Here is a 143735-nt window from a genome sequence, read left to right on the forward strand (position 1 = left end):
TGAATTACTCTGAAACGACATTGTCGTCTGTCTCGGCATCGTCATAGTTTGCACTCCACCATAAGTACACTTTACTCAAATTGCTGCTTTCATTCACCATGAGAACGAAGAGCCACGAATGTGGAAACATTAGCTACGAATTTATCAGCTGGGTTGCACCTTTCCTTTTCCTACTGTCTCAGTCTTTTTATTCTTTACCCTTCTCTGCTATTGTTGCAGGTTAGATCAGCCATCGCCGTTCAAGGAAGCCTGAGAAGTCTATCGGGGACAACACAGAGAGACAAGAGACAGAGACAGGGAGAGAAAGAGAGATGCAGGCAAAGAAAATAAAGAGTATAAATGTCAAGTTTTGCAAACTACCAGAATTTAAGTTACAGATTGGGAGAGATTCCTTCTCGGGTCTTGAAATCTTGCAAGAGAAGATCTGACACTAATTAAAAGCACCCGCCACGCTGGAGAATCTCTCATTCTTGGAGGGAGATAAATGCGGACAATTAACTCCAATTAATCTATTTCAGCACTGAAGTGATCTTTAAACAGGAGCTCTGCGAGCAGAATTCAAACCTGGGCAGGAAATCCTCAATTGAATTTTGAGTCCAACGCTTTAAACACTCGGCCACCGCAGCTGTAAACGGCATGTTCGTTCAGATCGGATTCCAAATGGACACATGCTGCTGTTACAAACGCGCGCATTGATGGTGCTTGGGGTCGAATTCTTACTTGTTACGCTGGAGACCTTGGTTCGATTCCCAATCAATGCAGGATCATTCTGTAACAATGAGGAGCTGAAGAGCAAAAGTATACTATTTCGCCCCTCGAGCCTTATGCGCAATTCAGTGAGATCCTGGTTGATATGTAACCTAACTGCATATTATCGCCTTAGCCCCATGTCCCTTAATGCCTTTGGTTAACAAAAATCTATCAATTTCAGTTTTAAAATGAACAATTGAGCTCGCATCAACTGCCGTTTGCGGAAGAGAATTCCAAACTTCTACCTCCCTTTGCTTGCAGAGGTGTTTCCCAACTTCACGCCTGAAAGTCCTGACCCTAATATTTAGGCTGCGTCCCCGAGTCCGAGACACGCTAACGGGCGGAAATCTTTTTTTTCTATTTACCCCATCAGTTCCCCTTAATATTTTGAAATGTTCGATCAAATCAGCACTTAATCTACTGAATTCGAGGAAAACCCGAGATTATGTAATCTCTCCGCGTAATTTAAACTGTGGAGTCCAGGTAACATTCTAATAAATCGACGCTGCACTCCCTTCAGAGCCAATATATCCTTCCAAAGGTGCGTTGCCCAGAACTGAAGGCAATACTGCAGGTGTGGTCTAACCAGAGCTTTGTATAACTGTATCATAATGCCTATCCCCTTGAATCTAATCCTCTGGATATAAAGACCAACATTCCATTAACCTTTTTGATTATTTTTTGTACCTGTTCATGACATTTTAATAATGTATGTTCATGGACTCCTAAGTCTTTTTGGACCTCCACTGTTTCGAGCTTTTCACCATTTGGAAAGTACTCTGATTTATCCTTTTAGTTCCAAAGTGGATGACCTCACACTTGACGAAATTCATATCGATTTGCCACAATTTTGCACATTCATTTATTATATTAATGCCTCTCTGTAATTTTATGCTTTCATCAGCACTGCTTACAATGCTGCCCATCTTGGTGTCATCGGCAAACTTGGATATGTGGCTTTCTATCCCGTCATCTAATGTCCGCCTGAATTGGGAAAAATCCAAATTCAGTTTCAATCTCCTCATCTTCTGGAGACATTTTATTTGCTTCATGTGTATTGCATCGACGAAACTTCGGCATTCAGTCCACTGGAGCTCAAACATCCTCTGGATACAATTCAGTTCCACCAACAGCAAAACTGAAAAGATGTGAGAAGACAATTGGTGACTTTTCACTAAAAGGAGAAACACATGAGGGTTCGTCCGGGATTTGACCCCGGGACCTCTCGCAGATGACTCAAAAAAACTCCCTAAGCGAGAATCATACCCCTAGACCAACGATCCGCTGTTACTTTAGTTGTGCAGCCAGTGTAAAAGTTGGTTGCGTCTCACAGCCGATCGACCATCCTTTCAGACCACTTCGATCCATTCAATCTCGTTTTCTATTCGGGTGCACAGCAATATCAAGTTGTGCACCAACTATTTCCATTCACCAATATTAGTCTCCCTTTACCAAATTGCTTTCGAGTGTACGACTTGAGTTATCAAGTAAGACGTTTCAGAATTAGTTGCTCTTAAAATACATTGCTTGTGAGGATGCTCAGAGTCGTATCGATTGATGGCACGCTCTGTTCCCTTTGCATTGCAACCAACACATAGAATTGAATCATAGAAAGCTGACAGCACGGAAAGAGGCCATTCGCGCCATCGAGTCCGTGCGAGATCTCTGCAAGAGCAATCCAGCGAGAACCACTCCCCCGCCTTTCCCCGAAGCCCTGCATTTTTTTTCCCTTTCAAGTACCAATCCAGCTCCCCTTTGAAGGCCATGATTGAATCTGCCTCCATCACACCCTCGGGCAGTGCATTCGAGATCCGAACCTCTCGCTGTGTAAAAAAGTTTTTCCTCATGTCACCTTTGGTTATTTTGCCAATCACTTTGAATCTATGTCCTCTGGTTCTTGACCCTTCCGCCAATGGGAACAGTTTCTCTCCATCTTCCATGCCGAGATCCTTCATGATATTGAATACCTCTATCAAATCTCTACAAAACCGTCTCTGTTCCAAGGAGAACAACCTCAGATTCTCCGGTCTATCCAGGTAAGTAAAGTCCCTTATCCCTGGAATTATGACAGTATTTTTTTCTGCACCCCCTCGAAGGCCTTCACATCTTTCCTGAAGTGCGGTGTCCCGAACCCCACACAAAATTTCAGTTGTGTTCGAACCAGTGTGTTATAAAGTTTCATCCTGACTTCTATACTTTTGTACTTTTGTACTCTATACATCTATTTCTAAAGCCCAGGATCCCGTATGCTTTTTAACCGCTTTCTCAACCTGCCCTGCCACATTCAACGATTTGTACACATAAACTCCTCTTTGTTCCTCTACCGCTTTTACATTTGTGCCCTGGAGTTTATTTTGCCTCTCCTCGTTTTTCCGACCGAAATGTATCACTTCGCATTTTTTTTGCGTTAAATTTCATCTGCCCCGTCTCCGCCCATGCCACCAGCCTTTCTATATCATTTGAAGTCTATTACTATCCGTATCACTGTTTACTACCCTTCCAAGTTTTGTTTCATCTGCAAATTTTGAAATTGTGCTCTGTGCACTCAAGTCCAAGTCATTAATATATATCAAGAAAAGCACTGGTCCCAGCACTGATCCCTGGGGAACGCCACTGTACACCTCTCGCCTGTTCGAAAAACAACAGTTCACCAGTAATCTGATTCCTGCTGTTCGTCAATTCTGCATTTATGTTGTTTCTGCCCCGTTTATTCCATGGGCCGCAATCTTGATGAGAAGCCCACCATGTGGCACTTTAGCAAACACCTTTTGAAAGTCCTTATACACCACATCAACTAAATTGCACTCATCTATCCTCTCTGTTACCTCATCAAAAAACTCTAACAGGTCAGTTAAACACGATTTGCCTTTAACAAATCCGTGCTGCCTTTCCCTAATAAATCCACCCTCGCCCAAGTGGCTGTTAATTCTGTCCCGGGTTATGGTTTCTGAACGTTTCCCCACCACTGAGGTTAAACTGACTGGCCTATAATTGCTGGGTTTAGCCGTACACCCTTTTTTGGACAAGGGTGTAACCTTTGCAATTTTCCAGTCCGCTAGCACCACACACATGTTGATCGATAATGGCCAGTACCTCCGCAATTTCCACCCTTACTTCCCTCAACAACCTAGCATGCATCCCATCCGGACGTGGTGGCTTATCTACTTTAAGTACAGCCAGCCGTTCAAGTGCCTCTTCTTTATCAATTTTTAGACCATCCAGTATCTCAACGATAACTTCCTTTGCTGAGACTCTGTCTTCTTGGTAAAGATAGATGCAAAATACTCATTTGTTACCTCGGCCATCCCCTCTGCCTCCATGAGTAGATCTCCTTTATCGTGCCTAATCGGCCTCACCCCTCCCCTTACTACCCGTTTACTGTTTACATGCCTGTCGAAGTCTTTTGGGTTCCCTTTTATGTTGGCCGTCAGTCCATAGTCATATTTCTCTTTGCCTCTCATTTCCTTTTTCACTTCCCCTCTGAACGCCCTAAATTCGGCCTGGTGAATTAACGCATTAAAAATTTAGCATTTCTTTCAGCCGGAAACAGAAAGTTACTGGTTGATCAATGGCGATTTGAACAAGTATTCGTCTTTTTTACAGAGTTGAATGAGTTTTGCGAAATTAATACAGTGAACTAATATAGTAAAGTTGAATTCCTGATCGGGAACCGCCTCAGACAGCGCATTACTGCCCATCCCTGGGAAACAAGATACGATCGAAACTTTGACAACACATCGCAGGTCCCGCTGCAAAGACACAGCTTGCCAGCTGTTCCGAAATTTGGAGCCTGGACAGGGAGTTAAACGCTGGACCTTCAGCTCACTGCCCACTTTGAAAGTCTGATACTCTACCGACTGAGCTACTCAGGCTCGATACTACATAAGCTCCCATCGTACATATTCATGGGAGGCCTCTGAATCATCCCTGCAGCCGGCGAGCAAGGGTGAGGTCCGTTTGATAAAATTCTCAGCAACGTGTTGAGGAGAATCCTTGTTCCTGTTGAACATGATGTAAGAAACATGGACAGTGAACTCGTGAGTTTACAATTCTTCTTGTATGTGCCAAATGTCTTGTCATTCGTTTGCACCTATTAAAATAACACTTTACCCAGCGGCTCAAATGCTGAACTTGTCCCACACGGGAGTTGGAAAAGGCCTCTCGACCTTTCAGCCGATTAACATCTGGAAGCTGAATAATTTCTTCCGTTACACAGTGACACCAGGCAGAATATTTCCCTTCCAAATTTTGCCAACACGAAACTTCCAACCGATGAATATCGGCTTAACGAAAAGAAGAATTGTTTGTTTGGTTCTTTAGATTTAAAGATCTCGTACCGGCCCCTTTGCCATATGAGCTGCCGCTAAAAGCCCCCTCTCCCCCTATGAACAAGTAAACTGGCACCTGCTATTGCAAGACGGCAGGCCGGAGGAACCCAAGAGCTCCCATGGGAACACTAAGAAGTAGATGCGTTATTGAACATACCAGTTGTACATTGAACTCCAGTCAAAATGTTCGGAGTAAAAGGTTTGATTGTTTTAGAAGACGCTCGAACTCACACCCTGGTCATTTCTGGAGTCCATACTGCTATAAATAAGTAACGCACGCTCAATAATTGTGCAACACGAGAGCAGCGAACAACCGACAGCATCAGCGCTCCTGCCAAACAGCTTCATTTTCGGTCTCTCAATTAACACTTCGAGATCTTTCTCTAACAGAAGCCTCCAATCAAGATGCGCTTCATGAAATAACAATTCTTAAATCAAGAGAGTTTTCATCGATCATGACTAAAGCATGTACAATTTCATCACTTGTTCCTTTCAATCCCCTGGGATGGTAAACATCAGGTCGTGGAGATTTGTCTATCTTTAGCCTAATTATTTTCTCCATTGCCATTATTTTACTAAAACGAAACCCCTTGATTTATTAACAGTTTTCCTCGTGTCTCTGGTATGTTAGCCTCATCCATTTCTGTGACGACCGATGCAAAGTAAAAATTTAGCAACTCTGCCATTTCCTGATTTTCAATTACAATATCACCTCCATCTGTCTTCAAGCGGCCCACATTACTCCAAGCCTCCCTTCGTTCTCTTAATATATTTGGAAAAACCTTGTGAGTTGTCCTCATTTTCCCTCACAAGTTTTTCTCCTTTTTCCTTTTTGCTCCTCTGACGCTTTTTTTTAGTTTCAGCACGACAATAAAGAACACTTCGCTGGAAGGTTCGGCTCAATAGTTCTCCAATGTCAGAGCGAGAATTGTCTGATCCCCGAATTTATTTAATGTAACAAATACAATCACACACAATCATCCGTGTATCAACGCACTGATGGATACACAAAGATAAACACAGCGAGAAATCCAGTCAGTGTCGGAATGCACAGGTGAACGGACAAGCGAAACAGACAAAGAGAAAACGGCCTGAACCCCCAACAATGAAGTGTCGCTGATAGATATTAATGAGAGGAGGTGGAGATAAAGTGTCATCAATTGGCGCTGTGGCTTAGTTGGTTAAAGCGTCTGTTTAGTAAACAGACGATTCTGGGTTCAACTCCCAGCAGTGCCTTGTGCAGCTCGTTATTTTACCTAATTTGTGGAATTGAGCGACAAAACAACACTGTGGTGTTTGTTCAGGAGAAAACGGATAACCGAATGACTGTTCAAAAACGCCCTTTCATTGCACAGACAGACCTCTCATGGAATGTGTCTGTAACACGTTAATTTAAAGACACGTTCTTGTTTCTGGGCTCGTTGGGGTTGGGGTATATTTCGCGATTTGAGTTTCAAACACGGAAGTAGTCCTAATTTGGATCAAGACTTGTGATCTTGACCTGCGGTGCAAACGTTTGCAAAGAGGGAAAGGAAGTCCCCAAATCACTCCACCTGAATCGCCAGGCCCGGATGAAATACATCCCAAGCTGTTAACAGAAGCAAGGAAGGAAATAGCGGAGGCTCTGACCATCATTTTCCAATCCTCCCTTGTTACAGGTGTGTTGCCGGAGGATTGGAGGACTGCTGAAGTTGTACCGTTGTTTAAAAAGGGAGAAAGGAAGAGATCGAATTATTGTAGGCCAGTCAGCCTAACCTCGGTATTGAGCACAATTCTGGGGGAAAGTATTAATCTTCATTTAGAAAGGGACGGATTAATGAAGGGCAGTCAGCATGGATTTGTTAAGGGAAGGTCGTTTGAATTGAATTTTTTTGGAGGTATCAAGGAAGGTGGATGAGTGTAGTGCGTTTTTTGTAGTCTACATAGATTTTCGCGAGGCTTTTGACAAAGTCCTACATGGCAGATTGGTCAAAAGTGTAAAAGCCCATTGGATCCAAGGGAAATTGGCAAGTTGATCCAAAATTGACTGAGTGGCAGGAAGCAATGGTCGACGGGTGTTTTTGTGACTGCAAGGCTGTCTCGAGTGGGGTTCCGCAGGGATCCGTACGAGGTCGCTGCTTTTCGTAGCACAGATCATTGATTTGGATTTAAATGTACGGGGTATTATTAACAATTTTGCAGAAGATGCAAAAATTGGTCGTGTGGTTGATGGTGAGGAGGGAAGCTGTGGACTGCAGGAAGATATCAGTGGAATGGACAGGTGGATAGAATAGTGGCAAATGCAATTCAATCTGGAGAATGAGGTAATGCATTTAGGGAGGGCAAACAAGGCAAGGGAATACACAATAAATATTGAAACTAATTTGCCATTTACACGCCCATTTTGCAAGTTTACTGACGTCTTCCTGTATTTTTCGCTTTGCATTAACGACAGCTCCCAATTATGTGCTGTCTGTCAATTTTGAAATTGTATTTCCGATTCCTATGACTAAATCATTAATGTAAATTGTGAACAACAGTGGTCCCATCACCGATAAATTGTGAACAACAGTTGTCCCAACACCGATAAATTGTGAACAACAGTGGCCCCAGCGCCGATAAACTGTGAACAACAGTGGACCCAGCACCGATAAATTGTGAACAACAGTTGTCCCAGCACCGATAAATTGTGAACAACAGTGGACCCAGCACCGATAAATTGTGAACAACAGTGGCGCCAGCACCGACATATTGAGAACAACAGTGGTCCCAGCACCGATAAATTGTGAACAACTGTGAACCCAGCACCGATAAATTGTGAACAACCGTGAACCTGACGATACCGGATTTCTTTACCCTTAGTCTGGTTCAGCAATAACTGATGAGAATAACACTTGAAAGTTTAACACAATTTATTAGCTGCAGCTGACCTTATCTATAGAATTGATTTCAACTCTTGACAGAGTCTGGTCAATCTCATAGAGCAGGCAAAATTACATAGGCAGATCCACACAATTATACATTTTCAGAGTGGGGAGGGACATGAGTAGCAAGGGGTTAAAACCAATCATAAACTGAGTCTTGGCAAGCCATGCTAACTGACATAATGACCGATCACTCACAGGTAATACTTGTTCATGCGTGTGACAAGGAAAAGGGCGGCTACCTTATCTCTGGCTTGGGATGTTTTTTGACCTTGCCTGCAAAGGGAGATCCATTCAATAATGCAGCTGCATGACAACTCCTTATACTAGAATTCAACTTTATCATATCTCTTTGCTTGATTAACACAAGGCAGGCTTGTACATAAAGAAAATTAATAACGTAAACAGGTGGTCAAAGAAGAAGCTCATTGTTTCTAATTCTAGCCAGCAAAATGGGCTACTTATATTAACCATTGGTTCACCACACTGCTACTTCGCTATGGAGGTATCTCACTATAAACCACTAAAAGCTTACCCCATATGCAATTTATTAAAAGGGCGCCCCGTATGCATTCTCAAACCCAGCACTGATAAATTGTGAACAACAGTAATCCCAGCACCGATAAATTGTGAACAACAATGGTCGCAGCACCGATAAATTGTGAACAACAGTGGTCCCAGCACTGGTAAATTGCGAACAACAGTGGTCCCAGCACCGATAAATTGTGAACAACAATGGTCGCAGCACCGATAAATTGTGAACAACACTGGTCCCAGCACTGGTAAATTGCGAACAACAATGGTCGCAGCACCGATAAATTGTGAACAACAGTGATCCCAGCACCGACAAATTGTGAACAACAGTGGTCCCAGCACTGGTAAATTGTGAACAACAGTGGTCCCAGCACTGATAAATTGTGAACAACAGTGGTCCCAGCACTGGTAAATTGTGAACAACAGTGATCCCAGAACCGATAAATTGTGAAGAACAGTGATCCCAGCACCGACAAATTGTGAACAACAGTGGTCCCAGCACCGATAAATTGTGAACAACAGTGGTCCCAGCACCGACAAATTGTGAACAACAGTGGTCCCAGCACCGATAAATTGTGAACAACAGAGGTCCCAGCACCGACAAATTGTGAACAACAGTGGTCCCAGCACTGTTAAATTGTGAACAACAGTGGTCCCAGCACTGGTAAATTGTGAACAACAGTGATCCCAGAACCGATAAATTGTGAACAACAATGGTCGCAGCACCGACAAATTGTAAACAACAGTGGTCCCAGCACTGGTAAATTGTAAACAACAGTGGTCCCAACACCGATAAATTGTAAACAACAGTGGTCCCAACACCGATAAATTGCGAACAACAGTGGTCCCAGCACCGGTAAATTGTGAACAACAGTGGTCCCAGGACTTTTGACCTTGAACTGCATTTGAAATTTCTGCATAAAATGAAATGAAGTGCCCAAATCGCCCCACGTGGCTCTCAAACGCAATGGGAAGAAGTTCAATGCGAACAATCAGGAATTTAAAGGCAACTCAACGACCTGCACTTTCTTTGAATAAGTTTTGTTAGCCATTATATTTGACCGTGAAATCGCTCTCGGCTTTCATCTTGCTGAAGCAGAGTGTGGCCGCTTTGTATCTGCGAGCATGTCGGTGACGTGATTAGCTTTGACACTGATCGCTTCCAATTTGTAAAATTTCACCAAGCGTCAGCGAAATGAAACCGAGAATCGAATTGTCCCTGTAAGTGATGAATTGAAGGGATTGGTGCTCCAAGCAGATTTGGAAAATGCACAGTGCAATCGGTCAGGAGTTCGAAATCCACCCTCCAGCCACTCACCAATCATATTAACTGAGCTTTACTCTGGTCCAGTGTCACCGCACTGAAATCGAGTATTTCTCCGGCATGTTTTTCTTCATAGTTGCTGGTTTAAGAGTGAAGACCGGCTGTTTGGATTTTCACTCCTACAAGCTTCAACCATTCATTTTGGACTGACTGTAGACAGTTGTTATATTGGTCGCTGCAAACTCAAAGTTTAGCCCAATTAATTATTGGTTCAGCAGGTGACCTCTTCACCTGTCTCGTTGGTGCTGTCGGTTTGCACGGAAGTTTGATGGTTCGAGCTGTTATTTGATTTTTCCTCAGGATTCTTCGCCTCAAAGTTCCAGGGTTTCAATGTATTTTTTGGAAGCAAGAAAATTACAATTCTCCTTGGCAGACAAGCCCCCGAAAGGCCAGAAGGGAGGCCGCACTCGCTGCAGGAGAGCTGGTTCGCTGTGACATGGAGATTTCTGTAGTGAGCGAGATCAGACTGTTCCTATGTTCAGAAAATAAATGTCACACCCTTTATGTTGGAAAAGCAAAACGGTGGGGATTTTTGTATCAGATGTTGCTCGTTGCGTTACTTTCATCTTGATCGTAGAACCGGTTCGGGCGTTCTTGTCATAAAAGGCGACAATTTCCTATTCATTTTAAATTTAACAACAGCTGCACTGAGCTTTGAATCATACCCTTAAGATACAGTCTATAAAATGATGAAATTTGATCACCTGCAAAGCATAAAAATCTGATTAAAGTTTTGACTGTCTCTCGGTAACCACGTCAACATCTCCTTCAGTATGAAATAGAAAGTTATCGTTTGATTAATGGTGAATAAAACAGTCATTCATCTACCAACAGGGTTTAATTAGTTTCATGTAATTAATTTAATAACTTTTGCTAAAGTTAATTGCCTGACTTGGAATCGAACTCATGCGTTGGTGGGAGCATTAAATTCTCACCATCAGTCCATCGGGGAGCGCCCAAGATTGCGCACGGAACACAACAGAACTGGTAAGATTTACTTTTCTTTCACTCTTCCGTGATTCTTTCAGCTCTGTGTTTATTTTCAGGCCTCTTATCTCTCCCTTCTTTTCAGCTTCTGACTGCGGATATTCTTTTGGTTAAATATGAATAATATAGAATATCTCACAGCCCCAGTAGATGTGCTCCTTCTCTGTACAGTTCTGTACAAAATCAAACTGTACGTTTATAACGACGGTGTCTCTCCTTCACCCCCGACAGAAGCAGGAGGAGATGCCACTTTAAACTGCCAGTTGCTTCAAATGATTCATGATGGACCTGCGTGGCCTTGCAGTTTTCCCAGGAGCTGCATTCAGGTTCGTGAATTTTGGAAATGGAAACATGTCCATCAGCAGCTTGAGGGAGTATTTTACCTCACTTTCCATTTCATGTACATGCCTACTTGCACTTGGTGCTGTCATTGCCTGAACATCACCTTCTGTCGCGATAGTGGTTTGAACAGAAAATGCCATTTTGTGCGAGCAGCTTGTCTGGCAGGAAAATTACCTGAATTACGAAGGGGCAAGTAGGAAAGGCCGCGTTGGTCTGCCTGTTCGCAGCAAAGAATTTTCAGCGTTTCCTTGTGGCCCAGTGTTTCGATTCGGTCATCACCATGGCAACGGATCGATTGGTGTCTGTCTCGACATCCGCATTTAAACACTCTACTATAAGTGCACTGTACTCAAATTGCTGATGTTTTCACTGTAAGGGCGAAAAGACATAAATGTGTGTATATTAGCTAAAAATTCATCAGCTGGGTTGCACCTTTGCTTCTCCCCCCGTCTCAGTCTTTCCATCTTTACCCTTCTCTGCTGGTGTTGCAGGTTCGATCATCTTTGGCCGTTCAAGAAAGCCTGAGAAGTCCATCAGGGGAAAACTCAGAGAGTCAAGAGACAGAGACAGGGAGAGATTAAAGTGTAGAAACAAATAGTATAAATATCAAGCTCTGCGAACGAGCAGAATTTAAGATGGAGCTTGGGAGAGATTCTTTCACGTGCCGTGCAACTTTGCAAGTGACCATTGGGCTCCGAATGAGAAGCGTTTGCCGCGCTGGAGCATCTCTCTGAGGGAGGGAACACGGTCCGTTCACTCCAGTTCATATTTATTTGAGCATTGAACAAATCTTTAAGAAATAGCGCTACGAGCAGGATTCGAACCTGCGTAGGAAAACCCCATTGGATTTCGAGTCCAACGCCTTAACCACTCGGCCATCGCAGCTATGAAATGATCTGACAGCTACTGCTACCAAAAGGGTGCAACCAGTGCAGAATTCGGTGCCACCCACAGCCGATCGGCCATCTGACAATCCATCCGATCACTTTTTCTCTTCTGATGTGCAGCAATGTGAAGTTGTACACTAACTATTTCATATCAACAATATTAGGCTCTCCTTTCCACATTCGTTTTCAATGTGCGACTTGTAATGCCAAGTGAGACTTTGCAGAATTAATTGCTCTAAAGTTACATTGTTGTCTCCCTCGGCATCCGCAGATTATCCACTCTCCCACAAGTCTAACAGTGACAACACTTCAAAAATACTTCATTGGTTGTAAAGCACTTTGGGACGTCTTGAGGTCGTGAAAAGCGCTTTATAAATACAAGACTTTCTTTCTTTTTATAGTGGAATAAAATTACTGATGTTTACACTGTGAGGACGAAGAGACATTAATGTGTAGACATTCGCTGCGAATTCATCATCTGGGTTAGATTTTTACTTTTCCTACCGTCTCAGTCATTCTATCTTGACCCTTCTCTGCTGGTGTCGCAGGTTCGATCAGCTATGGCCGTTCAAGGCTGCCTGAGAAGTCCATCAGGGGGAAACACAGAGAGACAAAGACAGAGAGAGATAGAGAGATAAAAGTATAGAAAAAACCTAACATCAAGTTAGCAGAATTTAAGATGGAGATTGGGAATCATAGAAGCGTCACTGCACAGATGGAGGCCATTCGGACCATCGAGCCTTTGCCGGCTCTCTTTCAGTGCAATCCAGATCGTCCCATTCCCCCGTTCTTTCCACGTATACTTGCAAATATTTTCCCTTCAAATACTTATCCAATTCCTTTTAGAAACCACGATTAATTCTGCTTCCACCACCCTTTCAGCCGATGCATTCCAGATTATATCTACTCGCTAGTTTAAAAAGTTTTTCCTCATATCGCCTTTGGTTCTTTTGTCAACCACCGTAAATCTGCGTCCTCTGGTTCTCGACCCTTCCGCCAACGGGAGCAGTTTCTCTTTATTTACTTTATCTAAACCCGTCATGATTTTGAACACTTCTATCAAATCTCCACTCAACCTTCTCTGCTCGAAGGGAACAACTTCAGCTTCTCCAGTCCACCCGCGTAACTGAAGACCTCATCCCTGGAACCATTCCAGTTAATGTTTCTGCACTCTGTCTGAGGCCTTCACATCCTTTATAAAGTGCGGTGCCCAGTTTTGGACAGTTGTGGAATATTGTGAAGTTCCCTTCACATATCTTGATATTTGGCAAGAGACCACTGGGCTCCCAGTTAAAATGATCTGCCGCGGTGGAGTATCTCTCTGAGGGAAGGAATTGCAGCCCGTTATCTCCAGATCGTATTTATTTGAGCATTGAACAAAACTTTACACAATAGCGCCGATAGCACGATTCCAACTTCTGCCGGAATACCCCATTGGGTTTCAGATCGAACATCTTAACCACTCGACTACCGCAGCTGCGAACGCCTTTGATGCACGGCTGTAAATCAGAATGCACAGGGTAGTCACAGGAGATTTGTGAGACTATATGTTCTTTCAGACAGGTTTCCAACTGGACACATGCAGCCGCTACAGTCCGGACGTTGCTGTTTCACTGGTAAAATTCTCACCTGCCACCCGAGGAGACGGGGATTGATTCCCGGCCGATTCAAGAGCATTTTCATTCTGTACCGATGAGATCGCCTGAAAAAGGATACATTCACATTCAGCTTCAATCTGCACACGACGTTGAGACATTTTCCTTTCCCTGTGTGGTGTTGCGTCCACAAACCCTCTGCGTTCTGGCCTCTGAACGTCAAACATGGTCTAGAATTAAGTCAATCCTATATTCTGCAACGCTGGAAAGATGTGGGAAACAAATGAATGAATTTCCACTGAAAATAGTGACACAGGAGGGCTCGTCCAGGAATTTGAACCCCGGACCTCTCACATATCAATTAGTGAAACGCCCAAAGTGAAAACCATAATCCGAGACCAACGAGCCGTCAGTAACACAGCCGTGCAACCAGTCGAAAGTTTCCCTGCTACCCACAACCGATCGCCTATCCTTTTAGACCGCTCTGTCCATCCAATCATCGAATCATAGAATGGTTAAAGCACAGAAGGAAGTCAATTCGGCCTATCCAGACCGTGCCATCTCTTTGTAAGAGCAATCCAGTTAGTCTCATTCCCCCGCTGTTGCCCCGTGGCCCTGCAATTTTTCCCTTCAAATATTTATCCAATTCCTTTTTGAAAGCCACGATTGAATCTGCTTCCACCGTTTGAGACAGCACATCTGGATCATAACAACTCTCTGCGTAAAAAAAGTTTTACTCATTTCGCGTTTGGTTTCTTTGCCAATCACCTTAAATCTATGTCGTCTGGTTCCCGACCTTTCTGCCAATGGGAACAGCTTCTCTTTATTTACTTTTTCTAAACCCTTCATGATTTTGAACACTTCAATCAAATCTCCTTTCAACCGACTCTGCTATAAGAACAATCCCAACTTCTCCAGTCTGTCCACATAACTGAAGTCCCTCATCTCTGGAGCCATTCTAGTAAATCTTTTCTGCACCCTCTCTAAGGCCTTCACATCCTTCCTAAAATGCGGTGCCCAGAATTGGACACAATGCTCTGGTTGTGGCCGAACCAGTGTTTATAAAGGTTCAACATAACTTTCTTGAGTTTGTATTCTATGCCTCTATTTATAAAGCCCATGACCACGTTCTCAGCCTGTCCTGCCACCTTCAAAGATGTGTGCACATATGCCCCCAGGACTCTCTATTCCAGCACCTCATTTGTATCATTTAGTTTATATTGCCTCTCCTCATTCTTCCTGCCAAAATATATCAGTTCGCACTTCTCTGCATTAAATTTTATCTGCCATGTGTCCGCCCATTCCACCAGCCCGTCTGTGTACTCTTGAAGACGATTATTATCCTCTTCACTGTTCACTACAATTCCTAGTTTTGTGTTATCTGTGAATTTTGAAATTGTTCCTGTACGGACAAGTCCAAATCATTAATATATATCAAAAAGCAGTGGTCCTCGTCCAGACCCATGGAAAACAACACTGTCTACCTTCCTCCAGTCCGAAAAAAATCCGTTCACCACGACTGTCTGTTTCCTGTCATTTATCCAATTTAGTATCCATGCTTTTATTCCATGGGCTTCAATTTTGCTGACAAGCCTATTATGTGGCACTTTACTTCATCGAAAAACTCAAATCGAGTTAGTTAAACAAGATTTGCCTTTAACAAATTCGTGTTGGCTTTCCTTTATTAATCTACACTTGTCGAACTGGCTGTTATTTTTATCCCGTATTTATCGTTTCCTAAAGCTTCTCTACCACCGAGGTTTAACTGACTGTCCTGTAGTTGCTGGGTTTATCCTTGCACACGTTTTTAAAAAGGGAGTAACATTTGAGATTTTCCAGTCGTCTGGCACCACCCCCATATCTCAGGACGATTGGAGATTATGGCCAGCAACTCTGAAATTTTCACCCTTACTTCCCTCAGAAACCAAGGATGCATCCCATCCGGACCGTGTGACTTACCCACTTTAAGTACAGCCAGCCTTTCTAGTACCTCTTCTTTATCAATTTTTATCCCATCCAGCATCTCCACGACCTCCGCTTTTACTGACTCTGGCAGCTTCTTCTTCCTTGGTGAAGACAGATGCAAAGTACTCATTTAATACTTCAGCCTTGCCCTCTGCCTCCGTGCATGCATCTGCTTTTCTGGCCCCGAATCTTAATTTGGATTCCGATGTGGTGCAATGTCAAGTTGCACACTAACTATTTCAAGTCAACAATATTGGTCACGTTTCATCAAATTCATTTATGGTGCATTTTCTTACAATGAAAACACGCATTGAAATCGGAGATATTGTATCGTCCCTTGGGGTCATCGGACCACCAAATTTTGGGTTAAGAGCTGAACGCGCTAAATGATTGTACCAGAGAAAAACATCACATCCCATGATTAACAATATTAATATTTCACCGAGCTCAAGCTTATGGTTGCAGTAACCAATGAACGTTGTTAAATTAATTCATGAAACTAATGAAATTCTGTGAAAGATGAATAATTGTTGTAACCGATAACTTTATGCTGCAGAATCACGGAAATACTAACATGGATAATGAAGCTTTAAATAAGTTTTTGTGCTTTGTCTGTGATGCACTTTCACCGTTTTCCACTTTCCAGACTGCATTTTAAGGGTCTGGTTTCAAATGTTGATAGTTTACGACACCTGGAATTTGGTACAGCCGTTGTTAAAGTTAACAGGAAGGAACAAGAATTGTCCCTTCTCCAAGCACAAGTTGACGCTTGGGGGTTTATCCGAAGCAAGTTCCTCAATACTATGTTTTTATGCGGGAACTGAAATCGAGCTTTTTCACGTAAAAGGCGAACATGACAAGCACTACACCACAGAAACCTCAGCACACGATTTTGGCAGTACCTCAGGGTCCTGCCCACTCGTTTCACAGCGGGGCAGTGTTTCAGGGGTGGGCTTTTCACTGTTCAGAACATAATTATCACGAGAATTAAATTTGTCGCATTAAAGTGCTCCTTATCTGTTAATTTCGATTTATACCCTTGCCAGTTTTATGCAGAAACAAGTAACAATGTTTAAGGGATGTGGTGTGTTCAATGTTCCTGCAATAACCGGATAACGCAGTGTGAGAAGTGAAACACAGACCACCCAATACGTGCCCCAAACCGATTGACCTAAACAATAAAAATGGCCTGTTAGCTCAGTTGGTTGGAGCGTGGTGCTAATAACGCCAAGGTCGCGGTTCGATCCCCGCATGGGCCCTTAGTAATTAATTATATTACTTTAGTGACTTTGAAAATCCGGACTTGAGTCACACGGAAATTCACGCAAAAAGTCAGAGGAAATTGTATTTGAAATAGCATTCGTTGCAATGTTTGATTTCTCTTTGCCCCTGGGACGGAGAAAAAAAATCTTTCTGTTCATTCTTCATTTATCCTTCTTTTCTCACTCACCTTTCCGTGTCTCCATCTCTTTCCGTCTGTCTCTTTTCCCATCTCTCCATTTCTTTCCATTTCCGGAACCATTTTTCCAGGTATGCTTTCTGACAAACATTACAACCTGTGTCACTCAGTGTCCGGGTATGTTCACTGACACACATTACAATCCCTGTCACTCAGTATCCGGGTATGTTTACTGACACACATTACAATCCGTGTCACTCAGTATCCGGGTATGTTTACTGACACACATTACAATCCGTGTCACTCAGTATCAGGGTATGTTTACTGACACACATTACAAACTGTGTCACTCAGTATCCGGGTATGTTTACTGACACACATTACAATCCGTGTCACTCAGTATCCGGGTATGTTTACTGACACACATTACAATCTGAGTCACTGAGTATCTAACAATGTGAAGCAACGAGTTTTATTCCCGTTGTGATATCTCTCTGTCGGTTTGCTGATAAACGTTTAACTCGGGGCTTGTTCCCTTTGATGATCACAAGCAGTTAGAAACAGACAGAGCGGAGATGAGGAAAATGCATCAGTTTAGGAATCAAATGCTTCAAATCACATGTTCGCCGGCGCTGAGAGAGGCAAAAAACAGAGAAAAATGCAGAAAGAAATAAAGCTAAATAAAGATGCTATCAATATTTCTCATCCTTGATGCTTCTCTACTCCTTCCCCAAGCCTCCAGCGCCGGTTAAAATTTCTGTGTAAATTAAGGCGAGATTCGACCCAAAGAACGAGATCCAAACAACCAAATGTTGCTGAAATTCGGGATTCAACCAGGGACTTTCCAATTTTTGGATTCTCAACTAAGCTATATCGACTCCATGCCAAGTTAGAGTGTATGGCGTTGCTTTGGAAAAAAACAAACATAAACCGAGTGGAATTGCCTCTCCCGCTCATTCCTTCCCTCGGGGGAATGGGACCCGACCAGATCCCGGAGCTCAGGTTATGTTAATGTTCTGCTGATGATATCTTAATATTATCTTGTGTTTGGGCCACTTTTAACCAGGTTCGTGGACACATTCTTCTATCATCCCGTCTCCCACATCGCGCCTCTCTCTCATTCATTCTTTCATCCATTGAATCAATCAGGTCGCGGGAATCAGAGCTCACCCTCAAACCCCCAACACACAAACCCCCAGTCAATAATTTACACTCTTTATAAACACAAAATGGTAATACACCAGGGGCGACTTCACAGTTATGGACACGGAACGAAATACACCAAAGTGTTTATAAACACAGAAAGTGGACACACCAGGGGAGACCACACAGTTTTGGACACGGAGTGAAAAACACTTTAGTTTTCATGAGAAGTTACAGAACACGTAATGTCTGTAAAATTTCCATTCTTTTCCCGGCACTGATGGACTCTGAAGGGAGAGATGGGCCCGCAGACACTCTGATCCGCACTGATCCCGAGCTGCAGGTGAATTGAAATAAAGTTCAATCAGTAGCAGCGAGCGGTTGGAGGGATATCAAAGTCCAGAATCAAGGAGGACATTTTTGATACTGCCCTTGAATCTAATTTATATCAAATACTCCTTGAACTCTCTGCCGGGGGAATTTGGAACTGAGGATCGCTTGTGAAATCAGCCTAAAGATAAAAACACAAACCACCCGAAGTGGGGCTCGAAACACGAGCCTGACAATAGAAAACTCAGCACAGGCCTGGGATATTCCTGCTCTGTGGGGCTCAGTCCCACTCCGGTGAGATCAGGAAACGCACCCCAGAACGGAAACTGTGCTTTTCCTGCTTTGTTTGGAGCAGGTGAACTGACTCTGCCCAGTGTGACTGCGTCGATGAGTTTCCAGCTCTGATGGGTAATTGAATTCCTTCCCACAGTCACCACATTTCCACGGTTTCTCCGTGGTGCGGGTGTCCTTGTGTCTCTCCAGGTTGGACGATCAGTTGAAGCCTCGTCCACACACAGAACACGTGTACGGTTTCTCCCCGCTGTGAATGGTGCGGTGTTTTTTCAGTCTGTGTAACTGGTGAAAGCTCTTTCCACAGTCAGTGCACTGGAACACTCTCACTCGGGTGTGTGTCTCGGTACTTTTCCAGTCACACTGATGTTTGAAATCTTGTCCCACAGACAGAAAAGACAAACATTTCTCCTTCCACATTCAAAGGTCGATGATATTCAGGTCCTGATGAATCGAGTGACTCTGTCAGATCTTGATGTGATATTTGGTTTGAATTTCCCGTCTGCAAATCCTCCCCTTCTGATACCCTGTAAAAGTTCACAAAAGTCATCACTCTAAATAAAGGATCGAAATTTGGAACAGACAATTCTAGTTTCGATGGAACTTTCCATCCTCTCTTTTCCGCCAAAGCCGTAAATCCCCGTCCCACACACTCTCCCTCCTCCCTGTGCTGAAATCCAAACCCATCCCACCATCTCCAATATTTCTTCCCTCCACTCCCAGTTTTCTCCCTCCCTCTCCTCTGGTTAGGTTCAGTTCTAAACCCGCTGTGGGCAGAGTGAGAAGAAAATAAATGAGGCACTGGGACCCTGAAGCCCCGCCCACTCTTTTTTCCTGTGCCAAGATGGCCGCGCATGCGCCAAGATTCTACCATGACTTCCGCTCGCAAGATGGCGGCCTGTCACACTGCTTTTCAGACGGCTGCCGGTCGGGCCTGTCACCGAGCTGCAAACACTGGGCCTGTGGACGCATATTTGAGGCCTCAAGATGCGATCAGGTGCTTGTGAACCTTCTCCGCCTACCCACAGGTCCCATTCCTCCCCCGTCTTCTCCCGGCCTCCGACTCGCCTCTTCCTCCTCAGTCCTTCGCCACCACTCGCACTGCTCATGCTCAGAGCACGGCCCGGTCCTGCCACTGCGCACGATTCTCCTGTAGTCATTGATAGGGCACATTCTGAGGCGCGGGGGATTGTGGGGAAATGCCCCGCCATTGAATGCCGGAATTGCCGAACAGAAAATTAATCATTGTCATCCCATCGAGGTTGGTGCCAGGGAGGCAACAAACATAATAAATAAATTATACAGAAACCCGAGTGCTCAGCCGTTCCCCATGGTGCGAGGTAAACTGGCCGCTACTTTTCCGTTCGTGAGTCGCAACTCAGGCCCGACCCGCCCAGTCTTGTTTAATTGCTAAATGTTCTCTAACTCGAATTCAGACCTGTCATTCTCAGGGAAACTGACGAGGTCTCATTTTTTTCTGGCTTTAATAAGCTGGCAACAATTTTTGCAAAAGTGAAAAGAGGAGAAAAATTCCACGAGCGATGCCTCAATACACAAGGGACCACGTACACCGTGACACCAAATCGAGGGCAACTTACACGGGACACCAAATCCGGGAACAACTTATACTGAGACACCAAATCCAGGACCACTTACACTTGGACCCCAAATCCAGGGACCACTTACACTGGGACACCAAATACAGGGATCAGTTGCACAGAGACACCAAATCCAGCGACCACGAAAATGGTGACATCCTTTTTGCACCTTCTCCAGTATCTCTATATCCTTCATATAATATGGAGACCAGAACTGTTCAAAGTACTCCAAGTGTAGTCCAATCAAGGTTTTATACAAGTTTAACATAACTTTCCAATTCTATCCCTCTAGAAATGAACCCCAGTGCTTGGTTTGCTTTTTTATGGCCTTTTTAAGCTGCATCACTAATTTTAGTGATTTGTGTATCTGTGTCCCCAGATCCCATTGCATTTCTACCCCATATACACTCTTATTGTACAAGCAGTATGTGGCCTCCTTGTTCTTGCGACCAAAATGCTCCACTTCATCCTCATCTTTATTAAAATTAATTTGCCAATTACACCCCCATTCTGCAAGTTTATTAATGTCTTCTTGTATATTCTTGTAGTCTTCATCAGTATCAGCTATACCCCGCCCCAAACTGGTGTCATCCGTAAATTTTGAAATTGTACATCCGATTCCCGAGTCCAAATCGTTTATATAAATTGTGGCCATGATGTGGAGATGCCGGTTATGGACTGGGGTTAACAATTGTCAACAATTTTACAACACCAAGTTATAGTCCAACGATTTTATTTTTAATCCCACAAGCTTTCGGTTCATCACCGGCATCTCCACATCATAAATTGTGAACAGTGGTCCCAGCACCGATCCTTGTGGAACACCACTTTCCACCTTTTACCAGTCTGAGTAGCGAACCTTAACCCCTACTTTCTGCTTTAATGCAGTGATCAAGAGAAACTTCTTTACACAGGGAGTTGTGAAACTGTGGAAATCACTTCCAAAGTTCTGTAATGACAAGTGGCCTCATGTTTTTATCCAAGACATCACACAGCCCAGTCATTTACTCCAAATGTTGATGCAATGGTTCAAGCTAAGAGGTGCCAGGTATTGGGAGCAGCAGTAGCAATAAATAAAATCTAAACGTAAGTAAGTACCAATATCGTTCATCTTCATCTATTTCTAGTTTAATAACTTTTGCTGAATGTGGCCCAGGCCAAGTGCCATAATATCGGATCAGGCTCATCATCCAAAATGAGTTTGACAAGCCTAAGATAGACAATGTGAAGCGGATTACCCTCATCCACTAACCCAGCAACTTCTTCAAAAAACTCAAGCAAGTTTGCAAGACACGATCTTCTTTCCCGGAAGCAGTGTTGAGGATGTCTAATGGCGCCTTCTCTTTACCCGTGGTCATAAACAGCATCTCTTCGGATCCCTTCAATCATATTCCCTCTGATCGATGTCACACCGATGGGCCTGTCATTCCCTGGCTCTGATTTGTCCCCTTTAATGAAAATGGGAACTACGTAAGCTATTTTCTAATCTCAGGAGACAATCGCTGACTCGACTGAGCTGTTGAAGATACACGCAAGGGGCTCACAGAGCACCCGTCTCATCTCTTTAAACACCCGTGGGTGAATATCATCGGGACCTGGAGCACAATCTATTTTGAGATTTCGTATTTTATCCAAGATGACATCCCTTTCTATTTTAATATTTATGATGTTATTGTCGACAGCACATCCCACAGCTGGAATCTGAGCATCATCCACAGGAGTGTAGGCTGATGAGAAATAGTCATTTAACAGCTCTGCCATAGCCTGGGAATCTGTCCTGAACTGCCTTTCAGTGGACCTAAACTATCTTGAATGGTCTTCTGACTCCTGACGCAGCTGAAAAGGCGTTTGCTTTTATTCCCACAATTGTGCACCATCTGCTTTTCCAATGATCTCGTAGCTTGTCTAATGGCTGCTTTTGTCTCCCTCGATTGTGGGTGATATTTGACACTATCCTCCTGTAAACTGAATTCATCCTGATCTGACCTGAGTTAAATGTAAGACAGTTCGGGGAGTCAGGAATCATTCACCCTGAGACCTAAACTTACAGGTAAAACCCCAGACGGTTCCTTCGTAAGGATTCCTCTGGTTCCTCGGCATATATTTGTCAGGATGCCGAAACCCAGCTTTCTTACAGTCCACTCCTGGAGGTCCCATTCCCTGAGCCTACAACCTTCAGCAGTGTCAGTGGTGGAGTTCACAAATGAACTGAAACCCTTCGGAATGCGAAAACAATTTTGCGTTTCCAAAATAAAAGGACTGACATTTATCGTGGAAACAGTCTGGTGTCGCTCACTGCAGAAACATCCATGTCAAAGTGAAGCGGCTCTCCTGCAATCTTTGGACCTTGTCTGTCAAGAAGAATTCTGATTTTCGTGAAGGCAATCTCAAGTTAAATGGTGGAAGATCGGTCGTGCTCAGCTGGCCATCGAAACCGTGCATTTTTTGCAGACAAAACATATATTTGAAAACAGGAAATACGAGACCATGAAACTTAAGGTAAAATTTTCCCTCCCGTCCCTGGGTGGGCTCGAAGCACCAACCTTTCAGTTAACAGCCGAACGCGCTAACCGATTGCGGCACAGAGACACGACACGTTTGTTTTTGAGCCATTTGAGCCAACGAGCTAAAAATTCAGGTTGCCGCGATCAATATAACATCTCTCCACCATCAGTTTACTTTTCCAAAATAAAGGGTGTGAAGCTTGCTGAGTGAAAATCTGTCCTGTATTATTTCTGAACATTAAACTCACCTTGCCATTAAACATCTGTATGTTGGAAGTCTTAGTCGCATCGTGGCAGAGAGGATTGATTTTTCGAGCTGTGATTCTCCATTCTCTATTCCAGTAATATTCAGGTGTGGTGAAAATGAGAGGAGATGAAACGAGCAGGTCCAACGAGCAGGTCTGTGACACTACACGGTGTCTACAAAGGTGCCTCTTGTTCTTACAGTGCAGCGGACGGCAGTTTTCACCATTAAACCAGTAACTATGATGTTAAGAAAAAATGTGGCCGACAAACATTCGATTTCAGCGCGGTGACACTGGGTCAGAGCAAAGTTCAGTTAATGCGATTGCCGAGTGGCGAGAGGTTGGATTTGGAACTCCTGTGCGGCTGCACTGCGCATTGTCCAGATCTGCTTGGAGCGATATTCCCTTCAATTCATCACTGACAGGGACAGTTTGATTCAATGTCTCTTTTCTCTTGTAATTGGTGAGATTTCAAAAGTTGAACACCACCCGTGCTGACCCCAACCTCGCCACTTCCACGCTGACAGATACAATGCGGTCACAGTCTGCTTCATTGAGATGAAAACCGAGAGCGATTTCACAGTCGAATGCTACGCGAACAAAACTCATTTAAAGAAAGTGCAGGTCGCAGAGGTGCCTTTAAAATCTCGATTATTCGAAGCAGAACTGGAAAATGCGCAATGCAGCCGCACAGGAATTCCAAATGAACTCTCCGTGGAGGAAAATGAGTGACAGGAGCAGAAGGAGATGCCACGTGAAAGATTTGGACCCAGACCTGCTGCATGAGACTTTAAATGTTGTCCACCTTTAACTGTAGCTCATAGTGTCAGAACTGTCACTGTTATCATTAGCCTTCTTGCACTCCTCAATAGCCCCAGGTTATCACAGCATCGCTTTCTTCAAATTGAATCCCAGTGTGAAAACTTACACGATTTCAAACCTAAGCAAAGGTGTGCGAGATTGGATGGAGAGTGCGAGTGGAGATCATGGACCGGGGTGTGGGGGCAGTGATATCATAACCTGAGCATTAAGATATCCCACATACCAAAGAAGCAGGGAGATGAGATATTTGTGTCTATTTTTCCCGGCATGTGCAAAATCCATCCCTTCTCAATGGCCAGTACCGTTCTTTCCCTCTCGCTCCCTGCTGTCCAGGTCAGGATGGGATTCATGAATTCCCCTGTGTTTTCATCAAGCATCTAATTCACCTGGCAGCTGGAGGAGTAGAGGAAGCGGGAGGGGAAGAACAGTCAGAAACAGGAGATGCCACGTGAAACGGGCCGAATCTTGTGTATGTCAGTTGCTTCAAATGATCCACTGCAGCCCTGCCTCGCCTCGCAGCTTTCCCATGAGTTGAATCGATTCGGCCGATGCGTGTGTGCATTTTGGAAATGTAAACAGAGACATCCGCTGCTCGTGGGAGCATTTCACCTCACTTTTCCATTTCATGCGCAGGCCTACCCGCACTCGGTACTGTCATGGCCTGAACAAGCCTTTTGTTTTCTCACAGAAAATGCCACTTTGTGCGAGCAGCTTTTCTGGACTGGACTGCACTGAGCTGGGACACAGAGAATATTCAATTAATGAAATCAGTACTTCAAACAGAAAACATTCTTCACTCACTCGTCCTGATACATTAGCGCCTCTATTCTTGAATTATTGTTTCATTCATTGCAAAATAGGAACAGGAATCGGCCATTCAGCCCCTCGAGCCTCCAGGTTAATACACACTTCGTGAGTTGGGGTGCCCAGAACTGAATGCAGTCCTCCAGATGGCGTCTCACCAGAGCTCTGTGCAGCTGTAACATAACTTCCACCTCTTTGTATTCGACCCCTCTATAGATAAACGGGGAGAGTGAGAGCTCAAGAGAGAAAGCGAGAGAGAGCAAAAGAAAGAGGGAGAGAGAGCACTACGCATTGGACAAACTTTCTCAGGAGTTCATTTGAAACCCCACTGAGCTTTCGAACCACTTGCTCCACCGCATCAAAAGTTCATAAGCGGCATATGGGTAATGTGAAATCATATAATTCATAACCAGTTTAGTCGCGCAATGGGGAGCACATCGGACTTTTCGCTCAGAAATTGTGTGTTCGCATCGAACCACCGTTAAATTTTAGTTCGTTGATTTCGGAGCTGGGAAGTGAAATTTTACAGCAAAACCGGAACAGGATCATTAATATCTGTCAAGGAAGGGAAACAGCCCCCATCCACTTTCTCTTATACAAGTGGCTCCAGTCCCACCCGAATTTATAATGCTTAATCCACTCTGAGCTGGATTGGCGAAACACTCTCAAGAAGGAGGCTCATCATCTGCTCACCGAGAAAGTCAATCTGCCGGACTTCCAGCTCTGTCAGACGGAATGTTCCTTCAGACAGGTTTCAAACTGGATACATTCATCCTGCTGCGGTGCGAGCATTGGTGCTTGAGGGGTAGAATTCTTGTTTGCAGTAATTCTATTCCTGTAAAAGTAGCACGTGAAGAACGCAAGATGGAAAGTATTGTGGCTGAGCGGTCTAACGCGCTGGTTTAAAACTCAAGCTAAATCCCATAATTTGTAGATGGATCAAAATCATAGTTTGTGGCTCCAATTCCGAAGCCTCCGTCTGTAAACTAAGAAGACTAAACATCTCATCTGCGATTGCGACAGAGTAGGCCGGAGGAACCACATGGCTGAAGAAATAACTAGATGCATTACGGAACACGCCAATTGTAAATAGAAACATAGAAAATAGGAGCAGGAGTCGGCCGTTCGAGCCTGCTCCGCCATTCAATACGACCATGGCTGATCCTGGACCTCAATATTATATTCCCGCTCTCTCCCCATACCCCTTGATGTCTTTTGTGTCCAGAAATCTATCCAGCTCCTTCTTACATATATTTATTGACTTGGCCTCCACAGTCTTCTGTGGTAGAGAATTCCATAGGTTCACCACCCTCTGAGTGAAGAAATTTCTCCTCATCTCAGTCCGAAATGTTCTCATCTGCTTTTGCAACAGCATACGCCGGAGGAACCACACGGCTATGCAAATAACGAGATGCATTTTGGAACACACCAATTGTACCTTCAACTCCGGCCGAAATTTTCACAAGTAAAAGGATTGGTTGGTTTCGGTGGGCCTCGACTAACAACCTCGCCATTTCCCGGCCGTGGACTGTCATATAAGGACCGCGCACTGACTGGTTGCGCCGCTGGAGCCCAGTCACTTTGATCACCTGTACCACTCTGCTAGAAAGAATCTTAAGTTGAGAGGCCTTTACCTGTGGAAACGTGTCCAGTCATTGCGATGAAAATAATATCTGAACTTTCACTTTCAGTTTCTTTCACATCCTCTACTCCATCGCACGACAATCGGGTTTTCTGCGAATAGGCCAAAATGAACATTGGCAGAAATTCTAACAGCAGTGGGATTCAAACCCACGCCTCCGTAGAAATTTGATGGAACACCTGAGACCGCGAGGGCACGCTACCATAATGTCACAGTAATGTTTAAAGAGCTGTTTAATGCTCAAATAAATGAATTGAAGCTAATTGACCGCATTTACCCCGTGCTGGGGTTGTTCTCGTTGGAGCAGAGAACATTGAGAGGAGATTTGATAGAAGTGTTCAAAATAATGTAAAGTTGAGATAAAGTAAATAAATAGAAACTGTTCCCATTGGCGGAAGGGTCGAGAAGCAGAGGACACAGATTTAAGGTGATTGTCAAAAGACCCAAAGGCGACATGGGGAACACTTCTTTACCAACGAGTAGTTGTAATCTGGAACGCGCAGCCTGAAAGGATGGTGGAAGCAGATCCAATCGTGGCTTTCAAAAAGGAATTTGATAAGCACTTGAAGGGAAAAAATGCAGGGCTGCCGGGAAGGAGTGGGGGAATGGGACTAACTGGATTGCTCTTACAATGAGCCTGCACGGGCTCGATTGGCTGAATAACTTCCTTCTGTACTGTAACCATACCTCAAGGGCAATGAGGGATGGGCAATAAATGCTGGCCTCGCCAGCGACGCCCACATCCCATGAACGAACTCAAAAAATAATGACTGTATAATTCTATTTATACAGTTTATTTTCATTGCATGCATTTCTCTATCTCTCCCTGTCTCTGTCTCTTGTGTTATCCCCTGATGGACTTCTCAGGCTTCCTTGAACGGTGATGGCTGATCTAACCTGCAACACCAGCAGAGGAGGTTAAAGAAAGATTGGGACAGGAGGAAAAATAAAGGGGCAACCCAGCTGCTGCAGTCAATGCCTACACATTAATGCCTCTTCGCTCTCACAGTGAAACAGAGGCACCAATTTGATTGAAGTATACTTAGAGCAGATTGTATATTAACACCATTCCGAGACAGACGGCAATCATATCATGGAATCATAGAAAGTTACCCCACAGAAGGAGGCTATTCGGCCCTTCGTGTCTGAGCCGTCCGAAAAAGAGGTATCGAGCCTCAACCCACTTTCCAGAGTTTGGTCCACAGTCTTTTGGTCCAAACCCTCTGCCTCCATGAATCGATCTCCTTGATGCTCCCAAATCAGAGTCGGGTTCTTACTACCCGTTTAATGTTTACATGCCTGTGGAAGACTTTTTGTCTGCCTTTTATGTTGGCCGCCAGTCGATTCTCAAACCCTCTCTTTGCCTCTCTTATTTCCCCTTTCAGTTCCCCTCTGAACTTTCTGCATTCTGCCTGGTGATTGAATTTTTAAAAAGTTAGGATGTCCGTCAGCCTGAAACAGAAAGTTATGAGTTGATTAATGGCGATTTGAACAACTATTCGTCTTTTTTCAGAGTTTAATGAGTATTGCGAAATTAATAAAGTAAACTATTTTGTAGAAGTTAATCCCCTGACCGGGAAAGGGACCCGTCTCCCACACTGAGAGCATTTGCAGACGGCAGCTATCTTCTGAGGGTTTTCTATAGCAAAATATGTAGCAGAGTTTCTGTAGTGTAGTGGTTATCACGTTCGCCTAACACGCGAAAGGTCCCCGGTTCGAAACCGGGCAGAAACATTTTGAAAAAGTTCCCCACGAAAAATCAATACGTCTGAAAAAAAGCAAGAATTCAGTCTGTGGTGAAATGTGAATAAAATACAACACCTCACAGAACTGATATATTTTCCATTCTCTGTATAGTTCAATACACATTCAAACACTACACATATACAGTGTCTCGCCCTCATTCACGTTTCATGCCCCGACTGTGCAGGAAGCCCCTCTCAAAGCTGCACATTGCGATTGTTTTCAGTTGATTTGTGAGAGGTTATTAAAGGATCCTGCAGCGCTGCCTCGATTTATAAATACAGTTATAAACAGCATTGCAGCCGCGGCAACAAACAGATCAGTTTTTCGATGTTCGATGTTCCCCAGCTCCTGCATTGAGTGAGGCCACGAGAGCAACAACACTCAGGCCGCCTGTCCGATCACAAGTTGCTGGCGGGAAGCTGCAATTGCCGCTTCAGACAACGCATTACTGCCCATCCCTGGGAAACAAGATAACACCGAAGCTTTGACAACACATCACAGGCATTGTCTGTCCCGTAGTTGTTGCTCCGCTGCGAAGCCAGAACTTGCCAGCTGTTTCAAAATTTACAACCAGAACACTGGATCCTCAGATCACTACCCGTTTTAAAAGTCTGTTTCTCTACCTACTGAGCGACGCAGGCTCGCAATTTGTTAAGTTCCTATCGTACATATTCATTGTAGGACTCTGAATTATCCATCGTAGACGTCAAAATTGGGTGAGGGTCCCTGTTATAAAATTGTCAGCAGCGTGTTGAGGAGAATCCTTGTTTCTGTTGAACATGATGTAAGAAACATGGACAGTGAACTCGTGAGTTCACAATTATTCGTGTTTGTGCCAAATAAGAACATAAGAACATAAGAAATAGGAGCAGGAGCAGGCCAATCGGCCCCTCGAGCCTGCTCCGCCATTCAATAAGATCATGGCTGATCTGATCCTAACCTCAAATCTAAATTTATGTCCAATTTCCTGCCCGCTCCCCGTAACCCCGAATTCCCTTTACTTCTAGGAAACTGTCTATTTCTGTTTTAAATTTATTTAATGATGCAGCTATTATTTAACAATGTCTTGTCATTCGTTAGCAGCAATTAAAATAACACTTTACATAGCGGCTCAAAAGCTAAACTTGTCCCACACGGCAGCTGGAAAAGGCCTCTCGACCTTTCAGCGTATTAACATCTGTGAGCTGAATAATTTCACCCGTGACACAGTGACACCAGGGAGAATATTCCCGATCGAGATTTTCCCCACACGAAACTTCCAACTGATGAATATCCGCTAAACGAAAAGAAGAATTGTATGTTCAGTTCTTTAGATTTAAAGATCTCGTACCGGCCCCTTTGCCATATCAGCTGTCGCTAATCGCTCCCTCTCCCCTAGAAACAAGTAAATTCACACCTGCTATTGTAAGACGGTAGGCCAGAGGAACCCAAGAGCTCACATGGGAAAACTAAGAAGTAGATGCGTTATGGAACATAACAGTTGTACCTTGAACTCAAAATGTTCGATTGTTCCAGATGAGGTTCAAACTCACAACCTGGGCATTTCTGGAGTTCATAAAAGTACCGCACTCTGAGCGTTTGCGCCACAAGAGCAGCGCGCAATCAGTTCCTTTCCCGTTCAGGGAATGAACTTCGACCAAAAAGTTTGCTGTATTAATTTCGCAATACTCATTAAACTCTGTAAAAAAAGACAAATAGTTGTTCAAATCGCCATTAATCAACTAATAACTTTCTGTTTCAGGCTGACGGAAATCCTAACTTTTGTTTATTCATTCACCAGGCAGAATATAGAAAGGACAGAGGAGAACTGAAAGCGGAAATGAGAGGGCCAAAGAGAGAGGATGAGAATCGACTGGCGGCCAACATAAAAGGGAATCCAAATCTCTTCCACAGGCATGTAAACATTAAACGGGTAGTAAGAACCCGACTCTGATTCGGGACCATAAACGAGATCGACTCATGGAGGCAGCCCAAAAATGTTTCTGCCCGTTTTTGAACCAGAGAACTTTCGCGTGTTAGATGCACGTGATAAAAACTACACGACAGAAACTCTGAAGCCCACGTTGCTATCGGAAACCCTCAGAAGATAGCTGCCGTCTGCAAATGCTCTCAGTGTGGGAGACGGGTCCCTTTCCCGGTCAGGGGATTAACTTCTACAAAATAGTTTACTTTATTAATTTCGCAATACTCATTAAACTCTGAAAAAAGACGAATAGTTGTTCAAATCGCCATTAATCAACTAATAACTTTCTGTTGCAGGCGGACGGAAATCCTAACTTTTTGTTCAATCATTCATTCACCAGGCAGAATATAGAAAGTTCAGAGGAGAATTGAAAGGGGAAATCAGAGGGGCAAAGCGAGGGTATGAGAATAGACTGGCGGCCAACATAAAAGGCAATCCCAAAGTCTTCCACAGGCATGTAAACATTTAACGGGTGGTTAGAACCCGACTCTGATTCGGGACCAGAAAGGAGATCGACTCATGGAGGCGGAGGGGTTGGCCCAAAAATGTTTCTGCCCGGTTTCGAACCGGGGACCTTTCGCGTGTGAGGCGAACGTGATAACCACTACACTACAGAAATTCTGCTGTACAGGTACTTCTAGGAAACCCTCAGAAGATCGCTGCCGTCTGCAAATGCTCTCAGTGTGGGAGACCGGTTCCTTTCCCGTTCAGGGAATTCACTTCGACCAAAAAGTTTGCTGCATTAATTTCGCCATACTCATTAAACTCTGTAAAAAAGACGAATAGTTGTTCAAATCGCCATTAATCAACTCATAACTTTCTGTTGCAGGCGGACGGAAATCCTAACTTTTGTTTATTCATTCACCAGGCAGAACACAGAAAGGACAGAGGAGAACTGAAAGCGGAAATGAGAGGGCCAAAGAGAGAGGATGAGAATCGACTGGCGGCCAACATAAAAGGGAATCCAAATCTCTTCCACAGGCATGTAAACATTAAACGGGTAGGAAGAACCTGACTCTGATTCGGGACCAAAAAGGAGATCGACTCATGGAGCCAGCCCAAAAATGCTTCTGCCCGGTTTTGAACCGAGGATCTCTCGCGTGATAAGCAAACGTGACAACCACTACACTACAGAAACTCTACCGCGCATGTGCTTCGAAGAAAGACTCAGAAGATCGCTGCCGTCTGCAAATGCTCTCAGTATGGGAGACGGGTCACTTTCCCGTTTGGGGAACCAACTTCAACAAAATCGTTCACTGTATTAATTTCGCAATACTCATTAAACTCTGAAAAAAGACGAATAGTTGTTCAAATCGCCATTAATCATTCATAATTTTCAGTTGCAGGCTGACAGAAATGATAACTTTTTTTTTAGTCATTCATTCACCATGCCGAATATGGAAAGTTCAGAGGGGAATTTAGGTGAATCTGTAACGAGGGGGCATAGATTTAAGGTGAGAGGGGAGGGAAACAAATGTCCAGAGGGGCAATTTTTTCACTCAAAGTGTGGTGAGTGTCTGGAACGAGCTGCCAGAGGCAGTAATAGAGGCGGGTACAATTTTGTCTTTTAAAAAGCATTTGGACAGTGACATGGGTAAGATGGGTATAGAGGGATATGGGTCAAGTGCAGGTAACTGGGAATAGCTCAGTAGTATAAACTGGGCGACATGGACATGTTGGGCCGAAGGGCTTGTTTCCATGTCATAAACTTCTATGATTCTAAACTTCTATGAATTGAAAGGGGAAATCAGAGGGCCAAAGAGAGGGTATGAGAATAGACTGGCGGCCAACATAAAAGGCAATCCCAAAGTCTTCCACAGGCATGTAAACATTAACCGGGTCGGAAGAACCCGAATCTGATTCGGGACCAGAAAGGAGATCGACTCATGGAGGCGGAGGGGTTGGCCCAAAAATGTTTCTGCCCGGTTTCGAACCGGGGACCTTTCGCGTGTGAGGCGAACGTGATAACCACTACACTACAGAAACTCTGCTGTACAGGTACTTCTTGGAAACCCTCAGAAGATCGCTGCCGTCTGCAAATGCTCTCAGTGTGGGAGACCGGTTCCTTTCCCGTTCAGGGAATTAACTTCGACCAAAAAGTTTGCTGTATTAATTTCGCAATACTCATTAAACTCTGTAAAAAAAGACGAAGAGTTGTTCAAATCGCCATTAATCAACTAATAACTTTCTGTTTCAGGCTGACGGAAATCCTAACTTTTGTTTATTCATTCACCAGGCAGAATATAGAAAGGACAGAGGAGAACTGAAAGCGGAAATGAGAGGGCCAAAGAGAGAGGATGAGAATCGACTGGCGGCCAACATAAAAGGGAATCCAAATCTCTTCCACAGGCATGTAAACATTAAACGGGTAGTAAGAACCCGACTCTGATTCGGGACCATAAACGAGATCGACTCATGGAGGCAGCCCAAAAATATTTCTGCCCGTTTTCGAACCAGAGAACTTTCGCGTGTTAGATGCACGTGATAAACACTGCACGACAGAAACTCTGAAGCCCACGTTGCTATCGGAAACCCTCAGAAGATCGCTGACGTCTGCAAATGCTCTCAGTGTGGGAGACGGGTCCCTTTCCCGGTCAGGGGATTAACTTCTACAAAATAGTTTACTTTATTAATTTCGCAATACTCATTAAACTCTGAAAAAAGACGAATAGTTGTTCAAATCGCCATTAGTCAACTAATAACTTTCTGTTGCAGGCGGACGGAAATCCTAACTTTTTGTTCAATCATTCATTCACCAGGCAGAATATAGAAAGTTCAGAGGAGAATTGAAAGGTGAAATCAGAGGGGCAAAGCGAGGGTATGAGAATAGACTGGCGGCCAACATAAAAGGCAATCCCAAAGTCTTCCACAGGCATGCAAACATTAAACGGGTTGGAAGAACCTGACTCTGATTCGGGACCAAAAAGGAGATCGACTCATGGAGCCAGCCCAAAAATGCTCCTGCCCGGTTTCGAACCAGGGACAGCTCGCGTGTTAAGCGAAGGTGATAACCACTACACTACAGAAACTCTGCTGCACATGTGCTTCGAGGAAAGCCTCAGAAGATCGCTGCCGTCTGCAAATGCTCTCAGTGTGGGAGACCGGTCCCTTTCCCGTTTCGGGAAATAACTTCAACAAAATTGTTTACTGTATTAATTTCGCAATACTCATTAAACTCTGAAAAAAGACGAATAGTTGTTCAAATCGCCATTAATCAACTAAAATTTTCAGTTGCAGGCTGACAGAAATCCTAACATTTTTTTTCTTCATTCATTCACCAGGCAGAATATGGAAAGTTCAGAGGGGAATTTAGGGAAGTCTGTAACGAGGGGGCATAGATTTAAGGTGAGAGGGGAGAGATACAAATGTCCAGAGGGGCAATTTTTTCACTCAAAGTGTGGTGAGTGTCTGGAACTAGCTGCCAGAGGCAGTAATGGAGGCGAGTCCAATTTTTTCTTTTAAAAAGCATTTGGACAGTTACATGGGTAAGATGGGTACAGTGGGATATGGGCCAAGTGCAGGCAACTGGGACCAGTTTATTCGTAAAAACAGGGCGACATGGCATGTTGGGCCGAAGGGCTTGTTTCCATGTTGGAAACTTCTATGATTCTAAACTTCTATGAATTGAAAGGGGAAATCAGAGGGCCAAAGAGAGGGTATTAGAATAGACTGGCGGCCAACATAAAAGGCAATCCCAAAGCCTTCCACAGGCATGTAAACATAAAACGGGTCGTGAGAACCCGACTCTAATTTGGACCAGAAAAGAAACCGACTCATGGAGGCAGCCCAAAACTGTTTCTGCCCGGTTTTAAACGAGGGACCTTTCGCGAACGTTATAACTTGAAGCGAATGTGATAACCACGACACTGCAGTAACTCTGCTGCACACGTTGTTACAGGAAACCCTCAGAAGATAGTTGCTGTCTGCAAAATGCTCTCAGTTTGCGAGATGGGTCCCTTTCCCTATTCGGGATTTAACTTCGACAAAATCGTTTACTGTATTCATTTCGCAAAACGCATTAAACTCTGAAAAAGACGAATAGTTGTTCAAATCGCCATTAATCAACTAATAACTTTCTGTTTCAGGCTGACGGAAATCCTAACTTTTTTTTAATTCATTCACCAGGCAGAATATAGAAAGTTTAGAGGGGAACTGAAAGGGGAAATAAGAGGGTCAAATAGAGAGTATGAGATTGGACGAACGGCCAAAATAAAAGGGAAACCAAAAGTCTTCCACAGGCATGCAAACATTAACCGGGTTGGAAGAACCCGACTCTGATTCGGGACCAGAAAGGAGATCGACTCATGGAGGCGGAGGGGTTGGCCCAAAAATGTTTCTGCCCGGTTTCGAACCGGGGACCTTTCGCGTGTGAGGCGAACGTGATAACCACTACACTACAGAAACTCTGCTGTACAGGTATTTCTAGGAAACCCTCAGAAGATCGCTGCCGTCTGCAAATGCTCTCAGTGTGGGAGACCGGTTCCTTTCCCGTTCAGGAAATTAACTTCGACCAAAAAGTTTGCTGTATTAATTTCTCAATACTCATTAAACTCTGTGCAAAAAGACGAATAGTTGTTCAAATCGCCATTAATCAACTAATAACTTTCTGTTTCAGGCTGACGGAAATCCTAACTTTTGTTTATTCATTCACCAGGCAGAATATAGAAAGGACAGAGGAGAACTGAAAGCGGAAATGAGATGGCCAAAGAGAGAGGATGAGAATCGACTGGCGGCCAACATAAAAGGCAATCCCAAAGTCTTCCACAGGCATGTAAACATTAAACGGGTAGGAAGAACCTGACTCTGATTCGGGACCAAAAAGGAGATCGAGTCATGGAGCCAGCCCAAAAATGCTCCTGCCCGGTTTTGAACCGAGGACCTCTCGCGTGGTAAGCAAACGTGATAACCACTGCACTACAGAAACTCTACCGCACATGTGCTTCGAGGAAAGCCTCAGAAGATCGCTGCCGTCTGCAAATGCTCTCAGTATGGGAGACGGGTCACTTTCCCGTTTGGGGAACCAACTTCAACAAAATCGTTTCCTGTATTAATTTCGCAATACTCATTAAACTCTGGAAAAAGACGAATAGTTGTTCAAATCGCCATTAATCATTCATAATTTTCAGTTGCAGGCTGACAGAAATGCTAACTTTTTTTTTATTCATTCATTCACCATGCCGAATATGGAAAGTTCAGAGGGGAATTTAGGGGAGTCTGTAACGAGGGGGCATAGATTTAAGGTGAGAGGGGAGAGATACAAATGTCCAGAGGGGCAATTTTTTCACTCAAAGTGTGGTGAGTGTCTGGAACGAGCTGCCAGAGGCAGTAGTAGAGCCGGGTACAATTTTGTCTTTTCAAAAGCATTTGGACAGTGACATGGGTAAGATGGGTATAGAGGGATATGGGTCAAGTGCAGGTAACTGGGAATAGCTCAGTAGTATAAACTGGGCGACATGGACATGTTGGGCCGAAGGGCTTGTTTCCATGTCATAAACTTCTATGATTCTAAACTTCTATGAATTGAAAGGGGAAATCAGAGGGCCAAAGAGAGGGTATGAGAATAGACTGGCGGCCAACATAAAAGGCAATCCCAAAGTCTTCCACAGGCATGTAAACATTAAACGGGTCGTGAGAACCCGACTCGAAATCGGGACCAGAAAGGAAATCGACTCAGGGAGGCAAAGGGGGTGGCCCAAAAATGTTTCTGCCCGGTTTCAGACCGGGGACCTTTTGCATGTTAAGCAAACGTGATAACCGCTACACTATAGAAATCCTTTTGCATTCATCGTTCCAGGAAACCCTCAGAAGATCGCTGCCGTCTGCAAATGCTCTCAGTGTGGGAGACGGGTCCCTTTCCCGTTCAGGGGATTAACTTCCACAAAATAGTTTACTGTATTAATTTCGCAATACTCATTGAACTCTGAAAAAAGACGAATAGTTTTTCAAATCGCCATTAATGAACGAATAACTTTCTGTTTCAGGCTGACGGGAATCCTAACTTGTTTTTTGATTGATTCACCAGGCAGAATATAGAAAGCTGAGAGGGGAATTGAAAGGGGAAATCAGAGAGGCAAATCGAGGGTATGAGATACCCTCATAAAAGGCAATCCCAAAGTCTTCTACAGGCATGCAAACATTAAACGGGTTGGAAGAACCCGACTCTGATTCGGGACCAAAAAGGAGATCGACTCATGGAGCCAGCCCAAAAATGCTCCTGCTCGGTTTCGAACCAGGGACAGCTCGCGTATTTTGCGAACGTGATAACCAGTATACTACAGAAACTCTGCGGCACACGGTGTACCAGGAAACCCTCAGAAGATCGCTGCCGTCTGCAAATGCTCTCAGTGTGGGAGACGGGTCCCTTTCCCGTTCAGGGGATTAACTTCCACAAAATAGTTTACTGTATTAATTTCGCAATACTCATTGAACTCTGAAAAAAGACGAATAGTTTTTCAAATCGCCATTAATGAACGAATAACTTTCTGTTTCAGGCTGACGGGAATCCTAACTTGTTTTTTGATTGATTCACCAGGCAGAATATAGAAAGCTGAGAGGGGAATTGAAAGGGGAAATCAGAGAGGCAAATCGAGGGTATGAGATACCCTCATAAAAGGCAATCCCAAAGTCTTCTACAGGCATGCAAACATTAAACGGGTTGGAAGAACCCGACTCTGATTCGGGACCAAAAAGGAGATCGACTCATGGAGCCAGCCCAAAAATGCTCCTGCTCGGTTTCGAACCAGGGACAGCTCGCGCATTTTGCGAACGTGATAACCAGTATACTACAGAAACTCTGCGGCACACGGTGTACCAGGAAACCCTCAGAAGATCGCTGCCGTCTGCAAATGCTCTCAGTGTGGGAGACGGGTCCCTTTCCCGTTCAGGGGATTAACTTCCACAAAATAGTTTACTGTATTAATTTCGCAATACTCATTGAACTCTGAAAAAAGACGAATAGTTTTTCAAATCGCCATTAATGAACGAATAACTTTCTGTTTCAGGCTGACGGGAATCCTAACTTGTTTTTTGATTGATTCACCAGGCAGAATATAGAAAGCTGAGAGGGGAATTGAAAGGGGAAATCAGAGAGGCAAATCGAGGGTATGAGATACCCTCATAAAAGGCAATCCCAAAGTCTTCTACAGGCATGCAAACATTAAACGGGTTGGAAGAACCCGACTCTGATTCGGGACCAAAAAGGAGATCGACTCATGGAGCCAGCCCAAAAATGCTCCTGCTCGGTTTCGAACCAGGGACAGCTCGCGTATTTTGCGAACGTGATAACCAGTATACTACAGAAACTCTGCGGCACACGGTGTACCAGGAAACCCTCAGAAGATCGCTGCCGTCTGCAAATGCTCTCAGTGTGGGAGACGGGTCCCTTTCCCGTTCAGGGGATTAACTTCCACAAAATAGTTTACTGTATTAATTTCGCAATACTCATTGAACTCTGAAAAAAGACGAATAGTTGTTCAAATCGCCATTGATCAACTGCTAACTTTCTGTTTCAGGCTGACGGAAATCCTAACTTTTTTATTTATTCATTCACCAGGCAGAATATTGAAAGTTGAGAGGGGAACTTGAAGGGGAAATATGAGGGGCAAAGAGAGGTTATGAGAATAGACTGGCGGCCAACATAAAAGGGAATCCAAAATACTTCCACAGACATGTAAAAATTAAACGGGTCGTGAGAACCCGACTCTGATTCGGGACCAAAAAGGAGATCGACTCATGGAGGCAGCCCAAAAATGTTTTAACCCGGTTTCGAACCGAAGGCTTGACGCATGTTAAGCAAACGTGATAACCACTACACTACAAAACTCTGTAACACGGATTGCTGTAGGAAACTCTCAGAAGATAGCTGCCGTCTGCAAATGCTCTCAGTGTGGGAGATGGGTCCCTTTCCCGTTCAGGGAATTAACTTCTCCAAAATAGTTTGCTGTATTAATTTCGCAATACTGATTAAACTCTGAATAAAGACGAATAATTGTTCAAAGCGCCATAGTTCAACTAATAACTTTCTGTTGCAGGCTGACGGAAATCTTAACTTGTTTTTAATTCATTCACCAGGCAGAATACAGAAAGTTGAGAGGGGAACTGAAAGGGGAAATAAGAGGGGCATCGAGTGGGTATGAGAAGAGACTGGCGGCCAACATAAAAGGCAATCCAAAATCTTCCACAGGCATGTAAACATTAAACGGTTCGTGAGAAGCCGACTCTAATTCGGGACCAGAAAGGAGATCGACTCATGGAGGCAGAAGGGGTGGCCCAAAAATGTTTCTGCCGGGTTTCGAACCGAGGACCTTTGGCGTGTTAGGCGACCGTGATAACCACTACACTACAGAAACTTTGCCGCACACGTTGTTGTCGGAAACCCTCAGAAGATCGCTGCCGTCTGCAAATGCTCTCAGTGTGGGAGACGGGTCCTTTTCCCGAACAGGGAATTAACTTCTCCAAAATAGTTCACTGTATTAATTTCGCAATGCTCATTAAATTATGAAAAAAGACGAATTGTTGTTCAAATCGCCATTAATGAACGAATAACTTTCTGTTTCAGGCTGACGGGAATCCTGACTTGTTTTTTGATTCATTCACCAGGCAGAATATAGAAAGTTCAGAGGGGAACTGAAAGGGGAATTAAGTGGGGCAAAGAGAATACTTTGCATATGTCTTTACCAAGGGTGAAGTTGCTGCCAGAGTCTCAGCATAGGAAGATATAGTTGAGATACTGAATGGGTTAAACATTGATAAAGAACGGGTACTTGAAAGGCCAGCTGCACTTGAAGTCGATAAGTCACCCGATCCGGATGGGATGCATCCTCGGTTGCTGAGGGAAGTAAGAGGGGAAATTGTGGAGGTACTGGCCATAATCTTCCAAACATCCAAAGATACGGGGGTGGTGCAGAGGACTGGAGAATTGCAAATGTTACACCCTTCTTCAAAAAAGAGTGCAAGGGTGAACACAGCAACAAGAGGCCAGTCAGGTAATCTCAGTGGTGGGGAAACGTTTCGAACCGATAATCTGGGACAGAATTAACAGTCACTTGGACGAGTGTGGATTGATTAGGAAAAGCCAGCACGGATTTGTTAAAGGCCAATCGTGTATAACTGACCTGATGGAATATTTTGATGCGTTAACATCGAGGGTCGATGAAAGCAATGCAGTTGATGCAGTGTATATGGATTTTCAAAAGGCGTTTGATAAAGTGCCGCACTTTAGGCTTATCAGTAAGTTTGTGGCCCATGGATTAAAGGGGGCAGTAGAAACATGGATACAGAATTAGTTAAGGGACAGGAAACAGAGTGTCGTGGAGAACGGCTGTTTTGTGGAATGAAGGGAGTTGTACAGTGGTGTTCCCCAGGGGTCAATGCTGGGACCACTGCTTTTCTTGATATTTTTTAATGATTTGGACTTGGGTGTACAGGGCACAACTTCAAAATTTGCAGATGACACAAAATTTGGAAAGGTAGTAAAGAGTGTGCAGGAGAGTAATAATCTGCAAGAGGTTATAGACAGGCTGGTGGCATAGCGGACAAGTGGCAGATTAAATTTAACGCAGAAAATTGCGTACTGATCCATTTCGGTCGGAAGAACGAGTAGAGGCAATATAAACTAAAGGGCACAACTCTAAAAGAGGTACAGGAACAGATAGATATGGGGGTTTATGTGCACAACTCGTTGAAGGTGGCAGAGCAGGTTGAGAAAGCCATTAAAAAGCATCCGGGATCCTGGGCTTTTCAATAGAGGCATAGAGTACAAAAGTATGGAAGACATTATGAAACTTAATAAAACACTGGTTCGGCCACAACCGGAATATTGTGTCCAGTTCTGGGCACCGCAATTTAGTGAAGATGTGAAGGCCTTAGAGAGGGTGTAGAAGAGATTTACTAAAATTATAGAAGGGATGACCAACTTTAGTTACGTAGATAGACTGGAGAAGCTGGGATTGTTCTCCTTGGAACAGAGACGGTTGCGAGGTATTCAAGATCATGATGGGTCTGGACAGAATAGATGGGGAGAAACTTTTCCCATTGGCTCAAGTGTCAAGAACCAGAGGATATCGATTTCAGGTGATTGGCAAAAGAGCCAAAGGTGACATGAGGAAAAACTTTTTCAAACAGCGAATGGTTCGAACCTGGAATGCACTGCCCGAGGGGGTGGTGGGGGCAGATTCAATCTTGGCCTTCAAAAGGGAACTGGATAATTTCTTCAAAGGAAAAGAATTTCCGGGCTACGGCGATAGGGTGGGGAAGTGGGACCAGCTGGATTGTTGTTGCATTGAGCAGAAGGGTCTCCTTCCGTGCTGCAACCTTTCTCCGAAATCTATGATTTCATGGGATGTAGGTGTCGCTGACAATGCCAGCATTTATTGCCCATCCTTAATTGCCTTTGAGAAGGTGGTGGTGAGCCACCTTCCTGAACCGCTGAAGTCCGTGTGCTGAAGGTTCTCCAACAGTGCTGTTTGATAGGGAGTTCCAGGATTGCGACCAAGTGATGATGAAGGAACGGCGATATATTTCCAAGTGAGGATGGTGTGTGACTTGGAGGGGAATGTTCAGGTGGTGTTGTTCCCATGTGCCTACTGCCCTTGTCCTTCTAGGTGGTAGAGGCCGCGGGTTTGGGTGGTGCTGTCGAAGAAGCCTTGGCGAATAGCACTGCTACATTGCATCTTATAGATGGTACACACTGCAGCCATGGTGCGCTGGCCGTGGCGGGAGTGAATGTTTAAGGTAGTGAATGGAGAGCCATTCAAGCGGGCTACTTTGTCCTGGATGGTGTCGAACTTCTTGAGTGTTGTTGGAGCTGCACTCATCCAGGCAAGTGGACAGTATTCCATCACACACCTGACTTGTGCCGTGTAGATGGTGGAAAGGCGTTGGGGAGTCAGGAGGGCAGTCACTCGCCGCAGAATTCACAGCCTCTGACCTGCTCTTGTAGCCACAATATTTATGTGGCTGGTCCAGTTAAGTTTCTGTTCAATGGTGACCCCCTGGATTTTGATGGTGGGGGATTCGGCCATGGCAATGCCGTTGAATGTCAAGGGGAGGTGGTTAGACTCTCTCTTGTTGGAGATGGTCATTGTCTAGCACTTGCCTGGTGCGAATGTTGCTTGCTACTTAGAAGCCCAAGCCTGGATATTGTCCAGGTCTGGCTGCATGCGGGCTCGGACTGCTTCATTATTTGAGGGTTGCGAATGGAACTGAACATTGTGCAATCATCAGCGAACATCCCCATTTCTGACCTTATGATGGAAGGAAGTTCATTGATGAAGCAGCTGAAGATGGTTGAACCTCGGACACTGCCTTGAGGAACTCCTGCAGCAATATCCTGGGATGAGATGATTCGCTTCGAACAACCACTACCATCTTCCTTTGTGCCAGGTATGACTCTAGCCAGTGGATAGATTTCCCCTGATTCCCATTTACTTCAATTTAGTTGGTCTCCTTGGTGCCACACTAGGTCAAATGCTGCCTTGATATCAAGGGCAGTCACTCTCACCTCACCTCTGGAATTCAACTCTTTTGTCCATGTTTGAACTAAGGCTGTAATGAGGTCTGGAGCCGAGTGGTCCTGGCGGAACCCAAACTGAGCATCGTTGAGCAGGTTATTTGTGAGTAAGTGCCACTTGATAGCACTGTCGATTACACTTTCCATCACTTTGCTAATGATTGAGAGTAGACTGATGGAGCGGTAACTGGCCGGATTGGATTTGTCCTGCTTTTTGTGGACAGGACATACCTGGGCAATATTCCACATTGTCGGGTGGATGCCAGTGTTGTGGCTGTACTGGAACAGCTTGGCTTGAGGCGCAGCTAGTTCTGGAGCACATGTCTTGAGCATTACAGCGGGGATGTTGTCGGGGCCCATAGCCTTTGCTGTATCCAGTGCACTCAGCCGTTTCTTGATATCACGTGGAGTGAATCGATTTGGCTAAAGACTGGCTTCTGTGACGTTGGGGATATCGGGAGGAGGCCGAGATGGATCATTCCACTCGGCACTTCTGGCTTGTCTTTTGCACTCACGTGCTGGACTCCGCCATCGTTGAGGATGGGGATGTTTGCAGAGCCTCCTCCTCCCGTTAGTTTTTTAATTGTCCACCACCATTCACAACTGGATGTGGAAGGACTGCCAGAGCTTTGATCTGATCCGTTGGTTGTGGAATCGCTCAGCTCTTTCTATAGACTGTTGCTTCCGCTGTTTAGCATGCATGTAGTCCTGAGTTGTCGCTTCACTAGGTTGGCACCTCATTTTTAGGTACACCTGGTGCTGCTCTTCTACATTCCTCGTTGAACCAGGGTTGATCCCCTGGCTTGTTGGTAACGGTAGAGTGAGGAATATGCCGGGCCATGAGGTTACAGATTGTGCTGGAATACAATTCTGCTGCTGCTGATGGCCCACCGCACCTCATGGATGCCCAGTTTTGAGCTGCGTGACCTGTTCTGAATCTGTCCCATTTAGCACGGTGGTCGTGCCACAAAACACGTTGGATGATGTCCTCATTGTGAAGACGGGAATTCGTCTCAATGAGGACTGTGCGGTAGTCACTCCTACCAATGCTGTCATAGACAGATGCATCTGCGACCAGAAGATTGATGAGAGACGAGGTCAAGTAGGTTTTTCCCTCCTGTTGGTTCACTCACCACCTGTCGCATGCCGGGTCTGACAGTTATGGCCTTCAGAACTCGGCCAGCTCGGTCAGTAGTGGTGCTACCGAGCCACTCTTGGTGATAGACATTGAAGTCCCCCACCATCGTACATTCTGTGCCCTTTCCACCCTCAGTGCTTCCCAACATGGAAGAGGACTGATTCATCAGCTGAGGGAGGACGTCAGGTGGTAATCAGCAGGAGGTTTCCCTGCCCATGTTTTACCTGATGTCATGAGATTTCGTGCTGTCCCGCGTCAATGTTGAGGGCTCCCTCCTAACTGTTGATCACTGTACCGCCACCTCCGGTCGATCTGCCCTGCCGATGGGACAGAGCATACGCAGAGATGGATGATGGAAGAGTTTGGGACCTTGGCTGAAAGGTCCGATTCTGTGAGTATGTCTTTGTCAGGCTGTTGCTTGACTCGTCTGTGGGACAGCTCTCCCAATTTTGGCACATGTCCCCAGATGTTCGTGAGGAGGACTTTGGAGGGTGAACAATGGCTTGGTTTGCCTTTGTCGTATCCGGTGCGGAATGCTCCATCCGGTTTTATTCTTATTTTGATTTTTTTTTGGCGAGATTGTGCAACTGAATGGCTTTCTGGGACATTTCAGAGGGCAATTGAGAATCAAGCACATTACTGTGGGTCTGGAGTCACATATCGGCCAAACCGGGTAAGGGCGGCAGGTTGCCTTTCCAAAAGGACCCTACTGAACCAGATGGGTTTTTGCGACAATCCAGAAGTTTCATGGTCGTCTTTACTGATTACAGTTTTTTAAATTCCCGATTTTATTTAATTTAAATTTCCCACTTGCCGCAGTAAGATTTGAACGCATAATTGTGGATACATTAGTGCAGGTTGCTTGTATTAACTAGTTCAAGTAACATAACCACTATGCTACCGTGCAAAGCTAGTTAAGTTAAGGGTCAATAATGACCCCCAGGATGTTGATGATGGGAGATTCGGCGATGGTGTTGCCGTTAAATATTTAGGGGAGGTGGTTCGACTCTCTCTTTTTGGATATGATCATTGCCTGGCTGTTGAATGTTACTTACCACTTATCAGCCCAAGTCTAAATGTTGTCCAGGTCTTGCTGCATGCAGGCACGGACTGCTTCATTATCTGAGGGGTTGTGAATGGAACTGAAAAGAGTGTAATCATCAGTCAACGTCCTCACTCCTGACCTTAGGATGGAGAGAAGGTCATTGATGAAGCAGTTGAAGATGGTTGAGACTTGGACAGTGCCCTGAGGATCTCTTGCAGCAATGCCCTGGGACTGAGATGATTGGCCTCCAACAACCACTACCATCTTCCTTTGTGCAGGCTAAGACTCCAGTCACTGGAGAGTTATCCCCCTGATTCCAACTTTCCTAAGGCTCCATGATGCTACACTCGGTCAAGACTGTCTTGATGTCAAGGGCAGTCACTCTCACCTCACCTCTGGAATTAAGCTCTTTTGCCCATGTTTGGCCCAAAGGCTGTACTGAGCCATGGAGCCGAGGGTCCCGGCGGAACCCAAACTGAGCATCGGTGAGCAGGTTCTTGGTGAGTAAGTGCCGCTTGATAGCACTGCCGCCGACTCCTTGCATCACTTTGCTGATGATTGAGAGGAGACTGATGGGGCGGTAATTGACTGGATTGGATTTTTCCTGCTTTTTCTGAGCAATTATCAATTATCAACTTTGTCAGTTTTCCACCTTGGTGACCAAGTGACAGTCTAAACTTTAATAAGTTTTTTGTGTTTTTCCTGAGTTGAATTGTCATCCGTTCCCATTTTACAGACGTGATTTTCGGACTTGGTTAAAAATGTTCCGTGTTTATGATTCAAGGAATCTGGTGCAGTTAATTTCCCCACCTCGGTAACAAAGAAGGGCGACGACTGTTCCACTTTATCATACAAACTCAACTAGTGCCGCCTCAATTAAAGTACCTGAACTATTGTCCCCACTATTGTACAACCTCAAATGTGTACATACAAAGTGTGTGTGCGTTTGCTTGACTGTGATATTATGCAACAGCAGCCGCCAATCACTCCGTGTCAATGGAAAGTTTGCGAGCGACGAAAATCGAAACCCAACCGGACAATCCTGGAATATCAATGTCCGGGCTCAATCCACTCGGCCATGCTCTATGCCTCCATGCAGTGTTGTCCAGGAGAAATTGCTGACGAGCCACAGGCGTGGCTATGGTGACATCGTTTTAGGCGCATGAACGAATTTTAGAAGAAAACATCTTACACACAAACAATATACAGTACTTCACATGTGTATATTTCATAGCAAACATCTCCCACCATTCAGTAACCAAGGAAGTAAAGCACTCACAACGATCAAAACACCCCTACACTCTGCTTTTCACCATTTTATCAAAAACACACAAAAAGTTGAAAGTCCACATGCATACGTCATGCAAATATGAGTATTGAGAACACAGGCCCAAAGACTGTATCCATTACTCATTCTTATTTAATAATCGCAATTGCAATTATCCACATCTGGATTCCCATTTCGCCAGATGAGGCGAGTGACTAAGGTATTGGAACAACTGGTCAATGCCACAATGGACTGATTCCACGGGCCGTGTTCTGCTGACCCCAAACACTACACATTCTTACAACCAATAAAAACAAACCTGCCGTGGACGGATGTCGGGTTGGTTTTCTGGAAGCAGCAAATCAAGTGCGCGGAAAAATCACCTCCAGCAGAAGGAACAAAACAAAATTCCGACATGTAAAGGACTGAATGTGAGAATTCGAAACCACACCACGAGGGGAAATTGCGATCTGAATACAGCGCCTCAGACCGCTGGCTCATCCTGACTCCAGCAGCTGTAATTTACTGACCCTGATTTTCTCAATGAGGCCTAATGACAGTTTCACTCACTTTGGTTCTCGGTAAATCCTGCTGGAAGGCCAAGTGATCAGTATATAAACTCCCCGGAGCTTCCTCTGCCTGTGCTCGGTGTATATGAAGGCTTGGTCGGGCCGTGGTATCCAGTTTCCCAGGGAAGGGCAGTCATGCTCGGTCTGAGACTGTGTTCGCTGCTTTCCGTTGGCAGCCGGTGATTGGAGAGAGCAGGGCCGGACAGGCGGCCTGAATGACGCTGTTGTCACGGTCTCACGCACTCCGGGAGCTGGGGAACAGCGAACAACTGATGGGATTGTTGCTGCATCTGAAATGCGGCTTAGAACTGCTGTTGTTAACGGCGGCAGCGCTGCAGGATCCTTTAATGATCCATCACAAATCAACTGAAACCTTTCGGAATGTGAATACCATTTTACTTTTCCAAAGTAAGGGGAGTGACATTCATTGCGGAAAAATGGGAAACAGTTTACATCTCGCTCACTGCAGAAATATCCACGTCACAGCGAGACAGCCCTTCGGACCTGGTCTATCAAGAAGATTTCTGATTTCCTTGAAGCCAATCTCGGTTTTTTTTATTGATTGTTCGTGTGCCTGCTCTCCGACCGCAGTCCAAATGTTGGAATATCAGCCGTGCTCAGCTGGTAGCAGCACTTTAGAAACCCGGCAATGCGAGACAATGAATGTTAAGGTAACAGTTACCCTCTGTGAGTGGAATTGAACCACCAACCATTATTAATTAACAGGAACCAATTGCGCTGCAGAAACACGACGTCTTGCGCACTGAACCATTAATTCACCGAGCGAAAGCTTCAGCTTGTAGTGACCAATGTAACAGCTGTCTTACCATCAGTTTACTTTTCCAAAATAAAGGGTGTGCAGTTTGCACGAGTGAAAATCAAAGCTGTCTTATTTCTGAACTTCAAACGCCCCTTGCCCCCAAATGTCTGTATGTTGGAAGACTCAGTCACCCAGTGATAGACAGCATTGATTTTACGAGCTGTGATTCACCATCCTCTATTTCAGTAATATTCAGGTTTGCTGAAAATGAGATGAGATGAAATGAGCAGGTCCAACGAGCCGGTCTGTGACACGACACGGTGTCTACAATGTTGTCTCTTGCACTTACAGTGAAACGGACGGCAGTTTTCTCTTTTAAACCAGTGGTTAAGATGTTCAGAAAAAAATGTACCCGAGAAAGATTGGATTTCAGCGGGTGACTCCGGGCCAGAGTAAAGTTCACTCAAAATTTGTGATTGCCGAGTGGCTGAACGGTGGATTTGGAACTCCTGTGTGACTGCACATCGCGCTGTTCAGATCTGCTTGGATCGATATTCCCTTCAACTCATCACTTACAGGACAGTCCGACTCTAAGTTTCATTTCCCCGGCGCTTGGTGATATTTCAAAAATTGGATAAGACCCGTGCTTCGCACAACCTCGTCACTTACACGCTGACAGATACAAAGCGGCCATTCTCTGCTTCAGTGAGATGAAAGCCGACAGCAGTTTCACGATCGAATGTAATGGCGAACAAAACTCATTCAAAGCAAGTGCAGGTCACTGAGGTGCCTTTAAATTCCTGATTGTTTGCACTGAACTTCTTCCCAATGCGTTTGAGATTCACGCGGGGCGATTTGGTGACTTCTTTTCATTTTATGCAAAAGTTTCAACTGCAGTTCAAGTTCAAAAGCCCTGGGACCACTGTTGTTCACAATTTATCGGTGCGAGGACCACTGTTCACAATTTTTCGGTGCTGGGACCAATGTTCACAATTTATCGGTGCTGGGACCACTGTTGTTCAAAATTTACATTAATGATTTGGACACGGAAATCGGAAGGACAATTTCAAAATTTGCGGACGACATCTAATTGGGAGCTGTAGTTAATACAAACGCAAAATGCGAAAAATACAGGAAGACATTAGTAAACTTACAGAATGGGCGTGTAAATGGCAGATTAATTTCAATATAAATAAGTGTGAGGGGGTGCATTTTGTTAGGAAGAATAAGTAGGCCACATACTGCTGGATAATAAGAGTCTAAATTGAGGAGAGGAGCAAAGGGATCTATGGGTACAGATAGACAAATCATTAAAAGTCACGACACAGGTTAATAAGGCGATGAGAAAGCAAACTAAGCACCGGGGTTCATTTCTAAAGGGATAGAATTGAAAAGCAGAGATGTTATATTAAACTAGTAGAGATCCTAGTTTCGACAACATTTGGAGTACTGGGCACAGTTCTGATCTCCATATTATAAGAAGGATATGGGGACATTGGGGAAGGTGCAATAAGATTCACAATGATGATACCAGAACTGAGAGGATATACTTATCAGGAAAGGCTGAACAGGCTAAGGCTCTTTTCTCTAGAAAAGAGAAGGCCGAGGTGTGACCTGATAGAAGTTATGAAAATAATGAAAGGGTTTGATGGGGCAGACGTAGATAAAATCTTTCCACTTGCCTTGTGGGTGTGTCCAAAACTAGTGGTCATAAGTATAAGATAGTCACTAATAAATCCAATGGGGAATTCAGGATAAACTTCTTTACCAAGGGTGTGGTTGGAATGTGGAGCACGCTAGCACAAACAGTAGTTGAGGCAAATAGCATAGATACATTTAAAGGGAAACTAGTTAAGCACACGAAGGAGAAAGGAATAGAAAGATATGCTGATCGGGTTAGATGTGGAAGGGTGAGAGGAGGCTCGTGTTGTGCATAAACGCCAGCATTGACAAGTTGGGCCGAATGGCCTGTGTCGGCGCTGTACACTCTATGTAAAAGTCGAGGGCAGAAAGAGACACCTTCCTGAAACTGGGGAACTCGGGAGAGAGACCTTAGAGCAAGGTTCTGTATATTTAGAATGAGCAAATAAAACATTCATTCTGGAACATCCAGAATCCGATCAGCTCTAAAAGCAACTGTTAGCCCCGCGTGATTTGAACACGCAGCTTTCCTGTGACACAATAAGTAATGTGGATGGAAGCAGGAAGTTGAGAAGTGACGTTGATAGATTAAGAGAGTGGGGCAAACTGCGGCAAATAGCGTTCAATGTGGGAAAGTGCGAGGTCATCCACTTTTGTCCGAAGAAAGATAGATCAGAGTATTTTCTAAATGGCGAGAAGCGAGGAATTGTGGAGGAGTAGACAAATTTAAGGGTTCATGTACATAAACCACTGCCAACGAGCGTACAGGTACAAAATATAATTCAAATCAATAACGGAGTATTAGAAAGGGTCGTTAGCTCACTCCGAATCGCGGGTTTGATCCCCGTACGGGCCATCAGAAGCTCACTGGATTTGTTTCCGTTTTTTGCAACTCTTAAAATCCAACATTTACAAGCGAATCCACACTCCGAGTCAAGGGAATTTTTCTGGTTAACACACATTGCATCTTTGCCCCCGGGGCGGAAAAAACAGATCTTTCTTTTTATTTGTCTTCCTCTGGTTTGCAGATAAACGTTTAACTCGGGGCCTGTTCCCATTAATGGCCAGAAGCAATAACAGACAGACAGAGCGGGTCTGACCGCACCGAGATCTGGAAAAGGCAACAGTTTCGGACAAATGCATCAAATCAAATGGTCACCTGGAACCGGGGGAGACAAAACCAAGAGAAAAAGGCAGAGGGCAATAGAGAAATAAAAGCGAAAGGAATATGATCGAACTTTTCCCAAACTTGATTCCTTTCTGTTCTATCCCCAATCCTCCAGTGGCGGATATAAAATTTCACTGTAAATAAACGCAAGAATCGATCCAAATCTGATTCTGGGGAATGAGGTGGGCCAAGTGGAGCAAATGTCAGTGGGGGAACGTTTAGGGAACAGCGATCATAGTATCATAAGGTTTAGAATCCATAAGGTTTATGGAAAAGAACAAGGAGCAATCTAGAGTAAAATTAGTGAATTGAGGAGGGCCAATTTCAATGGGTTGAGAACGCATGTGGCCAAGGTAAATTGGAATCAAAGATTGACATGGAAAACTGTAATTGAACAATGGGCGGCCTTTAAAGAAGTGATGGTTCAGGTACAGTCTCGGTACATTCCCACGTGTGGGGGAAAGTAGGGCAAATAAAGCCAGAACTCCCTGGATGATGAAAGTGATAGAGAGTAAGGTGAAACAGAAAAAAAGAGGTATCGGACAGATGTCAGATTGATAATACAAGTGAGAACCGGGCTGAATGTCGAGAGTTCAGATGGGAAGTGAAAAGGGAAAAAAGGGGCATGGAGAGATTATGAGTATAGACTGGTGGCTAACATAAAAGGGAATCCAAAAGTCTTCTTTTGTCACATGAACAGTAAACGGGTAGGAAGAGGAGGGGTGGGACCGATTAGGGACCAAAAAGGAGAGCTACGCATGGAGGCAAAGGGCATGGCTGTGGTACAAAATGAGTACGTTGCATTTGTCTTTACCAAGGAAGAAGATGCTCCCAAGTTACAGTAAAAGAAGTAGTTGAGATACGAGATGGGATATAAATTAATAAAGAGGAGCTATTAGGAAGGCCAGCTGTATTTAAAGTAGTCATGATGTGGAGATGCCGGTGATGGACTGGGGTTGACAATTGTAAACAATTTTACAACACCAAGTTATAGTCCAGCAATTTTATTTTAAATTCACAAGCTTTCGGAGACTTCCTCCTTCCTCAGGTAAATGTTTCAGGAGCTCCTTGAAGCCTACGCATTTATACATATAGAACAATACATGGTGTTTACAGACTGCCCCTGCAACTGCCCGTTGCCAAGGCAATCACCGTGTTCAGACAGAGAGGTGTCACCTGCAGAACCCCCGAATACACATTCAACAAAAAAACAAACAGGGAAAAAAAAACAGAGAAAAAAAACAGAGAGAGGCAGAAACATCCGGAAGGCAGAGAGAGCCAGCAAATGACCCATTATATTAAAAACAGATAACATTTGTTCGCTGGTGGGGTAACGTGTAGCGTGACATGAACCCAAGATCCCGGTTGAGGCCGTCCTCATGGGTGCGGAACTTGGCTATCAATTTCTGCTCGACGATTTTGCGTTGTCGTGTGTCTCGAAGGCCGCCTTGGAGTACGCTTACCCGAAGGTCGGTGGATGAATGTCCATGACTGCTGAAGTGTTCCCCGACTGGGAGGGAACCCTCCTGTTTGGCGATTGTTGCGCGGTGTCCGTTCATCCGTTGTCGCAGCGTCTGCATGGTCTCGCCAATGTACCATGCTCTGGAGCATCCTTTCCTGCAACGTATGAGGTAGACAACGTTGGCCGAGTCACAGGAGTATGAACCATGCACCTGGTGGGTGGTGTCCTCTCGTGTGATGGTGGTATCTGTGTCGATGATCTGGCATGTCTTGCAGAGGTTACCGTGGCAGGGTTGTGTGGCGTCGTGGACGCTGTTCTCTTGAAAGCTAGGTAATTTGCTGCGAACGATGGTCTGTTTGAGGTTGGGTGGCTGTTTAAAGGCGAGTAGTGGAGGTGTGGGGATGGCCATAGCGAGGTGTTTGTCCTCATTGATGACATGTTGAAGGCTGCGGAGAACATGGCGTAGTTTCTCCGCTCCGGGGAAGTACTGGACGACAAAGGGTACTCTGTTGGTTGCGTCCCGTGTTAGTCTCCTGAGGAGGTCTATGCGATTTTTTGCTGTGGCCCGTCGGAACTGTCGATCGATGAGTCGAGCGTCATATCCCGTTCTTACTAGGGCGTCATATCCCGTTCTTACTAGGCCACGGTAACCTCTGCAAGACATGCCAGATCATCGACACAGATACCACCATCACACGAGAGGACACCACCCACCAGGTGCACGGTTCATACAACCTGTGACTTGGCGAACGTTGTCTACCTCATACGTTGCAGGAAAGGATGCCCCAGAGCATGGTACATTGGCGAGACCATGCAGACGCTGCGACAATGGATGAACGGACACGGCACAACAATCGCCAGACAGGAGGGTTCCCTCCCAGCCGGGGAACACTTTAGCAGTCAAGGACATTCAGCCACCAACCTTCGGGTAAGCGTACTCCAAGGCGGCCTTCGAGACACACGTCAACGCAAAATCGTCGAGCAGAAATTGATAGCCAAGTTCCGCACCCATGGGGACGGCCTCAACCGGGATCTTGGGTTCATGTCACACTACACGTAAGCCCACCAGCGAACAAATGTTATCTGTTTTTAATATAACGGGTCATTTGCTGTCTTTCTCTTCCTTCCGGATGTTTCTATGTTTCTGCCTCTCTCTCTCTGTTTTTTTTTTCTTTTTTGTTGTTTGTACATTTGGTGGCCCTGTAGGTAACACCTCTCTGTCTGAACACTTTGATTGCCTTGGCAACGGGACCTCCTCAGAAGACTAACACGGGAAGCAACCAACAGAGTACCCTTCGTCGTCCAGTACTTCCCCGGTGCCGAGAAACTACGCCATGTTCTCCGCAGCCTTCAACATGTCATCAATGATGACGAACACCTCGCTATGGCCATCCCCACACCTCCACTAATCGCCTTTAAACAGCCACCCAACCTCAAACAAACCATCGTTCGCAGAAAATTATCCAGCTTTCAGGAGAACAGCGTCCACGACACCACACAACCCTGCCACGGTAACCTCTGCAAGACATGCTAATCATCGACACAGATACCACCATCACACGAGAGGACACCACCCACCAGGTGCACGGTTCATACTCCTGTGACTCGGCCAACGTTGTCTAACCTCATACATTGCAGGAAAGGATGCCCCAGAGCATGGTACATTGGCGAGACCATGCAGACGCTGCGACAACGGATGAACGGACACCGCGCAACAATCGCCAAACAGGAGGATTCTCTCCCTGTCGGGGAACACTTCAGCAGTCATGGACATTCAGCCACCGACCTTCGGGTAAGCGTACTCCAAGGCGGCCTTCGAGAAACACGACAACGCAAAATCGTCGAGCAGAAATTAATAGCCAAGTTCCGCACCCATGAGGACGGCCTCAACCGGGATCTTGGGTTCATGTCACGCTACACGTTACCCCACCAGCGAACAAATGTTATCTGTTTTTAATATAACGGGTCATTGACTGTCTTCGTTCTGTCTCTCTCTCTTTTTTTTGGTGGGGGGTTGTACATTCAGTGGCCTTTTAGATGACACCTTTCTGTCTGCTCACTGTGATTGCCTTGGCAACGGGCAGGAATCACCAGGCATTGTTCTGTGATTTTAAAATGCGAAGGATTCGAAATTGTCACTTCCACAAATAGGAATAGAAAACGAGATTGGGTGGACAGAAGCGGTTGGAAAGGATAGCCGATCGGCTGAAGACTATGGTGAAATTTTAGACCAGCTGCAGGGCTTTTTAGCAAGCGGCTCGTTGGTCTAGGGGTATGATTCTCGCTTTGGGCGTTTTTCTAATGGAATATGCGAGAGGTCCCGGGTTCAAATCCCGGACGAGCCCTGTTATCTCACTGCTTTTTAGTGAAAAGTCACCAATTGGATTCTGACATCTTTGCAGTTGTTCGAATTGAATTATATTTGAGCTCCAGAGGACAAAGTGCAGAAGTTTCCAAGGCGCAACACACACGGAGTAAATAAAATGTCTCAAGATGATGTGGAGATTGAAGCTGAATGTGAATTTACCCCAATTTAGGCGGTCTCATTTATATTAGATGACGGGATCGAGAACCACATATCCAAGTTTGCCGATGACACAAAGATAGACAGAATTATAAGCAGTTTGGATGGAAGAATGAGATTACAGCGAGATATGACCAGATTAAGTGAATGGGCAAAACTGCGGCAAATGGATTTCAACGTAAGCAAGTTTGAGGCCGTCCATTTTGGACCTCAAAAAGATAGATGAGAAAACATATTAATGGATGTTACTCCAAAAAATTGACCACATGACATTTTGTGTGGATTCGCTTGTTTCTCAAGTCTGCCAAACTTTTAAAAGTTACCAAAATATTGCAATAGGAACCTTATGGCCCGTACGGGGATCGAACCCGCGACCTTGGCGTTATTAGCACCACGCTCTAACCAACTAAGCTAACCGGCCATGTATACATCTTAGCTTTATGGGCTTACCCGCGTGTTGGGTAGTTTGTGTTTATTTTTACACCATCTGACAGGGTTTTACAACGAATATTGAAGAAATCACATCCCTTAAACATTGTTACTTGTTTCTGTATATACTGTCGAGGATGTAGATCAAAATTAACAAACAAAGAGCACTTTAATGTAACAAATTAAATTCCGATCAATATTATTTTACCAACAATGAACAGCCCATCCATAAAACACTGCCCCGCTATAAAACCTGTGGGCAGGACCCTGAGCTACTGTGAAAATGATATCACCGCAACGTGATTCGATCACGCTGCGTTTTGACGTTGAGTCAGATGTCTGTCTGTCTATCCGTCTGATTGGGTCTCTGCCTTATTCTCAGGCCAGTCTTTTTGTTTGCTGGCTGCAGGCCTCGCTCCCCGACTGACTGAACAACTACCGGGCCGTGTGTCAGAATCAATGACTGTGACTGACTGTCTGCCCATTTATGGCCACATTTCTGAGTTCCTGCCATCGCTCTGTGTCGCAGGCCTGTCTCTGTCCCTTAGGATCACAACACACCCACAAGCTTCACGACTGAACGCAGGTTTGGTCAGTCTGTCCGCGCAGGTCCTTCGGAAGCTAATGATTTTGAACTGAATTATTTTTCCTGAGCGACTTGTGAAGTTTTGTTCAGTGATATGTTTGCGAAAGAGAACGGAGGAAATAGTTAGTGTGCAACTCGACATTTCTATACATCGGAATAGAAAACGTGATTGGATGGATAGAAGAGGTCTGAAAGGATGGCCGATCGGCTGTGGGTGGCACCGAATTCTGCAGTGGCTGCAGTGGTTCATTACCGGTAATGAAAATGAGGTAATATACTACCACAAGCTGCCGCTGAAAATCATTCAATTTCCCAAACTTGACCCACCGAATCAAATGAAGCTCCTGGGAAAGCTACAAGACAACGCCGGTCTATCGGGCATCGTTTGAAGCAACTGTCAGTTTAAAGTGGCATCTACAGCCATGCAAGTACTGCCATGTGCCGCTGCGATCGCCGAGTGGTTGAAGCGTTAAATTCAAGATCAAATGGAATTTTCCTTCGCAGGTTTGATTTCTGCTCGCTGAATTGTTGTTTAAAGATTCGTTCAATGCTCAAATGAATGAACTGGATCTAACTCACTACATTTATCTCTCTCAGTGCATGAGAGATACTCGAGCGTGGCCGGCGCTTTTAATTGAGTGCCCAATGTACTCTTGCAAAATTCAAATACACAAGAAAGAATCTTGCCCAACCTGCAACTAAAATTCTGCTACTTTGCAGAACCACCCATTTATAAGCGACTTTATTGAGATGAATCTCACTATCTCTCCTTGTCTCTTGTCTCGATGTTGTCCCCTGATGGACTTCTCAGGCTTCCTGGAACGGGAAAGGCTGATCGAACCTGCAACACCAGCAGGGAAAGGTAAAGGAAATAAAGACTGAGACGGTCGGAAAAGTAAAGGTGCAACCCAGCTGATAATTTCGTAGCTAATGTCTCCACATTTTTGTCTCTTCGCCCTCACAGTGAAAGGAAACAGCAATGTGAGTAAAATATGCTTATGGTCGCTTGTATACTCTGACGATGCCGAGACAGATGCCAATGTAGCTTCAGATTAACTAATTCTGAAAAGTATTATTTGAAGAAACAAGTCGTACATTGTAAACGAATTTAGTAAAGAGAGGCTAATATTGGTGACTGGAAATAGGTAGTGTACAACTTGATATTGCTGCAAATAGGAATAGAAAACGAGATTGGGTGGACAGAAGCGGTTGGAAAGGATAGCCGATCGGCTGAAGACTATGGTGAAATTTTAGACCGGCTGTAAACAAGCGGCTCGTTGGTCTAGGGGTATGATTCTCGCTTAGGGCGTTTTTCTAATGGAATATGCGAGAGGTCCCGGGTTCAAATCCCGGACGAGCCCTGTTATCTCACTGCTTTTTAGTGAAAAGTCACCAATTGGATTCTGACATCTTTGCAGTTGTTCGAATTGAATTATATTTGAGCTCCAGAGGACAAAGTGCAGAAGTTTCCAAGGCGCAACACACACGGAGTAAATAAAATGTCTCAAGATGATGTGGAGATTGAAGCTGAATGTGAATTTACCCCAATTTAGGCGGTCTCATTGATATTAGATGACGGGATCGAGAACCACATATCCAAGTTTGCCGATGACACAAAGATAGACAGAATTCATAGCAGTTTGGATGGAAGAATGAGATTACAGAGAGATATCACTAGATTAAGTGAATGGGCAAAACTGCGGCAAATGGATTTCAACGTAAGCAAGTTTGAGGCCGTCCACTTTGGACCTCAAAAAGATAGATGAGAAAACATATTAATGGATGTTACTCCAAAAAATTGACCACATGACATTTTGTGTGGATTCGCTTGTTTCTCAAGTCTGCCAAACTTTTAAAAGTTACCAAAATATTGCAATAGGAACCTTATGGCCCGTACGGGGATCGAACCCGCGACCTTGGCGTTATTAGCACCACGCTCTAACCAACTGAGCTAACCGGCCATGTATACATCTTAGCTTTATGGGCTTACCCGCGTGTTGGTTAGTTTGTGTTTATTTTTACGCCGGCTGACTGGGATTACAACGAATATTGAATAAATCACATCCCTGAAACGTTGTTACTTGTTTCTGTATATACTGTCGAGGATGTAGATCAAAATTAACAAACAAAGAGCACTTTAATGTTACAAATTAAATTCCGATCAATATTATTTTACTATCAATGAACAGCCCATCCATAAAACACTGCCCCGCGAAAAAACCTGAGGGCAGGACCCTGAGCTGCTGTGAAAATGATATCACCGCAACGTGATTCGATCACGCTGCGTTTTAACGTTGAGTCAGATGCTTGTATGTCTATCCGTCTGATTTGGTCTCTGCCTTTTTCTCAGGCCAGGCTTTTTGTTTGCTGGCTGCAGGCCTCGCTCCCCGACTGACTGAACAACTACCGGGCCGTGTGTCAGAATCAATGACTGTGACTGACTGTCTGCCCATTTATGGCCACATTTCTGAGTTCCTGCCTTCGCTCTGTGTCGCAGGCCTGTCTCTGTCCCTTCGGATCACAACACACCCACAAGCTTCACGACTGAACGCAGGTTTGGTCAGTCTGTCCTCGCAGGTCCTTCGGAAGCTCATGATTTTGAACTGAATTATTTTTCCTGAGTGACTTGTGAAGTTTTGTTCAGTGATATGTTTGCGAAAGAGAACGGAGGAAATAGTTAGTGTGCAACTCGACATTTCTCTACATCGGAATAGAAAACGTGATTGGATGGATAGAAGAGGTGTGAAAGGATGGCCGATCGGCTGTGGGTGGCACCGAATTCTGCAGTGGCTGCAGTGGTTCATTACCGGTAATGAAAATGAGGTAATATACTACCACAAGCTGCCGCTGAAAATCATTCAATTTCCCAAACTTGACCCACCGAATCAAATGAAGCTCCTGGGAAAGCTACAAGACAACGCCGGTCTATTGGTCATCGTTTGAAGCAACTGGCAGTTTAAAGTGGCATCTGCAGCCATGTAAGTACTGCCATGTGCCGCTGCGATCGCCGAGTGGTTGAAGCGTTAAATTCAAGATCAAATGGAGTTTTCCTTCGCAGGTTTGATTTCTGCTCGCTGAATTATTGTTTAAAGATCCGTTCAATGCTCAAATGAATGAACTGGATCTAACTCACTTCATTTATCTCTCTCAGAGCATGAGAGATGCTCGAGCGTGGCCGGCGCTTTTAATTGGGTGCCCAACGTACTTTTGCAAAATTCAAATACACAAGGAAGAATCTTGCCCAATCTGCAACTAAAATTCTGCTACTTTGCAGAACCACCCATTTATAAGCGACTTTATTTAGATGAATCTCACTATCTCTCCTTGTCTCTTGTCTCTATGTTGTCCCCTGATGGACTTCTCAGGCTTCCTGGAACGGCAAAGGCTGATCTAACCTGCAACACCAACAGGGAAAGGTAAAGGAAAAAAAGACTGAGAAGGTCGGAAAAGTAAAGGTGCAACCCAGGTGATAAATTCGTAACTAATGTCTCCACATTTTTGTCTCTTCGCCCTCACAGTGAAAGAAAACAGCAATGTGAGTAAAATATACTTATGGCAGCTTGTATACTCTGACGATGCCGAGACAGATGCCAATGTAGCTTCAGATTAACTAATTCTGAAAAGTATTATTTGAAAAAACAAGTCGTACATTGTAAACGAATTTAGGAAAGAGAGGCTAATATTGGTGACTGGAAATAGGTAGTGTACAACTTGATATTGCTGCATATAGGAATAGAAAACGAGATTGGGTGGACAGAAGCGGTTGGAAAGGATAGCCGATCGGCTGAAGACTATGGTGAAATTTTAGACCGGCTGCAGGGCTTTCTAGCAAGCGGCTCGTTGGTCTTGGGGTATGATTCTCGCTTTGGGTGGTGGAGGCAGATTCAATCATGGCCTTCAACAGGGAACTGGATAAGTACTTGAAACGAAAAAAAAATACAGGGCGACAGGGAAAGGGCGGGGTGGGGCGGTGGGGTCCAGCTGGATTGCTCTTGCAGAGAGCCGGCACGGACTCGATGTGCCGAATGGCCTCTTTCCATGCAGTAACCTTTCTCTGATTCTAATCTATGTGTCAGGGGCGATGCAAAGCGACCGGAGCATGACGTAAATGGACCTTCACATGTCCATTCCCTGATAATAAATCCTACTGTGATGTAAAGAAGAAATTCATAATTATGGTACATATCTTTCATCTTATGCTCACCATAAGAGATACTTCGTTTACCAGGGGGCCATTCCGCACTTTGATTGATACTTCACCTCGATCACCCCTTACACTCCCAACACCTCCGTGCAAGAAACATTTTGGGTGGCAATTCAGACTTTGCTGATTTGTGCAAACAGATGTAAGCCAGCAATGCGGAAACGCACTTCTTTGGAAAGAAGATTTTTAGGTGAGGCGGCCAAAATAAACAGTTCCACCAAATGTGGCAGAGGGGGAATTCAATCCCACATGATCGAAAGATTGACACCAGCATCTTAGACAGTTCAGCTACTCTTCTACATACCAATCTATCCATTTCTGATGAAAAAGTTCGGAGGGCTGAAACCTTCCCTCTGGTTCTTTCTCCACAGGCGCTGCCTGACCTGCTGAGTGTTTCAAGCATTTTCTGTTTTCATTTTTGTAATTTCACAATGGCTGTTTTCCTGAAAACACCCAGTTTGACCAAAGGACAAAGCTCACACTTCACTTTCCCCACGCGCTTTAAAGTCTGTCGTTTCTGAACAAAATCCCCTCCGCGCCGGACATTCAAAGGACCTTTCGCTCACGGCCAACCTCCTGTAATCGACACTTTTTCACCATTCCCGCTCTTCTCATTTCTCCTCATTCCTTTTCAATCGGACATTTCCACAGACCTATTAAGATCAAGCGGAACATTTCCGACTTGACTGCACCGCCCAGATTGCCAAAACTGCATCTTTCAGCCTTCATTCGCAGCTATGTCCTGCCGTCCGTCTCTCCCGCACATCAACTGCTCGGGGAAAAGCGCCAACGACCATGAAAACAAAACCCAGTTCTTCAGTTAACATCCCCCGTGTCACAAGATACCCCATGGAAATTTCACGGGAAAGTATGCCGCTGTCCTTCCGAATGCCAGCCCTGCTTTCTTAGTGCTTGTCTCTGGAAGAGTCACGGAGATCGAAATGTATCGATTGGTTTCAAGGCACAAATGAACATTGGTGCGAACGGAACATGTGCCCCCGAGAAACATCGGTCGATGTCGAGCAAACATAAAGGCGTAAGAATGTGAAAGTAAATGTTAGAGTAGGCAAGGCCGCAGTAAAGTCTCAATGAAATGGATCATGATTGTGGAACGAAGAAAAAGCTAGAAGAAGCGGCGGGTCTGAATTTTTGATCATCCAACAGAGACACATGAGAGAAGAAAAACAGGATACGGACACAGGTGCTGGAGGCAGAAAGAAAAAGAACGAAAGAAGAGGAATGAAAAGAAAGTGACTTACTTGAGTGCGAAGAGACATTATTGTGTAGACATTGGCTGCAGCAGCTGGGGCTGCACCTTTACTTTTCCTACCGTCTCAGTCTTTCTTTAACCTTCTCTGCTGGTTTTGCAGGTTCGATCAGCCAACGCCGTTCAAGGAAGCCTGAGACAACACAAGAGACAGAGACAGGGAGAAATAGAGAAATGCATGCAAAAAAAATAAAGAGAATAAATAGAATCATACAATCATAAAATGGTTACAGCACAGAAGGAGGCTATTCGGTCCATCGAACCCGTGCCGGCTCATTGTAAGAGCGATCCAGTTGGTCCCACTCCCGCGCCGCTTCCCGGTAGCCCTGCATTTATTTCCCTCCAAGTATTTATCCAATTCCTTTTTTGAAATTCACGATTGAATTTGGTTCCACCACCCTTTCAGGCAGCGCCTTCCACATTATAACTACTCGCTGGGTAAAGAAATGTTTCCTCATGTCGCCTTTGGTTCTTTTGCCAGTCACCTCAAATCTGTGTCCTCTGGTTCTCGACCCTTCCGCCAATGGGAACAGTTTCTCTTTATTTACTTTATCTAAACCCTTCATGATTTTGAACACTTCGAACACATCTCCTCTTAACCTTCTCTGCTCGAAGGAGAACAGCCCCAGCACGGGGTAAATGCCGTCAATTAGCTTCAATTCATTTATTTGTGCATTCAACAGCTCTTTAAACGTTACTGTGAAATAATGGTAGCGCGGCCACGCGGTCTAAGGTGTTACATTTAATTTCTATGGAGGCGTGGGTTTGAATCCCAATGCTCTTAGAATTTCTGCCAATGTTTATTTTGACCTGTTCACGGAAAACCCGAATGTAGTGCGATGGAGCAGAGGATGTGAAAGAAGCTGAAAGTGAAAGTGCAGATATTATTTTCATCACGGGCACAGGACACGTTCCCACAGGTGAGGGCCTCTCTCTTTAATATTCCTTCCAGCATGGAGGGACGGGTGATCAAAGTGACCGGGCTCTTGCGGCGCGATCAGTCAGTGCGCGGTTCTTATATGACAGTACAGGGTCTGGAAATGCCAAGGTTGTTAGTTGAGTCTCATCTGGATCAACCAATCCTTTTCTTTGTGAACATTTCGAACGGAGTAGAATGTGCAATTGGTGTGTTACAAAATGCATCCAATTATTTGTTCAGCCATGTGGTTCCTCCGGCCTACGCTGTTGTAAAAACAGATGAGATGTTTAGTTTTATTAGTTTACAGGAAGGAGGCTGCGGAATTGGAGCCACAAACCGTGATTTTGATCCATCTACAAATTATGGGATTTAACTGGAGCTTTAAACCAGCGGGTTCGACCGCTCAGTCACGATACTTGAATTCTTGCGATTTTCAGGAGCTGCAAGAGGGTTGTTTCCCTTCTTTGATGAACATTCGTGATCCTGTTGTGGTTTTGCTGCAAAGTTCTAATTCCCACCACCAAAATTGAGCCCTCAACTTCAACGGTAGTCAAATTGGAATCCACAACTTTGGAACTGCTAATTGGAAGTCCAACGTGCTACCCATTGCGGCACAAATCGGCTGTCGATTATGTGATTTCACATTACCCATTTGCAACTTATGATTTTTTGCTGCGGTGGAGCAAGTGGTTCGAAAGCTCAGTGGGGATTCACAGCAGCTCCTGAGAAATCGACACAGCGACGGTTTCTCCAATGCCTCGTGATATGTCTGTCTGTCTGTCTGTCTCTATTCGTCTTGCTCTCTCTCGCTTTCTCTCTTGAACTCTCACTCTCCCCGTTTATTTCAAGAAGGCTGGAATACAAAGGGGCGGAAGTTATGTTACAGCTGCACAGAGCTCTGCTGAGACCTCATCTGGAGGACATCATTCAGTTCTGGGCACCCCACCTCAGGAAGGGTGTGTTAACCTGGAGGCTTGAGGGGCTGAATGGTCTCTTCCTGTTCCTATGCTCCAATAAATGAAACAATAATTCAAGTATAGAGACCCTAATGTATAAGGGTATCCGTTCACCACGACTTTCTGCCTCCGATCACTGAGCCAATTAGGTGCCCACGTTACCACTGGTCCTTTCATTCCACGTGCTTCGAGTTTTCGCATAAGTCTGTTACGTGTTAATTTCTAAAATGCGTCCTGAAAATAGCTGTAACCCCGTAATTTTATTCTTAAGCAATAAGAATACGGATGTTCCGACCGAGTGATAGATCGGGTTCATTCCCATTACCCGAAGGTGGAGGGACCGAGGAGGGGAAATCCCATCTGGGTTTATATTTTCCGAAAACGGAGACGGAAAATAGCAAAGCTCATCCCGCCGAAATCCAACAATTGGACTGAAGATCCGACAGTCTTTTTCATCCCCGGTTTCCAGACCTGGCCGTTCAAGGAAGCCTGATCAGTCCATCAGAGTTAAACACCGAGAGAGAAGAAACGCAGACAGCGATAGAGAGATGCATGCAAAGAAATAAAATAGTATAAATCTCCAAATTCCGTGATTGAGCAGAATTTATGGTACAGCTTTTTTGAAATTCTGTCTCAAGTCTTGAAATCTCATAGGTGAACATTGGGCTGGATTATCCCTTAACCTCTGAGAGAAGTAAACACTGCCTGGTAATTACAGCTCTTATTTATTTGACTGTTTCACAATCGTCGTGTAAGCTGGTTTCGAGCCCCCAGTGAATTTCACGACCATGCTTGATCCATAATTTAACACAAAGGGCACCGCGCAACTGTAGAGTCGATTGCGCAGGGTAATCACAGGAACTCTGCCAGATTGCATGTTCTAGACATGTATCCAAAGCGACATGTGCTGCCTGCAGCCGTGTGTCCATTGGTGGTTCAGTGGTGGAACCCTCGCCTGCCGGCGGGAAACCAGAGGTTTGGTTCCAGGCCAATGCAGCTTCCTTTACCTTTTTTGTTCTGAACCCATGAGATTGTCTGAATTGGGATAAATTCATGTGCCGGCTTCAATCTACAACTTCTTGAAAGATTATCTTCATTTCGTCTACTTGTGTTGCGTGGACAAACCCTCTGCATTCTTTCCTCTGGTGCTCAAACATGCTCTGCTGGAGATAAGTCAAACCTGCCTTCTACACTGCTGAAAAGATGTAAGAAGCCAATTGGTGATTTTTGGCTAAAAATGGGGACATAACAGGGCTCATTCGGAATTTTGAACGATTCGAACTTCCTGAGCGACATTCAGACCCAAAGACCAACAAGCAACAGAGCCGTGCAGCCGCTGTAAAATTTCGCTGCCATGCAGCCGTTCCGCCATCCTTTCAGAAGGCTCTGTCCATACAATCCCGCTTTCTTCTACGATGCACGATGTAGAGCAATATCAGGTTCCACACTGATCATTTCATATCAACAATATTTCTCGCTCTTTATCAAATTTGCTTTGAATGTAAGACTTGAATAATCAAGTGACACTATGCAGAATGAATTGCTCTGAAACGACATAATCGTCTGTCTCGACATCGGCATAGTTTACATTCTACCATAAGTATAATTTACTCAAATTGCAGCTTTCAATCACTATGAGAGTAACATAAATGGACATATGCAGTGCGTGTACGTAAGTGCATTGGTGGCTCTGGGATAGAATTCTAGCCTCTGACACGGATTCGATTCGCGGACAATGCATGAACGTTTCGTGTTTTGCACCATATTAGGAAGATGAGTAAGCCATTTAGCCCCTCGAGCGGGTTCCGCAATTCAGTGAGATCATGGCTGATCTGTGACCTAATTCCATATAACCGCCTTCGCTCCGTATCCCTTAATACCACTGGTTAACGAAAAAATCTATCAGTCTCAGGTTTCAAATTAACAATTAAGCTAACACTGTCGCTTGCAGAAGACAGTTCCAAACTTCTACCCACCTTTGCTTGTCGAAGTGTTAACGAATTTCACTCCTCAAATTCCTGACTCTAATTTTTAGGCCAGGTTCCCGAGTCCTGTACATCCGAACGAGCGGGAAGAGTTTCTCTCCATCAACACCAACAGTTCCCCGTAATATCTTGAAAACTTCAATCAAATCAGCCCTTATTCTACTAAATTCCAGGGAATACAACCCTAGTTTGTGTAATCTCCCCTCGTAATTTAACCCTTGGATTCCAGGTATCAATCTGGCAAAATTACACTGCACTCCCTCCACGGCCAAAATATCCTTCCTAAGGTGTGGTGCCCAGAATTGAACACAGTACTCCAGGTGTGGCCTAACCAGAGCTTTGTGTAGCTGTAGCATAATGTCTATCACCTTGTATTCTAGTCCTTTAGATATAAACGCTAGTTTTCCATTAGCCTTTTTGATTATTTTCTGTACCTGTCCATGACATTTTAATGATCTATGTATATGGACCGCTAAGTCCCTTTGGAACTCCACGGTTTCGAGCACTTCACCAGTTAGAGCGTATTCTGATCAATGCTCTATAGGTCCAAGTTGGATGACCTCACACTTACCTAAATTGAAATCCATTTGCCACAGTTTTGCCCATTCATTTATTATATTAAATACTCTCTGTAATGTTCTGCTTCCATCTACTTTGCTTACAGTGCTGCCCATCTTGGCGTCATCTGCACATGTCGCTCTCTATCCCGTCATCTTATATCAATGAGACCGACTGCACTGGGGTAAATTCACATTCAGCTTCAATCTCCTCATCATATTGAGACATTTTTTTTTTCACCTGTGTTGTGCCTTGGAAATTTCCGCACTCTGTCCTCTGGAGCTCAAACATTCTCTGGATATAATTCAATTCTACCAACAGCAACACTGAAAAGATATCGGAAGCACATTGGTGACTTTTCACTAAAAGCACAGAAACAGGAGGGGTCATGCGGGATTTGAAGCTGAGATCGCGCGCATATCACATAACACAACCCTCGAAGCGAAAATCATACCCCTCGACCAACAAACCACTGATGCGGAAGTCGTGGAGTCAGTTGAAAGGTGCGCTGCCTCCCACAGCCGATCGGCCATCCTTTCAGACCTCTTCTGTCCATCCAATCTCGTTTTCTGTTCCGGTGCACAGCAATATCAAGTTGTACATGAACTACTTCCAGTCACCAATATTAGTCTCCCTTTAACAAATTGGTTTCGACTGTACGACTTGAATTATGAAGTAAGACGTTTCAGAATTAGTTGCTCTGAAACTACATTGCTTGGGAGGAGACTGAGAGATGTAGATAAACAGCAAAACCTTGGAGTGTATGTCCACAGATCCCAGAAGGCAGCAGAACAGCTAGATAAAGTGGTTAAGAAGCCATAAAGAATATTCTCCTTTATTAGCCGAGGCATAGAATATAAGAGCAGGGGAGGTTCTGGTAGAAATTTATAAAACAATAGTTAGGCCACAGCAAGAATACTGCATACAGTTGTGGTCACCACATTACAGGAAAGATGTGATTGCACGAGAAAGGGTACAAAGGAGATTTAAGACAATGTTGCCAGAACTAGAGAATTTTAGCTATGAGATTAGATTGGATAAGCTGGGGTTGTTTGCTTTGGAACTGAGGAGGCTGTTGGGAGATTTAATTGAGGTGTATAACATTATGACGGGCCTCGATCGAGTGTATATTAAGGACCTATTTCCCTTCGTAGGGAGGTCAATAATCAGGATACATCAATCTTAGGTAATCGGTAGAATGATTAGAGGGGAGTGAATTTTTTTTTCCATCCAGAGGGTGGTGGGTGTGGGGGTCGGAAAATCACTGCCAGAAAGGGTGGGAGAGGCGGAAACCCTCATCGCATTGAAAAATAAAACTTCAATATGCAGTTGAAGATCCGTAACCGACAAGATTAGGGACTAAACGCTGGAAAGTGAGATGAGGCTCGGTACCGATTTTTCGGCCGGCACAGGCACGATGTGCAGAATGGCTTCCTTCTTTGGCATAACTTTCTCGGATTCTATGATATCATTGCCGTCTGTCTCGGCATCGCGATAATATACACTCGACCAGAAGTATACTTTAATCAAATTGATGCTTTGTTTCACTGTGATAGTGAAGAGACATAAGTGTGTAGACATTAGCTGCAGCAGCTGGGTTGCACCTTTACTTTTCCAACCGTCTCAGTGCCTTTTTTTTACCTTTCTCTGCTGGTTTTGCAGGTGAGATCAGCCTTCGCCGTTCAAGGAAGCCTGAGAAGCCCGTCGGGCACAACAGAGAGAGAAGAGAGAGAGACAGGGAAAGATAGAGAGATGCATGCAAAGAAAATAAAGAGTTTCAATGTCAGGTTTTGCAAACGACCAGAATTTAAGTTACAGATTGGGAGAGATTCCTTCTCGGGTCTTGAAATCTTGCAAGAGAAGATTGGACCCTCAATGAAAAGCACCGGCCACGTTGAAGTATCTCTGATGCTGGGAGAGAGGTAAATGCGGTCAATTAACTCCAATTAATCTATTTGAGCATTGAAGAGATCTTTAAACAGTTGGGGGTTGCGAGCAGAATTCAAACCTCGGCAGGAAAACCCAAATGGGGTTTTGAGACCAACGCATGAACCACTCGGCCATCGCAGCTGCAAACGGCATGTTCGTTTAGACAGCATTCCATATAGGAGCATGTAACTTCTACAAAAGCCAGCATTGGTGGTTTAGGGGTAGAATTCTCGCCTGCCACGCGGGAGACCCGGGTTCGATTCCCGGTCAATGCAAGATCGTTTTGCATTCTGCACCAATGAGGAACTTCGGAACAGGATTGTGGTATTTGGTCCGTCGAGCCTGTTCCGCAACTCAATACGATCATGGCTGAGTTGTGACCGAAATCCCTGTCCCCGCCTTAGTCCCATTTCTCCAAATATCTTTGGTTGACAAAAATCGATAAATCACGGGTTTGAAATTAACAATTGAGCTCGCATCAACTGCTGTTTATGGAAGAGAGTTCCAAACTTCTCCAACCCTTTGCTTGCAGAAGTGTTTCCTAACTTCACTCCTGAAAGTCTGACTCTAATGTTTAGCCTCTGTCCCCAAGTCCAAGACACCCCAACGAGCGGAAATAGTTTCTATCCATCTACCACATCAGTTCCTCTTAATATCTTGAACATTTCGATCACATCAACCCTTAATCTACTAAATTGAAGGGAATACAACAATAGTTTGTGTCATCTCTTCTCGTAATTTATCACTTAGAGTCCAGTTATCTTTCTCGTAAATCACACTGCAATCCCTCCAAGGCCAATATATCCTTCCTAAGGTGCGGTGCCCAAAACTGAACACAGTACTCCAAGTGTGGTCCAACCAGAGCTTTGTGTAGCTGTCGCATAATGTCTATTCTCATCCTCTAAACAGAAAGGCCACCATTTCATTAGCCTTTTTGATTATATTCTGTTCCTGTCCATGACATGTTATTGATCTATGTACATGGACACCGAAGTTCCTTTGGAACTCCACAGTTTCGAATTTTTCACCTTTTATAAAGTATTCTGATCTATCCTTTTGAGGTCCAAAGTGGATGACCTCACACTTGCCTAAATTGAAATCCATTTGCCACAGTTTTGCCCATTCATTCATTCTATTAATGTCTCTCTGGAATTTACCAGAATGATACCCGGACTTCAAGGGTTAAGTTACGAAGAGAGATTACGCAAATTGGGGTTGCATTCTCCAGAGTTTCGAAGGTTCAGGGGTGATCTGATCGAAGTTTATAAGATATTAAGGGGAACAGATAGGGTGGATAGAGAGAAACTATTTCCGCTGGTTGGGGGTTTTGGAAGTAGGGGGCACTGTCTAAAAATTAGAGCCAGACCTTTCAGGAGCGAGATTAGAAAACATTTCTACACACAAAAGGTTGTAGAAGTTTGGAACTCTCTTCCGCAAATGGCAATTGATACTAGCTCAATTTATAAATTTAAATCTGAGATAGATAGCTTTTTGGCAACCAAAGGTATTAAGGGATATGGGCCAAAAGCAGGTATATGGAGTTCGATCACAGATCAGCCATGATCTTATCAAATGGCGGAGCAGGCACGAGGGGCTGAATGGTCTACTCCTGTTCCTGTGTTCCTCTTCCTATATAATCTGCACTGCTTATAACGCTGCCCATTTTGGTGTCATCGGCAAACTTCCATATGTCGTTCCCTGTCCCGTCATCCAATATCAATGAGACCACCTGAATAGGGGGAGATTCACATTCAGCATCAATCTCTGCATCATCTTGAGACATTTTATTTACTTCACATGTGTTGCACTTTGGAAACTTCAGCACTCTGTCCTCTGGCGCTCAAACATGCACTTTAATCCTACCAACAGGAACACTGAAAAGATGTCAGAAGACAATTGGTGAATTTTACACTCAACGTAGCTGAACAGCAAGAGCTTGTTGGGGATTTTACCCCGGGACTCTCAGATATTAATCAACCAAAGCCCCCGAAACAAGAATCATACATCTAGACCAACCAGACGCTGTTACTTACATCATGCAGCCAGTGTAAAGTTTCGCTGTCTCCCATAGCCGATCGGCTACCCTTTCAGACCTCTTCTGTCCATCCAATCTCGTTTTCTATTCCGGTGTACAGCAATATCAAGTTGTACACTAACTATTTCCAGTCACCAATATGAGTTTCCCTTTACTAAATTGGTTTCGTCTCCACGACTTATATTATCAAGCAAGACATTTCAGAATAAGTTGCTCGGAAACTATATTGCTTTGGAGGATACTGAGAGGTTTCGATAAAAAGAGGGACCTTGGAGTGCATGTCCACAGATCCCTGAATGTAAGAGGACAGGTAGTTAAGGTGGTTAAAAAGGTATAAAGGATACTTTGCTTTATTAGCCGAGGCATAGAATGTAAGAGCAGGGAGGTTATTCTGGAACTGAATAAAACACTAGTTCGGCTACAGCTGGAGTATTGCGTACAGTTTTGGTCACCACATTACAGGAAAGATGGGACTACACTAGAAATGGTACAGAGATTTACGACGGTGTTGCGAAGAGTGGAGAATTTTGGCTATGAGGATAGATTGGATAGGCTGAGGTTGTTTTCTCTGGAACCGACGAGGCTGAGGGGAGATTTAATTGAGGTGTATAAAATTATCACGGGCCTCGATAGAGTGGATAGGAAGGACCTGATTCACGTAGCAGAGAGTTCAATAAAAAGGGTCATAGATTTAAGGTAATTGGTAGAAGGATTAGAGTGGAGCAGAGGGGAATTTTGTTCCACCCAGCGGGTGGTGGGGGTCTGGAACTCACTGCCTGAGAGGGTGGGAGAAGCAGAAACCCTCATCGGGTTTAAAAAGCACATCGATATGCACTTGAAGAGCCGTAACCGACAAGACTACGGACTAAACGCTGGTAAGTCGGGTGATGCTGGATATCTCTTTTCCGGCCGGTACAAACATGATGGGCCGAATGGCCTCCGCTAACGTAAATTTTAATGATTCTATGATATGTTTTGCCGTCTGTCTCGGCATGGTGATAACATACACTCTCCCATAAGTATACTTTACTCAAATTGGTGCTTTGTTTTCCTGTGAGAGCGAAGAGATCTTAATGTTTAGACATTGACTGCAGCAGCTGGGTTGCACCTTTACTTTTCCTACCGTCTCAACCTTTCTTTAACTTTCTCTGCTGGTGTTGCAGGATCGATCAGCCAACTCCGTTCACGGAAGCCTGAGAAGTCCATTAGAGGACAAAACAAGAGACAGAGACAGGGAGAGATAGAGAAATGCATGCAAAGAAAATAAAGAGTATAAACAGAATCATAGAATCATAAAATGGTTACAGCAGAGAGGGAGGCCATTCGGCCCATCGAGCTCGTGCCGGCTCGTTGTTAAAGCAGTCAAGATAGTCCCATTCCCCCGCTCCTTCCCGTTAGCCCTGAATTTATTTCCCTTCAAGTATTTATCGAATTCCTTTTTGAAAGCCACCTTTCAATCAGCGCATTCCAGATTATAACTACTCGCTGGCTAAAGAACTGTTTCCTCATATCGCCTTTGGTTCTTTTGCCATTCACCTTAAATCTGTGTCCTCTGGTTCTCGACCCTTCCGCCAATGGGAACAGTTTCTCTTTATTTATTTATCTCAACCCTTCATGATTTTGAACACTTCGATCAAATCTCCTCTTAACGTTCTCTGCTCGAAGGAGAACAACCCCAGCACCGGCTAAATGCGGTCAATTAGCTTCAATTCATTTATTGGAGCATTAAACAGCTCTTTAAACATTACTGTGACATTATGGTAGCGCGGCCTCGCTGTCGAAGGTGTTAAATTTAATTTCTATAGAGGCGTGGGTTTGAATCCCACTGCTGTTCGAATTTCTGCCAGTGTTTATTTTGACCTGTTCACAGAAAACCCGATTGTAGTGCGATGGAGCAGAGGATGTGAAAGAAGCTGAAAGTGAACGTGCAGATATTATTTTCATCACGGGGACAGGACACGTTTCTCACCTTAAGATTCTTTGCAGCAGAGGAGGAGAGGTGATCAAAGTGACCGGGCTCGAGCAGCGCAATCAGTCAGTGCGCGGTCCTTATATGAACGTACAAGGTCGGGAAATGCCGAGGTTGTTAGTCGAGTCTCACCTAGATCAACAAATCCTTTTCCTTGTGAACATTTCGAACGGAGCTGAACGTATAATTGAGGTGTTCCAAAATGCATCAATTATTTGTATCGCCACGTGGTTCCTCTTGTTGCAATATCAGATGTGATATTTCGTGTTATCAGTTTACAGGAGGGAGGCTGCGGAATTGGAGCCGCAAACTATGATTTTGATCCATCTACAAATTATGGAATTTAGCCTGAGCTTTAACCCTGCGCGTTCGACCGCTCAGTCACGATACTTTCCATCTTGCGATCTTCAGGAGCTACTTTCACAGGAATAGAATTACTGCAAGCTAGAATTCTATCCCTCAAGCACCAATGCTCGCAGACAGCAGGATGAATGTGTCCAGTTGGAAACCTGACTGAAGGAACATGCAGTCTGACAGAGCCGGAAGTCCAGCAGATTGACTTTTGCGGTGAGCAGATGATGTGCCTCCATCTTGAGAGTGTTTCGCCAATCCAGCTCAGAGAGGATTAAGCATTATAAATTGGGGTGAGACTGGAGCCACTTGTATAAGATGAAGTGGAGGGGTTATTTCCCTTCCTTGACGAGCATTAATGATCCTTTTGCGGTTTTGCTGCAAAATTTCACTTCCCAGCGCCGAAATCACCGAACCCTGAACTAAAATTCAACGATGGTCAGATTCGGACACACAACCTTTGCAGTGATTTGAAGAAGTCCCACGTGCTATCCATGGAACCACAAATCGGCTGTCGATTAGGTTATTTCACGTTACCCATATGCTGCTTTGGAACTTTTGCTGCGGTGCAGCAAGTGGTTCAAAAGCTCAGTGGGGATTCACAGCGCTCCTGAGAAATCGACACAGGGACGGTTTGTGCAATGCATAGTCCTCTCTCTCGCTCCCATTTGCTCACTCTCGCTTTCTCTCTTGAGCTCTGACTCTCCCCGTTTATCTCAAGAGGGCTGGAAAACAAGGGGTGGATGTTATGTTACAGCTGCACACAGCTCTGGTGAGACCCCATCTGGAGGATTGCATTCAGTTCCGGGCACCCACCTCAGGAAGGATGCTCGAGGGGCTGAATGGCCGACTCATGTTCCCAAGTTCCAATGAATGGAACAATAATTCAAGTATCGAGACCCTAATGTCTCAGGATGAGTGAGTGAAGAATGTTTTCTGTTTGAAGTACTGATTTCATTAATTGAATACTCCCAGTGTCCTACCTCATTGCAGCCCAGGCCGGACAAACTGCTCGCACAAAGTGGCATTTTCTGTGAGAACACGAAAGACTTGTTCAGGCCATGACAGTACCGAGTGCGGGTAGGTCTGAGCGTGAAATGGAAAAGTGAGTTGAAACACTCCAACAAGCATCGGATGTCTCTGTTCCCATTTCCAAAATGCACGCACGCACGGGCCCATGATCCCCACTCACACTCTCCTTCCAATCTCACACACCTCGCTTTGGTTTGAAATCGTGTATGTTTTCACAATGGGATTTAATTTGAAGAAAGCAGTGCTGTAACAACCCGGGGATATTGAAGAGATGCATTACAAGAAGATACATAAAAGGCAAATGATAACAATGAATGTTCTCACACTGTGAGCTACAGTTAAAGGCTGACAACATTTAAAGTCTTATGCAGCAGGTCCGGGTCCAAATCTTTCACGTGGCATCTCCTTCTGTTTCTGTCACTCCTTTTCCTCCACGTAGAGTGGATTTGGAATTCCTGTGCGGCTGCATTGCGCATTTTCCAGATCTGCTTCGAGCGCAATTCGCTCCAGTTCATCAATTGCAGATATTAGTTTGATCAAGGGGAGAGGACACCTTTTCACAGACAAGGGCTGTTCATCCTATTGTTTTTCGAGCAGAGGAGGGCAGATCATCAAAGTAACCGGATTGGGTGAACTGTCCGTACAGGTGCCTGGTGGGCTCGTGGTTATTATTCGGCGTTCACACCAAAATAATTAATTACATGAAACCAAATAAACTCGACGAAAAGAGGAATATTTCTGTAAATACCATTAACCAACCTATAACATTCTGTTGCAGACTGAAAGAGACGCCAACGTGGTTACCGAGTGACAGTCACAAGTTTAATAATGATTTGTTTTGTATGTGAAACGCTTTTCAGACTGCATTTTAGGAGACTGGTTGTACAGCTTGCTAGAGTAAAACATGCCACATTGTCGTGATCGCCGGTTTGATTCCTGTATGGGTTGATAAGGGGCTTTGTTTTGGGTATTCGTAATTTTAAAATCCAAGCTTTACAATCAGATCCACAGACAAATTCACGGGACAATTTTATTGAATAACATCCATTGTAACTTTACCCCTGGGCCGGAGAAACAAGTCTTTCTTTTTCTTTTTCTTTCTCCGGTTTGCAGAGAAACGTTTAACTCGCGGCCTGTTCCCATTAATGATCATCAGCAACAACAGAAAGACCGCCCGAGATGTGGAAAAAGGATCAGTTTAGAACAAATGCATCAAATCAAATGGTCACCCGGCACCGAGAGAGGAAAATCCAAGAGGAAAAGGCAGAAGGTAACAGAGAAATAAAAACCAAATGCAGACGATATAAATATTTCCCATCGTTGATGTCTCTCTGTTCCATCCCCAATCCTTCAGTGGCGGGGATAAAATTTCACTCCAAATAAATGCGAGAATCGACCCAAAGAAGAAGAAACTAAATAACCAAAAACAGCCAAACACTGGATGACACCAAAGACCTTTAAGTTTTCAGTCCAATGCAACCGCGACTAAGCTATTGGGACACCAAAGCAAATGCAACTTTTCGCCATTGTCTTGCAAGAAAATATCACCCCAGCGACGCCTTCCTGTTCATTACTGCACTTCATATATAAACATCACACTCATATATATCCAACCACAGTCCATAGATAAACACCACACTCATATATACACATCCACTGTTCAAGATATAAACACCGCACTCATACACACAACAACAGTTCATATATAAACATCGAACTTATATATACACACCCACAGTTCATATGTAAACATCACACTCATAAAAACACACCCACAGTTCATATATAAACATCGCACTCATATATACACACCCACAGTTCATATGTCAATACTGCACTCATATATACACATCCACAGTTCATATATAAACATCGCACTCATATATACATACCCACAGTTCATATACAAACATCGCACTCACATAGACACACCCACAGTTCATATATAAACATCGCACTCATATATACACACCAACAGTTCATATGTAAACATCACACTCATAAAAACACACCCACAGTTCATATATAAACATCGCACTCATATATGAACACCCACAGTTCATATATCAATACTGCACTCATATATACACATCCACTGTTCGTATATAAACATCTCACTCAAAGACACTCACCCACAGTTCATATTTAAACATCGCACACCTATATATGCAACGACAGTTCATATATAAACATCGCACCCACAAAAACAAATCGACAGTCCATATATCAACATCGCACTCATATATACATACCCACATCTCATATATAAACATTGCACGCATATATAAACACCCACAGTTCATATATAAACATTGCATTCATACGCACTCACCCACAGCTCATATATAAATATCGCATTCATTAATACTCACCCACACCTTATATATAAAAATCGCATTTTTTTTATTCGTGCATGGGATGTGACCGTCGCTGGCGAGGCCGGCATTTATTGCCCATCCCTAATTGGCCTTGAGAAGGTGGTGGTGAGCCGCCTTCTAGAACTGCTGCAGTCCGTGCGGTGAAGCTTCTCCCACAGTGCTGTTAGGAAGGGAGTTCCAGGATTTTGACCCAGCGACGATGAAGGAACGGCGATATATTTCCAAGTCGGGATGATGTGTGACTTGGCGGGGAACGTGCAGGTGGTCTTGTTGCCATGTGCCTGCTGCCCTTGTCCTTCTAGTTGGTAGAGGTCGCGGGTTTGGGAGGTGCTGTCGAAGAAGCCTTGGCGAGTTGCTGCACTGCATCCTGTGGATGGTAAACACTGCAGCCACTGTGCGCCGGTGGTGAAGGGAGTGAATGTTTAGGGTGGTGGATGGGGTGCCAATGAAGCGGGCTGCTTTGTCCTGGATGGTGTCGAGCTTCTTATGTGTTGTTGGAGCTGCACTCATCCAGGCGAGTGGAGAGTATTCCATCACACTCCTGACTTGTGACTTGTAGATGGTAGAAAGGCTTTGGGGAGTCAGCAGGTGAGTCACTCGCCGCAGAATATCTAGCCTCTGACCTGCTCTTGCAGCCACAGTATTTATATGGCTGGTCCAGTTAAGTTTCTGGTCAATGGTGAGCCCCAGGATGTTGATGGTGGAGGATTCGGCGATGGTAATGCCGTTGAATGTCAAGGGGAGGTAGTTCGACTGTCTCTTGTAGGAGATGGTCATTGCCTGGCACTTGTCTGGCGCCAATGTTACTTGCCACTGATGAGCCCAAGCCTGGGTATTGTCCAGGTCTTGCTGCATGCCGGCTCGGACTGCTTCGTTATTTGAGGGGTTACGAATGGAACTGAACACTTTGCAATCATCAGCGAACATCCCCATTTCTGACCTTATGATGGAGGGAAGGTCATTGATGAAGCAGCTGAAGATAGTTGGGCCAAGGACACTGCCCTGAGGAACTCCTGCAGCAATGTCCTGGGGCTGAGATGTTTGGCCTCCAACAACCACTACAATCTTCCTTTTTGCTAAGTATGACTCCAGCCACTGGAGAGTTTTTCCCCTGATTCCCATTGACTTCAATTTTACTGGAGCTCCTTAGTGCCACACTCCGTCAAATGCTGCCTTGAAATGAAGGGCAGTCACTCTCACCTCACCTCTGGAATTCAGCTCTTTTGTCCATGTTTGGACCAAGGCTGTAATGAGGTCTGGAGCGGAGTGGTCCTGTCGGAACCCAAACAGAGCATCGGTGAGCAGGTTATTGGTGAGTAAGTGCCTCTTGATAACACTGTCGACGACACGTTCTATCACTTTGCTGATGATTGAAAGTGGACTGATGGGGCGGTAATTGGCCGACTTGGATTTGTCCTGCTTTTTGTGGACAGCACATACCTGGGCAATTTTCCTCGTTGTCGGGTAGATGCCAGTGTTGTATCTGTACTGGAACAGTTTGGCTAGAGGCGCAGCTCGTTCTGGAGCACAAGTCTTCAACACTACAGCTGGGATGTTGTCGGGGCCCATAGCCTTTGCTGTATCCAGTGCACTCAGCCGTTTCTTGATATCACGTGGAGTGATTCGAATTGGCTGAAGACTGGCTTCTGTGATGGTGGAGATATTGGGAGGAGGCCTCGATGGATCATCCACTCGGCACTTCGTCCTGAAGATGGTTGCAAACGCTTCAGCCTTGTCTTTTGCACTCACATGATTGATTCTGCCATCATTGAGGATGGGGATGTTTACACAGCCTCCTCCTCCCGTTAGTTGTTTAATTGTCCACCACCATTCACGACTGGATGTGGCAGGACTGCAGAGCTTTGATGTGATCCGTTGGTTGTGGATTCGCTTAGCTCTGTCTATGGCATGTTGCTTTCGCTGTTTAGCATGCATTGCTGAATTGTAGCTTCACTAGGTTGGAACCTAATTTTTAGGTACGCCTGGTGCTGTTCCTGGCATGCTCTTCTGCACTCCACATTGAACCAGGGTTGATCCCCTGGCTTGTTTATTAATGGTAGAGTGAGGAATATGCAGTGCCAAGATATTACAGATTATGCTGGAATCCAATTCTGCTGCTGTTGATGGCCCACAACACCTCATGGATGCCCAGTTTTGAGCTGCGAGACCTGTTCTGAATCTTTCCCATTACGCACGCTGATAGTGCCACACAACACGTTGGATGGTATCCTCAGTGCGAAGACGGGACTTCGTCTCCACGAGGACGGTGCGGTGGTCACTCCTACCAATACTGTCATGGACAGATGCATTTGCGACAGGTAGATTGGTGACCACGAGGTCAAGTAACTTTTTCCCTCGTGTTGGTTCTCTCACCATCTGCCGCAGTTCCAGTCTGGCAGCTATGTCCTTCAGGCCTCGGCCAGCTCAGTCAGCAGTGATACGACCGAGCCACTCTTGGTGATGGACATTGAAGTCCTCCATCTAGAGTACATCCTATGCCCTTGCTACCCTCAGTGCTTCCCCCAAGTGGTGTTCAACATGGAGGAGGATTGATACATCAGCTGAGGGAGGGCGGTAGGTGGTAATCAACAGGAGCTTTTCTTGCACTTGTTTGACCTGATGCCATGAGATTTCATGGGGTCCAGAGTCAATGTTGAGGACTCCCAGGGCCACTCCCTCCTGACTGTATATCACTGCACCGCCACCTCTGGTCGGTCTGTCCTGCCGGTGGGACAGGACATGCACAGGGATGGTGATGGAAGAATCTTGGACGTTGGCTGAAAGGTATGATTCTGTAAGTATCGCTATGTCAGGCTTTTGCTTGACTAGTCAGTGGGACAGCTCTCCCAATTTTGGCACAAGTCCCCAGATGTTAGTGAGGAGGACTTTGCAGGGTCGAATGGGCTTGGTTTGCCTTTGTCGTGTCCGGTGCCTCGTGGTCCGATGCCGGGTGGTCCGTCCGGTTTTATTCTTATTATGACTTTTATTAGCGAGATTTTATAACTGAGTGGCTTGCTGGGCCTTTTCAGAGGGCAATGAAGAATCAACCACATTGCTGTGGCTCATTTCTCCTCACTCACAGTTCACATATAAACATCGCATTCATATATACTCACCCACAGTTCATATATAAACATCGCACTCATATATATACACCCACAGTTCATATATAAACATCGCTCTCCTATATAAACTCATTCGGTTTATAAAGCAACAGCGCGCTCATACACCCACACCCAGTTTATAGTAGCAGATCGGTACCGATCGCCGATAGAGCTCTCAGATTCCGAGAGTCCGAAGTAGCAGCGACCGAACAAATTCTGGATCTCATCCTGAACATGGACCGGTCGATCCACCTGTAAAATTACATCGCACTTGGATATCAGGGAGGGTAATGGTTTCTGAGAATGTATCAGGGAGCCTAATGGCTTCTTAGTGGCGATCCATCGGGGCAAGGGGATCTCAGAGAGGGGAAGGGACTGTCAGAGGGTATCAGAGAGTGCTAGGGGATCTCAGAGCGGGGAAGGGATAGTCAGATGTCATCAGAAAGTGTCAGGGGGCTCAGAGAAGGGAAGGGACTGACAGAGGGCATCGGAGAGTACATTAAGAACTGAGAGAGGGGAAGGACTGCCGAGTCTGAGAGAGTGTAAGGGGGCTCAGGGCAGATCTGTGTAAGGGGCACTCAGTGGGTATGAGAGAAGGTAAAGAACGCTGACAAGGTTCAAAGATGATCATGGACTCTCTGAGGTCAGAGACAGAGTGTATCAGAGAAGTTAAGGAGCTCAGCGAGAATCAAAGAGGGTAAGGGGGGCTCAGGATGTCTCAGAGAGGCGAATGGATCCAGAGATGTCATCTTCTAAATATTACAATTTCTAACATTCAACATTTTTGATAACAGCAATAAATGAAGCCGATTGAACCGATAATCTGCCGTGTCCCATCTGGAGGGAATGAGAAGGTAGAATCGGGAGGGACTGGATATTTGGCAACGCTCAAGGTTTCATTTCACACAGCTCAGTGTTGTGTCTGTTTTTTAACTGGATTTCATGAACTCGAGAAAAGAGGTTGCAATTTGAAAATGTTATTACCCATTGTGAAAAATAGAACACAAATCGCCCAACGTGGGGCTCGAACCCACGACCCTGAGATTAAGAGTCTCATGCTCTACCGACTGAGCTAGCCGGGCTGGTTACTAAAATTTTTCCCATTCTATTATTGTAGAGAGACAGCTGTTGGCTTTGCTGCAGGGGTTCAGTTCGTTCTGCAATCTCAGGGTTTCTCCTTCTGTGCACCTGATTTTCATTCTGGAGTCAGTCTGATGCCTTTTGCACGTCATTCAGCACCACGCTGAGCTGAAAAGGAACATCGGAACAGGAGAGGGCCATTCAGTCCCTCTTCCTGCTATGCCATTCAATTCGATCATGACGTGATCTGCAACTCAACTCTCCTTCCCCGCCTTGGACACATATCCCTTGGAACCCAAACCGAGAAATGATCTATCAATATCAGTCTTGAAAACTTGAATTGAGCCACAATCCACATCCTTTTGGCCGAGAGAGTTCCAGCTTTCGGCCGTATTTTGTTTGCGAAAGTAATTCCTGATTTCTTGCCTGATTGGTCTGTCTCCAATTTCAAGATTAAAACCCCTCATTATGGATTCCGCCAACATCGAGAGAGATGACACAAAGATAGACAGAATTATAAGCAGTGCAGATGGAAGAATGAGATTACAGAGAGATATTACTCGATTAAGTGAATGGGCAAAACTGCGGCAAATGGATTTCAACGTAAGCAAGTTTGAGGCCGTCCACTTTGGACCTCAAAAAGATAGATCAGAAAACATATTAATGGATGTTACTCCAAAAAATTGACCTCATGACATTTTGTGTGGATTCGCTTGTTTCCAAAGGCTGCCAAACTTTTAAAAGTTACCAACGCATTGCAATAGGAACCTTATGGCCCGTACGGGGATCGAACCCGCGGCCTTGGCGTTATTAGCACCACGCTCTAACCAACTGAGCTAACCGGCCATCTATGTAGTTTAGCTTTATGGGCTTTCCCGCGTGTTGGGTAGTTTGTGTTTATTTTTACACCAGCTGACAGGGTTTTTGCACTAATATTGAATAAACCACATCCCTTAAACATTGTTACTTGTTTCTGTATATACTGTCGAGGATGTAGATCAAAATTAACAAACAAAGAGCACTTTAATGTAACAAATTAAATTCCGATCAATAATATTTTACTCACAATGAACAGACCATCCATAAAACACTGCCCCGCTATAAAACCTGTGGGCAGGACCCTGAGCTACTGTGAAAATGATATCACCGCAACGTGATTCGATCACGCTGCGTTTCGACGTTGAGTCAGTTGTCTGTCTGTCTATCCGTCTGATTGGGTCTCTGCCTTATTCTCAGGCCAGGCTTTTTGTTTGCTGGCTGCAGGCCTCGCTCCCCGACTGACTGAACAATGACTGTGACTGACTGTCTGCCCATTTATGGCCACATTTCTGAGTTCCTGCCTTCGCTCCGTGTCGCAGGCCTGTCTCTGTCCCTTCGGATCACAACACACCCACAAGCTTCACGACTGAACGCAGGTTTGGTCAGTCTGTCCTCGCAGGTCCTTCGGAAGCGAATGATTTTGAACTGAATTATTTTTCCTGAGTGACTTGTGAAGTTTGGTTCAGTGATATGTTTGCGAAAGAGAACGGAGGAAATAGTTAGTGTGCAACTCGACATTTCTCTACATCGGAATAGAAAACGTGATTGGATGGATAGAAGAGGTCTGAAAGGATGGCCGATCGGCTGTGGGTGGCACCGAATTCTGCAGTGGCTGCAGTGGTTCATTACCGGTAATGAAAATGAGGTAATATGCTACCACAAGCTGCCGGTGCAAATCGTTCAATTTCCCAAACTTGACCCACCGAATCAAATGAAGCTCCTGGGAAAGCTACAAGACAACGCCGGTCTATCGGGCATCGTTTGAAGCAACTGGCAGTGTAAAGTAGCATCTACAGCCATGCATGCAAGTACTGCCATGTGCCGCTGCGATCGCCGAGTGGTTGAAGCGTTAAATTCAAGATCAAATGGAGTTTTCCTTCGCAGGTTTGATTTCTGCTCGCTGAATTATTGTTTAAAGATCCGTTCAATGCTCAAATGAATGAACTGGATCTAACTCACTTCATTTGTCTCTCTCAGAGCATGAGAGATACTCGAGCGTGGCCGGCGCTTTTAATTGGGTGCCCAATGTACTCTTGCAAAATTCAAATACACAAGAAAGAATCTTGCCCAATCTGCAACTAAAATTCTGCTACTTTGCAGAACCACCCATTTATAAGCGACTTTATTTGCACGAATCTCTCTATCTCTCCTTGTCTCTTGTCTCCACGTTGTCCCCTGATGGACTTCTCAGGATTCCTGGAACGGTAAAGGCTGATCTAACCTGCAACACCAGCAGGGAAAGGTAAAGGAAAAAAAGACTGAGACGGTCAGAAAAGTAAAGGTGCAACCTAGCTGATAAATTCGTAGCTAATGTCTCCACATTTTTGTCTCTTCGCCCTCACAGTGAAAGAAAACAGCAATGTGAGTAAAATATACTTATGGTAGCTTGTATACTCTGACGATGCCGAGACAGATGCCAATGTAGCTTCAGATTAACTAATTCTGAAAAGTATTATTTGAAAAAACAAGTCGTACATTGTAAACGAATTTAGTAAAGAGAGGCTAATATTGGTGACTGGAAATAGGTCGTGTACAACTTGATATTGCTGTTTTCGGAATAGAAAACGAGATTGGGTGGACAGAAGCGGTTGCAAAGGATAGCCGATCGGCTGAAGACTATGGTGAAATTTTAGACCGGCTGCAGGACTTTCTAGCAAGCGGCTCGTTGGTCTAGGGGTATGATTCTCGCTTAGGGCGTTTTTCTAATAGAATATGCGAGAGGTCCCGGGTTCAAATCCCGGACGAGCCCTGTTATCTCACTGCTTTTTCGTGAAAAGTCACCAATTGGATTCTGACATCTTTGCAGTTGTTCGAATTGAATTGTATTTGAGCTCCAGAGGACAAAGTGCAGAAGTTTCCAAGGCGCAACACACACGGAGTAAATAAAATGTCTCAAGATGATGTGGAGATTGAAGCTGAATGTGAATTTACCCCAATTTCGGCGGTCTCATTGATATTAGATGACGGGATCGAGAAACACATATCCAAGTTTGCCGATGACACAAAGATAGACAGAATTATAAGCAGTGTGGATGGAAGAATGAGATTACAGAGAGATATTACTCGATAAAGTGAATGGGCAAAACTGCGGCAAATGGATTTCAACGGAAGCAAGTTTGAGGCCGTCCACTTTGGACCTCAAAAAGATAGATCAGAAAACATATTAATGGATGTTACTCCAAAAAATTGACCACATGACATTTTGTGTGGATTCGCTTGTTTCTCAAGTCTGCCAAACTTTTAAAAGTTACCAAAATATTGCAATAGGTACCTTATGGCCCGTACGGGGATCGAACCCGCGACCTTGGCGTTATTAGCACCACGCTCTAACCAACTAAGCTAACTGGCCATGTATACACCTTAGCTTATGGACTTCCCCGCGTGTTGGGTAGTTTGTGTTTATTTTTACACCATGAAGCGATAAATTCGTAGCTAATATCTCCACATTTTTGTCTCTTCGCCCTCACAGTGAAAGGAAACAGCAATGTGAGTAAAATATACTTATGGTAGCTTGTATACTCTGACGATGTCGAGACAGATGCCAATGTAGCTTCAGATTAACTAATTCTGAAAAGTATTATTTGAAGAAACAAGTCGTACATTGTAAACGAATTTAGTAAAGAGAGGCTAATATTGGTGACTGGAAATAGGTAGTGTACAACTTGATATTGCTGCAAATAGGAATAGAAAACGAGATTGGGTGGACAGAAGCGGTTGGAAAGGATAGCCGAGGTCTGAAAGGATGGCCGACCGGCTGTGGGTGGCACCGAATTCTGCAGTGGCTGCAGTGGTTCATTACCGGTAATGAAAATGAGGTAATATACTACCACAAGCTGCCGCTGAAAATCATTCAATTTCCCAAACTTGACCCACCGAATCAAATGAAGCTCCTGGGAAAGCTACAAGACAACGCCGGTCTATCGGGCATCGTTTGAAGCAACTGGTAGTTTAAAGTGACATCTACAGCCATGCAAGTACTGCCATGTGCCGCTGCGATCGCCGAGTGGTTGAAGCGTTAAATTCAAGATCAAATGGAGTTTTCCTTCGCAGGTTTGATTTCTGCTCGCTGAATTATTGTTTAAAGATCCGTTCAATGCTCAAATGAATGAACTGGATCTAACTCACTTCATTTATCTCTCTCAGAGCATGAGAGATACTCGAGCGTGGCCGGCGCTTTTAATTGGGTGTCCAATGTACTCTTGCAAAATTCAAATACACAAGAAAGAATCTTGCCCAATCTGCAACTAAAATTCTGCTGCTTTGCAGAACCACCCATTTATAAGCGATTTTATTTAGATGAATCTCACTATCTCTCCTTGTCTCTTGTCTCGATGTTGTCCCCTGATGGACTTCTCAGGCTTCCTGGAACGGTAAAGGCTGATCGAACCTGCAACACCAGCAGGGAAAGGTAAAGGAAAAAAAAGATTGAGACTGTCGGAAAAGTAAAGGTGCAACCCAGCTGATAAATTCGTCGCTAATGTCTCCACATTTTTGTCTCTTCGCCCTCACAGTGAAAGGAAACAGCAATGTGAGTAAAATATACTTATGGTAGCTTGTATGCTCTGACGATGCCGAGACAGATGCCAATGTAGCTTCAGATTAACTAATTCTGAAAAGTATTATTTGAAGAAACAAGTCGTACATTGTAAACGAATTTAGTAAAGAGAGGCTAATATTGGTGACTGGAAATAGGTAGTGTACAACTTGATATTGCTGCAAATAGGAATAGAAAACGAGATTGGGTGGACAGAAGCGGTTGGAAAGGATAGCCGATCGGCTGAAGACTATGGTGAAATTTTAGACCGGCTGCAGGGCTTTCTGGCAAGCGGCTCGTTGGTCGAGGGGTATGATTCTCGCTTTGGGCGTTTTTCGAATGGAATATGCGAGAGGTCCCGGGTTCAAATCCCGGACGAGCCCTGTTATCTCACTGCTTTTTAGTGAAAAGTCACCAATTGGATTCTGACATCTTTGCAGTTGTTCGATTTGAATTATATTTGAGCTCCAGAGGACAAAGTGCAGAAGTTTCCAAGGCGCAACACACACGGAGTAAATAAAATGTCTCAAGATGATGTGGAGATTGAAGCTGAATGTGAATTTACCCCAATTTAGGCGGTCTCATTGATATTCGATGACGGGATCGAGAAACACATATCCAAGTTTGCCGATGACACAAAGATAGACAGAATTATAAGCAGTGTGGATGGAAGAATGAGATTACAGAGAGATATTACTAGATTAAGTGAATGGGCAAAACTGCGGCAAATGGATTTCAACGTAAGCAAGTGACTTTGCACCTCAAAAAGATAGATCAGAAAACATATTAATGGATGTTACTCCAAAAAAATGACCTCATGACATTTTGTGTGGATTCGCTTTTTTCTAAAGTCTGCCAAACATTTAAAGGTTACCAAAATATTGCAATAGGAACCTTATGGCCCGTACGGGCATCGGGCCCGCGAACTTGACGTTATTAGCACCACGCGCTAACCAACTGAGCTAACCGGCCATGTATAGATATGACCTTTATGTTGGGTCGTTTTTTTTTACACTAGGTGAAAGGGTTTTTGCACTAATATTGAATAAACCACATCCCTTGAACATTGTTACTTGTTTCTCTATATACTGTCGAGGATGTAGATCAAAATTAACAAACAAAGAGCACTTTAATATAACAAATTAAATTCCGATCAATATTATTTTACTAACAATGAACAGCCCATCCATAAAACACTGACCCGCTCTAAAACCTGTGGGCAGGATCCTGAGCTTCTGTGAAAATGATATCACCCCAACGTGATTCGATCACGCTGCGTTTTGACGTTGAGTCAGATGTCTGTCTGTCTTTCTGTCTGTCTGATTGGGTCTCTGCCTTATTCTCAGGCTTTTTGTTTGCTGGCTGCAGGCCTCGCTCTCCGACTGACTGAACAACTACCTGGCCGTCAGAATCAATGACTGTGACTGACTGTCTGACCATTTATGGCCTTGAATGGCTACATTTCTGAGTTCCTGCCTTCGCTCTGTGTCACAGGCCTGTCTCTGTCCCTTAGGATCACAACACACCCACAAGCTTCACGACTGAACGCAGGTTTGGTCAGTCTGTCCTCGCAGGTCCTTCGGAAGCTAATGATTTTGAACTGAATTATTTTTCCTGGGTGACTTGTGAAGTTTTGTTCAGTGATATGTTTGCGAAAGAGAACGGAGGAAATAGTTAGTGTGCAACTCGACATTTCTCTACATCGGAATAGAAAACGTGATTGGACGGATAGAAGAGGTCTGAAAGGATGGTCGATCGGCTGTTGGTGGCACCGAATTCTGCAGTGGCTGCAGTGGTTCATTACCGGTGATGTGTTCCCGGTGGCTTGTTGGTTTAGGGCTATGATTCTCGCTTTGGAATATTTGACGATTGATTCTGAGCGAGGTCGCGTTTCTTATGTTGTTTAAAGCTCAAATAAATATGAACCAGATTTAACCAACCGCATTTCTCTCCTTCAAAGAGATATTTCAGCAGACGTGTTTAATTCGAGAGCCCAATGGTCTCTAACAAGACATTTGAAGGAATCTCTCCCGAGCTCCGTGTTAAATTCTTGCTCGTTCGCAGAACTTGACATTTGTTTCCATACTTTAATCTGTCTCTTGACTCTCTGTGTTTTCCCCTCATGGACTTCTCAGGCTTTATTAAACGGCCAAGGATGATCGAAGCTGCAGAGAAGTGTAAAGATAGGAAGACGGAGACGGTAGGAGAAGCAAAGGTGTAACCCAGCTGATGAATTCAGAACTAATGTCCACTAATGTCTCTTCGCCCTCACAGTGAAAAATCAGCAATTTGAGTACAGTATACTTTTGGTCGAGTGTACAATGGGCAAATGTTGAGACAGACACCAATCGAACTGTTGCCGTGGCAATGAAAGCGCCAAATGCTAAACACTAGATCACAAGGTAACGCTGAAAATTCTTTGCTGTGAACAAGCAGACCAACGCGGCCTTTCCCACTTGCCCCTTTGTAATTCCGGTCATTTTCGGGCCAGACAAGCTGCTCGCAGAAAATAGCATTTTCTGTTCGAACTACTGTTACAGCACCAAGTGCAAGTAGGCATGTACATGAAATAGAAAATGAGGTAAGAATCCACCACAAGCTGCCGGTGATAAGGCCAGCATTTATTGCCCATCCCTAATTGCCCTTGAGAAGCTGGTGGTTAGCCGTTTTCTTCAATCGCTGCAGTCCGTGTGGTGAAGATTCTCCCACGCTACTGTTAGGTTTGAAGTTCCAGGATTGATACCCAGTGACGATGATGGAATGGCAATATATTTCCAAGTCGGGATGTTGTGTGACTTGGAGAGGAACGTGCAGGCGGTGTTGTTCCCATGTGCCTGGTGACCTTTTCCTTCTTGGTGGTAAAGATCGTGGGTTTGGTAGGTGCTGTCGAAGAAGCCTTGGCTAGATGCTGCAGAGCATCCTGTGGATGGTGCACACTGCTGCCGCGGTGCGCCGTTGATGAAGGGAGTGAATGTTTACGTTGGTAGATGGGGTGCCAATCAATTGGGCTGCTTTGTCCTGGATGGTGTCGAGCTCCTTGAGTGTTGTTGCAGCTGCACTCATCCAGACAAATGGAGAGTATTCCATCACACTCCTGACTTGTGCCTTGTAGATGGTGGAAAGGCTTTGGGGAGTCAGGAAGTGAGTCACTCGCCACAGAATACCCAGCCTCTGACCTGCTCTTGGAGCCACAGTATTTATGTGGCTGGTCCAGTTAAGTTTCTGATCAATTGTGACCCCCAGGATGTTGATGTGAGGGATTCTTTGATGGTAATGCCAATGAATGTCAAGAGGAGGTGGTGAGAAAGTCTCTTGCCTGGCACTTGTCTGGCGCGAATGTTACTTGCCACTTATCAGCCCAAGCCTGGATGTTGTCCAGGGCTTGCAGCATGTGGGCACGGACTGCTTCATTATCTGAGGGTTTGCGAATGGAACTGAACACTGTGCAATCATTAGCGAACACCCCCATTTCTGACCTTATTATTGAGCGAAGATCATTGACGAAGCAGCTGAAGATGATTGGGCCAAGGACACTGCCCTGAGGAACTCCTCCAGCAATGTCCTGGGGCTGAGATGAATGGCCTCCAACAACCACTCCCATCTCCGTTCGTGCTCGTTATAACTCCAGCCACTGGGGAGTTTTCTCCCTGATTCCCATTGACTTCAATTTTACGAGGGCTTCTTGATGTCACACTCGGTCAAATGCTGCCTTGATGTCAAGGGCCGTCACTCTCACCTCACCTCGGGAATTCAGCTTTTGAGTCCATGTTTGGACCAAGGCTGTCATGAGATCTGGAGCCGATTTGTCCTGGTGGAACCCAAACTGAGCATCGATTAATACGTTATTGGTGGGTTCGTGCCGCTTGATAGCACCGTCGACGACATCTTCCATCACTTTGCTGATGATTGAGAGCAGACTGATGGTGCGGCAATTGACCGGATTCAAATTGTCCTGCTTTTTGTGGACTGAACAGCGAAACAGGCTCGTTGGGCGAAATGGCCGACTCCTGTTCCCGTGTTCCTCATTGGTGCAGAATGTAAAACGATCCTGCATTGGCCAGGTATCAAGCTCGAGTCGCATGATAAGCAGGCAAGAATTCAACGCCACTACCACCAATCCTCGCATGGCCATTTGTTGCATGTGTCCATTTGGAATCCTTTTTGAAAGCATATGCAGTCTGGCGGAGGTACTGTGATAACCCAACGCAGTCTGACCTACAGCTGTGCAAGAACTGCTGTGTGCAGCTGCGATGGCCCAGTGTTTGAAGCGTTAGACTCATAAGCCACTGGGGTTTTCTTGCACCGGTTTGAATTATACTCGGTGTGTCACTGTTTAACGATCTGTTCAATGTCCAAATGTATAAACTAGATCGAATTGACGCAATTACCCTTTTCAAAGCAGGAGAGACATTCCACCGTGGCGGGCGCCCAAAGTTCTCTTTCAAGATTTCAAGACACGAGAAGGAATATCTCCCAATCAGCATCTTAAATTCTGCTAGTTTGCTGAACCTGGCATTGAAACTCTTCGTTTCTTTCCTTGCATCTTTGTATCTGTCACTGACTCTGTCTCTTGTCTCTCTGATAGAATTCTCAGGCTTCCTTGAATGTCCAAGGTTGATCTAACCTGCAAGACAAGCAGGCTGAGATGGTCGGAAAAGTAAAGTTACAACCCAGCTGATGAATTCGTAGCCAATATCTCCACATTTATGTCGCTTCAGAGCAATTCATTCTGGAAAGTGTTTCAGGATAATGCAAGTCGTACATTCAAAACGAATTTGGTGAAGAGAGGCTGATATTGTTAACTCGAAATAATTAGTGTTGAATCTGATCTCGCTGTACATCATATTTTGTACAAGAAAACGAGATTGGATGGACAGTCTATTCTGAAAGGATGGTTGATCGGCTGCGTGGCAGCGAAATTTTACATTGGCTGCACGGCTCCGTTGCCAGTTGGTCTTTGGATCTGATTCTCGCTCAGGGAGTTTCAATGGTTCAAATCCTGGAGCTCTTATTCACGTTCACTGGATTTCCCACTAAAGCCCAAATAAAGTTTCACTCTCTCCGGTCCTCCATAAATCCTGCTGTCGCAGCCTCTCCGGGAGCTGGGGAACAGCAGAAAACTGATGGGTTTGTTGTCCATCTGAAATGCGGTTTTGAACTGTTGTTTTTCGCCGAGACAGCGTTGCAGAATCCTTTAATGACCTCTCACAAACCAGCTGAAACCGGTCGGAATGTACAAACTATTTTGCTTTTCCGAAATAAAGGAGTGACGTTCATTGTGGAAACACGGTAGCAGTCTGGTCTCGTTCACTGCACAAATATCCATATCTGAATGAACCAGCTCTGCGGCAACCATTGAGTCCTCGCTTCGGACCTTGTCTGTGAAGAAGAATTCTGAGTTCTGTAGAGCCAATCGCGGATATTTAAATATTTTTCATGTGCCTGCTATCGGACCGCAGGTTCAATGGTGGAATAACAGCTGTGCTCCACTGGCAATTTTTACCCTGTATTTTCTTGCAGACAAAACACACATTAGAAAACTGGCGCTGTGAGGCAATGAATCCTGAGGTAAAAGTTATCCTGGGCGGGCTTAAACCACCAACCTTTCAATTAAAAGTCGAACGCGCTGACCGATTACACCACAGAGACACCATGTGCTTCATACTAAACCATCAGTTCACCGCGCTGAAGCTTGAGGTTGCAGTGACCAATACAGCAGCTGTCTACCATCGGTTTACTTTTCTAAAATAAAAGGAGTGCAGCTTGCACGAGTGAAGATCTGCGCGGTATTATTTCTGAGCATCAGACTCAACTTGCCCCATAAATGCCTGTATGGTTGTAGGCTCAGTCCCCAGTGGTAGAGACGATTGGTTTCTTGAGCTGTTATTTGACCAGGCTCCATTTCAGTAATATTCCCGTTACCAGAAAATGAGATGAGATGAAACGAGCAGGTCCAACCTGCCGTTTTATAACACGACACGGCATCTACAAAGTTGGCTCTTTGTACTTACAGTGAAGCGGAGGGCAGTTTTCACCATTAAACCAGCAAGATAGGTGACACGGTAAATAGTGTAGATTGAGCAGAAAGTAGCAAAGGGCCATTGATGATTGAATGAGAGGGCCAAACTGTGACAGATGGAGTTCAATGTGGGGAAGTGTGATATAATCCACTGAGAAACGAAGATAGATCAGAGTATTTTATCAATGGAGAGAAGTTTGGAACTGTCCAGGAGCGGAGAAATTCAGGGGTCCAACTCCAGAAATCTTTGCGTCGACTGATTTTTTTACTGATCTGCTGGCTGGCAGCTGGTGTTCACGATGTAATGGTTTCACTTTTGTGCTGCGGGTTCGATTCTCTGTCAAGGAAATAATTTTAACAAAACAATTATGAACATTACCAATTTAATATACGAAACCGATGATTCTCTGTGAAAGATGAATAATTGTAATGGTCATTAATGAACCGATAACTTACTGCTGCAGACCGATGGAAATATTAACATGGTTAACGAGTGACAGCGAAACTTTGTGCTTTGCATGAGATGAACTTTCATCCGTTTTCATTTCCCGGACAGTATTTTAAGAGTCTGGTTAAAAATGTTCAGTGTTTATGACACCAGGACTGTGATAGAGCCGTTGTTAAATTTAACAGGAACAAACAATTGGCGGCGCATTTTCACAGATGAAGCTCAGCCCTGGAGGGTCATCAGGAGGAACTTCCCAAATAACTTTTCCGCCTGGGATCTAATCGGGGACTTTTCGCATGTGAGGCGAACGTGACGACCGCTAAACTAGCGAAACCTTTGCTCAGTTCATAGCACTGTGTCGCTTCTCCGTTAGACAACATCACTTCTGTCCCACACTAAACGCCGCCAATCCTCTTCCGCTTTCCTTCACAAGCATCTCAATGATCAAAACTTCACAAGTTACACAGGACAAAATCTTCAAAATTTCAAAATCATTCAACTCCAGAAGGAACTAAGATGTTAATTCATGGGATTTAGGCGTCGCTGGCAAGGCGCGCATTAATTGCCCATCCCTAATTGCCCTTGAGAATGTGGTGGTGAGCCGCCTCCTTGAACCGCTGCAGTCGGTGTGATGAATGTTCTCCCACAGTGCTGTTAGATTGGGAGTTCCAGGATTTTGACCCAGCGACGATGAAGGAATGACGAATGACACCATTCCAAGTCGGGATGTTGTGTGACTTGGAGCGGAACGTGCATGTGGTGTTGTTCCCATGCGCCTGCAGCCCTTGTCCTTTTGGTGTTGGAGGTCGCAGGCTTGGGAGGTGCTGTCGAAGAAGCCTTGGCGAGTTGGTGCAGTGCATCTTGTAGATGGTACACACTGCAGCAGATTAAAGTTGCGTTCAGTCAAAGTCGGTGTGTTAATGTTGTGTGTGTATTGTCATCCTGAGAGACAGAGACAGGATTGTGACACAGAGCGAAGATATGAACTCAGAAATGTGGCCATTCAGGTTCATAAAAAGGAAGACGGTAAGTCAAAGTCATTCATTCTGACACACGGTCCGGTACTTGGTCATTCAGTCGGGGAGGGAGGCCTGCAGCCAGCAATCAAAAAGCCTGAGAATAAGGCAGAGACGCATTCAGACGGATATAGAGGTAGACTGCCAGATGGACAAACAGACAGACAGGCAGAGAAGCAGACCGTGTCCTTTGCCATTTATCCTGATTTGTCAGTAATAATTTTAAACATCTTCTGGATCGGTCCCTTCCTTTAATCCTGTGCAGCAGCAGTGAAAATAACTTTGTGGATTTGAGTGTTGAGCCGAATCCGAGTCCGATCCCCAGTCCCCAGGAGAAATTCCCTAATTCCTGGGCACTTTGTGTTAAGCAGAGGTGAGCAGCAAAAAGTGTTAATAATGGGAATAGTGGGACTGAGATTTTCTTAAACAGCCGGCACCCTGTAAAACAGAGCTCCAAGTATCGGTTTAAATAAAGACCTGAACTGACAGAGGGGAGGGCAGATGAGGATTGAATTAAATCCCAATTCACTGAATCTAAACAAGGTTTAAATAAGTGAATCTTTCAGGAGTTGGATTCCTGAGCCTGTGTGTGAGCTGAAACTGGATCGGTCCCGTTCAGTAAAAGAGACCGGCAGGCGGCTCCCAGACAGGGCTCAGGCCGGGACTGGGCAGCGGCTGGATGAGAGAGCGGGGCTCCTGCGCTGTTGCTGCGACTGCTTCCGCCTCTGTGAGTCCCTGCGGCGGCCGGTACTGATTTCCCTCTTATGGATCCGGCTCCAAGCTTTCGTTGTGAACCTCGTGGCGCAACGGTAGCGCGTCTGATTCCAAATCCCAAAGATGCGTGTTCGAATTACGTTGGGGTTGTTGCATTTTCACCACGTTTCAGTGTCGCTCTGTTTTAACGCGGGCCAGTCTTTCAGGGATGGTCCATTCACTGTATGTAAAATAACATTGATCATAGAATGAACACACCGCAGAAGGAGGCCATTCGACCCATCAATTCCTTACCTGCCTTTTGTAAGAACAATCCCATTGGTCCCATTCCCCGTCCCTTTCCCCGTGGCCCTGCGTTTTCCCCTTCAAGTATTTATCAAATTCCTTTATGAAAGCCACGATTGGATCTGCTTCCATCACCTTTTCAGGCAGCGCATTCCAGATCATAACCATTCGCTGCGTAAATAAGATTTTCCTCATGTCGCCTTTGGTTCTTTTGCAATCACCTCAAATCTGTGTCCTCTGGTTCTTGACACTTCCGCCAACGGGAACAGCTTCTCTTTATTAACTTTATCTGAACCCTTCATGACTTTGAACACTTCTATCAAATCTCCTCTGAACCTTCTCTGCTCTCAGGAGAACAACCCCAGCACGGCGTAAATGCGGTCAATCAGCTCCAATTTATTTATTTGGGCATTAAACAAAACGTGAAAGACTGGCAAGGCGTTGTCCGAACAGAAGTCACTGCTTGAAGATAATAAATCCAATCGCTGCGTGGGCGCTGGGTTCAAATGCTACCACTGATAGAATTTCTGGCAATGTTCATTTTGACCTGTTCGCAGAAAACCCGATTGTCGTGCGATGGAGCAGAGGATGTGAAAGAAACTTAAAGTGGAAGTGCAGATATTAGTTTCAACACAGTGACTGGACACGTTTCCACAGGTAAGGGCCCCTCACCTTCAGATGCTTTCCAGCAGAGTGGGACAGGTGATCAGAGTGACCGGGCTCTAGCCGCGCAATCGGTCAGTGCGCGGTCCTGACATGACAGTACAGGATCGGGAAATACACGAGGTTGTTAATTCGAGTCTCACCGAGATCAAACAATCATTTTGCTTGTGAACATTTCGACCGGAGTTAAAGGTACAATTGGTGTGTTCCAAAATGCATCCATTCATTTGTATTGCCACGTGGTTCCTCCGGACTACGCTGTTGCAATAGCAGATGACATGTTCAGCATTACTTGTTTACAGGAGGGAGGCTGCGGTTTTGGAGACACAAACTATGATTTTGATCCATCGACAAATCGTGCGATTTAACTAGAGCTTTAAATCAGCGCCTTAGACCGCTCAGCCAGGATACTTTCCATCCGACACTTCTGGAGCTAGTTTTACAGGAATAGATTTACTACAAGCAAGAATTCTACCCCTCAAGCACCAATGCTCGCACGGCAGCAGGATGCATGTGTCCAGTTGGAAACCTGTCTGAAGGAACATGCAGTCTGACAGAGCCGGAAGTCCAGCAGATTGACTTTCGGTCTGAGATGATGTTGAGTCTCCATCTTGAGAGTGTTTCGCCAATCCAGCTCAGAGTGGATTTAGAATCATAAATTCTGGTTTGACTGGAGACACTTGTGTAAGGTAAAGTGCAGGGAGCAGTTTCCCGTCCTTGACGGACATCAATGATCCTGTTGCGGTTTTGCTGCAAAATATCACTTCCCAGCTCCCAAAACTAAAATTCAACTCTGGTGGGACTCGAACCCACAACCTTTGAATACCTCCTCCAATCATTCAGTAGAAGTCCAACACGCTATCCATTGCGCCACAGAGTCAGTTATGTAACATGCCGGAGAGCGGGGGTGTTGTGCTGTGGTTGAGGCGGTCAGGCTGCTCCTGCTTCCGCTTCTCACATTCCCAGAGCGCAGCGGCAGTCTGCACGGATCACCCTCCAATGGATCCGGCTCCAGCCGCTTGTTGTGGGCCTGGTGCAAGAACAGTCGCGTCTGACTCCAAATCAGAAGGCTGCGTGTTTTGAACCAGGTTGAAATCACAGCATTTTCACTGTGGCTCAGGGTCCTGCCGACTGATTTTAGATCGGGACCGTGTTTCAGGGATGGGATGTTCAGTGTTTGTGCAACAATATCAAAATTAAGTTTGATACATTAATGAGCTTTTTTTCTGTTACTTTCTATTTACACCCTCTCCAGTTTTATGTAGAAAGAGTTAACAATGTTTAAGGGATGTGGTGTGCAGTGTTTGTGGAATCAGTGTAATTAAATTGGATACTTTCATCAGTTCCTTCTCTAACCCAGACTTTGCTAGATTTGTAGCTTCACCCTGTTTAAAATAGGTTACTCAGTGATATAAATCAATCAGTTACAACCCCGAAACCTCAGCGGGTATATTTGTTCCAATGCTTTATGATGATCTCGATTTCCATTGAAATTTTCAATCAGCAAATCCAAACGGGTGTTTTGGGTTTGACAAACTAACTTTTTTACTTGCCTGGTTCCTGGAAATGATCCAGTGGGGATTTGCTTACCCGTACAGATATAGAAATAAATACATTCCATCATTTCACAAATGACAGTTGTGTAAATAAATATACCGCGATATCCAACATGGAAAAGCAGCTCTTCATGTTCTTAAACAAATTTCCTCAAATTATTTTATTAATCCACTTACGTTTCAATGTAAAACATATATTCAGAGCATCTCTCTGAACTTAAAGAATGGTAAAACAATTGCAGGTTTTACAAACACAAAACATGCGATCGTATAAGTAAGATTAAGGCTGACTTTGTGAAACTTGTATTCTAATTGTCTTTATGATGGTGCGAAAAATATTTCTAGATGTCCGTCCCCAACATAACAGAGAAACTAAGATGAAAACCAAAAGGATTTTTCAAAAACTATTTGGAGCGATTTGATCGGTTCCCCTTCTCCTTTCTTTAATTGTTACCTTTTGATAATTGTTGATCTTGATCCGTTTGCTTCATTTTTTTCAGTCATTTATGGTGAATTTTCTATCCGTTAACGTTCTTAAATATTTGATTTGTTTGTTCCCTACCTCTTGACTTGTGATTTGTCGACCTTCAGGTAAAAATCTGAAACAGAAATGTGTTTATATGCAGGCGTGACTCTGAAGTGTGAGACCGAGAGGTGATGCCGGATGTGTGACCGAGAGAACAACTGCTGGAGGCAGAACTGTCCGTAACCTAACATACCCACTGTGGCATTGCTCATGGTAGGTCGGATGACAATGTTTTATATTGACTGAACGGCTATGTACATAACGCAGAACGGATTTTACTGCTGCTTTAACTCCACAAACTTTAATCACCATAAATGACCAAAGTCTCAGATCAGTTAGAATTGAATTGCTGTTGGTGAGGGGAGTTTGTACATTGGAAGGAGTTTATACAATTACAGCTCCAGGTAAAACCTGCAAACCTCCCTCGCCTGTAGGTGACGTCACTATGAGATGTCCAGCTTTCTTTGCGCTTCTGGACTTCTGAAGTGTGATTGAACCTTCCCAAAAGTTTCCTATAATTAGTGAGGAAGGAAGGTATCAGTGAAAATGTGATATATAAACGTGGATATTTCACTGGGTACCATGGGAACCTGATACACTGCTCTTTCCAGTTATTTGTCCAGCAGGAAACAGAAATCATTCTCTTCAACTGTACTCGCCCGAAGGAAAAGGAAACAAACAAAACTGCTCAGTTCTTTGTTTTAGCTTCTTCTGTTGGTTTACGTTCACTCACCGAGAAAGTGACAGAGAGACTGAGAGACTGGATTGGCTTTTTCACTTTGTAATCGATTATACTTTGTACTTATTGTAAGAGACGGTTCCATCCCAATTGTCATGTGCCTGATATTCTCATTAATACTATGATGTGTTCAAAATGAGTTTCTGCTAATTTTACAAAAGCTGAACAGCGAAACTGCTCTGAAACGAGTTTCGCTTCGCAAATTTAATGGAGATGGGTTGCTGGTTGTAACTAAAGTAGTTTGTAAAATCAGCCCTCTGGAACAGTATCCTCGAAACGTGTTTCGGACACATTGTATGAGAGCTCCATCTGTTCAATGAAGGAGCACTTCCGCACTGCAGTTCTGGAATCCTTTCCTTGTTGACTCCGAAACTAATACAAATATTATTTTGTTAAAGATCATTTTGTTGTTGAACTCACAAATTGGGTAAATATCACATCGGAGGCTTAAGACAATAAAGGACCCGACGAAACACGCACTTTGAGCAGCGAAGCCACGGAACCAAATCAAGCTGCAAATTCACCATCTCCTCTCACTGACACCTGTCAGATACTCGCCACTGTGTGTTGGATTTTGAGGCCGTTTGGTTCATTTCGATTGCGCTTGCACATTTCGCTGTTTTTATCTGTCAACCTGTCGGTTGATTCTGAATGAAAAGTGAAATAAAATACATCAACTCCCATGACTTGGGCCAGTGGCGCAATGGATAACGCGTCTGACTACGAATCAGAAGATTGTAGGTTCGACTCCTACCTGGCTCGGGTTCATGCAATTTTATCTCTGACACTGGGGAACGAAGAATCAAATTTCGTAATAAGATATTGTTTATGGTGAAGCAGGAAAGAAAACATTCCATCTTGAAAGATTTAGGTTCAATTACAAAAAGAAACTGTGACCACAACGTTTACCAACAAGCCGCCTTTTAGTTTGATGTCAGACACACGAACATTGCAGCACGACGTGGAGGCACCGCGCTGATGACCTTCAGGTGTATCCGGGCCGTTCAGACACTTCGTGTGACACAAGAGCTTTCCAATCCCCGCCAGCTCCTGGACGCCGAGACGTTCGTTGAAAGCAGCATTCACCGACAGGACCGCTATTCCGCTCCCTTTGCCGGTCTGCAGGAAATCCGATGCTGAAAATACAAAGTAGGACGGACAGTATCTGGAAAACAGTTAAACTTTCAGTGTTCAGACATTGGTGAGAACCATAAACAGGACTTTGGATACATTTAAATTGGGTGTGGAGGAGGAGTACGCTGTTTTTTTATAAACTGTGGGAGTGTAGATATGAGTGTGATGTTTATATATGAACTGTGGGTGAGTATATATAAGTGCGATGTTTATAAATGAACTATGAGTGTGTATATATGAGTGCGATGTTTATATATGAACTGTGGGTGTGTATATATTAGTGCGATGTGTATATATGAATTATGAGTGTGTATATATGAGTGCGATGTTTATAAATGAACTATGAGTGTGTATAAATGAGTGCGATTTTTATGTATGAACTGTGGGTGTGTATAAATGAGTGCGATGTGTATAGATGAACTATGAGTTTGTATATATGAGTGCGATGTTTATGTATGAACTATGGGTGTGTTTTTATGAGTGCGATGTTTATATATGAAGTGCGGAATGACCGGGAGGGGCAATTCCCCCTGGGTTTATATGTTCTTCCAACATAAGGACACAAAGATCAATTAACAGTGGGGTGGAAATAGCTCAGTTGGGAGGGCGTTTGACTAAAGATCTCGGGTTTCGGCAGTTTGAGTTATTTAGTTTCTGCTTCTTTGAATCCTAGAATGGTTACAGCACGGAAGGAGGCCATTCGGCCAATCGAGTTCATGCCGGAACTTTGCTAGAGCAATCCAGCTCGTCACACTCCCCCGCAGTTTACCCGTAGCCCTGCATTTTTTCCCTTCAAGTACTTATCCAATTCTCTTTTGAAAGCCACAATTGAATCTGCCTCCAGCACTCACTCAGGCAGTGAATTCCAGATCTTAACCTCTCGCTGTGTAAAAGCGTTTTTCCTCATGTCGACTTTCATTCTTTTGCGATCACCATAAATCTTTGTCCTCTGGTTCTTGACCCTTCCGCCTATGGGAGCAGTTTCTCTCTCTCTACTCTGTCTGGACCCTTCATGATTTTAAATACATCGATGAAATCTCCTCTCAACATTCTCTGCTCCATGGACAACAACCCCAGCTTCTCCAGTCTATCCACGTTACTGAAGTCCTTCATCCCTGGAACAATTCTAATAAATCTTTTCTGCAGCCTCTCTAAGGCCTTCACACCCGTCGCAAAGTGCGGTGCCCAGAACTGGACACAATACTGCAGTTGTGGCCGAACCAGTGTTTTACAAAAGCTCATCGTAACTTCCTTGTTTTTGTTCTCTTTGCCTCAATTTGTAAAGCACAGGATCCCATATGCTTTTTAAAACCGTTTTCTCTATCTGCCCTGCCACCTTTAAAGATTTGTTCACATAAACCCCCAGATTTCTCGGTTCCTGCAGCTCCTTTAGAATTAAACGCTTTAGTTTAATTCGCCTCTCCTCGTTTTTCCAACTAAAATATATCGCTTCGCTTTTCTCCGCGTTAGATTTGATGTGCCATATGTTCGCCCATTCCACCAGCCTGTCTTTGTACTATCACTATCCTCTTCACTGTTCATTACACTTCCAAGCTTTGTGTCATCTGCAAATTTTGAAATTGTGCCCTGTACACCAAAGTCCAATTCATTAATATATATCTAGAAAAGCAGTGGTCCTAGTACCGACCCGTGGGGAACACGACTGTACACCTCCCTCCAGTCTGATAAACAACCGTTCACCACTGCTCTCTGTTTCCTGTCACTTAGCCAATTTCGTACTGCCACTGCCTCTTTTATTCCTTGGGCTTCAACTTTGATGACAAGCCTATTAAGCAACACTTCATCAAACGCCTTTTGGTCGTCCATATATACCATGTCAACCACATTGCTCTCATCGAATCTCTCTTACCTCAACAAAAAACTCAATCAAGTTAGTTAAAAACGATTTGCCTTCAACAAATCCGTGCTGCTTTCCTTAATTAATCCACACTTGTCCAAGTGACGATTAACTTTGTCTCGGATTATCGTTTCTAAAAGTTCCCCCTTCACCGAGGTTAAACTGACTGGCCTATAGTTCCTGGGATGATCCATACACGCCTTTTTGAACAAGGGTATAATATTTGCAATTCTCCAGTCCTCTGGCACCACCCCCGTATCTAAGGATGATTGGAAGATTATGGCCAGGACCTCCACAATTTTCACCCCTAATTCCCTCAGAAAACTAGGATTCATACCATCCGGACCAGGTGACTGATCTACTTTAAACACAGCTGGAATTCCTAATAGCTCCTCTTTATTAATGTATATCCCATCTCGTATTTCAACTACTTCTTTTACTGTAACTTTGCAGCATATTCTTCCTTGGTAAAGACAAATGCAACGTACTCATTTATTACCACAGCCATGCCCTTTGCCTCCATGCGTAGCTCTCCTTTTTGGTCCCTAATCGGTCCCACCCCTCCTCTTCCTACCCGTTTACTGTTCATGTGCCAAAAGAAGACTTTTGGATTCCCTTTTATGTTAGCCACCAGTCCATACTCATACTCTCTCCATGCCCCTTTTTTTCCATTTTCACTTCCCCTCTGAACTCTCGATATTCAGCCCGGTTCTCACTTGTATTATCAACCTGACATCTGTCCTACGCCTCTTTTTTCTGTTTCACCTTAATCTCTGTCTCTTTCGTCATCCAGGGAGCTCTGGCTTTATTTGCCCTACTTTTCCCCCTGGTGGGAATGTACCTCGACTGTACCTGAACCATCACTTCTTTAAAGGCCGCCCATTGTTCAGTTACAGTTTTCCATGTCAATCTTTGATTCTAATTTACCCTGGCCAGATGCGTTCTCAACCCATTGAAATTGGCCTTCCAGCAGGATTAAGCGAGAACCAGAGAGAGTGAAACTGCCTCACTGAGAAAATCGGGGTCAGTAAACTCGAGATTCTGGAGTCAGGATGAGCCAGCGGTTGAGGGCGCTGTATTCAGATCGCAGTTTCGCCTGGTGGTGTGGTTTTGAATCCTCAATCTTCACATTCAGTCCTTTGCTTGTACGAATTTTTTTCTTGTGCCTGAGGATGGAGATGATTTTTCTGCCCAGTTGATTTGCTGCTTCCAGAAAACAAACCCGACATCCGTCCACGGCAGGTTTGTTTTTATTTGTTCTGAGAATGTGTCGTGCTTGGGGTCAGCAGAACACGGCCCGTGGAATCAATCCATTGTGTCTTTGACCAGTTGTTCCAATATCTTTGCCACGAGCCTCATCTGGCTAAATGGGAATCCAGATATGGCTAATTGCAATTGCGATTATTAAATCAAAATGAGTCATGGACACAGTCTTTAGACCTGTGATCTCAATACTCATATTCGCATGTGGACTTCAAACTTTTTGTGAGTTGTTGATAAAATGGTGAAAAGCAGAGTGTGCGAATGTTTTTGATCGTTGTGAGTGCTTTACTTCCTAGGTTACTGAATGGTGGGAGATGTTTGTAAGGAAATATACACATGTGAAGTACACCTCACTGTATATTGTGTGTGTGCAAGATGTTTTCGTTCATGTGACTTAAACAATGCCACCATGGCCACACCTGCGGCTAGTCAGCAATTTCTCTTGGACAACACTGACATAGAGGATGGCCGAGTGCACTGAGTCCGGACATTGATTCTTCAGGACTGTCAGGGTGGGATTCGATTTTCGTCTCTAACAAACTTTCCATAGCAACGGAAAGAATGGCGGCGGCCGCTGCATAAACATCACAGTCAAACAAACGCACACTCTTTGTATATACTCACTTGAGGTTGTACAAGAGTGGGGGGCACTAGTTAATGTACTTTAACTGAGGCGGCACCAGTTGGGGTTGTATGATAGAGTGGAGCAGACGTTGCCCTTCTGTCTTACTGAGGTGGGGAATTTAACAAAGGCTGCACCAGATACCTTGCATCACAAGCACGGAACATTTTTAACCAAGTCCTAAAATTCCGTCTGTAAAATGAGAACGGGTGACAATTCAACACAGGGAAAACACAACAAACTCATTAAAGTTTATACTGTCACTTGGTAACCAAGGTGGAAAGCCAACAAAGTGGAACATTGTGCAGGGATGTCCTGCTCACAAAAGGCTGGACAAAGCCAATCCGGCAAATTACCACCCTATCAGTCTGCACTCTATCATCAGCAAAGTGATGGAAGTTTTCGTCGACAGTGCTATCAAACGGCACTTACTCACCAATAACCTGCTCATCGATGCTCCGTTTGGGTTTCGCCAGGACCACTCGGCTCCAGACATCATAACAGCCTGGGTCCAAACCTGGACAAAGAGCTAAATTCCGGAGGTGAGGTGAGGGTAACCGCCCTTGACATCAAGGCATCCTTTGACCGATGTGTCTTCAAGGAGCCCTAGGAAATTTGAAGTCAACGGGAATCAGGGGGAAAACTCTCCAGTGGCTGTAATCGTACCTGGCACCAAGGAAGAATGTAGTCGTTGTTGGAGGCAAATCGTCTCCGCCCCAGGACACCACTGCAGGAGTTCCTCAGGGCGGTGTCCGACGCCCAACCATCTTCAGCTGCTTTATAAATAGCCTTCCCTCCATCATAAGGTCAGAAATGGGGATGTTCGCTGATGATTGCACAGTGTACATTTCCATTCGCAATCCCTCTACTAATGAAGCAGTCCGTGCCCGTGTGCAGCAAAACCTGGACAACATTCAGCCTTGGGCTGATGAGTGACAAGTAACATTCAAGTGCCAGGCAATGACCAACTCTAACAAGAGAGTCTAACAACTCCCCTTGACATTCAACGGCATTACCATTGCCTAATTCCCCACCATCAACAGCCTGGGAGAGGCCACCATTGACCAGAAACGAACTGGACCAGCTGCATAAATACGGAGGCTACAAGAGCAGGTCAGAGGCTGGGTATTGTGCGGCGAGTGACTCATCACCTGACTCCCCAAAGTCTTTCTACTATCTACAATGTACAAGTCAGGAGTGTGACGGAATACCCTTCACTTGCCTGGATGAGTGCATCTCCAGCTTCAATCAAGAAGCTCGACACCATCCAGGACAAAGCAGCCCGCTTGATTGGCACCCCATCCACCACCCTAAACATTCACCCCATTCACCACCAGCGCACCGTGGCTGCAGTGTGTACCATCTACAGGATGCACTGCAGCAATTCGCCGAGGCTTCATCGACAGCACCACCCAAACCCGCGAACTCTATCACCTAGAAAGTCAAGGGCATATGGCACATAGGAAAAACACCACCTGAATGTTCCCCTCCAAGTCACACACCATCCTGTCTTGGAAATATATCGCCGTACCTTCATCATCGCTGGGTCAAAATCCTGGAACTCCCGACCTAACAGCACTGTGGGAGAACCTTCACCACACGGACGTCAGCGGTTCAAGGAGGTGGCTCACCACCACCTTCTCAAGTACAATTAGGGATGGCCAATAAATGCTGGCCTTGCCAGCGACACTCACATATCATAGAAATCGTAGAAAGTTTACAGCACGGAAGGAGGCCATTCGGCTCCATGCAATCGTAATCCAGCGAGTCCCACTCTCCCGCCCTTTCCCTGTAGCCCTGCATTTTTTTTCCTTTCAAGCACTTATACAGTTGCCTTTGAATCTGCCTTCACCACCCCCTCGGGCAGTGCATTCCAGATCCCAACCATTCGCTGTTTAAAAAAGTTTTTCCTTATGTCTCCTTTGGTTCTTTTGCCAATCACCTGAAATCTATGTCCTCTGGTTCTCGACCCTTCTACCATTGGGAACAGTTTCTCTCTATCTATTCTGTCTAGACCCATCATGATTTTGAATACCTCTCTCAAATCTCCCCGCAACCATCTCTGTTCCAACGACAACCAACCCCAGCTTCTCCAGACTGTCTAAGTAACTAAAATCCTTCATCCCTGCAATCATTCCAGTAAATCTCTCCTGCACCCTCTGTAAGGCCTTCACATCTTTCCTGAACTGCGGTGCACAGAACCGGACACAATAGTCCAGTTGTGGCCGAAACAGTGATTCATAAAGGTTCATCATGACTTCCATACTTTTTTACTCGATGCCTCTATTTATGAAGTCCAGGATCCCGTATACCTTTTCAACCGCTTTCGCAACCTGCTCTGAAGCCTTCACCGATTTGTGCACATAAACCACCAGATTTCTCTGGGCCTGTACCATTTTGGAGTTGTTCCCTCTAGTTTATATTGCCTCTCCTGGTTCTTCCTACCGAAATGTATCATTTCGCATTTTTTTTGCGTTATATTTCATCTGCCACGTGTCCGCCCATGCCACCGGCCAATCTATAACTTCTTGAAGTCTGTCACCATCCTTCACACTGTTTACTACCGATCCAAGTTTTGTGTCATCTGCAAATTTTGAAATTGTGCCCTGCACACCCAAGTCCAAGTCATTAATATAAATCAAGAAAAGCAGTGGTCCCAGCGTTGACCCCTGGGGAACACCATTGTACACCTCCCTCCAGTCCAAAAAACAACCAATCACCACTACTCTCTGCTTCCTGTCCCTTAGCCAATTCTGCATCCATGTTTCTACTGCCCCCTTTAATCCATGGACCTCAATCTTACTGATAAGCCGACTGTGCTTCAATTTATCAAACACCTTTTGAAAGTCCATATGCACCGCATCAACTGCGTTGCCTTCATCTACCCTCTCTGTTAACTCAACAAAAAACTCTATCATGTTAGTTAAACACGATTTGCCTTTAACAAACCCATGCCGGCTTTCCCGAATCAATCCACAGTCGTCCAAGTGTCTGTTAATTCTGTCCCGGATTATCGTTTCTAAAAGTTTCCCCACCATTGAGGTTAAACTGACTGGCATATAGATGCTGGCTTTATCTTTACAACCTTTTTTGAACAAGAATGTAACGTTTGCAATTCTCCAGTCCTCTAGCACCACCCCCGTATCTGTGGATGTTTGTAAGATTATGGTCAGTACCTCCTGCTATTTCCACCCTTACTTCCCTCAGCAGCCTACGATGCATCCCATCCGGACCGGGTGACTTATCCACTTTAAGTACAGCTAGCCTTCCGAGTACCTCTTCTTTATCAATGTTTAGCCCATTCAGTATCTCAACTGTATTTAACTTTACTGAAACTCTGGCAGCATCTTCTTCCTTGGTGAAGACGTATACAAAGTATTTATATCGGATCTCGGCCATCTCCTCTGCCTCCATGAATAGCTCTCCTTTATGGTCCTTTTTCAGAGTACGGCTCCTACTGCCCGTTTAATGTTTACATGCCAATTTATGTTGGCCGCCAGTTTATTCTCACACTCTCTCTTTGCCCCTCATTTCCTTTTTCACTTCCCTTCTGAACTTTCTATATTCAGCCTGGTGAATGAATGAATGAAAAACATGCTGGATTTCCGTCAATCTGAAACAGAAAGTTATTGGTTGATATAATGGCGATTTGAACAACTATTCGTCTTTTTATTGAGTTTGATGAGTTTTGCAAAATTGATACAACAAACTATTTTGTAAAATTTAATTCCCTGAAGGGGAACCGGCCCCGTCTGCCAGCACTGAGAACATTTGTAGAAGGCAACTATCTTCCGAGCATTTCCTACAAGCATTTGAACAGCAGAGTTTCCGTAGTGTAGTGGTTATCACGTTCGCCTCACACGCGAAAGGTCCCCGGTTCGAAACCGGGCGGAAACATTTTCAAAACGGAATCCACTAAAAATCAATAAATATGAAAAAACACAAGAATTCACTCTGTGGTGAAATATGAATAAAATACAGATCCGGTACATTTTCCTTTCTCTGTCCAGTTCTACACACACTCAAACATTACACGGATACCGAAAATGTCTCTCCCTCACTCCAGTTTCCTGCCCTGACTGTGCAGAAATCCCCTCTCAAAGCGACTCTTTGCAACTGGTTTTAGTTGATTTGTGAGAGATCATTGAAGGACCCTGAAGAGCTGCCTCGGTTAATAACGACAGTTCGAAACAGCGTTGCAGCCGCGGCAACAAACACATCCGTTTTTCGATGTTCGATATTCCCCAGTTCCCGGATTGAGTGAGGCCACGACAGCAACGACATTCAGGCCGCCTGTCCGGCCCCGCTCCCTCCAATCACAGGTTGCTGGCGGAAGGCCGCAAATGCCGCCTCAGACAGCGCAATACTGCCCATCCCTGGGAAACAATTTCCCACCGAAGCTTTGACAACACATCGCAGGCATCATCTGTCCCACAGTGTTCTTACTTCGCTGCAAACACAGAACTCGCCAGCTGTTTCAACGTTCATTGTCTGAACAAGGATTTGAATTCTGCACACTCAACTCACTGGCCACTTTAACGAAGTCCAGTAGTCTACCGACTGAGCTACCCAGGCTCATCATTAAAAAGCGATCCATTATACAGATTTATGGTAGGACTCTGAATTATCCTTCGTTGACGTCGAACTGAGGTGAAGATCCCTTTTATAAATTTTTCAGTAACGTGTTGAGGAGAATCCTTGTTCCTGTTGAACATGATGCAAGAAACATGGGCAGTGAACTCGTGAGTTTACAATTCTTCTTGTTTTTGCCAAATGTCTTGTCATTCGTTAGCACCAATTAAAATAACACTTTACCCAGTGGCTCAAAAGCTAAACTTGTCCCACACGGGAGCTGGAAACGGCCTCTCGACATCTGTAAGCTGAATAATTTCACCCGTTACACAGTGACACCAGGCAGCAGATTTCCCTTCCAAATTTTCCCCACACTAAACTTCCACCCGATGAATATCTGCTAAACGAAAAAAAGAATTGTGTGTTTGGTTCTTTAGATTTCAAGATCTCGGACCGGGCCCTTTGGCACATCAACTGCCGCTTATAGCCCCCCTCTCCCACTATAAACAAGCAAACTGGCACCTGCTATTGCAAGATGGTAGGCCAGAGGAACCCAAGGGCCCACATGGGAACACTAAGAAGTAGATGCGTTATGGAACAGACCAGTTGTACCTTGAACTCCGGTCAAAATGTTCGGAGTAAAATGTTCGTCTGTTCTCGGTGAGGCTGAAACTCACAACCTGGGCATTTCTGAAGCTGATAAAAGTGCCGCACGCTGACCGCTTGCGCTTCAAGAGCTTCGTGATCTTTCTCCGATTTCTCCAAGAAGCCTCCAATCAAGATGCGCTTCGATAAATATCCGCAATGACCTTTAAAAGCCCTGGAATCTGAAACAAAACCCCAGAAGTTAGGAACTTTTAATTGTATTATTATTAACTTAGGGACAATTTTTGATGGTACTTTAAGGAGGATTTGGGGAAAGTGTGAGACGAAATTGGGAAACTCTCCCTGGGATGTCGTTGATTGAAGAGATGGGCGTTATTTCATTTGAAAACCGAGACTCGGAACTTTCTGATGGAGAAGTGTGACAGAAGATTGTGGTTAGTGACAGTTGCCGGTGAGATCGAGAGGAGAGGGAGAAAAGTCAAAGTCACAGCTGTGACAGCTCAAGTGCTCTGCATATCCGTAATATTTAAAAAGTAATGTACAATACGGGGCAAACCGATTTGGTATCGGTTATCAAAAATATTAAAAGACACGGGGTCAAACGTGGATTCGTAAAGAGGGAACGGATTTAACCGCCAGAGCGAAATAATTCCACATGAATCTGAAGTGTCTTGCGGAAAAGGGAAGTGCGAACTGTTATGTTCGTGTCATGACTTGAAAGACCCTCCAATTACCGACAGTATCTTTGAACGAGTTGTGTCAGCAAAACCGCGATTGAAGCCGCTTTGCATTTGTCAAACGTGTAGGTGACGATATTGGGGTTAATAAGGGGCGATTTCAATTATTTGAAATATCACTGTACGTCATGACCCAAAAATCGACTGTAAAATCGAGTTTTTCCTGTAAGTCGTGAATTGAAGGGAAAGGCGCACCAATCAGATCAGGGAAACGAAGAGCAGAATACGTGAATGAAACTTGCACGATTGAAAATCTCTGTTTGTCGGAAGACTCAGTCCTCAGTGGTAGAGAGGATTGGTGTTTCGAGCAGTTATTCACCAGCCTCAATTTCAGTAATTTCCCGTTTCCTGACAATGAGATGAGTCGAAATGAGCAGGTCCAACGAGCCGGTCTGTAACACAGGACAATGTCTCAGTGCAGCTCATTACCCAGTCACTGGGCTCTATTATAGCCGCTCCTGTCAGCAACACACAAAGAGAAATTGTAAATCTGAAACAGAAAGTGATAATGTATAAAACTTTGTATCAACCACCAGGTTTTCCATCTTTTCGACTTTTAAAACAATCTGTTTCACAGTTTGTCAAACCCGAAACAGCCTCTGGGATTTGCTGATTGGAATTTCAATGGGAATTGGGACCGTCACTAATTATCGGAACAAATATACCCGCTGAGGTTTCGGGGTTGTTATTGGTTTATTTATATCAGTGAGTGACCGATTTTAAACTCGCTGAGGGTCTGAACATAAGGTAAAAGCCTGGGATAGACAAGAGATTCTTCAATGTATCAAGTTAAATTACATTGATTCCACCAACACTGCACATCACATCCCTTAAACATTGTTACCTGTTACTATATAAAATTGGTGAGGGTGGAAATGGGAAATAACTGAAAAAACCTTCATTGTATCAAAGTTATTATTATTATTATTAGACAAACAATGTACAGCCTATACCTTCAAAAAGACTCAATGTAAAACCAGTCGCCAGTTCCAGAGCCGCTGTGCCGGTTGTGTGATTTGCATCCGATTCTGACTGACTTAGTATCAGACGCGCTCCCGTCCACAGTAAACGGATGGGGCCGGATCCATAAGAGAAAAATGAGGACCGACCTCCGCATAACCTGTCTTCATAATTTAACCATTTTAGCCCCGGTATCATTCTGGTGAATCTGCGCTGCACTCCCTCCAAGGCCAATATATCCTTCCTGAGATGTGGTGCCCAGAACTGAATGCAATACTTTAAATGGGGTCTCAGCAGAGATTTCTATCTTTAACATACTTCCCCCCTTTGAATACCAGCTTCCTTGAAATAAAGGCCAACATCCCATGAGACATTTAAATTAATTTTTCTCCCATTCCACTGGCTTTGAGCGATTTCTGTACTTGGACCCCTAAATTTCTCTGCTCCTCCACAGTTCCTAGCTTCTCACCATTTAGAAAATACTCTGATCTATCTTGCTTCAGTCCAAAGTAGATAAACTCACACTTCTCCATATTGAAAGTTTGAACAGACGAGGGCTTTTCTGTACAGAAAAGAGAAGGCTGAGCAGTGACCTGATATTGGACTTTAAGATTATGCAAGGGTTTGATAGGTTAGACGTAGATAAGGTGTTTGCATTTGTGGAGGTGGGGACTCCAAATCATTGAGGCAATGAATATAAGGTAGTCACTATTTAATTCAATATGGCATTCAAGAGGAACACATTCACCCAGAGAGTGGTTAGAATGTTCAATTCGCTCCCACAAGGAGTAGTTTAGGCGAATAGCATGGATTCGTTTACAGCGAAGCTAGAAAAACAAATGGAGGAGAAAGGAATATAAGAGTTTGCTCATAGGGTTAGATTAAATGGGGTTGGCGGAGGCTTGTTTGCAGCATAAACACCGGCATTGTCTAGTTGGGCCGAATTGCCTGTTTCCGTGATGTACTTTCCATGTAATTCGATGTTGCTCCATCTGCCACAGTTTTGCCAACTCACTTAATTTATCAATTTCCCTTGGCAACTTTATGCTTCCATCTACACGACTCGCTGTGACACCTATGTTGTTGTCAGCGACACACTTGGATACACGGCTCTCTATTCCTTCGTCTATGTCATTTATATACCGGGACTCTGTCTCCCACCTTCTAACCAACTCCCTGCCCATTTCATTAGGTTGCCTCAAATTCTACGCACTGTCATTGTCGTTAACAGTCTCTTATATGGTACCTTATCGAATACCTCTGGAAGTCAATATCATTTAACAACCATGGATACTCCATTATCTACCACGTTAGTTACATCTTCATAAAGTTCAACTAGTTTTGTTAGACTTGACTTATCCTTTACAAATCCATGCTGGCTCTCTCTGATCAATTCATGTTTATCCATGTGCTCAATCTTTCTTTCCCTAACAACGGATACTGGCAACTTCCCCACAACGGATGTCAGACTAATGGGTCTATAATTTCCAACATCATCTCTGCTACCCATTCCAAATAATGGAGTGACATTGAAATTGTTTCCATCAAAGGAACAATTCCTGAATCAAGAGAGTTTGAACGATCATGACTAAAGCATGTACAATGTCCTCACCTCGTCCTCTCAGTCCCCTGGGATGGTCACCATCAGGTCCTGGAGATTTGTCTATCTTTAATCTAATTATTTTCTCCATTGTCATTATTTTACTTATACTGAATCCCCTTGATTTATTTATAGTTTTCCTCATATCTTTGATATGTTAGCCTCATTTATTTCTGTGAAGAACGAAGCAAAGTAAATATTTAGCAACTCTACATTTCATGATTTTCAATTACAATATCACCTCCATCTGTCTTTAAGCGGCCCACATTACTCTAAGCCTCCCTTCTTTCACTTAATATACTGGCAAAAATCTTGACTGTTGTCCTCATTTTCCCTAACAGGTTTTTCTCCTTTTCCTTTTTTGGACCTCTTACGGTTTTTTTATTTTCAGCACCAAAATAAACAATACTTTGCTGTAAAGTTCGTCTCAATAGTTCTTCACTTTCAGACCGAGAATTGTCTAAACCGGGAATTTATTTAATGTAACAAACATAAGTACACGGAATCATCCCTGTATCAACGCACTGATGGACACACAAAGAGAGATGCAGGCAGCATCGGGATGCACAGGTGAACGGACAAGCGAAACAGACAAAGATGAAACGGTCTGAACCCCAAACAGACAGTAACGTATCGCTGATAGATATTAGCGAGAGGAGGTAGGGCTAAGTTATCATGGCTGGGCGCTGTGGCTTAGTTGGTTAAAGCATCTGTCTTGTAAACAGAAGATCCTCGGTTCAACTCCCAGCAATGCCTTATCCAACTAATTATTTTTACCTGATTTGTGGAATTCAGTGACAAAATGACACTTTGGAATTGGAATTTGTTCAGGTCTGAGGAGGAAACGGATATCAGATTGACTCTTCTGAAGCGCCCTTTCATTGTGCAGTCAGACCTCTCATAGAATGTGTCTGTAACGGGTTAACTTGAAGACACGTTCTTGTTTCTGGGCTCGTTGGGGTCAGGGTACAATTCACGATATGAGGTTCAACCCGGAAGTCGTCCAAATTTGGACCGAGACTTGTGATCTTGACCTGCGCTGAAAATCTTTGCAAAGAGGAAAATGAAGTCCCCAAATCACTCCACCTGAATCTCCAGACCCCGAGGAAATATATCCCAGGCTGTTAACAGAAGCAAGGAAAGAAATAACAGAGGCTCTGACCATAATTTTCCAATCCTCCCTGGTTACAGGTGATATGCCGAAGGATTGGAGGACTGCTAAAGTTGTATTGTTGTCCAAAAAGGGAGAATAGGATAGATCAAGTAATTACAGGCCAGTCAGCCAAACCTTCGTCAGGCTGAAGGTATTCTATTAAATCTACTCTGCACTTCCTCCACGGCCAATACACGGAGGAGAGGACTCTTGACTGACAAGCCTCAGCTCTATCAGGAGAGGGAGACTGACCCACGCTCTCTCTTGCTTCTGGGATGTGCCACTTTTGAAAAAAAAAGGTGAATTTCTCTATATCTTTAAACGCTCTGACTCACTGCACATGATTTAAAGTGTATTGTGGGACGCTGTGAGTGTCTCTGTACCTGTATACTCTCTGACTCACTGCACGGATATTTAATGTGTACTGTAGGACAGTATGTGAGTATCTCTGGCTCTCTGCACGGGTATTGAAAGTGTATTGTAGGATGGTGTGTGTGTCTTCATGCCTTTATACTCTCTGTCTCTCTGCACAGCATTGACAGTGTATTGTAGGATGGTGTGAATGGGATGAGGGTCTGTGGGGCGAAGTGCAGCCGATTGGGAGCAGCGCCCGTTTGCGGGGTGTGAATTGCACGCTTGATTTTCTCGCTCCCTTCTATCTTTCTTTCTCTCTTTCTTTCTTTCACCTCCCTCTCTCCCATTCCTCTTCTTTCTTTCTTTTTCTTTCTGCCCCAGCACATTTGTCTGTATCCTGTTTTTGTTCTCACATGTGTCTCTGTTGGATGATCCGAAATTCAGACCCGCCGCTTCTTCCAGCTTTTCCTTACTTCCACAATCATGGTCTATTTCATTGAGGCTTTCCTGCGGCCTTGCCTACTCTAACATTCACTTTCACATTCTTACGCCTTTAAGTTTGCTCTCCATCGACTGCTGTTTCTCGGGGGCACATGTCCCGTTCGCATCAATGTTCATTTGTGACTTGAAACCAGTCGATACATTTTGATCTGCCTGTCTGCTCCAGAGACAAGCTCGAAGAAAGCAGGGCTGGCATTCGGAAGTACAGCGCATACTTTTCCGTGAAATTTCCATGGGGTATCTTGTGATACGGGGGATGTTAACTGAAGAACTGGGTTTTGTTTTCATGGACGTTGGTGCTTTTCCCCGAGCAGTTGATGTGCGGGAGAGACGGGCGGCGATACATAGCTGCGAATGACGGCTGAAAGGTGCACTTTTGGCAATTTTGGCGATGCAGTCAGGTCGGAAATGTTCCGCTTGATCTTAATAGGTCTGTGGAAATGTCCGATTGAAAAGGAATGAGGAGAAATGAAAAGAGCGGCAATGGTGAAAAGGTGTCGATTACAGGAGATTGACCGTGAGCGAAAGGTCCTTTGAAAGCTCGGCGAAGATGGGAATTTTGTTCGGAAACGGCAGACTTTAAGCGCGTGAGGAAAGTGAAGTGTGAGCTGCGTCCGTGGGTCAAATTGGGTGTTTTCAGGAAAACAGCCATTGTGGAATCACAAAAATGAAAATAGAAAATGCTGAGCAGGTCAGGCAGCACCTGTGGCGAAAGAACCAGAGGAAACGTTTCAGCTCCATGACCTGAATCATCAGATCTGAATGGTTCAACATTTGCGTGAGTAATTGCGCTGTCTCAGATGCTGGCTTCCATCTCTGAATTATGTGGTTTCGAATCTCACTGCTGCTAGAATTTGTGCACCCTTTCATTTTGGCCGCCTCACCAAAAACCCTTCTTTGATAAGAAGTGCTTTTCCGCGTTGCTGGTTTAAACCTGTTTGCACAATTCAGCAAAGTCTGGATTGCCACCCAACTGTTTCTCAGACGGAGGTGTTGGGAGTGTAAGGGGTGATCTCGGCGAAGCATCAATCAATGTGCACAATGGCGCCCTGGTGAACCGAGTACCTCTTATAGTCAGTATAATATAAAAGATATGTACCATAATTATGAATTTCTTCTTTGCATCACACTAGGATTTATTATCAGGGAATGTACATGAGCAGGTCGATTTACGTCACGCTCCGGTCGCTTCGCATCGCCTCCCACAAATAGAATAGAATCAAAGAAAGGTCACAGCACGAAAAGAGGCCATTCGGCACATCGAGTCCGTGCCGGCTCTCTGCAAGTGCAATCCAGACAGACCCACTCCCCCACCCTTTCCCTGTGGCCCTGTATTCTCTTTCGTTTCAAATACTTATTCAGTTCCTTATTGAAGACCATGATTGAATCTGCCTCCACCACCCCCTCGGGCGGTGTATTCCAGATCCTAAACACTCGCTGTGTAGAAAAGTTTTTCCTCATGTCACCTTTGGTTCTTTTGCCAAACACCTGAAATCTATGTTCTCTGCTCCTTGAACCTTCCGCCAATGGGAACAGTTTCTCTCTATCCACTCTGTCCAGATCCTTCATGATTTTGAATACCTCCATCAAATCTCCTCGTAACCGTCTCTGTTCCAAGCAGAACAACCCCAGCTTCTCCAATCGATCCATGAAACTTATACCCCTCATCCTTAGAATCTTTGCAGTAAATCTCTTCTGTGGGGATTTGGTATTAACATCGCCGAACCCCCACCATCAACATACTAGTGGTTATCATTAACCAGAAACATAACTGGACCAGCCACATACATACTGTGGTTACAAGAGCAGGTCAGATGCTGGATATTCTGAGCCAAGTCACTCACCTTCTAATTCCCTAATGCCGTTCAAACATCTACAAGGGGTACAAGTTGAGTGAGTTGGAATACTCATGTGATAGCCATCGACCTGAAACGTTAACTCTGTTTCCATGTCTTAAAATCCTGCCTGACCTGCTGAGGATAAACACATTTCCAGTTTTCACTTCAGGTTGGCAACATAGCCAGTATTTTCATTTTGAATAAAGGAGCTTTCGTTTATTTCAGCATGCGACGAGGTGGCCGAGAGGTTAAGGCGATGGACTGCTAATCCATTGTGCTCTGCACGCGTGGGTTCGAATCCCATCCTCGTCGTTATTTTGTTTAAGTTTTGTTTCTCTCATTCAGTCCACCCAGAAGATCTGGTCGAAGTCCCATCCTTCTGGAAACGGCAGACCGTGGGTATTGCATTGTTTGCTGAAATCAGCTGCAGTTCCTTCCAGGAAGGTGTTGAGATTGTATGGTCCCGAAGTATCAGATTGTACATTGGTGTCATTGTAAATAGAGTAAATCTTATGGTCAACGTAAGAGAAACTTATGGACCACAATGAAGATTTATGACCGGATCATTCCGTGTCTGTGTCCGTTAAAAAGGGACGTACTGTTTGTCCCGGATTATTCCGTATCTGTGTCTGTTTAAAAGGGGTGTGCTGTAAGTCCCGGATCATTCTGTGTGCGTTTTACCCGATTTTCTTGATACCTTTTTCCTTCTGAACTGAAATGACGATCCTCTCTCGAGAAGAAGATTCACCGCCTGCTTCGGGCAACTGGTAGGAAAAATAACAAAAACTGATGAGACCAAGTTCATTTTGCTGGGCTTCCATTCCAATCTCCGCACTCTATCCCCCATTCAGTCCCACCCCCGCCTGGACATTGTAAGCTGCGATATTCATAAGGGAATGGAGAAGCCGAATATCACGGTTACAATTTTCTTGGTTGCTCAACACTGAATAGCCTCAATTGCAATGATTCAGAAGGTAATCATAGAATCATAGAATCTTACAGCACAGAAGGAGGCCATTCGGCCGTCGTGCCAGTGTCGGCTTTTTCGAAGATCTGTCCAAATTAGACCCACACCCCAGATTTTTCCCCATAACCCTGCAAATTAGTCCTCTTCAATTATGTCCAATTGCCTTTTGAATGATCCCATGGAATCTGCTTCCACCATCCTTTCAGGAAGTGCGTTCCTGATCTTAACAACCCTCTGAGTGAAAAAAATTCTTCTCAATTCCCCTCCAGTTCTTTTGCCAATTATTTTCAATCTGTGATCTCCGGTTACCGACCCACTTACCAGAGGAAACAGTTTCTCCCTACTTGCTCTTTCAAAACCCCTCATTATTTTGAATATCTCTATTAGGTCTCCCGTTAACCATCTCTGTTGTAAGGAGAACAATCGCAGCTTCTCCAATCTCTCCACATAACTGAAGTCCCACATCACTGGTGTCATCCAGGTCAACCTGCTCTGAATCCTCTTCAATGCCTTTTCATCCTAAAGTGTGGTGCCCAGATCTGTACAATGTACTTCAGCTGAGGGCTAACCAATAATTTGTAAGGATTAGTATGATTTCACTTTTTAATGTATTCAATGCCCCGATTGACAAAGCCAATTATCCCATACGCTTTCTTAACTACCTTATCAACTTGCCCTGTTTACTGAATATGCTCCCCCAGGTCCCTCTGCTCTTGCAACCCCCCATAAATTGTTCCATTTAGATTATACTGCCTCTCCATGTTCTTCTTCCAAAAGTGCATCACTTCACACTGATCGGCGTTAAATCTGTCACGTGACTGCCCATTTCACCAGTCTGTCGTTGTCCTCCTGAAGTCTGCTGCTATCTTCCTCACTATTTACTACGTTACCAAGTTTTGTATCATCCGCAAACTTCGAAATTGTACTCCCTATTGCCACATCCAAGTCATTTATATATAACAAGAAAAGCAATAATCCTAATACCGACACCCGGGGGATCCCACTGCATATTTCTCTCCAGTCAGAAAGACATCCGTTCACCACTAATCTCTGCCTCCTATCCTTTAATCCCACGTGCTTCTAGTTTTCGAATAAGTCTGCAATGTGTTCATTTCTAAAATGTGTCCTCGAAATAAATATATCCCCATAATTTTATTGTTAAACAATGAGAATACACATATTAAATCGCGTGCTAGATCGGGTTCATTCCCATTATCCGCAGGTGACGGGACCCGAGGAGGGGGAATCCCATCTGGGTTTATTTTTTCCGAAAACGGAGACGGAAAATAGCAAATCTCATCCCGTCGAAATCCAACAATTGGACGAAGAACCGACAGCCTTTTCCCATCCCGGGTTTGCAGACCTGTCTGTTGAAGGAAGCCTGATAAGTCCATTAGGAATCAACAGCGAAAGTGAAGAAACGCAGACAGAGATAGAGAGATACATGCAAAGAAAAATAGTATAAATCTCCAATTCTGTGATTGAGCAGAATTTAGGTGGCAGCTTAAAGGAAATTCGTCGCATGCCGTGAAATCTTAGACGTGTACATAGGGCTGGATTCTTCCATTATTTCTGAAAAAAGTAAACACTGCCTGGTAACTACAGCTCTTATTTATTTGACACTTTTACAGTGGCGGTGTGAAGTGATTTCGAATCTCAGTGAATTTCAAGACCATGCTTGACCCACTCGTTTGGTCACCCACAGGTAGCACGCGGTTGTAGACTGCGCAGGCTCATCACAGGAACTCTGCCAGACTGCATGTTCCAGACTTGTATCCAACGCTACACGTGCAGCCTGCAGCCCTGTGTGGATTGGTGGTTCAGTGTCGAATCCTCGCCTGCCGACGGGAAACCAGGGGTTTGGTTCCAGGCCAATGCAGCTTCCTTTACCTTTTGTATCTGTACCCATGAGATCGCCTGAATTGGGATAAATTCATGTGCCGGCTTCAATCTGCACAACTTCTTGAAAGATTATCTTCATTTCGTCTACGTGTGTTACGTGGACATACCCTCTGCATTCTCTCCTCTGGTGTTCAAACATGCTCGGCTGGAGATAAGTCAAACCTGCCTTCTGCACTTGCTTCAAAGATGTGAGAAGCCAATTGGTGGTTTTTGACGAAAAATGGGGAAGCAAGGGGGCTCATACTGGGATTTGAGCCAGTGAAACTCCCTGAGCGAGAATCAGATCCAAAGTCCAACTGGTAACAGAGCCGTGCAGCCACTGTAAAATTTCGCTGCCACGCTGCCGATCCGCCATCCTTTCAGAACACCATGGCCATCCAATCTCGCTTTCTTGTACGATATACGATGTAGAGCAATATCAGATTCTAAACTAATTATTTCAGATCAACACTATTCGTCTCTCTTTATCAAATTTGTTTTGAATGTACGACTTGTATTATCAAGTAACACTTTACAGAATGAATTGCTCTGAAACGACATTGTCGTCTGTCTCGGCATCGTCATAGTTCACACTCTACCAGAAGTACACTTTACTCAAATTGCTGCTTTCATTCACTATGAGAACGAAGAGCCACGAATGTGGAAACATTAGCTACGAATTTATCAGCTGGGTTGCACCTTTCCTTTTCCTACTTCCTCAGTCTTTTTTTTTCTTTACCCTTCTCTGCTATTGTTGCAGGATAGATCAGCCATCGCCGTTCAAGGAAGCCTGAGAAGTCCATTGTGGACAATACAGAGAGACAAGAGACGGAGACATGGAGAGATGGAGAGATGCATGCAAAGAAAATAAAGAGCATAAATGTCAGGTTTTGCAAACTAGCAGAATTTATGTTACAGATTGGGAGCGATTCCTTCTTGGGTCTTGAAATCTTGCAAGAGAAGATTGGACACAAGTTAAAATCATAGGCCTCGCTGAAGAATCTCTCATTCTGGGAGAGAGATAAATGCGGTCAATTAACTCCAATTAATCTATTTCAGCACTGAAGGGATCTTTGAACAGTAGCTCTGCGAGCAGAATTCAAACCTGGGCAGGAAAACCTCAATTGAATTTTGAGTCCAACGCTTTAAACACTCGGCCACCGCAGCTGTAAACGGCATGTTCGTTCAGATCGGATTCCAAATGGACACATGCTGCTGTTACAAACGCGCGCATTGATGGTGCTTGGGGTCGAATTCTTACTTGTTACGCTGGAGACCTTGGTTCGATTCCCAATCAATGCAGGATCATTCTGCAACAATGAGGAGCTGAAGAGCAAAAGTATACTATTTCGCCCCTCGAGCCTTATGCGCAATTCAGTGAGATCCTGGTTGACATGTAACCAAACTGCATATTATCGCCTTAGCCCCATGTCCCTTAATGCCTTTGGTTAACAAAAATCTATCAATTTCAGTTTTAAAATTAACAATTCAGTTCGCATCAACTGCCGTTTGTGGAAGAGAATTCCAAATTTCTCCCTCCCTTTGCTTGCAGAGGTGTTTCCCAACTTCACTCCTGAAAGTCCTGACCCCAATGTTCAGGCTGCTTCCCCGAGTCCTCGACACGCTAACGGGCGGAAATCTTTTTTTTTTATTCACCCCATCAGTTCCCCTTAATATTTTGAAATGTTCGATCAAATCAGCACTTAATCTACTGAATTCGAGGCAAACGCGAGTTTACGTAATCTCTCCGCGTAATTTAAACTGTGGAGTCCAGGCAACATTCTAGTAAATAGACCCTGCACTCCCTTCATAGCCAATATATCCTTCCTAAGGTGCGTTGCCCAGAACTGAAGGCAATGCTCCAGGTCTGGTCTCACCAGAGCTTTGTATAACTGTATAATAATGCCTATCCCCTAGAATCTAGTCCTCTGGATATAAAGACCAACATTCCATTAACCTTTTTGATTATGTTTTGTACCTGTCCATGACATTTTAATGATGTGTGTTCATGGACCCCAAAGTCTTTTTTGGACCTCCACTGTTTCGAGCTTTTCACCATTTAGAAAGTACGCTGATTTATCCTTTTAGGTCCAAAGTGGATGACCTCACACTTGACGAAATTCATATCGATTTGCCACAATTTTACCCATTCATTTATTATATTAATGCCTCTCTGTAATTTTATGCTTTCATCTGCACTGCTCACAATGCTGCCCATCTTGGTGTCATCGGCAAACTTGGATATGTGGCTTTCTATCCCGTCATCTAATATCCGCCTGAATTGGGAAAAATCCAAATTCAGTTTCAATCTCCTCATCATCTTGAGACATTTTATTTGCTTCATGTGTATTGCGCCGACGAAACTTCCGCATTCAGTCCACAAGAGCTCAAACATCCTCTGGACATAATTCAGTTCTCCCAACAGCAAAACTGAAAAGATGAGAGAAACCAATTGGTGACTTTTCACTAAAAGGCAAAACACATGCGGGCTCGTCTGGGAATTGAACCCGGGACCTCTCGCATATCACTCAATGAAACTGCCTAAGCGAGAATCATACCCCTAGACCAACGAGCCGCTGTTACTTTAGCTGTGCAGCCAGTGTAAAAGTTGGTTGCGTCTCACAGCCGATCGGCCATCCTTTCAGACCACTTCGATCCATTCAATCTCGTTTTCTGTTCGGGTGGACAGCAATATCAAGTTGTGCACCAACTATCTCCATTCACCAATATTAGTCTCCCTTTACCAAATTGCTTTCGAGTGCACGACTTGAGTTATCAAGTAAGACGTTTCAGAATTAGTTGCTCTTAAAATACATTGCTTGTGAGGATACTCAGAGTCGTGTCGATTTATGGCACGCTCTGTTCCCTTTGCATTGCACCCTACACGTAGAATTGAATCACAGAAAGCTTACAGCACGGAAAGAGGCCATTCGCGCCATCGAGTCCGTGCTAGCTCTCTGCAAGAGCAATCCAGCTCGAATCACTCCCCCGCCTGTCCCCGAAGCCCTGCATTTTTTTCCCTTTCAAGCACTTATCCAGCTCCCCTTTGAAGGCCATGATTGAATCTGCCTCCATCACACCCTCGGGCAGTGCATTGAGATCAGAACCTCTCGCTGTGTAAAAAAGGTTTTTCCTCATGTCACCTTTGGTTATTTTGCCAATCACTTTAAATCTATGTCCTCTGGTTCTTGACCCTTCCGCCAATGGGAACAGTTTGTCTCCATCTTCCATGCCGAGATCCTTCATGATTTTGAATACCTCTATCAAATCTCTACAAAACCGTCTCTGTTCCAAGGAGAACAACCTCAGATTCTCCGGTCTATTCACGTAAGTAAAGTCCCTTATCCCTGGAATTATGACAGTATTTTTTTTCTGCACCCCCTCGAAGGCCTTCACATCTTTCCTGAAGTGCGGTGTCCCAAACCCCACACAAAATTTCAGTTGTGTTCGAACCAGTGTGTTATAAAGTTTCATCCTGACTTCTATACTTTTGTACTCGACACATCTATTTATAAAGCCCAGGATCCCGTATGCTTTTTAACCGCTTTCTCAACCTGCCCTGCCACATTCAACGATTTGTACACATAAACCCCTCTTTGTTCCTCTACCGCTTTTACATTTGTGTCCTGGAGTTTATTTTGCCTCTCCTCGTTTTTCCGACCGAAATGTATCACTTCGCATTTTTTTTGCGTTGAATTTCATCTGCCCCGTCTCCGCCCAAGCCACCAGCCTGTCGATATCCTTTGAAGTCCATCACTATCCTTATCATTGTTTACTACTGTTCCAAGTTTTGTTTCATCTGCAAATTTTGAAATTGTGCTCTGCGCACTCAAGTCCAAGTCATTAATATGTATCAAGAAAAGCAGTGGTCCCAGCACTGATCCCTGGGGAACGCCACTGTACAACTCTCGCCAGTTCGAAAAACAACAGTTCACCAGTAATCTCTGTTTCCTTCTGTTCGTCAATTCTGCATTTATGTTGTTTCTGCCCCGTTTATTCCATGGGCCGCAATCTTGATGATAAGCCCACCATGCGGCACTTTATCAAAAACCTTTTGAAAGTCCACATACACCACATCAACTAAATGGCCCTCATCTATCCTCTCTGTTACCTCACCAAAAAACTCTAACAGGTCAGTTAACCACGATTTGCCTTTAACAAATCCGTGCTGCCTTTCCCTAATCAATCCACCCTCGTCCAAGTGGCTGTTAATTCTGTCCCGGGTTATCGTTTCGAAACGTTTCCCCACCACTGAGGTGAAACTGACTGGCCGATAGTTGCTGGGTTTAATCGTACACCCTTTTTTGGACAAGGGTGTAACCTTTGCAATTTTCCAGTCCTCTGGCACCACATACATATCTAAGGATGTTGGTAGATTATGGCCAGTACCTCTGCAATTTGTACCCTTACTTCCCTCAGCAACCTAGCATGCATCCCATCCGGACGTGGTGGCTAATCTACTTTAAGTACAGCCAGCCGTTCAAGTGCCTCTTCTTTATCAATTTTTAGACCATCCAGTATCTCAACGATAACTTCCTTTGCTGAGACTCTGTCTTCTTGGTAAAGACAGATACAAAGTACTCATTTGGTACCAAGGCCACCCCCTCTGCCTCCATGAGTAGATCTCCTTTATCGTGCCGAATCGGCCTCACCCCTCCTCTTACTACCCGTTTACTGTTTGCATGCCTGTCGAAGTCTTTTGGATTCCCTTTTATGTTGGCCGTCAGTCAATAGTCATATTTCTCTTTGCCTCTCATTTCCTTTTTCACTTCCCCTCTGAACTCCCTAAATTCTGCCTGGTGAATTAACGCATAAAAAAGTTAGCATTTCTTTCAGCCGGAAACAGAAAGTTACTGGTTGATCAATGGCGATTTGAACAAGTATTCGTCTTTTTCACAGAGTTGAATGAGTTTTGCGAAATTAATACAGTGAACTAATACAGTAAAGTTGAATTCCTGATCGGGAACCGCCTCAGACGGCGCATTACTGCCCATCCCTGGGAAACAAGATACCAGCGAAACTTTGACAACACATCTCAGGTCCCCCAACAAAGTCACAGCTTGCCAGCTGTTCCGAAATTTGGAGCCTGGACAGGGAGTTAAACGCTGGACCTTCAGCTCACTGCCCACTTTGAAATTCTGATACTCTACCGACTGAGCTACCTAGGCTCGATACTACATAAGCTCCCATCGTACATATTCATGGGAGATCTCTGAATTATCCCTGCAGCCGTCGAACGAGGGTGAGGTCCGTTTGATAAAATTCTCAGGAACATGTTGAGGAGAATCCTTTTTCCTGTTGAACAAGATGTAAGAAACATGGACAGTGAACTCGTGAGTTTACAATTCTTCTTGTTTGTGCGAAATGTCTTGTCATTCGTTAGCAGCAATTAAAAATAACACTTTACCCAGAGGCTCAAAGGCTGAACTTGTCCCACACGGGAGTTGGAAAAGGCCTCCCGACCTTTCAGCGTATTAACATCTGTAAGCTGAATAATTTCACCCGTGACACAGTGAAACCAGGCAGAATATTTCTCTTCCAAATTTTCCCAACACGTAACTTGCAACCGATGAATATCGGCTGAAAGAAAAGAAGAATTGTTTTTTGGTTGTTTACATTTAAAGATCTCGTACCGGCCCCTTTGCCATATGAGCTGCCGCTAAAAGCCCCCTCTCCCCCTATGAACAAGTAAACTGGCACTTGCTATTGAAAGACGGTAGGCCAGAGGAACCCAAATGCCCACATGGGAAAACTAAGAAGTCGATTGTTGACCTCCATACGTTTGTCCCACAAGGGCGTATTGTAAAAACGACTGGTTGTTAACAAGATGCGTTATTGAAGATACCATTTGTACCTTGAACTCCGATCAAAATGTTCGGAGTAAAAGGTTTGATTGTTTTAGAAGACGCTCGAACTCACAACCTGGTCATTTCTGGAGCCCATACTGCCATAAATAAGTAACGCACGCTTAACAATTGTGCAACACGAGAGCAGCGAACAACCGACAGCATCAGCGCTCCTGCCAAACAGCTTTATTTTCGGTCTCTCTATTATCACTTCGAGATCTTTCTCAAAAAGAAGCCTCCAATCAAGATGCGCTTCGTTAAATAACAATTCCTAAATCAAGAGAGTTTTGATCGATCATGACTAAAGCATGTACAATTTCCTCACCTGTTCCTTTTAATCCCTGGGGTGGAAACCATCAGGTCCTGGAGATTTGTCTATCTTTCGGCTCCTCATTTTCTCCATTGTCATCATTTTACTTGTACTGAATCCCCTTGATTTATTAACAGTTTTCCTCGTGTCTCTGGTATGTTAGCCTCATCCATTTCTGTGACGACCGATGCAAAGTAAAAATTTAGCAACTCTGCCATTTCCTGATTTTCAATTACAATATCACCTCCATCTGTCTTTTAGAGGCCCACATTACTCTCAGCCTCCCTTCGTTCTCTGGATATACTCGTAAAAACCTTGAGAGTTGTCCTCATTTTCCCTCATAAGTTTTTCACCTTTTCCCTTTTTGCTCCTCTTACGATTTTTTTCAGTTTCAGCACCACAATAAACAACACTTCGCTGTAAAGTTCGGCTCAATAGTTCTCCAATGTCAGAGCGAGAATTGTCTGAAGCCCTGATTTATTTCATGTCACAAATACAATCACACATAATCCTCCATGTATCAACTCACTGAAGGATACACAAAGATAAACTCAGCGAGAAATGCAGTCAGTGTCGGGATGCACAGGTGAACGGACAAGCGAAATGGACAGAGACAAAACGGCCCGAACCCCCAACAGTGAAGTGTCGCTGATAGATATTAGTGAGGAGGTGGGGGGCACCATGTTATCAATTGGCGCTGTGGCTTAGTTGGTTAAAGCATCTGTCTAGTAAACAGAAGATCCTGGGTTCAACTCCCAGTAGTGCCTTATGCAGTTTATTATTTTACCTAATTTATGGAGTAAAGTGACAAAATAACAATGTGGTGTTCGTTTTTGTTCAGGTTTCAGGAGGAAACGGATAACAGAATGACTGTTCAAAAACGCCCTTTCATTCCACAGACAGACCTCTCAGAGAATGTGCCTGTAACACGTTAATTTAAGGACACGTTCTTGTTTCTGGGCTCGTTGGGATCGGGGTATAATTCACGATTTGAGGTTCAAAGCCGGAAGACATCCTAATTTGGACCAAGACTTGTGATCTTGACCTGCGGGACAAACGTTTGCAAAGAGGAAAAAGAAGTCCTCAAATCGCTCGACCTGAATCTCCAAGCCCAGATGAAATAGATCCCAGGTTGTTAACAGAAGCAGGGAAGGAAATAGCGGAGGCTCAAACCATCATTTTCCAATCCACCCTGGCAAAAGGTGTCGTGCAGGAGGTTTTGAGGATTGCTAACGTTGTACCATTGTTTAAAAAGGGAGAAAGGGAAAGTTCGAGTAAATACAGGCCAGTCAGCATAAACTCGATGGGAAGTATGAATCGTCATTTAGAAAGGCACGGATTAATCAAGGACAGTCAGCGTGGATTTGTTAAGGGATGGTCGTTTGAATTGAATTATTTGAGGAGGTATCAATGAGGATTGATGAGGGTATCGCGATTGATGTAGTCAACATGGATTTTAACGAGGCTTTTGACAAAGTCCTACATGGCAGATTTGTCAAAAATGTAAAAGCCCATTGGATCCAAGGGACATTGGCAAGTTGAATCCAAAATTGGCTGAGGAGCAGGAAGCAAGCGGTTGTGGTCGACGGGTGCTTTTGTGACTGGAAGGCTGTTTCGAGTGGGGTTCCATGCGGCTTCGTACTCGGTCCCTGCTTTTCATGGTACAGATCATTGATTTAGATTTAAATGTAGGGGGCATGATGAAGAAATTTGCAGATGACACAAAAATTGTTCCTGTGGTTGATAGTGAGGAGGAAAGCTGTCGACTGCAGGAAAATATCCATAGAGCAGACAGGTGGAAAGAAAAGTGGCAAATGCAATTCAATCTGAAGAAGTGCGAGGTAATGAATTTAGTGGGGTGGGGGGGGGGGCAAAAAGGCAAGGGAGTATATAATAAATATTGCAATTAATTTGCCATTTACACGCCCATTCTGCAAATTTACCAATGTCTTCCTTTATTATTCGCATTTTTCTTTGTATTAACTACAGCTCGCAATTAGGTGTCGTCCCTAAATTTTGAAATTGTACTTCCGATTCCCGTGTCCAAATCATGAATGTAAATTTTGAACAAAAGTGGTCCCAGCACCGATAAATTGTGAACAACAGTGGTCCCACCACTGATAAAGTGTTAACAACCGTGGTCCCATCACTGATATATTGTGAACAACAGTTGTGCCAGCATCGATAAATTGTGAACAACCTTGGTCCCAGCACCGATAAATTGTGAACAGCAGTGGTCCCAGCACCGATAAATTGTGAACAACTGTCGTCCCAGGAATTTTGATCTTGAACTGCAGTTGAAACTTTTGCACAAAAGAAAATAACGTCCCCAAATCGTCCCACGTGAATCTCAAATGCTTTGGGAAGAAGTCCAATAGAAACAATCAGGACTTTAAAGGCACCTCAACGACCTGAACTTTCGTTGAATGAATTGTGTTAGCCATTGCATTCGACCGTGAAATCGCTCTTGACTTTCATCTCATTGAAGCAGAGTGTGGCCGCTTTGCATCTGTGATCATGTCGGTGGCGTGTTTAGCTTTGATATTGATCGCTTCCAATTTGTAAAATTTCATCAATCGTCAAGAAAAAGAAACCGAGAATCGAGTTGTCCCTCTTAGTGATGAACTGAAGGGATTGGTGATCCAAGCAGATCTGGAAAATGCGTGGTGCAATCGGTCAGGAGTTCCAAATCCACCCTCCAGCCACTCGGCAATTATATTGAATGAACTTTACTCTGGCCCAGTGTCACCGCACTGAAATCGAGTATTTCTCCGGCATGTTTTTCTTCATAGTTGCTGGTTTAAGAGTGAAGACTGGCTGGTTGGATTTTCACTCCTACAAGCTTTAATCATTCATTTTTCACTGACTGTAGACAGTTGTTATATTGGTCGCTGCAATCTCAAAGTTTAGCCCAGTGAATTATTGGTTTAGCAGGTGATCTCTTCACCTGTTCTCGGCGGTGTTATCCGTTAGCGTGAAAGTTTGATTGTTCGAGCCCTTATTTTATTTATCCTCAGGATTCATCGCCTCAAAGTTCCAGGGTTTCAACGCATGTTTTGGAATCAAGAAAATGTACCGGAATCATTGCCAGCTGAGCAGGGCTGATATTCCACCATTTACCCTGCGGTCGGAAATCAGGCACATGAATCATATAAAGGAATGGAACATTGGCTTCACGGTAATTACAATTCTCCTTGACAGACAAGCCCCTGAAAGGCCCGAAGGGAGGCCGCATTCGCAGCAGGAGAGCTGGTTCGCTGTGACATGGAGATTTCTGTCGTGAGTGAGACCAGACTGTTCCGATGTTCAGAGAATAAATTTCACACCCTTTATTTTGGAAAAGCAAAACGGTGGGGATTTTTGTCATAGCCCGAGGCCTTTCGTGTTGTATCAGATGTTCCTCGTTGCGTTACTTTCATCTTGATCGGAGAACCAGTTCGGGCGCTCCTGTGATAAACAGCGAAAATTGCCAGTTAATGTTAAATTTAACAACGACTCCACTGCGTTTTTAATCCCACTCTTAAGATGCAGTCTATAAAATGAAAAAAAATCATCACATTCAAAGCATGAAAATCTTATTAAAGTTTTGACTGTGTCTCGGTAACCACGTCAACATCGCCTTCAGTCTGAAATAGAAAGTTATCGATTGATTCATGGTGATTAAAACAGGGATTCAACTACGAACAGGATTTAATTAGCTTCATGTAATTAATTTAAGAAGTTCATAACTCTTTGTAAAGTTAATTCCCTAACTGGGAATCGAACCTCGCGGCGGTGAGAGTACCGAATTCTCACCACCAGGCCATTGGGGAGCTCCCAAGATTGCGCACGAGACAAAGTGGAACTGATGACATTAGTTTTTCTTTCGCTCTTTCATGATTCATTCAGCTCTGTGTTTATACTCAGGCCTCTTATCTCTCCTTCTTTTCAGCTTCTGACCGCGGATATTCCTGTGGCGAAATATCAATAATATAGAACATCTCACAGCCCCGGTATATTTGCTGTTTCTCTGTGCAGTTCTGTGCAAAATCAAACTGCACGCAAATACTGACAGTGCCTCTCTCTCACTCCCCACAGAAGCAGCAGGAGATGCCACTTTAAACTGTCAGTTGCTTCAAACGATTCACGATGGACCTGCGTGACCTTGCAGTTTTCCAAGGAGCTGTATTCGGTGCGTGAATTTTGGAAATGGAAACATGTCCATCAGCAGCTTGTGGTCGTATTTTACCTCACTTTCCATTTCATGTACATGCCTACTTGGTGATGTCATTGCCTGAACATCACCTCTGTCGCGATATTATTTCGAACAGAAAATGCCATTTTGTGCGAGCAGATTGTCTGGCTTGAAAATGACCTGAATTACAAAGAGGCCAAGTAGGAAAGGCCGCGTTGCTCTGCTTGTTCGCAGCAAACAATTTTCAGCGTTTCCTTGGGGTTTAGTGTTTAGGATTCGGCGCTTTCATCACCACGGCAAAGGTTCGATTGTCGGTCTCAACATCCGCATATTATACACTCTACCATAAGTGTACTGTACTCAAATTGCTGATTTTTTCATTGTGAGGGGAAGAAACATAAACGTGTGGACATTAATTACGAATTCATCAGCTGGGTTGCACCTTTTCTTTTCCTACCGTCTCAGTCTTTCCATCTTTACCCTTCTCTGCTGGTGTTGCAGGTTCCATCATTCTTCGCTGTTCACGATGCCTGAGAAGTCCATCAGGAGAAAACAGGCAAAGTCAAGAGACAGAGACAGGGAGAGATTAAAACATAGAAATAAGTTGTATAAATGTCAAGTTCTGCGAACGAGCAGAATTTAGAATCGAGCTTGGGAGAGATTCCTTCACGTGTCTTGCAATTTTGCAAGAGATCATTGGGCTCCGAGTTAAAAGCGTCGTTGGCGATGGAGCACCTCTCTGAGGGAGCGAACAAGGTCCGTTCGTTCAAGTTCATATTAATTTGAACACTGAACAAACTTTACAAAGTAGCGCTGCGAATAGGATTCGAACCTGTGCAGGGAAACCCCATTGGATTTCAAGTCCAACGCCTTAACCACTCGGCCATCGCAGCTGCAAGCACCGATGCTGCACAGCTATAAATCAGAATGCGTAGGGTTATCACACGAGATCTGTGACACTTTGTTCTCTCAGACAGGTTTCCAACTGGAAACTTGCAGCTTGTTAATGTGCTGACTTTGCTGTCTCGGTGATAGAATTCTCATTTATCACGTGAGAAACCGGGGTTCGATTTCCGGTTCGTTTAGGATTATTTTCATTCTTCATTCATCCGATCGCGTGAATTGTGCGACATTCGCCCTCAGCTAAAATCTGCGCACCATTTGAGACATTTTCTATTCTCCACGTGTGTTGCGTCGAAGCTGGGTTGGAAAATCACATTGCAAGTCCAACTTCTTAATCATTGGGTCATCGCAGCTGCAAGCGACAAATCCGACACGGCTGCAGAAGAGAATGAAGAAGTTTCTGACAGGAGAACTCTGAGACTGTATGTTCTTTTAGACAGGTTTCGAACTGAGCGCATGCCGCCGGCTGCTGTGTGGACTTTGTTGTTTCAGTCATAAAATTCTTGCTGTCTGCGTGGGAGGCCCGGGTTCGATCACCACCCAATAGAGGAGCATTTTTCGTTCTCCATTCATGAGGTCACGTGAATTGGGATACATTTACATTCAGCTTGAATCTGAACACCATCTTGAGACATTTTCCTTTCTCCATGTGTGTTGTCGTCGACAGAACCTCTGCATTCTGTCCTCCATGCACTGGAATTAAGACAATCCTGCCGACTACACCGCTGACAAGACGTGAGAAGCCAATTAGTGATTTTGAACTAAAAATGGTAACACCGCAGGGCTGGACCGGGACCTCTCAAATAACAATCAGCAAATCCCCAAAGCGAGAATCATACCCCAAGACCAACGAGCCACTGATAACAGAGGGGTGCAACCAATGCAGAATTCTGTGCCACCCACTGCCGATCGGCCACCATTCTGTCCATCCTATCACTTTTTCTATTCCGATGTACGGCAATGTGAAGCCGTACATTAACTATTTCATATCAACAATATTAGACTCTCTTTACCACATTCGTTTCGAATGTGCGAGTTGTATTATCAAGTGAGACTTTGCAGAATTAATTGCTCTAAAGCTACATTGTTGTCTGTCTCGGCATCCGCAGATTATCCACTCTCCCACAAGTATAACAGTGACCACACTTCAAAAATACTTCATTGGTTGTAAATCGCTTTGGGAGGTCTTGAGGTCGTGAAAAGCGCTTTCTAAATACAAGACTTTGTTTTTATACTGGGCTAAAAGTACTGATGTTTTCACTATGAGGACGAAGAGACATCAAAATGTGGACATTGGCTGCGAATTCATCATCTGGGTTGGTCCTTTTCTTTTCCGACCGTCTCAGTCTTTCGATCTTTACCGTTCACTGCTGGTGTCGCAGGTTCGATGAGCTTTAGCCGTTCAACGAAGCCTGAGAAGTCCATCAGGGGAAAACACAGAGGGACAGAGACAGGGAGAGATTGAGAGATCTAAGTATAGAAAAAAAGCTTGATTATCAAGATAGCAGAATTTGAAATGAAGCTTGAGAGAGATGGACTCATACATTCATAGAATCGTTACTGCACAGAAGGAGGCCATTCGGCCCATTGAGCCTTCCCCGGCTCTCTTTAAGAGCAATCCAGTTAGTCCCATTCCCCCGTTCTTTCCCTGTCGACCCGCAAATATTTTCCTTCAAATACTTATCCAATTCCTTTTAGAAAGTCATGATTAAATCTGCTTCCACCAACCTTTCAGGCGATGCATTCCGGATTATAACTACTCACTGATTTAAAACGTTTTTCCTCATATCGCCTTTGGTTCTTTTGTCAACCACCGTAAATCTGTATCCTCTGGTTCTCGACCCTTCCGCCAACGGGAGCAGTTTCTGTTTATTTACTTTATCTAAACCCGTCATGATTTTGAACACTTCTGTCAAATCTCCTCTCAACCTTCCTGCCCGAAGGAGAACAACCCCAGCTTCGCCAGTCTATCCACGTAACTGAAGTCCTTCATCCCTGAAACCATTCCAGTAAATCTTTTCTGCATCCTCTCTCTGGCCTTCACATCCTTCCTAAAGTGCGGTGCCCAGAATTGGACACAATTCTCCAGTTGTGGATTATTGTGAAGTTTCCTTCACGCACCTTGAAATTTTGCAAGAGACCATTGGGCTCCCAATTAAAAGGCTCTGCCGCGGTGGAGGATCTGTCTGAGAGAAGGAAATGCGGTCCGTTATCTCCAGTTCATATTTATTTGAGCATTGAACAAAACTGTAAATAATAGCGCCGCGAGCAGCATTCCAATGTTTCACCGAAAGACCCTGTCGAGTTTTAGATGTAACGGCTTAACCACTCGGCCATCACAAGCAGCGAGTGCTGGTAATGCAGGGCTGTAAATCAGAATGTGCAAGGTACTCAGAGGAGATTTGTGAAATTATATGTTGTTTCAAACAGGTTTCCAACTGGAAACGGAGAGCCCGATTCCATGCAAACGTTGCTGTTTCACTGGTAGAATTTGCACTTACCACGCGAGGGAACAGGGTTCGTTTTCCCGACCAATTAAGGAGCATTTTTATTCTGCACCTCTGAGATCGCCTGAATTGGGATAAATTCACCTTCAGTTTCAATCTGCAAACCGCCGTGAGACATTTTACTTTCTCCATGTGTGTTGCGTCGATAAACCGGCTGCATTCCGACCCCTTGTCCTCAAATATGCTCGAGAATTAAATCAATCCTGCTTTCTGCAACGCTGAAAAGATGTGAGAAAGAAATGAGTGAATCCTCACTGGAAATAGTGAAACAGGAGGGTTCTGGGATTTGAACTGGGGACCTCTCACATATCAAATATTGAAACGGCCAAAATGAAAACCATAATCCGAGAACAAGGAGCCGTCAGTAACACAACCGGACAACCAGTCGAAAATTTCCCTGCTCCCCACAACCGATCGCCCATTCATTCAGACCGCTTCTGTCCATCGAATCATAGAATGGTTGCAGCACAGAAGGAGGCAATTCGGCTCATCGAGCCCGTGGCGGCTTTTTATAAGAGCCATCCAATTAGTCCCATTCCCCGGCCCTTTCCCGGTGCTCTGTATTTTTCCCCTTGAAATTCCTTTTTTAAGTCACGATTGAATCTGATTCCACCACCCTTTCAAGCAGTGCATTCCAGATCAGAACTACTCGCTGCGTCATTAAGTTTTTCCTCATATCGCCTTTGGTTCTTTTGCAATCACCTCAAATCTGTGTCCTCTGGTTCCCGACCATTCCGACAATTAAAACAGCTTCTCTTTGTTTACTTTATCTAAACTCTTCATGACTTTGAACACTTCAATCAAATCTCCTCTGAACCTTCTCTGCTCTAAGGCGAACAACCCCAGCACGAGGCAAATGCGGTCAAATGGCTTCCAATTAATTTATTCGATCATTAAACAGACCTTTAAAGACAGGCCTTGTTTTGTGGAACTGTGAGCTCGTGGTTTAAATCGCTGGTTTCAATGTTTGGTGCGTTTCTCGATTCTAATTTTACCACTGACAGAATTTCTGCAAATATCCATTTTGACCTGTTCACAGAAATCCCGATTGCAGTGCAATGGAGCAGAGGATGTGAAAGAAGCTGAAAGTGAAAGTGCAGATATTAGTTTCATCACAGTGACTGGACACGTTTCCACAGGTAAGCAAATCTCACCTTCAGATTCTTTCCAGCAGAGTGTGACAGGTGATCAGAGTGACCAGACTCTAGCGGCGCAATCAGTCCTTATTTGAGTTATAGGCTCAGGAAATGCCGGGTTTTTTAATTCGAATCTCAGTAAGATCAAACAAACCTTTTGTTTGAGAACATTTCGACCGGAGTTGAAGGTACAATTGATGTGTTCCACAATTCATTTAATTATCTGAATTGCCATGTGGTTCCTCCGGACTATGCGGTTGCAAGAGCAGATGAGATGTTTGGTATTACTTGTTTACAGGAGGGAGGCTGCGGTTTTAGAGACACAAACTATGACTTTGATACATCTTCAAATCGTGGGATTTAACTGGAGCTTTAAACCAGCGCCAGAGGCCGCTCAGCCAGGATACTTTCCATCCTGCACTTCAGGAGCTAGTTTTACAGGAATAGAATTACTGCAAGCAAGAATTCTACCCCTGAAGCACCAATGCTGCCACGGCAGCAGGATGAATGTGTCCAGTGGAAACCTGTCTGAAGGAACATGCAGTCTGAGAGAGCCGGAAGTCCAGCAGATTGACTTTCGGTCTGAGCAGATGTTGAGTCTCCTTCTTGAGAGTGTTTCGCCAATCCAGCTCAGAGTGGTTTAAGAATCATGAATTCGGGTGGGACTGGAGCCACTTGTGTAAGATGAAGTGTCGGGGGCAGTTTCACATCCTTGACGGACATTAATGATCCTGTTGCGGTTTTGCTGCAAAATTTCACTTCCCAGCTCCCGAACTAAAATCCAACGCCGTTGCAACTCGAATCCACAGCCTTTGAATGGCTTATCAAACAAAACAAGTAGAAGTCCAACACACTAGCCATTGCACCACAGGGTCAGTTGCTAAAAAAAACCTGAATAAAAAGAAAGACGTGTTTCTCCGGTCCAGGGGCAAAGTGAGAATGGATGTTATTCAAAAAACTGTCCCCTCGAATCTGTCTTTATACATTTTTTTGTAAGCTTCGATTTTAAAAGTTATAAAAAGCCAAAATAAATAAAGTAAATTATAAGAATCGAATCCGTGATTAAGGCGTTATAACACACTCGAAACAACTGAGTTAACCGGCCGTACTGACGGTCCATTGGACATTTTAATTAATTTCTGGACCTGTACGCTCGTTGGTAGCGCTTTCTGCACTTGGACTCCGAAATCTCTCTGCTCCTCCACAGTTCCCAGTTTCTCACCATTTAGAAAACATTCTGATTTATCTTTCTTAGATTTAAATTGGATGATCTCGCTCACCCCCCCATTGAACTATATTTGCCGAAGTTTTGCCCACTCACTGAATCTATCAATTCCCACTTTTCAACTTCCTGCTTCAATCTTCATGACTTATTGCGTCACCAGAAGGCTGCGTGTTCAAATCACGGGGTAACCGTTACTTTTCGAGCTGATCAGATTCTGGATCGTTCCGGAATGAATATTGTATCTGCTTTTTCTCAATGAACAGAACCTTGCTCTAAAGTCTGCTTCCCTGGTTCTCAAATTTAAGGAAGGCGTCTCATTCCGCCCTCGTCTTTTGATTTTGAACTGCGGTTGAAACTTTTGCAAAGATGGAAAATAAGTCCCCAAATCGTTCCACGTGAATCTCAAACGCTTTGGGAAGACGTTCAGTTCAAACAATCAGGAATTTAAAGGCACCTCAATGACCTGCACTTTCTTGGAATGAGTTTTGTTCGCCATTGTATTCGACAGTGAAATCGCTCCCGGCTTTCATCTCACTGAATTGAAGAGTGTGGCCGCGTTACATCTGTCAGAGTGGAAGTGACGAGTTTGGGGTCGGTGTGGGTCGTTTACAGCTTTTGAAATCTCACCAAGCAGCAGAGAAAAAGAATCTTGGAATCAAATTGTCCCTGTCAGTGATGAATTGAAGTGAATATCGCTCCAAGCAGATCTGGACAACTCGCGGTGCAGCCGCACAGGAGTTCCAAATCCACCTTCTCGCCACTCGGCAATCGCATGAACTGAACTTTACTCTGACCCAGTTTCACCGCGCTGAAATCGGGTATTTCTCGGCCACACTTTTTCTGAACATCATGGTTACTGGTTTAAGAGTGAAAACTGTCGTCCGCTTCACTGTCAGTGCAAGAGACATCTTTGTAAACACCGAGTCGTGTCACAGACCTGCTCGTCGGACCTGCTCATTTCATCTCATCTCATTTTCAGTAAACCTGAATATTACTGGAATGGAGATTGGCGAATCACAGCTCGAGAAATCAATCCTCTCGACCACGAGGGGACTGAGTCTTCCAACATTCAGGTGTTCAATGACAAGGTGAGTTTAATGTTCAGGAATAATAGAGCACAGATTTTCACTCGTGCAAACTTCACACACTTTATTTTGGAAAAGTAAACTGATAGTAGAGAGAATTTATTTTGATCGCTGCAACCTGAATTTTTAGTTCGTTGAATCAGGAGTTCAACAGCAAACGGGTGTTGTCTCTGTGGCGCAATCGGTTAGCGCGTTCGGCTGTTAACCGAAAGGTTGGTGGTTCGATCCCACCCAGGGACGCTAGGGAAACTTTTATTTTCAGGGTATCGCATTTCCTGGTTCTGATGTTTGTTTTGGCTGCAAAACAAATGCCCGGTTTCGATGGCCAGCTGAGCACGGCCTATCTTCCATCATTTGACCTGTGATTGGCTTCGCGGAAATCTGAATTCTTCTTGACAGACAAGGTCCGAAGGTTGCAGGAGAGGCGCTTCACTCTGACATGGATATTTCTGCAGTGACCGACACCAGACTGTTTCCACAATGAATGTCACTCCCTTTTATTTTGGAAACGCAAAATTGTATTCACATTCCGATGGGTTTCAGTTGATTTGTGAGAGATCATGAAAGGATCCTGCAGCGCTGCCTTGGATAATAACAACAGTTCTAAGCCGCATTTCAGTCGCGGCAACAAATCCCTGCATCCGAGTATCTGCACCCTTAAATCCGAGCATCTGCACCCTCACACCGGAGTATTTGCGCCCTCACACCGGAGTATTTGCGCCCTCACACCGGAGTTTCTGCGCCCTCACACCGGAGTTTCTGCGCCCTCACACCGGAGTTTCTGCGCCCTCACACCGCAGTTTCTGTGCCCTCACACCGGAGTTTCTGCGCCCTCACACCGGAGTATTTGCGCCCTCACACCGGAGTTTCTGCGCCCTCACACCGGAGTATTTGCGCCCTCACACCGGAGTTTCTGCGCCCTCACACCGGAGTTTCTGCGCCCTCACACCCATAACTCATCAACTGTCCCCAATCATCTTTATCAGCGTAAGGAGACCTAAACAAAACACAACAGTGAAGAAATTGGCTTTATGATTCTTCACTAATGTCCGGACACATTTTTGTTCAAGGTACTTCAAGGGAGATTTGGGGAAAGTGGCCGCTGATACTCAGAAACCACTACTTGTTGCTTTTTTTTTCCAGCGGGCTCGTTGGTCTCGGGGTATGATTCTCGCTTCGGGTTTGTTGTTTAAAATATGTGAGAGATCCCGGGTTCAAATCCCGGACGAGCCCTCATTCCCCCCGCCCCCCCCCCCCCCCCCCCCCCAGACTTTTGATCTTGAGCTGCTGTTCAAACTGGCAGGGTGTTTGGAGGTATCTCAATGATCTCACGTCCTCTGAATGCATTCTGCTTGCAATTGCAATTGACCTTGAAACCGCTCTCGGATTTCATCTCACTGAAGCAGAATGTGGCCGCTTTTTATCTGTCAGCGTGGAGGTGACGAGGTTGTGGTTGATAACCGCGGGCACACCTGTCCGGACATTGGTCGTCAGAATGCACAAAATGCTGTCTCAAATACTCTGTTGTCATCCTGGGAGCTCGAGATTTCCATGCCCAACCTTTCCCCGAGTAATAATGTGTCCAGTCTGTACCCGAACTATCTCCTCACTCAAAGCCTCCCATTGCTCATTTACTGTTTTACCTGCCAATTTTTGATTCCAATCCACCTGGACCCGATCCCTTTTCAACTCGCTGCAATTCGCTCTTCCCAGTTGAGTATTTTCCTCCCTGATTTTTCCTTGCATTTTCCATAACTACACTAAACCTGCTGCAAATGCTCCCCCAGAGAATCATGCTCCACTTGCCCCACTTCTTTCCCCTAAATAAATCCAACACTGCTTCCTTCCTCGTTGGGCTGAAAACATACGGATTAAGAAATTTCTCTTGTACACATTTCAGGAATTGCTCGCCCTCTTTGACTTTTACACTGCTATTTCGCAGTCTATATTCTGATAAATGAAGTTCCCTTTTATCACTACTCTAAAATTATTGCATCTTTCTCCAATTTACCTGCCAATTTGCTCCTCTATCTCCTTCCCAATATTTGGTTCCCCTATAGAATGCATCCAGCAGCGTAATAGCTCCTCAATTGTTCCTTAATTCTAAACAAATAGATCCTGCCTTTGAACCCTTAAGCATGTCAACCCTTTCTACCGCTGTCACAGTATTTTTGATCAATAGTGCCTGCTCCCCTCCAGCCCCGCCCCCCCTCCTTTTTTCCCCTGCCTTTCCTGAATACGTTGTAGCCTGGAATATCGAAGTGGCCACTCCTCCGCTTGTTTGAGCCAGGTCTCCATTATTGACACTATAACATAATCCCATGTTACCACTTGTGTCTGCAGCTCACCAACCTTATTTACCAAGGATGTTAAACACAACATCAGGGCATAAAGGTCGGACAAGTTCCAATGCCCAATTAAATGTTCTATACACTAATGTACGTAGCATAAGAAATAAAACAAGTGAATTAGAAGCGTAAATTAAGCTTATAGTGCATGACGTAGTGCTCATCACTGAGACCTGACGACAAACTGGGCATGACTGAGATAAATATTTCAAGTTATAAGCCGTTTGGAAAGGATAGGGACATTGGAAAAGGCGGTGGAGTAGCGATATTGATGAGGGATACTATTACTGCATTGGAAAGAAGAGATATCAGTAAAGGTGAGCACGCAGTAGAAAGGCTTTGCGCAGAAATGAGTAACAGAATAGAATACAAGACTTTGGTGGGAGTTGTTTATAGACTTCCGGATAGCGGTGAAAAAGTAACAGGATACACAAAAGCGGACAGGTTGTTAGGGGTCTGGAACTCACTGTCTGAAAGGGTGGTCGAGGCAGAAAACCTGAACTCATTTAAAAAGTACTTGGATGTGCATTTGAAGTGCCGTAATCTACAGGGCTATGGACCAAGTGTTGGAAAGTAGGATTAAGTTGGATAGCTCTTTTTCGGCCGGCACAGACACGATAGGCCGAATGGCTTCCTTCTGTTCTGTAATTTTCTATGATTCCATGATTCCGTGTGTGGGAAGGGATTCACTCAGTCATCACACGTGCTGAGACACCAGGGAGTTCAAAAGTGACTGCAGGAGTTGGATTCTGCTGTTAATCCCATCCAGAACTGAACCATTTTCATTCTGACATTTCGGGTTTGTTTCTTCTGATGTTAATAACCCCTATAACTGGGCTGGAGTTTAATTTTCTGGATATATGCTGAATAAATCAGCTTTGTTTTAAACATCTTGTTGTAGATTTTGGTCTTTCCCACCTGAGTGTTTAGCATCACCTGACTGGAGCTCAGAAAGGACAATCTTGGGGGAGGATCGTCCGATTGGAACAGAACTTCAACCTGGACACAGTCCTTCAGGGCCACACTGAGAGGGACAAACGGCACTTTGGTCTTTCTTGGCTCTGTTCACTGATAGCAAAGTGGCCGTGCGGCATCCAGTCTAAAAATGACTGTGGTAATTATTCTCTGAAGATTTAACCTCTTTGTCTGACAGTCCTGAGTCGACCATTTAAGGCAGGCGTTAACTCATTTAAAATAAACCCGCTTAAAATAAATGTGTTATGAATTATGATTTCTGTGAAGTCAATGTTCCATTCCTTTATATGATTGATGTGCCTGCTCTCCGACCGCAGGGTAAATGGTGGAATATCAGCCCTGCTCAGCCGGCAATCATCACGGTACATTTTCTTGCAGACAAAACACACATTGAAACCCTGGAACTTTGAGGTGATGAATCCTTAGGGAAAATAAAATTAGGGCTCAAACCATCAAACCTTCGCGTCAAACGATAGCACCACGAGACAGGTGAAGAATTTACCGACTGAAACAATAATTCACTCAGCTAACCTTTGAGGTTGCAGTGACCAATATAACATTTGTCTACTGTCAGTCCAAAATGAATGATTGAAGCTTGCAGGAGTGAAAATCCTGCAAGCTTCTTAAATCAGCAACTATGAAGTTAAGAGAAACGTGCCTAATAAATACTCGATTTCAGCGCGGTGACACTGGGCCAGAGTAAAGCTCAGTTAATATGATCGCTGAGTGGCGAGAGGGTGGATTTGGAATTCCTGAGCGACTGCACTGCGCATTTTCCAGATCTGCTTGGAGCACCAATCCCTTCAATTCATCACTTACAGGGACAATTCGATTCTCGGTTTCTTTTCCCCGATGCTTGGTGAAATTTTAAAATTTGTAAGCGACCAATATCAAAGCGAACCTCGTCACTGACATGCTCACAGATACAAAGCGGCCACACTCTGCTTCAGTGAGATGAAAGCCCAGAGCGGTTTCAAGGTCGAATGCAATTGTAAGCAAAGCTCGTTCAATGAAAGTGCAGGTCATTGAGGTGCCTTTCAAGTCCTGATTGTTTGAACTGAACTTCTTCCGAAGGTGCTTGAGATTCAAGTGGAGTGATCTGGGGACTTCTTTCCCCTCTTTGCAAAAGTTTGAACCGCAGGTCAAGATCAAAAGTCCCGGGTTAAATTCGGGCTTCGACTCTCGAATCGAGAATTATCCCCCGACCAGCCCAGAGACAAGAACGTGTTCTTTCATTGACGTGCTACGGTCACATTCCATGAGAGGTCGATCTGAAAATTGAAAGGGCATTTTTGAAGAAACATTTTGATCAATTCTGTGTTGACTCTCTGAACAAGGACAAACACCACACTGTCTGTTTTCGCATATCAGATTCACTCAACATCATAAATTACACAAAGGCGCCGCTGAGAGTTGAACCCAGAATCTCCTGTTTACCAAACAAGCGCTTCAACCAACTAAGCCACGGAGCAAATTTCTGGCTGTGGTTTTCACCTCCTCTCATTAATATCTATCAGCCACACGTCACATTCTGTTGGGGGTTCAGACTGTTCCATCTTTGTCTGTTTCGGTTGCCCGTTTCCCTGTGAATCCCGATACTGACTGCGTTTCAGTCTGTGTTTATCTGTGTGTGTCCATCAGAGCGCTGATACACGGATGGATATGTTTGCTTGTGTTTGTTTGTTACATTAAATAAATTAGAGTATCAGACAATTCTCGCTCTGACACTGAAGAACTAATGAACCAAATTTCACAGCGAAGTGTTGTTTATTGTGGTGCTGAAATTTTAAAAAATCTTAAGAGGTGCAAAACGGGAAAACGAGAAAAACTTGTGAAGGAAAATACGGACAACTCTCACGGTATTAACAGTACACAACGAGAAAGAAGGGTGACTTGGAGTAATGTGGGCCCCTGAAAGACGGATGGGGGCGATATTGTAATTGAAAATCAGGAAATGGCAGACTTGCTAAACACTCAAAGAAAAGGATGAGGGTAATATCCCAGAGACACGAGGAAAACTGAAAATAAATCAAGGGGATTCAGTGCAAGTAAAATAATGGTAATGGAGAAAGTAATTGGACTAAAGATAAACAAATCTCCAGGACCTGATGGTTACCATCCCAGGGGATGAAAAGGAATCGGTGAGGAAATTGTACATGCTTCAGTCATGATCGTTCAAAACTCTCTTGAATCAGGAATTGTTCCATGGATTGAAAAATTGGCACTGTCACTCCATTATTTTGGAAGGGGAGGAGAGATAAAGTAGAAAATTACAGACCTATTATTCTGGCGTCTGTTGTGGGGAAGTTACCAGTATATGTTATTAGGGAAAGAATGACTGAGCACTTGGATACACATGAATTGATCAGAGAGAGCCAGCATGGATTTGTAAAGTCGAAGTCAAGTCCAACGAAACTAGTTGAACTTTTTGAAGATATAATAACGTGGTAGATAATGGAGTGTCTCTGGGTGTTTTATGTATATTGACTTCCAGAGGCATTCGATAAGGTGCCACATGAGAGACTGTTAACACAAATGGGAGCACATGGAAATTAAAGCAACCCATAGACATGGGTAGGGAGTTGGTTGGGAGTTAGGAGACAGAGAGTAGGGATAATGGATCTGTGCTCAAATTGACAGGATGTGATTAGTGGTGTCCCCCAGGGATCTGTTCCGGCCCATCAGCTTTTTACTATATGCTTAAATGACGTAGATGAATGAATGAGAGCCGCATATCCAAGTTTGTCGACGACACCAAGTTAGGAGGCACAGTGAGTGGTGCAGGTCGGAGCATAAAGTTATAAGAGAAATTGATAGATTAAGTGAGTTGGTAAAACTGTGGCAGATGGAGCTTACATAGAATTACATAGAATGTACATCTCAGAAACGGACAATTCGGCCCACTTAGACTATGCCGGTGTTTATGCTGCAGACGAACCTCCTCCAACGCCTCTTCATCTAACCTTATGAGCAAACCCTTTTATTCCTGTATTCCTTTCTCCTCCATGTGTTTATCTAGCTTCCCCGTAAACGCATCCATGCGATTCGTCTTAACTACTTCTTGAGGTAGCGAGTTGCACATTCTAACGAGTCTCTGGGTATATATGGTTCTCTTGAATGCCATATTGGATTAATTAGTGACTTTTATTTATGGCCCCAAGTTTTGGAATCATCACCAACAAAAGTTCAAACACCTTTTCTACATCTGACCTATCAAACCCTTGCATAATCTTGAAGTCCGAAATCAGCTCAGCCCTCAGCCTTCTCTTTCCTATGGAAAAGAGCCCCAGTCTGTTCAATCTTTCAATATGGGGAAGTATGAACTTTGGACCTAAGCAAGATAGGTTAGAATATTTTCTAACTGATGATAAGCTCGGAACTGTGGAGGAGGAAAGATGTTTTCGGGTCCAAGTGCAGAAATCACTAAAAGTCAGTGGACATTTGCAAAAAATAACCCAAAAGGCTAATTGAATGTTGGCCTTCATCTTAAAGGGAGCTGGAATTCAAAGGGGTGTACGCTATGTTACAGTTATATAAACTCTTCTGAGACCACATTTCGAGTACTGCATTCAGTTCTGAGCACCACACCTCAGGGAGGATATATTGGCCTTGGAGGGGGTGCAGCGCAGATTCACCAGAATGATACCGGGGCTAAAATAGTTAAGTTGTGCGGGACAGGTTGCACAGACAAGGTTTGTATTTCCTTGTGTATAGAAGATTAAGTGATGATGTCATCGAGTTGTTGAAGGTGATTAAATGAACCAATGGTGTGTGTGTGAGCTGTGAAACAGCTTGAAATACCAATCCTCTCCACCACTGGGGACTGGGTCTTCCAACATGCAGGGATTTTCACTCTTGCAAGTTTCATCCACATTTTCCGCTCTTCATTTCTCCGACTTGTTTGCAGCGCCTTTCCCTTCAATTCAGGACTTAAAGGAAAAACTCGATTCTGCCGTCAATCTTCGGGTCACATGGTGAGATTTCAAATAATTGAAAACATCCCTTATCACTCTCAATATCGTCACCTACACGTTTGACGAATGCAAAGCGGCTTCAATCGCGGTTTGGCTGCACAACTCGTTCAAAGATACTGTCGGTAATTGGAGGGTCTTTCAAGTCATGACACGAACATAACAGTTCGCACTGCTGTTTTCCGTAAGACGCTTCAGATTCATGGGGAATGATTTCGGTCTGGCGTTTAAATCCGTTCCCTCTTCACAAATCCACCTTTGAACCCCGGACTTTTAGCATTTTTGATAACCGATACCAAACTGGTTTGTCCTGTACTGTACATTACTTTCTAAATATTACAGATAAGCGGAGCACTTGAGCTGTCACAGCTGTGACTTTGACTTTTCTCCCTCTCCTCTCGATCTCCCCGGCAACTGCCACTAACCAAAATCTTCTGTCACTCTTCTCCATCAGAAAGTTCCGAACCTCGGTTTTCAAATGAAATAACGCCCATCTCTTCAATCAACGACAGCTCAGAGAGAGTTCCTTCGTTTCAGCTCCCAATTTCCCCAAATCCTCAAAGTAGCATGAAAATAATTGTCCTTAAGTTAATAATAATAATATAATTAAAATTTCTTATCGTCTGGGGTTTTGTTTCAGGTTCCACGGCTTTTAAATGTCGCTGCGGATGTTTAACGAATCGCCTCTTGGTTGGAGGCTTCTGTGTGGGAAAGATCAGGAAGCGATAATTGAGAGACCGAGGATGAAGCTGTTTGATGGGAGCACTGGTGACACAGACCGTGCGCGGCTCCAGTGGCGCAATCGGTCAGCGCGCGTTATTTCTACAATAATTATATGCTCGAGAAATGCCGAGATTGTGAGCTCCAGCGCCATCTAAAGTAGTTGAACCTTCTCAACATTTTGACTGGAGTTGAAGGTACAACTGGTTCCATAACGCATCGACTTCTTCATGACCCCATGTGGGCACTGAGGCACCTCTGGCCTCCCGTCTTGCAACAGCAGGTGAGAGTTTATTTGTTCATAAGAGGAGAGGGGGCGATTGGCGAGAGCTGAAATGGTAAAGCGGCCGGCACGAGATGTTTAAATCTAAAGACCCAAAACACAATTCTTCTTTCCGTGAAGCAGGCATTCATCGGTTTGAAGTGTCGTGGAGGGAAAATTCGGGAGGCAAATCTGTTGCCTGGTGTCACGGTGTAACGGGTGAAATTATTCAGCTTTCAATTGTTGATCGGCTGAAAGGTCGAGAGGCGTTTTCCAGCTCCCGTGTGGAACAAGTTTAGCTTTGGAGCCATTGGGTAAAGTGTTTTATTTTTATTGCTGCTGAGGAATGACAAGACATTTTGTACAAACAAGAAGAATTGTAAACTCACGAGTTCGCTGTCCATGTTTCTGACATCATGTTCAACAGAAACAAGGATTATCCTCAACACGTTGCTGAAAATTGGATAAAAGTGATACTCCCCCGAATTCGACAGCGACAAGGATAATTCTGAGTCCTACCATGAATCTGTATGATGGAAACCAATTTGACAGCGAGCCTGAATAGCTCAGTCGGTAGAGCATCAGACTTTTAAAACAGGTAGTGATCTGAGGGTCCAGGGTTCAAGTCCCTGTTCAGGCAAAAAGTTTGAAAACAGCTGGCAAGATCTGCTTTTCCAGCGGACCAATATCAGCGAAAGGAGCAAGAGTTGGCCATGCAGTCCCTGGAGCCTGCTTCGCCATTTGATTAGGTCATCGCTGATCTTCGACCTCAACTCCACTTTCCCGACATATCCCTTGAGTTCTTTTGTGTCCAAAAATCTATCTACCTCAGTTTTGAATCTATTCAATGGCTCAGCATCCACAGGCCTCTGGGGTGGAGAATTCCAATGATTCACAACCCTCTCAGTGAAGAAATCTCTCTACAAAATGGCCGGCCCCTTATCTTGAGATTATAACCATTAGTTCTAGACTCTCCAGCGTGAGGAAACAACATCCCAGTATGTACCCTGTCAAGCCCTCTAAGAATGTTATATGTTTCAATGAGATCACCTCATTATTGTAAACTGCAGAGAATATCGGCCCATTCTACTCAATCTCTCCTCACAGGACAACCCTCTTATCCCAGGAATCAATCTAGTGAACCTTTGTTGCACCCACCCGAAGACAAGTGCATCGATCCGCAGATAAGGAGATCTGCCAGGTGAATTAGATGTTTGTTGCAAACACGGAGAATTAATGAAACCAAGACTTCCCTGCAGAGCAAGGAGTTGGAAAGAAAGATGCTGGGCATTGAGAGGCGAAGGATTTTGTATGTTGCAGGATCAATGGACAAAAGGATCTCAACTCCCTGCTTCTTTTCTACACTGATAAATCTAGACAAAAATATAATCTCCGTGCTTCTTTCAGATAATGAATGTCTGAATGCTCAAGAGATCACTGATCCAAGCCAATTATCTCCTCTCGCACTCTCCTTCCAATCTTGCACACGTTGCTTCGCTTTGAAATTGTTCATTTTTTCACACTGGGATTCAACTTGAAGAAAGCGATGCTGTGATCAGCTGGTGTTGTTCAGGAAACGGAGTGCAAGAAGATACATAAAAGGCCAATGATAACAGTGACTGTTCGGACACTGTGAGCTACAGTTAAAGATTAGCAACATTTAAAGTGTCAGGCAGCAGATATTTTGCAAATCATGAGAGAAATAGCAAGAAAATTTCATGCAGACTTTGATCAGCGTCATGACTTTAGAAAAAGCCGGCATTTCAGACCGGCATTTCACACTCTGGATCTTGACCCTTCCCCTGGGATTCTCACTTTGAACAAGTGGGATTTGTTTTGAGACAGGATGTCCCAGCTCTCCACCTTTAAAAGGACAAGGACAGGACCAGATGTGCTGAATGGCATTTCTTTTTTACTTCACTGCAGTGCCTAGAAACCCTGCTCACTATGGTCTGTGTGTGTTTGATGGGACAGCATAGAGGGTGTGGAGGGAGCTTTACTCTGTATCTAACCCGGGCTGTCCCTGCCCTGAGAGTGTTTGACGGGGCAGTGTAGAGGGAGCTTTACTCTCTATCTAACCCGTACTGTCCCTGCCTTGGGAGAATTTGATGGAACAGTGTAGAGGGAGCATTACTCTGTGTCTAACCTGTGCTGTAGGTATCCTGGGTGTGATTGATAGGGCAGTCCTGCTGGAGCTTTACTCTGTATCTAACCCGTACTGTACATACCCCAGGAGTGTTTGATGGGACAATTTAGAAGGTACTTTACTTTGTATCTAACCCGTGCTGTACATACCCGAGGAGGGTTTGGTGGTACAGTGAAGAGGGAGCTTTACTCTATATGTAACGCGTGCTGTACCTGCCCTGGGCGTGTTTGATGGTGCAGTGCAGAGGGTCTTTAGTCTGTATCTAACCCGTGCTGTACCTGACTGGAGAGTGTTGACACTGGGTGCTCACCTCGATGAGAACAAATTTAACCCGAAGATGATGAGATAAACCCATCTGATCCTCCCCTGTACACAGACCTTGGGAGACATTGAGTGTACCTAACATATTTAGACAATGCCCATAATCAAATTTTGAACACCTCCCTCAGATCTCCCCTTACCGTTCTTTGTCCTATGAAAAGAGTCCGAGTTTCTCTAATCTCTCCTCATATCTAAAGTCTCTCGTCACTGATATTTCACATTTCAGTGAATCATTTCTGCACTCTCTCCATGGCATTGACATCCTTCCGAGTGTAAGATCCCCAAAACTTGACACAATATTCTAACCGCAGCCTAACCAATAACTTGTACAGGTTTACATGGCCTCTGTCCTTTTGTACTCTATACCCCTATTTGTAAAACCGAGGATCACATGTATTTTTCAACCACTTTATCAACTTGACCTCCCACTTTTAAAGGTTTGTGTATCTGAACACTTTGCAGGTTTAGAGATATTAACATAACATGGCTAAAATACATTGACATTAAATGTCTGATATGATGTGTATTATGGGAAAGAGAAGTTTAATCTGAGTTAGAAACTCAAACAGTCGCTTGACTGCAGGCAGGTCGTCATGGCAACACTAATCAGCCATTCCATTCCACAGAGTCGGCTGGTTGGAATCTCTAATCCGATAAGGGGAAGGAACAGCAATTCGTCTGTTATTAACCATAATATAAACCTGAACCAGAGTGAGCAATATAGTAGATTAGATTGTAATGTGTGATGCTTATTTAATGAATATGAAATGTTATCTCCTGATGTCAAGTAGCATACAGGGTAAGATAAGGCAGAAAAGGAAAGCTTATGTCAGACACCGAGAGCTCAATAATACAGAAAGCCAAGAGGAGTATAAAAAGTGCAGGGGTGAAATTAAAAAGGAAATTAGGAAACCAAAGAGAGAGCATCAAAAAATATTGGCAAATAAAATCAAGGAAAATCCAAAGATGTTTTATAAATACATTAAGAGCAAGAGGAAAATGAAGGAAAGGGTAGGGCCTTTTAGAGACCAAAAAATGAACCTATGTGTCGAGGCAGAAGATGTAGGTCTGGTTCTTAATGAATACTTTGCTTCCGTCTTCACAAAAGAGAGGGATGGTGCAGACATTGTAGTTAAGGAGAAGGTGTGTGAAATATTGGGTGCGATAAACTGAGTGAGAGAAGCAGCATTAAGGGGTTTAGCATCTTTGAAAGTAGATAAATCACCAGGGCCGGATGAAATGTATCACAGGGTG

At 44.4% G+C, this 143735-nt stretch overlaps 29 non-coding genes across 29 annotated transcripts; 15 read left to right on the plus strand and 14 right to left on the minus strand.

Annotated features, from left to right (window-relative positions):
* The first annotated feature begins 6240 nt into the window (after positions 1 to 6240).
* Positions 6241 to 6314, plus strand: trnat-agu (transfer RNA threonine (anticodon AGU)). The gene has a single exon. It is a non-coding gene; the product is annotated as a tRNA-Thr (tRNA).
* Positions 6315 to 11971: 5657 nt separating this feature from the next.
* Positions 11972 to 12053, minus strand: trnas-cga (transfer RNA serine (anticodon CGA)). The gene has a single exon. It is a non-coding gene; the product is annotated as a tRNA-Ser (tRNA).
* A 4748-nt stretch (positions 12054 to 16801) lies between these two features.
* trnai-aau (transfer RNA isoleucine (anticodon AAU)) lies at positions 16802 to 16874 on the plus strand. The gene has a single exon. It is a non-coding gene; the product is annotated as a tRNA-Ile (tRNA).
* Positions 16875 to 22891: 6017 nt separating this feature from the next.
* On the minus strand, positions 22892 to 22965 carry trnan-guu (transfer RNA asparagine (anticodon GUU)). Its single transcript has one exon. It is a non-coding gene; the product is annotated as a tRNA-Asn (tRNA).
* A 5089-nt stretch (positions 22966 to 28054) lies between these two features.
* On the plus strand, positions 28055 to 28127 carry trnav-aac (transfer RNA valine (anticodon AAC)). Its single transcript has one exon. It is a non-coding gene; the product is annotated as a tRNA-Val (tRNA).
* Positions 28128 to 30648: 2521 nt separating this feature from the next.
* Positions 30649 to 30721, minus strand: trnav-cac (transfer RNA valine (anticodon CAC)). The gene has a single exon. It is a non-coding gene; the product is annotated as a tRNA-Val (tRNA).
* A 1294-nt stretch (positions 30722 to 32015) lies between these two features.
* On the minus strand, positions 32016 to 32088 carry trnav-cac (transfer RNA valine (anticodon CAC)). The gene has a single exon. It is a non-coding gene; the product is annotated as a tRNA-Val (tRNA).
* Positions 32089 to 33058: 970 nt separating this feature from the next.
* On the minus strand, positions 33059 to 33131 carry trnav-aac (transfer RNA valine (anticodon AAC)). Its single transcript has one exon. It is a non-coding gene; the product is annotated as a tRNA-Val (tRNA).
* Positions 33132 to 34433: 1302 nt separating this feature from the next.
* Positions 34434 to 34506, minus strand: trnav-cac (transfer RNA valine (anticodon CAC)). The gene has a single exon. It is a non-coding gene; the product is annotated as a tRNA-Val (tRNA).
* A 447-nt stretch (positions 34507 to 34953) lies between these two features.
* On the minus strand, positions 34954 to 35026 carry trnag-acc (transfer RNA glycine (anticodon ACC)). Its single transcript has one exon. It is a non-coding gene; the product is annotated as a tRNA-Gly (tRNA).
* Positions 35027 to 52916: 17890 nt separating this feature from the next.
* Positions 52917 to 53006, plus strand: trnap-ugg (transfer RNA proline (anticodon UGG)). The gene is given in 2 exon segments: positions 52917 to 52952; positions 52971 to 53006. It is a non-coding gene; the product is annotated as a tRNA-Pro (tRNA).
* Positions 53007 to 53532: 526 nt separating this feature from the next.
* trnai-aau (transfer RNA isoleucine (anticodon AAU)) lies at positions 53533 to 53606 on the minus strand. Its single transcript has one exon. It is a non-coding gene; the product is annotated as a tRNA-Ile (tRNA).
* Positions 53607 to 55471: 1865 nt separating this feature from the next.
* trnap-agg (transfer RNA proline (anticodon AGG)) lies at positions 55472 to 55561 on the plus strand. The gene is given in 2 exon segments: positions 55472 to 55507; positions 55526 to 55561. It is a non-coding gene; the product is annotated as a tRNA-Pro (tRNA).
* A 526-nt stretch (positions 55562 to 56087) lies between these two features.
* trnai-aau (transfer RNA isoleucine (anticodon AAU)) lies at positions 56088 to 56161 on the minus strand. Its single transcript has one exon. It is a non-coding gene; the product is annotated as a tRNA-Ile (tRNA).
* Positions 56162 to 66222: 10061 nt separating this feature from the next.
* trnag-gcc (transfer RNA glycine (anticodon GCC)) lies at positions 66223 to 66293 on the plus strand. Its single transcript has one exon. It is a non-coding gene; the product is annotated as a tRNA-Gly (tRNA).
* Positions 66294 to 77896: 11603 nt separating this feature from the next.
* Positions 77897 to 77969, minus strand: trnak-cuu (transfer RNA lysine (anticodon CUU)). The gene has a single exon. It is a non-coding gene; the product is annotated as a tRNA-Lys (tRNA).
* Positions 77970 to 78739: 770 nt separating this feature from the next.
* trnai-aau (transfer RNA isoleucine (anticodon AAU)) lies at positions 78740 to 78813 on the minus strand. The gene has a single exon. It is a non-coding gene; the product is annotated as a tRNA-Ile (tRNA).
* A 1852-nt stretch (positions 78814 to 80665) lies between these two features.
* trnap-agg (transfer RNA proline (anticodon AGG)) lies at positions 80666 to 80755 on the plus strand. The gene is given in 2 exon segments: positions 80666 to 80701; positions 80720 to 80755. It is a non-coding gene; the product is annotated as a tRNA-Pro (tRNA).
* Positions 80756 to 81281: 526 nt separating this feature from the next.
* Positions 81282 to 81355, minus strand: trnai-aau (transfer RNA isoleucine (anticodon AAU)). Its single transcript has one exon. It is a non-coding gene; the product is annotated as a tRNA-Ile (tRNA).
* Positions 81356 to 82833: 1478 nt separating this feature from the next.
* On the plus strand, positions 82834 to 82923 carry trnap-ugg (transfer RNA proline (anticodon UGG)). The gene is given in 2 exon segments: positions 82834 to 82869; positions 82888 to 82923. It is a non-coding gene; the product is annotated as a tRNA-Pro (tRNA).
* Positions 82924 to 92473: 9550 nt separating this feature from the next.
* On the minus strand, positions 92474 to 92565 carry trnar-ucu (transfer RNA arginine (anticodon UCU)). Its single transcript is given in 2 exon segments — positions 92474 to 92509; positions 92529 to 92565. It is a non-coding gene; the product is annotated as a tRNA-Arg (tRNA).
* Positions 92566 to 95195: 2630 nt separating this feature from the next.
* trnar-acg (transfer RNA arginine (anticodon ACG)) lies at positions 95196 to 95268 on the plus strand. The gene has a single exon. It is a non-coding gene; the product is annotated as a tRNA-Arg (tRNA).
* A 7939-nt stretch (positions 95269 to 103207) lies between these two features.
* Positions 103208 to 103280, plus strand: trnav-cac (transfer RNA valine (anticodon CAC)). The gene has a single exon. It is a non-coding gene; the product is annotated as a tRNA-Val (tRNA).
* A 5260-nt stretch (positions 103281 to 108540) lies between these two features.
* Positions 108541 to 108614, plus strand: trnat-ugu (transfer RNA threonine (anticodon UGU)). The gene has a single exon. It is a non-coding gene; the product is annotated as a tRNA-Thr (tRNA).
* Positions 108615 to 111934: 3320 nt separating this feature from the next.
* On the plus strand, positions 111935 to 112016 carry trnas-gcu (transfer RNA serine (anticodon GCU)). Its single transcript has one exon. It is a non-coding gene; the product is annotated as a tRNA-Ser (tRNA).
* Positions 112017 to 121401: 9385 nt separating this feature from the next.
* trnat-agu (transfer RNA threonine (anticodon AGU)) lies at positions 121402 to 121475 on the plus strand. The gene has a single exon. It is a non-coding gene; the product is annotated as a tRNA-Thr (tRNA).
* Positions 121476 to 125693: 4218 nt separating this feature from the next.
* On the minus strand, positions 125694 to 125775 carry trnas-uga (transfer RNA serine (anticodon UGA)). The gene has a single exon. It is a non-coding gene; the product is annotated as a tRNA-Ser (tRNA).
* A 6129-nt stretch (positions 125776 to 131904) lies between these two features.
* trnan-guu (transfer RNA asparagine (anticodon GUU)) lies at positions 131905 to 131978 on the plus strand. The gene has a single exon. It is a non-coding gene; the product is annotated as a tRNA-Asn (tRNA).
* An 8591-nt stretch (positions 131979 to 140569) lies between these two features.
* trnak-uuu (transfer RNA lysine (anticodon UUU)) lies at positions 140570 to 140654 on the plus strand. The gene is given in 2 exon segments: positions 140570 to 140606; positions 140619 to 140654. It is a non-coding gene; the product is annotated as a tRNA-Lys (tRNA).
* The last annotated feature ends 3081 nt before the right edge of the window (positions 140655 to 143735 follow it).

This window comes from Heptranchias perlo, chromosome 20, assembly GCF_035084215.1.
Source record: "Heptranchias perlo isolate sHepPer1 chromosome 20, sHepPer1.hap1, whole genome shotgun sequence".
NCBI lineage: Eukaryota > Metazoa > Chordata > Chondrichthyes > Hexanchiformes > Hexanchidae > Heptranchias > Heptranchias perlo.